A 144179-nucleotide genomic window follows, 5' to 3' on the forward strand; every position below is an offset into this window, starting at 1 on the left:
CAACACGTGTATTTACAAAGAAATGGCCTTTTTGTAGAAAAGTCTAGTGAGGAAACTGAGCAGGAAACAGACATTAGAATAGATTAGATGAATACAGGAGAGGATGGGGCTCATATAGGCACAAGGTACAGTTACTACAATGTTAAAAGAAATGTGCAGTTCTGTGGCACATCCATGTCTTGTTTGGGAAAAAGAAAACACAGCTGTGGCTAAAGTAACAAAACATTCCCAATGCTAGATGCACTGACAAAAGCACACATCCTTTTTTTTTTTAAATATTTTTTTTTCTTTTTAAAGATACAGAGGATGGATGGAGAACAGACTCTGCAAGCAAGCCAGGGTACACAGCGTTATTAGCTTCAGACTACATGGTACCAAAAATCAGGTGAAGAAGAAGAAGTCCTCAGATCACATTACCTGCCCTCCTTGTTTAGCACAGTTTGTTCAAAAAAAAAGACATCGAAATTTTGGCGTGGAAAACAGACTTTCAAACGCATCAAGCGTCTAACGCCGACAAATCGCGTTTCCTCCCGAATCCTGCAACATCGTCTCGGCAGAGCCAGCCGGAGGTGAAGATTAGCGAGAGACCACAAACGGAAACGTTGAAGACACTTTGGATGCAACAATACAATGAACAAAAGCAGGTTTTTTCTTTAACCAAAAGAAAAAAAAGGGAGGGAAAACAGAATCAAGCTCTTGGAGATCCATCTGTTCCTTCTTCAGGCCCTTTGATTCATGATTGTAACCCCCGACCACGCTGCATGTTTGATATGTGCCACATCTGCACGAACACATTTACCCATTCAGGGTGTTATGTTGATCCTGTTTTTTTTTCTATTTCATATAAAAGACATATAAAATGAAATAAAGCATTTTCTTTTCATATCAAACATTGACTTTTTTTCTTGCTAAGAACATTAATGTGTCAGTTAAATCGCCCTTCAAAAGAGGTGTGAAAAAAAGAGAAAGTATCTAACACTGTATGTTACAACAGGCTAATTGTTGGATACACGGTATCCACAAGACTAACTGATTGGTTTTTCTCATTGTGGCATGGCTGGAGGCGATGATTTCAGCGACAGTGGACTTTTTATTGTCGGCTAAACTGAAATGTACGGAGGCTGAAAGGTGTCTGGCGGAAAAGCTTAATTTGTGCCCTCAAATTAAGAATTATTCCCTGATAATACATGTATTTGCTCCAAAAACTCAGCAGTTGTACCCTCAACATGCTTAATTTATGTCTTTAATTTAATAATCCCCCAAATATAAACTTTCAGCCATGATTTAATGACACTTTAATAGAGATTTTATACTCAGATAGATAGGTTTTTGTCAATTAAACACAAAGGGGAAAGAGCAAATGAAAGAGTCTGAGATTATGTAAGAGAAATTTAATGTTTCAAAGAATCAAATAACGTGAAGTGAAGAGGTGACTGTAATAAGTCTGCAAATTAAAGGAATTATCTGTAAACTGAGAGTGTGAATTACTATTTAAAGGGGCAGTCCACCTATTTAACTTGTCAACATACCCTTCACACAGAGCACTACTAATGTTCTCTAAAGTTTAAGAAACATTACCTGAATGGTGTCACTATCAGGATTATATGTTCAGTAGTTTGGGCTCCACCTCCCGGACACCAAGCAGTCTCACTACTCTGGCATTAGAGTATTAGGGCCACTGCTGAGGGGAACAAAAATCTGATTATTTGTGTGACTTTTTTTGACTATTTCTCCTGAAATCACAGCTTTATTATAATATTATGAGTTTTTATTGTAAAATTGCGACTTTTCTTTCATAATAATAAGACTTTTGTGAGTTTATGACTTTATACTCATTCTATTTTGAATGTTTCTTAAAATTACACTTTAATTCTTGTCATCATTATGATTCTTGTAAAATACCATAATATCAATACTTTAAAATGCCAATTTACTCTCGTAAAGCTATTTTCTTGTAAATCAACTTTACTTATAACATTAAAACTTTTCTTGTAAATGCTGATTACTCTCAAAAAGCCAAATTATAATACAACTTTACTCCGATAATATGAAGACTTTTTCTTATAAAATCCAACTTTATTCTCCTAATACGACTTCCCATTCAAAATTATTACTTAATTCTCATAACTATGACCATTCTCATTGACTTTAATGTCAGTTTAAGATGGTTTCCCCCCTCAAAAGTGGCCCTTTACTCCTTTGCACAGTTCAAAATGAGCAGGTACTACAGGGCTATGGTTTCATTTGGCAGTGAGTGCATGTGAAGGTAACAGTGCTGCTGCAGTTGATGAGTGGAAAGGATATGTTTACTGCATGTAAAAAAAAAAAAAAAAAAGAAAGAAAAGAAGAAGAGGAACATGAGTATTGATCTCAGCAGGAGCACTACAAAGCTTCACATCTCCTTCTCTTTCCCTCTCTCCTCATCCAGCAGTGGGTAGAGTTTCAGCTCGCCCCCGGAGAGAAGAGGACACCTCGCTCTGTTTATTCCATCTCTCCCGGTGGTGGTCGATTTTTCATTCCTTGAAATAACCGGTGATGAGGGTGCCCCTGGTGTATTTTTTTTTTCCCTCTACAGACGCCACTTTACACGACATCAAAGACTGCAATCACACACGCTTCAACCCCCGTGCACCTGCTCGGTCATTGTCTCTTGGACACATCTTTTTAGCCACAGAAAACTTGTGCTGCTTTACTCGAGGAAGAGTAACCCCCCTCGATTTAAAAAAAGAAAAAGAAAAAAAGACTAACATTATTTTTTTTAACCTCATATTAAGCATGGACACATCCCTGAACTTTGTAGGAAATAATTCGCCTCTATTTACAATACTTGTGTTATGACAGTGATTCACAAAAGCAATAGTGTAATAGTAAAACTACATTTGTGACATTCGTTAATGACAAACACAAATATCCTACGATTTCTACACCCTGATAGCAAATCAGACTCTTCTTTTTTCTTCTTCTTCCTGGACTTTGTTAAAAAAAAAAAATTAAAAACCATCAATCGATCCAAGCAGATACATAAACTGTACTCAGTGTATTTTTTTGTATGATTGTATCAAATGAACTGCGTGTATGAGCTAACTTTAATGGGTTATGCGTCTTTTATTGGCTTTCTACTGTACTGTACCTACAGACTAAACCAGAACAGAAAAAAAGCACGAGGACTTCACAATAAATAGGAAAATATATTTTGCCTGGCAAAATACCATATTGACTCCCTACGCTCCGTTTCAAATATTTTACTGTACACCCATGTTGGCTGCTACAATTGAATTACGTGATTTATTAAAAAAACAAATACATTAATCAATCATTAAAACGCCCCTATCCAAACACTAAAAGATGAGTGCTTCTTTAAACTTTCTTTTCTTTTTTTAAAAAAACTCTCAACAAGGGTCCTCCACAGTCTGCATCCTTTTTTTTTTTTAACCTGAGAGGAAGGTTAAGTCATCAAAGGCCTGTCCCGTATCTCCACTCGCCCTTGGCAACAGTCTCCTAGCAACAACATCCTTCTTTGTTTTTCCTTTTCCATCGGCCCGTCCATGCAACTTGTCACTCCCCAGATCTTCCTCCTTTTCCACTCTTGACGCTTGATTTAATCATGTTACATGACAGGGGGGAGGAGGGAGGATGTTCCTGAACACAAAAAAAAGATTTGTTAAAAAGTCGAGGGGATCTCGCTGTGCTTCTTCTTCGCCGCTCAAGCTAAAGAGTGGTACTGATTGTGTAGTTGTGTATATGTTTTCAAAAGCATGTATGCACGTGTGCCCCCTCGCAAAAACACAAATGTGTAGTATCTGCATACTGTGGACGGTAGCGAGGCGAACAGGTAACAGACTCTTTTACCTCAGGGAAGGGTGGTGCTTCGACCGTTAGCACCCACCCAGAAAGTCAAGAATCACACTAGTTGGCAAAGTCAAAAAAAAAAAAAACAACAACAACAAAGGCTTCGCCATCGAAGTCCCGTCCTCTCTTTTCACTCAGAGAGATTGTCAATGTTTCTTTTTCTTTTTTTCTTTTTTTTTAAAAGTGCTCCTTTAAGAGGGGGAGGGGGTTGAAGGGTAGGGTTGGCCTGTGGTCCAATCAGGACAGTCCATTCCTGGGGTCGGGGTAGTGGTGGTGGAGGTTGGGGTGGAAGGTGGTGGTTCCTTCAGACTAGGCGCTATAAAGACAAGATGGCAGCCAGGACTATGAGGGCGGAGCTGAGCAGGAGGACCGAAGTCTGGCGCCGGCCGACGGAGTTCACGTCCCGTCGAGCTGGCTCTGGCGACTCGTGGCTGATGCCGTCTGAACAGGGGAAGAGGCGACAGTTATCAACATTAACAGGCGAAACAGCTGACACATGAAATAAAGTGATGGTTTTCAACTGAATCACCACTGAATACTTTGGTTGGGCATATGCACCACTAAAGCACTATAAAAAAGGCGTTAAAGGTGCTATATGCAAGTTTTTGCTATCGCTACATAGCTAACATTAGCATTAACGGCTTGTTGCATTTAGAAGACTGGTTGTTTTGGGTATTAGTTTGGTTTGTGCGTCATCAGTTTATTATTTATTTGTAGTAGCTGTCGTCCTGATTTTAATCTGATTTTAATAAGATTTATAAAACTCAATAGAATTTAGTTTAAAGTAAATAAGAGAACTTTAAGAGGGGCTAACAGGCATGCTAGCTGCTCCCTCTGAGTCTTTAGCTTCAGTATCTTGTTTTCCCAAAACATCAAACTATTCCTTCAATCAAATTATCACAAACAGCAATTTTTTTTGCCCTAGGACCCCCCGGAGCATTAATGCAACCATGATGCAGGCTACAAGCAAAATACCCTTAACCGTAGACAAAACCAAAAGAAATAAAAATGCTTACACATATTAGCGACAGAACGATTATCAGTGTAATCAGATGATAATGACTGAGGCTAGGACCAAATATGAGACAGTTCTGGTCCATATATGGCTAATACCAGGGCCAATTTAGCGCCGAGACTTGGCTCCAGTTAGCAGACATCTGGCTCAAGTACACTTCCATTATAGTTTATCAAATGTACTATTACAAAATATACAGGTAGTGTCCAACAACAGATTCAGCTTTTTCTTTTGAATATTTGATATTTTTGACATTTTTTCACTCAGAACTGAGATATTTTGTTTTTAAATTCTTAAACTCTCCTTAAAACCTAAATAAAAATGAAAAGACAATTATGGGACATTTAAACACTCTTTAGGTACTGTAAATTCCCACCAACCTCTGGGTTCTAGGGAGTTGTGACTGTTGTCCTCAAAGTCGACCCCTTCCTGTGAGCTCCCGGAGTTTTTCACACAATTGTCTTTGAAAAACAAAGAGGACACAGAGAGAGAGAGAGGAGATGTGAAGATTAGAAGAAGTCGAACGTCACTCGTCCACACAGCCGTGATCACAAGCTGGAAAACTGGGCAGAGCAGACACAACAATCTGTGACTCACTTTGAGGCCTGACGAAGACTTTGAGTCGGAGGCAGCTCCTTCTCCCTTTGTCGTCAGTGATGGAGGCTGTGGAGAGAGTTAAAAACGTTATTTCAAAATGCTTTACTTGATCTAATCTACAGCTGCGTCATTAGAGATTGAAGCGACTGGCAGTATTTTTTTTTGCTCAACAATGAGATCATGATTCCTCAATTGTTGGAAACAAAACAGTCTTACTGCACTTGAACATTTTATTCTGACAGAACTGATTTCACTTCCACATTTTGCTTCATACACAAACAATTTAAAGAGAATATCTTTAAAGGCACAGTACAAACCTAAACTATTGCACTTTAAGAAAATACAGTGTAAAAATCCAGAGTTTTCCTCCTGTTGAATGACTACAACAAAAATTATGCTGCATAGATTTTAATGTTTTACTGGAAATATGAAGCTGTTAGGCAGAGTGTGGTCTTATTACCATATTATATTTTGGGTTCTGGCTTCAGAAATGCTTCGTTATTCACCATAATTTTCAAGATGTTGGCCTTGTTATCAAACCTCACCACTTTTCTTTGGTGACACTAAGTGTCTGTCAGATTTGCAATCTTGTTTACTCACTCTTTTATCAAATAGCTCTTGATTTACCAGTTTTAGACTGGACTCAGCTTCAGCAGTTGTTGTACGGATGCTTGTGTTCAGATAACTTTTAGTACTAGAGAGGTTTGGCATCTTTTGAAAAACTGGCTTCTGTCAAGGTTAACTTTTGGAGAAAGTTTTGTTTTGGTATCAGTACTGAAATCAGTGCTGCATCCCAAGTTTCCCAGTCTGGACACCTTTTTTCCTTGATGTTTTTGTAATCCGTTGACAATCCCAAAGTCTTCCAAGTCTTATAAATTCAGTATAACTTTATTTGGCAGTAGCTGAGGTCAGGATCAGCCAACTAATGGCCCCAGGCAACAGTGAGGGGCACTGCTAATGAAATTTAGTGTCAGGTTGAACAGTTGTTTGTTTTTATCCCTTGTATTATATCTTAGAAAACAACTCAAACAGCATCTGAAACATTTTTTTCTTTCTTTGGCCTAATTTGACAACTTCTCCAACATGTTTTGTGATGTTGACCAATGTGCACGACTGTAAACACACTGGAGAAGAACAGGAAATGAAGCAGCTGTTGTCAGGTGGAGCAGTGAATTCGGTCTCTAGCACCTTGTTTATGTTTCTATAATTAGAGTTTTGAAAGCGAGAACGCAACATCTTGGACCTGGACCAGTCGTAGCTTTTCGTGTCTCCAGGTCAAGTCGCGGTCACGGCCTGATCTGCATCTCAAAACGACGAGAATACCACATAGTCTGATACTAGTTCAAGTTTTCTGGCTGTACTTCTGCAAAAACCCACTCAGCATTCTCCATTCACATTCACTTCACAGCTTCGCCGGAGACCTCTTGACTCTCTGAAATCTACCTTCATTCATAAACATCAGCTCTGCAGTAGAAATGGAACAATCCGACAAGGTCGATTGTTTCTTCATCAGAGGTATTCCACACTTAGCTCCTTTAAATACAGTCTGAAGAGCTTTATCTCACCGTCTGAACTTCCCTCTCATCCTGATGTAAAAGCTGTTTCTGCTCCATATTTTATGATATGAAACAACTCAATGTCACCCTCATATTTCCAAGTCTAATTTTGGCCACGGGCAGTCGTTTCTGCAGATGTGTGGCATGCTGTTATGCTCACCTACAAAATTTAATTTCCTCTGTTTCCCGATTGTGAAAGGCAAAGATTAAAAAACATTTTTTTTTAGTTGTGTGTGATTGTTTTGCAGAGCTAACAAAACTAATTAGTTTTCAAGTAGTGCTGGGGACCAAGTCGCTAATAGAGTGCCGAGGGTGTCTCCAGCTGTGACGAATGACTTCAACTTCTGTCTTCACTTTTGTCAAGAGTATTTTCATGTTTTGTCTAGCCTCATCGTCTTCCCACAATAGATTTTCTCTAATGTTTTTTCCTCATGAGCATTGATACTCTGACCTTTCCTGCTGCCTGCCAAGTCTCAAACACACACACAACCTTGAATGTGTTTGTATATTCATGACCGTGTGTTGTGTGCATGTATGTACGTGGCTGTGGTTTCACGAGTATGTGCATCTGTGCACAGACGTGTCCATAGTTTGTCCGCAGACACTCCTCTATCCTTTCACCTAGACGCTCAGACGTGATGGATTCAGGCCTGGCGGTGAATTCCGGATAAAAGTAAACCATGTCAGTGTTTCCACTGCTGCCGCACATGACTCTGGCTCTTATTTCAAAAGCCGCGTCTTTATCAGATGCCGTGCGGCTGCAAGAGAGAGGAGATAAAAATCATCTTTAAAACTCTGCTACGAGAGGAATATTGGAAGTGAAGCAGCGGAGGGAGGAAATAAACGAGAAAGAAACGGTGTCAATCACGCCGCTTCTGTCTGTGTCAGCGGGTATCGAGTAACTTACCTCACACCCCGACGGTGGCTGGAACAGACGGGGGAGAACTCACTGTCTCAGTTTCTGTCTCTGAACTCCACCGGCCAAAAAAACTCTGTCTTTCTCCTCCTTTATGTCTCTTGTGCTCCTTCTGTTTCCTTGGCTGTCATTATCTCTCTATAACTTTTTTTTTGACTCCATTAAAAAGTGTACGTCTGCCTCTCTTGCACGAACGTCCCCAGAGGCAGCTATATCAAGAAATATTACAGGGGGAGAAAAGGAACAATTGTCCAGAGCTCCCATCTAGAACATTTTATTAATCTTACGCAATTTTTCAGACCAGTATTTTGGTTATCAAACGATCTCCTGATGATTTCCTGATTAAATTATTAATTGACTGATACATTTTCCATCCAAAGCCATCACTGAGAGACACAGTTTCTTAGCAAAATATTCATTACACATCCAACACACAATAACACCTTAAAACTACTGATTATTCTTGCACTTTCAGTTGCTGGAGCTAACAGCTAACGCTCCTCGCTGAGCTAACAAACAGATTTCTTACGTGGGATAATGAACATTTCCCACTCATTACTTTTATGATTCATGCCGTTTTAGGCACAAAAACAATTTTTCATGTTGATCTCCTCATAAACTCATTTATTTCGGTTTATTTTCGGTCCCCTGCCTGCGCGCGCATCTCGCCGATGACGTTGGTCGGAAAGCCCGTCTGTTAACTCCCCGCTGAAACAGTCACAGCTTTTAAACTGACTACATATGTTAGATGGCAAAAATAATGAAATTTCAGTTATCATCCAGGCTGTTTCTCTTTTTTTATTTCATGTAGAACTTATTAGCATACTCCTAACACCAAAAACAAGCTGAGAAAACCATAATGAGTGGCAGATGATTCAGATGTAATTCATTAAAACCAAGTGGAGATGAAGTTTGAGTTATTTCTGGAAGTTTGGTGAAAAATCAGTGGAAGCAGAAGTTGCCAGAAGTTTAAGACTTCATGTAAAAGCAGCGGGCGAATCTCTGGGCCTGTCGCAAGCAGAAAAGATGTAGTAACAGTGACTGTGATTGTTTTGAAAATGGCAAAATTAAAAGTATAAAACCACTGGAAAAATGTACAAAACCTCAGCCTGCGGAGGAATAAAACACAGGCGCTCTCATTCTTTGGGAAGTGACCATGGTATAAGCGGGATAATGCACCCAGAGGTGTCGTATATCAGCAGTTCTCCTCATGCATTATCTCTGACTGGCAGTAGTGCATGTTCACTGATGTGTATTTTCTTTTTAGTAGATTAATTATCTGTTTTCATGCTCTCCTAGATCCTTAATCCTGTGTTTTGTTTGTTAATAAAATGTTCTAGTTGCAGCTGTTGCAGAATCTCTTCCTCCTCCTTCCTCTGTTTTTCTACTATCTCTCACTTTCACCCTCTCTCTCTCCCCCCTTACCACTACCCACCACACACAATTATCCAACTGTCTCTCCTCCCTCTCTCTCTCTCTCGTCTGCCACCGAGGTCAGAGTCTGGGTTTTCTGTCCTCGAGCAACACAGCCGCTGCTTCACCATAACTGTAACTCCAGCTCCGCCTGCAACTCTAGAAGTCTTAGTCAGGTCATCTGGACGCCCCGGCCGCCTCCACCCTCGCCGGTAAAACCTCCCGGTCACATGCTTTACACACACACTGTGCACGTTCAGTCATGTGCTGCCAAACCCGTGATCCCCTGCGATCATACATTCAGCACCAGCAACACATGTCACCTAAGACGCCGGCTGTAGTGTTAGTGAATTTAAACACTGTAGGATCAGGTGTTTTTTTTCTTTTTTTTTTGGGTGGGGGGCAAATCCCTTTGTCTTTGCTTCAGGAACCGCCAGGCGCTGCGCTCATGGCGGGGTTCATGTCATTATCGATGTAGATCTGTGCTGGCTGCATGGAGCGGGACCCGGGCGTTTGAAGTGCGAGGGCTTTACAGGGAGACAGTCATTCCTCTCACACAGGGGGGAGAGAGAGAGAGAGAGAGAGAGAGAGAGAGCCAGACTCTCAACTGTCTCCTCTGAAAATTGGATTTCTATCCCCTGAGATTAGGATCAGGCTTCCCCCCAGCTCCACCGTGGCTCTATTAGAAAAACATGAGGCCACGAGAGGCTCGCAGCGCAGACCCTGGTCATCATCTCTGCGACCTTTGACCTTCTAGGACCAGGCGACAATACTGATCCCACACACACACCAGGCTTTTCCTGTCCCCCAGGTGTCTGTCTGTCTGTCTGTCTGTGCACAGACGGGCAGGCCTGTAGCCAACTGCAGGTGTCATCTATTTGACGTGAACCCGCCTCCTACCCCCCCCTCCGCCCTCCTGCCTGGGGCAAATGACAATCACCACGAAGGAGGACAAAGGAGTGTCTGTCTTCGCTGAGACAAGCAGACACGAACCCCCCCCTCCCTCCTATATGACATTTACATGGCCACTTAACAGATTCCCAAACCATATTATATGTACAACACAGGTATTAACTATCAGCTATTGTCAGGCTTTGTTGGAGCAAGACACCGCGAACATGCAATTTGATACTGATACCAGCAGCTGATAAAACATAACAGCAGTTTACTGTAATGCAGACAGAATTTCAGGATCTGGGAAGAAAAACAAGGGTCAATCTGGAAGAATGTGTTTTTCTTGTAGTGCAACAATACTTCAGTACAGTTTCCAAGATTTCCCAGAAAGACTTTGAGTAAATAAATGGGCAAATTAATGATGAAAGTTAGAATAAACCAAACTGGAGGCAGTGTGTTACAGTTGGAGCACCTCAAGGCTTTGATGGGTATCAGACTCTACTAAAAAGATAAGCAGCTGCATTATAAAATATCTTGTTCTTTGATTAAAAATAGAAAGTTAGAGGTACGAGCCTCTGGACATTAAAACTGTTTAGGTACAGAACATTGTAAAATTGTGTTTGTGCACTGCTAACCGTGAGCTAAAGTGAAGGATAAAGGATAGGAATTTATTTAATGAAAATAAATTTTCAACTGTTTTCAGTGGCAAAAAACTCCAGTACAACCATTGTACTCTACTAGCTTAGCATGAAACAGCAGACAAAGTTAGCGAGTAGCTAACATGAATACAGTGAAGTAGCATTTACGGCCATATTTTTCCTCCAGGACTCGGTGGAGATCAAAACAGAAGTAAAAGGACATATAGATGAATACTGGACTTAAACTTCCCAAGCAGCCTGAACCACAACCAATATACACACCTGATGTTCAAGTGTCGCATTGCTCTCATTCTTTACGTCTTTCCCGATCTTACTTTCTATTCTCTCTCCACAGAAAATGAGAGATTTCATACTAAACAACCAAAACAAATGTCTGTCCGTAGTAGAAGCTACTGATGAACAGTACATTTACGTCAAAAATCATCCTCAAGATAAAGCCTTAAACAGCCTCAGAAGTGTTGAGACAGCAACGTAAAGATCACTTATATGTAAATTTATGTTGTGCACTCATATATTCTGTATATATATATGCTGCTTTAAATCCGTTCACTTTTGTGCATTGTTCTGTTCCCAATTTGTATTTATTAACATAAAGTAGTATTGTTATATTATCCAGGTGACTCTGGTGTCAAGGAATGAGGAGCATTGAGCATATCATAAAAAAACAAAACAAATACTTTCACACAAGAATTTAGTAGTAAACGTACTTCCTGAGGCAGTTTTTCTTCCCAGCTACTCAGCTCTACACAATGAGGACAAATACTGGTATTATGTTAAATGTTCTGACTACAAGGTCATGGTATGTTCCCTGAGGTGTCTTTGTCTTTTGTTATTTCATCCCATGCTCAGATCCTGTGTTCTCAGTGGAGAGGAAAAAAAAGTGTCTTTGGTGAACAACGTTGTGATGGATGAGTCATGAATCTGAGTCAGCGAGAGATAGTCCATATGGCCTCAAACTGCTCAAAGCCATATGGACTGTCTCTCTGCCTCTCTCTCACTCTTTCTCTCTTTGGATGATCAATCATCATCAAAGTCTGCGAGAACATCATCCTCGCTCATTTTCACATCAGCCAGGGCCAACTGAACAAATGAAGCAGAATTAGGCAACCTATGATTTTTCTTATCGACATCCAAGGCATTGTAACAACATCAACAATTCTCTGGCAGTGCTAACGGCACACCACGATTTCCCTAAACAGTCACATTTTATGCAGCGGAGTCACGTTGACTCGCCAACGAATGCAGAGGTCCAACAGAAATATCTAGTGAAGGGCGATAAATCACAATATGAAATACTGCACTGGCTGCAAAATGTTCAAAGATACAGATTGGATTTTAGGGAAATGTAGGATAAAATCATCAAATCTGTCATGAAGAGTTTGGTTTTCTAACTTCAAAGCTAAATCATTATTAAAAGGGTTAAATCCGTGACCAGCCAACAGTAAAAAAAAAAAACATCTTTTCAGACTGGTCAGACGAGCCAAACTGTAAATATTTCCTTAATGGATTCATATTTTCAGGCAGCTTTCCGAAACACCTGCTCTGGATCTGGAAGGAAGGAAAAACTTTCCATCCTGGATGTGATATCTTTATGTTGTACTTTGTTGTGATGCCAAACTTCGTGCTCTCCTTCCACTGACACTCCTTATTATCGCTTCCTGTTAATACCTGTGAAGTTTCTCTGACCACAGGTGTCTCTTTAACTCCCTTAAAAAAACGACTATGGTGTTCGCTGTGTCTCTTTTTAGTCCCTCTTTTCTGCCCCTGCAGGGCACTGACTTCACTTATGAAAACACAGCTTCCCAGCTGCTTGTTTTCCCCAAGTCTAAGGAGGAGAAGGAAAGCTGAGCTCCACAAAAGATGCATGGGACGAGACCTCGACAGTAGAGATGTTTTTGCTCCCTCTAGCTCATGTTTTGACTCGGCCCTGTCTTTCCAAGGACTTGCAAAACAAAACCCAAACATTGCTGCTGTCTTTTTCCAAGATGAAACTGATATTGATCTTCTGATCTAACTTCCAGGTAGAGCTTGAATCTCTCTTACCGGTCCTGAGATAATACCTGAGTTTTAGTGTTGATACCAGGCTAGCTTCTGTGTGCTTTGTTGTCACATAAACACAAGCAGACGTACAAGAACTATTCAGGAATTATCTGATCAAGGAAAAACCTTCATTCAAGGCGATACTCAGAACATTTCAGTTGGAAAAAGCACAATCCACTCATTAAGTCTGACATCAAGACAGATGAAAATCCTATTTCCAGGTCACACTTTGCTGAGGATCTCCTGTTTTCAAGATGTCACAAGCTAGCTAACCTAGCTAACTAATATAACTAACTACTGTTATAAGCTAATGGTCTTATTTGGTGTTTCTTGCTATGAGTCCACATCTTACTGTTTTGATTGTCTGTGCTGCCTAAAAATAGCAAAAATAGCTTTAATCACCTTACCTGGGCAGCACAGAGAAGTGCTGGCAACTGAAAAAACCCATGGCATTTATCGGGTACCAGCTTTTTCTAAAGGGTGCTAACGTTAGCTAGCTAACCTAGTGTCAAACTTTGTTTTTCCTCATTTATTTAAGAATTGTAACTTCCCTTATCAACTGCAGCCACTTCCTTTTCTCTTTCTTGTCACAAGGAAAGCGGCAGAATGAATAGTTTTTGTATTTATATCAATTCAAACAGCATGAAAACAGGACAGCCTCTGCAAAGTTGCACCCTGAAATAGTGCTTTCGTCAGTCGGGATGTCACAGCTACAATACAGGGAGGTTAGCGTGTACTCACAGATATAGTAATACTCTCTGCCGGGGCGAAACTCGAAGCCCAAAGAAAAGGGGGTAAACAGCTGGAACTTCTCGGAGAACTTGAGTGGTCCGTTCGGCGACAGAGGCCTGTTGCACTCCCAGCGCTTGAAGCCCTTGGCGGTGTGGTCGCAGGAGCTGTAGCCGTCGTAGTTGACCATGTAGAGGATGTAGCGCTCGGCCCGGTCGTCGGACACCGGGCTGACGTAGTGCGGACAGTAGACGTCAAGGTAGTCGTTGATGCAGACGTCGATGTGGTAGTCGCCCCGGTAAAATCTGGAAGAGGAGGAGAGAGAAAAGAGGGTTAGTAGGGTGGTTTTTTTCACAATTAATCTATCAGTAGTTGAGTGTTTACATGCAAAGGATGATTCCCACAACGGCGTCATACAAGATCACGTGATCTCTCATCTTGACCTTTCTAATGATTTATCTATCCAATGAAAACTCGCTGAGCATGCATGCTCTCTCTTCACCAGTCTCCTATGAGGTTTGTGCACATTTAACATTCCCTGTAGCAGCTTTGCTTTGCTCAGGGGCACATCAGCAGCAGCTGTTTAAGTGGCCTAGACAGCTATTTGCTGATTTGAGTACTCCAAAACCCAATGACAACAGATGATACTTTGGGTGTCTCGGCGAGGCCACAGCTGAGAAAAAATTTACCATATGTGCTCGCAAAAAGAAAAAGCTGAGGCTGGACTCAGTGAAAGTATCTCAGGATCTCATCACGTCAGTCTCGATCATCCCAAGCCTCTTGAGAGACTCGACCGAATTCCCCTGCACCAGCAGAAACCCCTTACGACACACGCTAGTCAGTCCCCTAAGCCATATATCAATGTTAGTGCTCAGTAGTGATGACTTATGCTGGTGCTGAAATTAAAGTCCCCTAGCGTTACGGGGCTAATCCCCTGGTTAGCATGTGCCTTTAGCAGCTTTAAGAGGATCCCTCTGCAGAATGAGATTTTCATTAGCCCAATATGACAGCTTGATGTAGGAGCCCCTCGTGGAATCTCCGAGTCTGGGAAAATGAGGCCTGTTCTCAAGCATCGCCTTGACACAGCCCCAAGATTTTTCCGCCTTGGTGTTTACTGTAAACTGAGTGGACAGGAGAAGGAGGGAGAGGTGGTGGTGGTGGTGGTGGGGAGGAAAAAAAAAAGTGCAATGGGCCAGATATGCCAGGTATTCGTTCCTGAGGAGAGTGATTGGAAACACATATTCCCATAGGCGCCGTATAAGGTTGCATTTCTGGGGCTTTTAGCGGAGACAGATTGGGCTTGGACGGCCGGATGGTTGCGTCTCTGTAGCTGCTAATGGCCCGCGGTTCAGTATCACTGACATACTGCGGATGTCTTCAATACTCCACCTCTGTTCATTGACACAGCAAAGGGGCTGTCAGGGGAGAGACGGAGCTAGAGGACTCGTTTTGGAGCGTGCAGCAGCGGGCTGACGTTGCGACGACCAGGCCTCCTCGCCGAGACCAGTCAGCTGATCCCGGGCCAGGTGTGACGGGAGGGGAGGGGCTGAGAGCGGCAGCTGTTGCTGCTGACGCGTTACATGCTCGGGGCTCTGGGAGGCATGAGTAGCATAAAGAGGAGGTGTGTGCTCGCCGTGGCCTGCTGGGGGGGTATCAAGTTGTCATTACACAGATTGTAAATGTGCTGCAGGATTAGTGGCCGTCCTACTGGGGTTGCCGAGCCCACAAATGAGCGGATGTGTGTGCGTGGGTGTCTTGTGGCATCGTCAGCCATATTCTAATCTTTTTCTCTCTCTAATTATAGTCTGGTCAAAATGAGAAACCCAAAGCTCTTGTTTTGTTTTTTGCTTTTTTCCAGCACCAGCTTTGGCTCCAGGCAGGCACAGCATGGCCTCCTTTAGCCTCAGTTTCAGAGCCGCTGGGGCTGATATTATGACTACCAGGGGTCAACCGGCTCCACAGTATCATGTCCTCCTCAGCCCAGGAGCTCTGTGGGGACGGCATGCTTTGTTTTCCCCCCTCCTCCTGTCTGTACTAAGCCTTAAACATTTGCTGCAACCTTGCAAGTGCCAGTAGCTGTCAATCAAACCTGGCCCAGGAGTAACGACTGGGATTAGTCTGGATTAAGAGGAAATTGTAACTAATGCCTTTGTGAGAGGAAAGTGGGGAAAAAGTTTGTGAAAGTGACGATGACCCTGTTTAGATCTGGATAGTTAGATTCAGAGTCAGTGGGTTTTTGTTTAGATGCATGAAATATGGTCTGTGGTTTTAACACAAGCTCAAGACATTTTTTTTTAATTCTGTGACATAAAATACGTCAGTTTTTAAGGCTTTTACGTGTCTTAAAAAAGGTGGTTGCTAACTTCTGGGTTGGCCTACAAATATACGCCATCCTCTGCACAACTACTGATCTCAAAGATCAGCCTGGTATCACCAAATTTACTCAAGTCATGTCATGTGTTATCACTATATATTTTTGCTTCTCTTGTGTCCTTTAATCCTGTGACTTTCTCTCCTAACATTAACCAAAACAGTGTTTTAAAAAAGCTTAAAATGCCTAGATAAAACACGAAAAAAGAAAGTGCGCAAATAAAACAAAATATAACAGAGAAATTATTAAATAGTAAAAAATTTGATATGATCAGACAGGAAGAATTAAACAAGTAGAACTAAAAAAAAAGCACTAAAAGTAAAATATATTCATTCCCTACTTAGTGATGGGCAGCAACATGGATCCCTGCCTGTAAATACAGTTTGTAGAGTTGCTATCTTTTTACGATCACATCATTATGATGTGGATTCTGGAGGTCAAATGTGGCAAAACACATGCAGCAAAGAGGCTGTGTGTACAGCTAAAGTATGGGACCGTAGGTGTTTATTACAAAAGACGATAAAAACGCACAGTGAGAGTCACAACAGCGCCAACACACACGCTCCAGATGTTTGCCAGATGGAGGCTATAAGGAGTTTTTTTTTTGAGTGGCAGAAATGAAATATTGATAAGACACAGAGCCATAAACACGCAGCCGGACTCAAGATGTGGTAGATGACATTTCAACTCTCACTGTCTTCTGGTTTCTTCTTTAAAAGGAGCTCTTTCTCCTGCTGATCTCTACTCTGATATATACTATCTCCATCCACGCCACAAACCCCCCCACTGCTGCTGCCGCGCCGCCCGCCGTGGGCTGGACCGAAGCGTGAGAAACTTTCACTCATTTACCGAACTACAAACCTTCCTATTTGTAATCTTCAGCATCAGGGTTTCTTCATTTCCATTACCGGCAAGATTTATTCATCTGCTTTTTTCCAAAATGGCTTTGCTGTTACAGGCTATTTAGTGAGTCATTAAGCCTTCACAGGGCTGATCGAGGCAATTTCAACAGTTTGTGTTTTCCGTTTGGCGTTGTTCTGAGCAGCGGGAGGGAGGCGGCGGCGGTTTGAGGGCTGATCGAGAGTTAAAAAAAACAAAACAGTTCACCGTCAGTTAAAAATGTGTCATAATGAGCCATTAACAAAATAAAAGCACCTAAATCCTAAATCCATTTGTCTTGGGGATTAATGATCCCTGATTGGCTGAGCTACTCATGGCCAGTTAGAGGGGGGCTTATCAATGAATCAGTAGCTGGAGCTCTTAACAAAGCACACATCTATGGATAATCCCTCTTTTCACTCAGCCCCCCCCCCCGTCCACCCTCCACCCTCACAACCCCCCTCCAACTTGTTTGCTTTCTTTAGCCCCATCTGGTGTGTTTGGTCTGGCACAGGTAAGGCATGGCAGAGCCAGTATGGAGGGAATCGGACAAAGAGGGGGACTGTCGACGGGCGGGTTCGTGTGCATTTAGAGTGGCAGAGGAAACAGGACGTATGAAAACTTATCATTATTTTGATTTTTCATATTTTATTTAGTCCATTAGTGGTTTAATTTTACTTCCTGCGAGTTTCCTCTGGCGATCAACAAGTGCTTGTAAACACGACACAACTCTCTCAACTCTGAACTAAAAGAACTTTGTCTTTTATTTGCCAGATTACAAAGCTCTTTCCTGGAAATGTCGAAGGAAATTACTGGGAAATTGCAGAACCATAAACCGCTTTATTTCCCAGCATGAAGGCCAAAAAAGCGCAGTTTCAGGCCAAACAATTAAATTTGGTGAAGACATACTGAATTCTTCATGTATTTATTTTACTGGCACGAACGAAAACAAAAAGCTTACTACTTTTATATATATTTATTTATCTACTATGTTTTGGTCTGTTTGAAGTTGACACACCTGTCACACATTCAGGTGTGTACAGGCTTTTTCAGTTATTTCCCTGCACATCAAAGCTGTCAAATGTAAATAGACTAAATATAAAAATACTGCAAAATGCAGTAAAAAAATAATTAATCCCCAAAGGTTGCTTAAAACCTTCCAAATTCCCAGAAAAAATACTACGCCTCAGTGTCCTCAGTGCATTTCTGTAGCTGTGGTCCTGAGAGGAAAAACTAATTAGTTCATTCGTTACAGTTTTATAGTCTTTTACAGAAATTCAAGAACAATCGAAAACAAATAGGAAAGTTCTGTGAGCCAGAGGAGAGGAGCAAAGAGAGGACATGGAGAAAAGAAAGTGTAGAACAGGAGGAATGGAAGAGTGAGGGGTGAGGAGATGAAGAGAGTGGAGAAGAGAAAAGGAACAAAAGGATGAAAATGTAATTGTAAGGGAGGAGAAGAGAAAAAGAGGAAAAGGGAAAGGACAAGAAAGAAGAAGGGAAGAGGGAGAAGACAGGAGGAGAGGTAAGGAGTGAAAGAGGACAAGAAAGGAGACGGACCAATAGAAGAGAGAAAGAAAGAAGAAGAGAAAAGGGGGAAGAGAAGAAAGAGGAAGAGAAAATGAAAGAAAGAAAGGATGAATGAGACATGAAAGTGGAAGAAAGACAGGAGGAGAAGAAAAAAGATGGAAAGAGGATTGAAAGACAAGAAATGAATGGAGGAATAGAGGAAAAAAACGAAGAAAATGGAAAAAACAAGAAAAATGGAGGCGAGGAGGAAGAGAGGGACTGATGGAAAAGAAAAAGAATAAAAAGAAACATAAGGAGACGTGAGGAATGTAGAGGAGAGAAAAAAAATGGAGGATGAGCAAGAGGAAGAAAAGAAACGAGAAGAAAAGCCACAAAAAAAGATGAATAACGCAGACAAAACACGAGGGCAGGAGAAAGTGAAAGGAGGGAGGAAAAGAGGATAAAAACCCTCCTGTTGTTTTCCTCACGAGCAGAGTTTGGGTCAAACGAGGGGCAACTTCCCAGGGTCATTCCACAAAGAGAGGAAAGAGGGGAGATGCTTTCAGCCCACACAAAACACATGAAGCTCCTGTGTTAACGCACACAAACACACAAACACAAACACACAATGATGGGAGTCTGCACTGAAAGACAAGACACAAACCACAGACCTCATGCTGCTGCTATATCAAGTCCCTCAATTTACTCCTCCACAAACCAATGTGTACTAACTTAAAACAAAAACAGTAGTTCCTCGTCTTAGCCTCTAGGGGGAGCTCTTTATGGGGCCAGAAAAGGGGGGATCAGGCCTCAGCCATGTGATGTGATGTCCTGTCGCCCCTCAGGGGTTGGGAAGTCGACCCTCCCCTCCACCTGTACCATCATTCATAGCGTTTTTCGCCACTGGGAGGTTAAAGCCATTATTACTTAGTCGGCTAATTATATACACACATCTGTCCGGTGGAGTCGCGTATACACACACAGTGCATTTAAACACATAATGTGTCTGCCGGGGGGGGGCTGGCTCAGCCGGACTGGGCGTTGACAGCACAGAGAGATGGGAAAAATGGAGCCTGTAAAGTAGAGACAGTTCTCTGTTTCTACTTTTTTTCCTGCTGGGAACAAAACCAGAGGAGGTGAATAATTGGCCTCAGATTGAAAACACATTGCTGCTTGTGGAAAGGCACCTCAGATAGTTAAAGAATAAAACAGAGGGAGGGAGGGAGGGAGGAGAGAGAGGACGTCTGCTTATAGATGATGGTGGTCCTGACTGTGCCAATCACTAACTTCAGTGCAGCTGCAGATGCACTGTGTGCCAGGCTAACACACAGACAGAGAGTGTGTTATGTAAAGCTTCATGTATATTCTGATGTCTGTCTGTTTGCAGATTAGGTTAGCTTGTTGTTGTTGTCGTCTTGTGAGTCGGGTACGCATTGTGAGGAACGCTCTGCAAACTGCCTGAACTCAAACTGCAGTTTTGTTTTGTTTGTGTATTTTTGTTGCGCTGCTGCCTAAAAAAACTAAAAGTTGCAGATAGAAAACACAACCAACAAAAAAGGAAACGCAAGCCACGTTTTTAAATCAGCTTTGTGACCAGGTTAATTAAAAACAACGACATCGTAGAGAATCTGTCCCCAGTTCTTTCATCTGAGTTTTTAATAATTTTAAAGAGATTAATTCACTAAAAATGACCTCAGTTTGAGAAATGCACTCATGTTTCCCCTCATTTTGAAAAATAATCACAAGTTCTCAAATCTTAAATGTTGTCTAAACACATTATTTTTTGAGAGAAAGTTCCTCTAAAGAACCTTTTTAGAGACATTTTTGTGTTTAAATTCAGTTTCAATAAATTAAAGTCTATTGAGATGATATAAACTCTTCTAACTTAAGATTTGAACTATAAGTATGAGATGTAGGAAACGGGGTAAAGACAGGGCATCAGTGCAGTCTTTAATCTCGTATTAGACAAGAAATGTTTTCTGTTTTTCTTTGTAAAAGTGAAAATAAATTGGTTGATTGAAGGCGACAGAATCAGCTACTGAAGTGTCATGACTTGGAGCCCAGTTAAAGTGGCACAGGTTAAAAAGAAGAAAAGGAACAGGCCCAACAGAAGTAGATAATGTAAATAATAATGTAAGTGTAAAGTCTCTAGTATGAGTCAGACCTACATTTCCCATAATGCACCTGAATATAAGATCCTCTCCCTGCCTGACTCATGTCTTTCAAACTCATGCACACATGGACGTGTCATGTGAACTGGATACTGGACTCAAAGATGGCGTCCAGTCACTTTGCAGAGGCCAAAAAAAGTTTTCTAGCATCTGTGTTTGCCTCCATGTCATGACGACGTCAAGTGAGTAAAGAAATATAATTGTTCATGGAGTAAATATTCTTAAACACCACATAAAATCAGTGGTTTTCTCCTTTAAATATTCATTTATTACTAATTTATTATGGGGATTTTGAATTGTATTGTATCCTTACAGACAAATTTCTCATTTTTTAACATGTTCTGCTGAATGAAACAGCTGAAAAGTAACCTAAAGTAAGTGTGTGTGTTCCCACAAAACCACAGCAGGTGGTCAGACCCTGAGTGACTTGATTTGAGCGAACTGACCCTTTAAAGATGAATATTTTCTGACTTGTCAGACAGACTCGAGTGAGACAAGTGATTCTCCCCCTGTCTTACATGGACAGGGCTGGTTAATTACTGACATCGCTATTCTGGTGTTAAGGGAGGTCAAAGCGGCAACAGCAGCATGGGGTTAGTGTCAGTCAACGCACACACTAACACACACTCACACACACATACACACAGCAGGGCTCCGTCATTCAGTCAGTGTAAAACCCCGAGGGGGCCGACAGACTGACTCATAAACCCCCTCCGTGCCAAACATGGTTGTTCAGGTTGCCATGACACCGGTTTACAGCAACACAATGTTTCTGCCCTTTTCTTTTTGACAAACAGAAACTGTTCACACCTGCGACACAGACACACAAAGACCACCTCTGCTGCCTCACTGTGTAAACAACCTCACGAAAATATGGCACCTGCCTGCAAAGTGCACCGAGGACTCTGTGATGGGGACGATCGTGGCCGCATACCGAATGAATTCCACGTTTAATTAAGCTTAACGTGGATGCTCCCAAGATGCCTCCCGTCAGACGACCCGCTCGCCGCCACGCCCCAGCCCCCCCCACCCCACCCCAGCCGATATCGATCTGACACCTTAGACTCTGAGCTGAGGGTCAGGGGGTTAGTGACAGTCCCATTATTCAGCCTGAGAAGCCAGTGTTTGGTCAGTGTCTGAGCACAGGTGACGGACTGACCTCGCTGTCGTCCATCTTAGGAGCTGCTGAGGGATGGAAGGTGAAGTTTAAAAAAAAAAAAAAAAATTCACCACCTCAGTTCACCATGAAGTGCTTCATGCTTCAGTCATCTCCTGCTCTCTACTCCGCTTTCATCTCATCCTCGTCTTTTTGATTATTCACAGTTCTCTGCTGTCAGTTCTGTATCTATAGAGTCTGCTGCTGTTTAGATTTTATTTAAATAAGTTGGTTGGTTTAAAAGCTACAAAAGAGCATGGAAAGTCTATTTAAACAGGCGTGGATCAAGTCAGGAAATGCTTTTTTTTGTTTTTATATCTGATAGTTTTTCATTTTAGTTTTTTCTCATTGTGTTTATTTGATGCTGTGTAATCTAATCTCTCATACTCTCTGGTGTAGAACGTGATTTTGACAGGGTAGTGTCTCAAATCAAACATGGCCGGGAATAACGATGGCAACATGTGACATTGTCGCCTGCTAAAATAACCGCCGCCTCCTTTGCTCTCTTTAACTTTCTTGTTTGTGTCCTGTTTCATCTGACATCTAAATTACAAGATTCAAGATTTTTATGCTCCACATAAAAACAAAAGCGTTTCACACGTTACCAGTCAAAGAGCACACATCAGTAGTATAAATAAAAGCAATAAATCCGATAAGTAAGAGCAATAATAAATAAGCTAAAACTATGAGGCTAAAAAGAAAATGATTCCTAGAAATAAAGTGCAAGTAAAAACTGTTCAGTTACGTCGCCATAAGCGACAACAATTTTCACAAGTTTGAAAATACGTTGTCGGTCTCTGTCTTCCCACTACGCAGCCAAGATGGCGACCGTTCAGGGTGAGAAGCGTCCATCATTCCACACTAACAACATCCTGGTACTTACAGTGTTTCCATGATTGTCAGTGCGTCAAAATAGCAAGTGTGGGTGTGAGACTACGTGAATTAAGATGCAGCGAACACTGGATTTCATAGATGTACATGTGGGCTGTTTGTATGTATGTGAATGTGAGAGTGTCTGTTATTTATTTACTGATAAATGTGACAGAATTTGGTCACAAAGTTCGGAGTAAAGAGAGGAATATGCTGCACATGCACACACAGACCCAGATGTGAGCTAGTCTAAGCAGCAGGAAGGCCCCACCTGAAGCATGTTTGACTAACATGGCCCTGATCCTGGCTCTGCAGGGCCGGGACTCTCACCCCTGACCTCCTTCCCCCCAGGGGCGATCCGAGCGCCCCCCCCTCCTCTTCTGCGCTGCCCTATCACTTTACTGCACCCCAGGGAGTCTTAGCTCCACCCGCCCCGGGCCCAACACACTCTGAACCCACAACCAGAAGAGAAGGGGAGGGTGGAGAGAAGGAACCCACAACGTCTGGACTCAATCACCCGCCCATGACAAGCCTGCAGAGCTCACACACACACACACACACACACACACACACACACACACACAACAGCACCAGCACTTATCCACCAGTGAGGTCTCACACACATCAAAGTGCGGTGGAGCTGACTTTGGTTGAGTAATAGGCGTCCTGTGGGGAGATGGTGAAACGCTAAAAACTCGGAGCTCGGAAAATTTGTTGTGTTCAAGGTTCTGAGAAGAGGGGGGAGAGAGAACGGGTGAGAGAGGATTACAGTGGAGAGGTTCGGGGAGAGTGAGAGAGAGAGAGAGTGGCAGAGTGAAAGATTGACTAGTGAGAGAAATGTGAAAGAAGAAGCCAAAATGATGTGAGAAAATTTGAGGGATGTGAAAGAGGGGAGTGGCAGAGAGAGCACATCCTTGATTTAAAACTCCCATAGGTCCTGTATAAGAACTAGGAGGTCTCTGTTTATGTGTGTGTGTGAGAGTGACGGTTCATTTCGGTTTATTTGTTTGGCCCAGTTTCACATACAATGTCTCGACGGATTGCACAGGCCCGTAACATCCAGGGCTCCCAACCCAGCACAAGCTCTAACTAAAAAAGTACGGGAAAAAAAGAGAGAGCACAATCCTCGGTGTCCACTCACTGCAGAGATGGAGAAAACTTCCCGACATGGCGGCGCGGTGGGGAGGCGACAACAGGAAGTCGCTCGGGGTCACGTAGTCGACCGAGAACGCTGCAGATACTTAACAGTAAAAGAAAAAGTGGACATCCACCGCCCACTAACTACATGTCGCAGCAATAAGAGAAAGCTTTTTAACAACCGGCCACGTTCCCCTGTTGTTTTACCTCTATAATTTACTAAAAATTACCCTGACTCACGCGTCATGGTGGTCCCTCATGAGTCTCCTGGTGGGGGGAAAAGTTAAAAACACTTGAACATTTTGGGAAATGCTCTGCAGATCCCCTGTCAAGAGATCAGAGACTGTATTCCCCCTCTTCAGTGCTCACAATAGACTTTGCTGAAAAAAGAAAAAAAGCATGGATTTGTGTTTTTGTGTTGGTGTGGGCATGTCGCTGCCAGGTACAGGTGAGAGGATGACCTCGGCTGTACCGACACTGCGGCTCTATTGAAACGACTGTGAAGGCACAGAGCTATTGTGTGTCTGAATAGAGCAAAAAACACAAAGAAAAATGTTGTTAAATCAACAGAAATTCAAAAGAGAAGGGGTTTATAATCCAACAGTGCACTGTAAACTGGTTTATGTGAGTTAAAATGTCAGTTAAATGAAAATCAAAGGAGTTAAATTCACCTGAACTGAGAAACAAGTTCAATAAACTTAAAATATGAAGTTAAATCAACAGATGTCCAGTAAAATGTTTCAGTTTGTGATGCATTCTCATTTTGATCACTCAGTTTTTAATAAACATTATATTTTATATGTTTAGAAGTGAGTAGATTTCCCAGATTGTCATCAACTGTAAAGAACTTTCTTTACAGTCTTCTTTCTTTAAATAGTCTCCCACCATGTTTTTGCTACCCGCTCCTTGCAGTATATCTTGGTAGAAGCGCTTGCCTCCTGTGTTCTCCTTGAATTTATCAAGATGAGCATCAAGGACGTGGACTTTCAGGGATGTCCTGCACCAGAGCTTCCACATCATTTTTGGCTTTCTGAGTGCCAAAGTAGCTCTGAACCACTGAGACAAAGCTGCCCCAAGCTTAATTTTCCTTCCCACTGAGCTTCATTAATGACCTTTTATCACAAAAGCAAAGTTTGGTTTTCTATTCACTTTAGGTGTAAGAAAAAAAAATTTGAATTTTATGAGGACATGAGGATTAAGGTGGACACTAACCTTCATCATGATTCACAGTTTTTATTACAGAGGAAACTCCCATGACTTAGTTTAATATTTAATATATTAAAGACAAACAGCATGTTTCCATAATGTACGTTTCATTGTAGAAGTTTGAATTAAGCTGTATTTCTGTGCCATGTTTTGCAGTGTTGGATTATACCCCAGGTGTGACACTGGCACAAAGCCAATAAAATAAATCTAAAGTGTCTATTGTAAAGACCTGCAGAGGGAGAACCACTTAGGAGGCCCAGTCCTGTCCCCCTTTACTTCCCACAGCAGGTCCAGAAAAAACAGCACATGTAACATCATGTAAGGGCTAAACATAGAAGCGCCCTCCGAGTGCCCCGCATGCCAGCGCCAAGCCGTACCACCTGGTCCACTCAATCTGCCCCCACAGAGGCCCCATAACACCTCCCTCCACCCCCCCGGTGACACAGAATGTCTGTCAAAGTCTCGTCCGTCAGACCGCCAACCGGAGACTGTCTCAGATCTGCAGATATTCGAGGCCCTGGCTCGGATTCGCCACGAGAGCCGCCTTTAGAAGTCCCGGGCTCAGATTCAAAGCGCTCCACCTTTAAGAGGCCGTATTTCATATTCACACCCGGTGTAGCGTTCCCGTGTCAGCGCCGGTCGGAGGCCGTGTTCGTCATTCACATATTCAGCAGCAGAGCGAGAGGCGTACATTTAGCGGAGGTAATGGTCCGTCTTTTGGGACTTCCAGTGGGCAAATTTCAATGCATATAAAACGGTTTCCCACTGCTACGGAGCATAAATGGACCTGAGAGGCTCCAAAATTTAAAGCACATGTTAATATATACAGCACCTGAATACACATGCAGTGAGGCAGCAGGAGATAAAGGTGACTGAGAGGCTGCTGGTTTGAATCCCTGACTGGATGGGACAATATGTGAGAAAGAATCTTCATCTTTAGCTGTAATATTTCATGTAAACCAAGCATCAGATCTGAATCTTTATGGATACATTATCAAGTCTAGACAGACTATTTCCTTTGATTATTTCAAGGAGCAGAAACTATAAATAATTAAAGATTCCAAGTTGTAAAAGTTGCCAGATTTGCCACAAGAGAGGGAATTTAAAAAGAACAGTTTGGAGAGTTGTAACGCTCTGAAATTTAAGGGTAATTTCACCCAAAAGAAATATTTTTTTCATAGCTCTCTCTGAAAGTAGTTCCACTCGGTCTGTTCTGTGTATTGTTCCTGGAAATACAGGCTGCTTTTGAGCTTTGAAAAATAAAGGTTTAAAGCACCAAAATTGAAATTCCATTCATCTCCACTGCTTCGGCAGGTGAACCAAAACTTTCTGCATGAATAAACACGCCTATCTTTTTGTTATTTGGGTGAACCGACCCTTTCAAGTTGGAGACTTTCCATGGGAATTAACAGGAATAAACTGGAAATTTGAAAGATTACAGGTTAGCCTGTAACAGGGAACTTAAATGGATTTGAAAAAACAAAACAAAAACAAAAACATCTTGCAGCATAATCTTGGGGTAAATATATTTGATTTATGGTATTAAAGTTAGCATATGTTTATTTTATTTAACATTCATGTTTTTTTTGTTCTTCAATGAACGAATCAATTGAAATTCTACTCACAAATAAATCAAAGTGAAATATTTGTATAAATTAACCCAAATTTCTGTTTAATTCATGTAAATCCCTGTTAATTCTCATATTTTCCCATTAAAACTTGGAATATTTTCAAAATTCCTCAGCTTAACTTCCCATTTCTGAGAGTTTATCACCTCTTTGCAGCCCCTAGCTGGAACCAGATCTAAAATCTCCAAACCCAACACAATTAAAGACTGCAGCGTAGGTGGTAATGTGGCTAACATTGTGAGCCTTAACGAGGGCGTTGCCGACAACAAAATAAAAACCTCCCTGGATAAATAGAAGTTAAGAAAAACAGCACACATACAAATCCATCCACCCACACACGGACATGCACTTTGCAAACACAGCTCATATTATTCTGATTAGAAAAGGCCACAGAGACCAGCAGAAATCTGGCCCAGGACGAAGGAGTCCAGCCCGACAGGCTGGACCGGGCCAAGAGAAATACCACCAGCTGCTGTCCAACAGCTGAGCAGCATTAAACCAAAACCAAGCCCACTCACGCCTTTCGAGTGCTTGAATGCTTCCGCATCGCATCCAAGAATCATCACATGTGCATCCTCCTCCTCTGAACTTTCACAACTGACCCCAGATCGGATCATCGGCGCGGCGGCGAGCGTCGCCTCGGCTGAATCTGGGCTGTGGGTTCGCTCAGATGGGAACCACATGTCGGCAGCTGCGTGTCAGATTGAGGAAGGATTTACTGCTTCGACGTGATGATGGAGAGGGCCGTGAAGGAAAGATAGAGCCGTTTGTTGATGGATCACCTCACCATCTTTTTTTACCTCCACGCCTCGCCAACGGGAGGGAGACTTAAGACAGATCTGTATCTCTTTTTGTGACAATCTCATCGCCTGAAACTTCCTTTTCTCTCCCTTCACCTCTGTGCGATTTTCTACATGTACAGTATCTGCCTAGGGTTAAATTAAGCATTTCACGGCAACCGAATCCTCCCCCCTCTGCCCCGTGTTTTAGGGAGCAGACTGCAGCGATTAGCCCCAGCCACTGAACCTTGGGCCCACCTCATTTAACACACCACTTGATGTAATTGTTATTGGAGTGAAGATACTAGCCTGCTGTTCAGCCTGCAACAGCACTTCTCTCTCTCTTCTCTCCGTCTCACTCTGACAGTTGCTGATGACACCCTCACCGCCTGCCCTTTGTTTGCGAGTTGGAAAATGAGAGAAATTAAGATTTGGCAAAGGCGACAGAGCTGAAAAATGCATGAATGGAGGCCAAAAATACAGATAAAGAGACGATTTGTTGAGCCAAAAACATGCAAAGGGAGAGATATCTGTGCAAGCAACTTCTGACTTTTTTGATTTGTCGGTTTAAGTTTTCAGCCGACTACTTTCTCACTGTTTCAAGTTGCTTTTTATAACGTTATAACTATAATCTTAAAGTGGATGAAGGATTTTTGTCATCAAACGTTTGGATCTTAAGTAATCAGAGAAACAAGCTGAGCAAAAAGCCGCTTTCCTCGTCCAAGACTGTCAAAGAAAAACATTGATTTTTATGGTGACACCTTGTTGTGGCGGGGGTCCACCTTTTGTGAGGCCACATAGCCTCGACCCAGACGATAACAACATTTAACCACTCAGAAATTAGGCTGCAATTATAATTATATTAACATCATGATGTTGATTTAATTAAACCTGTCAAAATCTCCAAATTCGTGCTTCCCGGGGGTGGGACAGGCGTAGTTTGAAAGACAAAAGAGACAAAAGGAAGACGTGAAGGTGGAAAAACGGGGGAGGGAAAAAAATGAAGAGAGAAAATTGAAAATGAAAGATTTAAAAGAGAGGGAAGAAAGGAAAGGCAAGAGCTCAAACAGGGATAGAAACACATTCAGTGGGAGTCTTGGGGTGGAGGGGCCTGGATAAATATACTCCACTGCACTGAATGACAGGCATTCTCATCTCTCATCTACCCCCCGGGGAGACAGAAAGAGCGGAGCAGGGCTGGACCTGCCATCTTAACCCTTCCTCTGTGCTCATTTTACACTACAGAACTATTCCCCCTTTTTTCATCTGTCTGCCTACTAATCTTCCACTCGCTCTCCGGGCTGCCATCTTAACCCCCTGTATCTGTCATGATTTTAATACAACCCCTAACCCTCTGTCTCCCCCTCTCCCACCTCCCCTCGCCTCTGCCCTTTCACTGCTATTACCAGCCCCTCTCTCCCAGTCCCTAAGTGGCATGTGACCGCCATTATCGCCTTGTGGAAAGAGCGGCGTCATCATGTGTTGCCATCATTTTCATCCATAACCATTAGCAACGTTGTAAAAAGATACGACCACTCACACGGTGTCTTCAAATAATGGACTGTAGTTTGGACTGTAGCTCGCTCGCCCCGGCATCAGGCAGACAGCTGTCATTACTTTTTACTGACTTTGAGTACTTTGGCCCTTAATGTACATCCTTCCTGTCCTTCAGTGTTCGAACCCAGGAGGAGGGGAAGGGCAGATTAGCAGTGAAGAGAGACCATCCGGTTATCAAAACAGCCACAGGCTCAATCTCCGCAACAATTAGCAGAGCTGTGTGTTTTTCAGCCAAATCAATTAGTCCACAAGGAGGGGCAGCGATTCAATAAATACTGCTAATCATGATTCATTAGAATCACATTATGATGCAGCACTGTTTTCCAAATAGCCGTCTAAACATGTCACTTAAAACCACAAATGGGAGCCTTTTAGATGGTGCTAAAATCAGTTGTGTACATTCCTCTGGTGACTATGAACGTCTATGAGCTTAACTTGGACTCAGTCGGGAAAAATGCAACCGTGCGACAGACTTAATTTTACATCTAAGTGTTGTTTTAAAATGGCCGAACCACAAAACTAACTGTGATGGAGGTCGAACCTTGATGAAAACAGAGGGAAGGCCTGATTATCTGATGGTTCTAAAGATTATCTTGTCAGATTTTCCTGTGGTGTGAGGTGTGTTAAGAGTGATTTTACCCCGAGCATTGTCTCGGCGATTACTCTAAAGTTGTGTTTTCTGCGCGAGATTTCAGGTTTTTAGAGTCCAGACTCTGTTGGTGGTGAATCTGTTCGTGTGTGGTGTGGCCGTGTTGGTCTTCTCGTTGCACATCACACGTGAAATCTGCTAAGACCAAGACACCAACTTTATGTCTACAGAGTAGTCGAATAGTCGTATCGAACACCCAAATCTGAGTTGACTGACGATTCTTGGTTGGGTACAGCCCTTGTATTCACACAAGTTAAACCAGATAACTGCTGAGGATATGAGCTGGATTATGGATTTCCAATTAAGAGCATGACTTTGAGTGCTCTTAATATTTCCTATGTTTGCCCATGATGGCAGATTTTGATGAATGCAGATATGAAAAACTATGTTGTTTCCATGGTTCCCAACCCCCTCTGATCCCTGAAGCCTTTCTGTGATTCTTGTAGTTTGCCTTTTTTTGTTTTTTATCCTCTTCCTTTCTGAGGCTGATTCGTCTGAATATGAGACACAATAATAAAACACCTCAAAAATGTGGAGTTGAATCAACATTTTCTGAATCAACACAAGTCAGAGAAAACTCTGAAAAGGAAATACCCTAAAGGAGACAAGGGATGAGACAGCAAAGTCTAAAATAACAGTAAAACCGATGTGGAATTCAGTGAAAGTTGACAATTATCCTAAAAAAATCAACATTATACGTCGCTTTTAGAGGCTAATATATAAATTCAGCCACACCTCAGAGCCACAGACACACACAGAACAAGTGAACGTCAACCACTGAAAGAAAAGCTGTGTGTGTGTGAGACGGTTTAGGTAAGAGGGCCAGAGTTTAAAATCACTCAAAACCAGCATCAGTCAGCACACACACAGCTCTCAGCACTCACCGCTTTAACACACACACACACACAGACCGAACACTTCACAGGACTCAACACTTCTCAGATAGTGTTTACCCTCCGAACAACAGCCAATTACATGGACAGGGAGGCTTTCAGCAGCTGAACCAGAGCCATTATAATCACAGGAACACAAACATTTGGACATTTTTCATCTTATTCTACACACCCGCCGTCTGGGTTAAATTAAATAAAATCAAAAGCGAGCCACATGACTTTGTAGAGAAATAAATACGCAGATAAAAACATTTGTCAGCTGAAGGCTTATGTACACTCATCATCAGACTCTGTTGTGATCATTTCTCAAGTCTACTATTTTCCTCTTCATTTTAAACTGTTTATAAGGCAGTGTGGTGAAAACGATCATGCAAACAAAACTGGAAGTGAGGCCACATTAACCTGTTAGCTACCAGGCTACTGTTAGCATCCCCTGCAGTTTTCCATACTGATCACATCATTTTACAGCTTTAGGTGGAGGTTATGAAATACTTTTACTCCTTTTAATGCTCCGATTTAGTGTTTTTGCTGATGTAGTGCACATAGCAGTTGAAATTACATCTTTTTACACAGTCCTTTGTTGGACTCTTGGTCCATTTGCAGTAAAATATCCTAAGCAGAGCGATTAGGCTTCATTTTCCTGGTGCGTTTTATTTTGTAATGTCCAGTTTTCCCTCCTTTAATCTACTGTAGTTTTCAGTCTTTAGAAGTCGTAAAAGATCCAAGCCCGAACAATGATAAACTTTTTACTACAGAAATCCTCTCACAGGATTTCTCTGGCTCGTCTTTTGGTCGATTGATCGTAAAACCTCAAAGTGTTTCTCCAGTGTTATTGTCTTTGTCGCTTAATTTAATGGGTCTGTAATTTCCCAGTAAATTCTTGGGAAGTTTCCTTGAAAGAACAATGTAATTTGATGCTGATTAAAGGGAAAGTTGTGAGATAGTTATTGGAGTTTAGTCAATTTATGTTGAGTTTATGAGCAGCTCTTGATTTCCAGCAGCTGCAGAAATCTATACTTAATTAAAACCAAAAATAAATATGCCTATATGTTTATACATTAGCATTTACCTGTGGACTGTTTTAACACTGTGCTGTGCTGTAACTTTGACTGACTGAACATTGTCTTGATTTTTCCTTTTTCCTCCAGAAACCATCATATAAATTAATTTAGAAATTAAAGGAAACTTTGGGACATAAAATAAAGTGTTCCTCCACAGATAAATCTCTTAAAATGTAGTTTTCCACTCATGATTATTTATGAATAACTCAATCCCCATAAAAGAAATGACTAAAAAGTGAATATCTGTATGTGTCACAGGTTTACAGCTCATGTTTTTACTTATTTAAAGACCTAACAAAAGGAGCAATTAAGAGTTTTACCCTCCCTGCATTCCTATAAATGTGACTATCACTGCTATGAGGTCACTCCCATGGAAAACTGGTTCTGTGCCGCAAGTGAAGACGTCACCTCACACATCCAACCTGTCCGATCGCAGAGTCGAGAAGAGGTCCCAGTTTAACACCTACTGGGTCACAAAGTGCACCTCTCCTCTGTCATTAGGTGCTAGCTGAGGCTGACCCGGGGAGTAACCCGAGCACCAGCCCCTGCAGGCGGCTAATCCTCCCCAACAAAGCCTTCCTCGCTGCTCTGACAGCCTGAGCGATCATCAGTCAGGTAAAGCAAACCGCTCCGACCTGACCGCTATACACACACAGGTGGCGTTGCTGACCGCCGTGTGTGTTTTTGAGTAGGTGTGTGTTTGTATGTGCGCACGCCAGGGCGGTATGAGGTCAGAGGAAACACATTTGTGTGTCCTCCCTGTGTGTGATTCATTCAGAGTGTGTGACACGTCCGGACCTGTTAGACGGTCCGACGTAGACCGACCGAGGCTGCAGCCGTCAACAGGCAGACAGACTGATTAGGTCGACTTTTCTCACGGCAGGTAAAGACTCAAATCCCCATAATCCCTCAAATGATTAAGCTCAGGTCAAAGAGTGACAGCACACACACAGGCACGAAACTCCAGGAAAAAAAAACTTCTTAATGAAGCTTGACTGCGATTAGTACCTGTATAGCCCTGTTGATCAATTATTATTATTATCATAAATCATGCACGTTAGCACTCCTGTCTCCCTCGTCCCAAAGCTGATGGGTTTCTGGTTAAATGTCTGAAATAACATCTGTGGTTTTAACACAAGCTCAAGACGTTTTCATGTTTTGTTCTTGTTAGCCAGTTGCTAACAAGTGTCTGCAAGTTACTATCATTTAGCAATGAAGCTAACTAGCTAAAATAATAGAGTCAATGTGTAAAAACAGATCATAAATACACAGTTTCCTTATAACCAGTGATTTTGTTTGGGACTACTTTCAGTGGTGGATGGATATTTATAGAGAGAGAGTATTTACAGCTGCCAGTGTGTCTATTCATGGTGATAAATAAGAAATATGTCACCCAGTGCAGCAGTGCGACTCACTGATGTATCTTAAATAGTGTTTGGACAACAATGGGACTATTTTCAGTGGTGGATTAATACACATTTGGTGCCCACAGGCAGTACGTGTCTCGGAAAAATCTTAACATATTTAATTGGAACCTAACCTTAACTAACTACCTGAGTAGTGAGACAAAAACTGCACTTCATGTGGTTCTTTAATTATTTGTCCTTTATTTATCCTTTAAAACAAGAAGGAGAGTTGTGTTAAGTCGACCCAGGGCACCATTTTAAATGTCTAGTGTTTCTGACACTTAAACAACCGGCCTGTACGGAAATTCCCTCCCTAATAAATAATAATTAGGACACTTAAGGAAGAATAGGCAGCAGGGGAAACTGGCGTGACATACAAAGGAAGTGAAAGGTTTTTTTTTTTTCTTTGAGCAGGCATGGTTGAGATTCTCGAAGAGACACAGGTTAGCCAGAGGCAAACAAACTAAGAAAACAACATGAATCGCCTTCAACAAGTTAGTGAGAGCAATTCCTCCAGTCTTAACCCGCACAGGAGGAATGAAGACACACACACACACACACACACACACACACACACACACAACTAACACAAACACACATATACAGAAATTGTCTGGTGCATTCCTGCGCGACTCCTGGCTCTCGTCCCTCCACACTTGTCACCGGGGCAGCCCTGCAAGTGTGTGTGCCGGCCGGCCTGAAGAGGCTCTCACGGGCCTGTTAGCATGCAGATGGTGTCAGGTGACAAGAGCCGGAGCTGCAGGACACAGATGGAGGCCGGTGGCTGCTGCTGCACCCTCAAGACCAGAGAGTCACTTAAGCTCAATGTACAACAGCCTGGATCAAAGTCTGGGTTGTAATTAGTCAACAAAGGCCTGGATTGAACTGTTGTTTACTCATTTTTAGACTTTCTAGACAATAAAAAAGTAACCGAGTGCACTGAAAGCAGCCATTTTGACAGAAAATCTTCCAAATTATGCAAAAGCAGGTGCTGAAGTTGCATATTTTTAAATTCTACACGTCTTTAAAGAGGTAAAAAAATGTAGGACACTGTACTTGGAGAAACAATAACCCCAGACATGACAGAAAGAAAACAATATAGATCATGCTCACAATTTAAAATGCGTAAATTGATAAATAAATAGACATACGCAGCAGCAGCAGCAGCAGCAGCGGTGATGGTGGTGATGTGTTTGCTGGCAGGGTGGAGGAGGTGTTGGGGGGTCTTAATTGGAGAGAACTACATTGCTCTTTTCAGCCCAGCAGCAGATGTGAGGCAGGTTTCAGACAGACAGCACATGAGGGGAATGTAAATGACCTTTCTGACCTTTTTCACCCATCAGACTCTTCTCTTTCTTCACCATCGATCATTTAAATAATAAAAACAGCAGACTGCAGCATCTGTACTCGAAAATCCTGAAAACCTGCACACAGCTCGTACCGCTCTCTCGGTTCGGTTTCCCCCACCTGAGCTGAGCCGAGCCGAGCGGCGTCACCGAGCCCCCACTGAAGGGTCACAAACCGGCTGTGCTCACTCGACTTTATTTCACTCAGGAGGGAGGAGAGAGAATTACAGGAGATAATAGACAGAGGGAGCAGGGATAATTGACTTCTTGGTGCACAAACACTTGTCAGCTCTCGTCAACTAAAATGTTTATACAACGTGTAGTAAGTACAAAATCTACACAGTTAGAGAATATTGAATATTTACACAGCGAGTGTGTAGTCTACTCTGCATGGAGCAGTATGTCTTGTCGTGTCTTTGTGTATCGTATGCGAGGTGTTGTTTATATTATACCACATGTTTCAGTGTAAACTGTCCCCGTGGCGACGTCATTAAGACAAATCTCGCCTATTTATAATGTTTCTTGGTGATTAATTGATTCTTTACTCATAAAACGCTCGCTTGTCAGGCAGCTTGTACGCCTTTCATTGTAGTGCAAGACAGAAGATCACAGCACAGATAATTAAAACAGCGAGGGAAAACTTGTAAGTCTTAATAACTGCTAATGAATCTTGGAGATGGTTTTTAATTTTGAAATTCTTTCCGGCGTTGTCTCATCCTGTCTTTGTCTTTATAAAGAGGAATTTCCCCTGTTTGGAATAAATATTCACCTCCCCGCTTCCTCCTCTCTTAGCGTCGATGATCTGACACCAGAGATGAGAGCTCATACTTTTACTTGCGCACACACACACACACACACCTCGAGGCTGCTCTGCTTCTCATTAACACCACAGTGTTAGTTCACAGATGTGTATTCATGCACAGGAAAGCACGCACACCTCCCTGAGAGTATCTGCGCGCTAAAAAAGTCGCAAATGAGGCTTCTTTCTGTGTCCAATATTTGACACAATTCTTTGAGGCTGCGTTCAATCACTCGCTAACCCACTCTCACAAACACTCCCGGGGCTCTCTCTGCCGGCTCTTCCTCCGGGGGGCCTCTCGTCATGACTGAAACACTCACTACGTCGGTGTAAATGGGTGAGAGGAGCAGGGCAGGGGGTGGTGGCCCGGCGGTCAGCGGACAGGACCGAGCCCCTCGTCGTCGCTAGATGCCGTGCCAGCGTTCGGCCAAAATGCACATCTGCGGCCACGTTAAGTGGACGGTGTTGACAGCGAACGCTGCACAATGGGATGATATTACAGTCGATGAGTTTTTAAATGGCCCCGAGTGGATTTCTCAGCACAGAGTCTGTGTTTGTCCAGAGGGTTGCTCTGTCTGACAAAAGACTGCACTTGTAGCCTGAGAGGAACTGAAGCAACGAAAACCAGTGATTCAGCAGCACACGAATTCTGATATCAGTATTGATTTAAAGACACAAACGCCCACTGAAAAGTATCATAAACCTTAAAGAGGGAGGTAACATGAGCTGCCTGATGTGTGATGGATTTTTAGATTAGAGATGCAATAAAAAATGCTGTTGAAGCCTGAAGATGGCCCTCACCAGTTCATGTTTTTATGCGCTCTCTGCACAAGCAAATGGATGGATCATTAATGGAGGGGGGCAGGGCCTGCAATACTTTCATTGTGGATTAATCTGTTGATTAATTTTTCATGATTCTAGTGTATGTATGTAGTTGTGTAGTTAAGTTTTTGGAGACCTGTGGTGACGTCTTTCATGCTGCTTTCCAGGGATAAGGATTACGATTTGAAGACTAAACACGCAGAGAAATACAAGAACTTGACTGATGCAGAACAGGTATTTGCAAATGTTGAATAAAATAATGATATGCTTGCTCCACATTTTCAAAGCCTAATCATCTAAACATCCACTCTTACCAGTAGCTGCTGAGTAAAACTAAACAATTTACTTGTTTCTATAAAAAGATATCATTTATATTGAATGTTCTAATGTTCTAGAGGCAGGTTCAGGTGCCACAACATGTACTCTAAAAGTTTATTTTAGTTTGAAATGCCAACTTTTTCACCTTAGCCAAGTTTAAAACCCTTGTGGCGATGCGCAGCGCGTGCAAAACAAGAGGATGGAAATGCATGGTAAATCGCATACACTAATCTCTGTAGTGAAAGCCAAAATAGAGTCAAAGACATTTATTTTTTTTTTAGTTGGAAAGAGCCTATTTTTGGGCATTTTTTCGGTCACCCCAAGGGGTTAGGAAACTTGCTGAACCATTTTGAATTTAAGCCGTGAAGTGCCAGCTTCAGTTTCCATTCAGCTGAAAATCGCCAGAATGCCAGGCACAAGGTTTTTTTTTTTTACTGTGACAGCTGCGATAAGTCCTACTGTACCCCCTTAGAGTAGGGAGCAGTGGCTGGTTCAAGGCATAAAAAAGGAAAGGGGGGGGGGACTGGTGAGGGATGATGGGAGTTATGGAGGAGGGGCTTCGTGGCCCTTCACTGAAGCTTTAATCCGCCCGGGCTCAGGAGAAGGTGTCGGCATGGAGAGCAGGCCTGTCAGCACCCAGAGAATCCATCCTCCCCCACCCCCTCTACTTTTTTATCCTTCTTTTCCCCTCATCCCTCTTTCTCTTCCCCTTCACGCATTCCCACATTCCTCTGTTAAAATGGCAGGTAGGGAGGAAGAGGAGGAGGAGGAAGTTGAAGGGGGCAGCTGTGGCTCAGGGCAGCGGAGGTGCGTTGGGTAAAGCCCACCACTGAAGCCCTGATAAGCGTATCTCCCTGCCTCATGTGTGCCAGACAAAACCCATTTGTTTCTCATCTGTTCCCCCTGATTTGAGCCTGACAGCTCGGGGTGAGCTGTGGAGGACCAGCGACAGAGTGATGGAGGAGAAGATGAGGATAAAAAAAAAAGAACAGAGGAGGAGATGGGGAAAACATGTCTTTCACTTACTATGCCTTGCTGTTTGGGGTGTTGTCTTTTTGTCTGCACCACTGACAGGACTTTAGTGGGATTAAAAATGTGTCACGATGAGGATTTCATGTCACTCTTTAAGCAAGGCATCCTTCATTTCTGTGACAAAATAATCTAAACTCATAGTCCACTTATCAGCTTTATTGTCTTATCTTATCACATGACTTTTGTATGATATCAGAAAAAGCTAATAGGTGGATATTGAGTTTAGATTGTTTTGATTTTAGATCATATTCATGTTATTATCTATTAGAGCTGCAGTAGCAGTCGTTAGCCACTTGGGGGGAAGCTGTGAATTCAACACTGACATATTATCACCTTTTAAGTTGACATGACTAACGCGTTAGCCAAAGAGCAATATTAGTGTTCATTTAGAGTTATGTTTTGAGAGCTGAGAGAGCCAACCAGAACAGTAAAAATGTGGGCTGTAAACCCGAAACAATGAGCTGAAAGTTTTAGAAATTTTTAGCCACTTGGGGGCAGCAGAAACAAGATGTGAACACAAAACTGACGTACTATCACCTTTTACACTGACCTGGCTAATTTGTTAGCCATTAGCATTTGTTTGGAGTCGTGTCTGGGCACTCTAAGGCCAATATTTACTCTACTTTTGCTCTCTTTTGGTCTCCACCACCTCTTTAGCTGCTAAATGTTCAACTTTCTTCGCTAGCTAGTTGCTAACTCTGCTGTTTGGTGCTGGGCAGGAAGCGTACTGTGAGCCTGTAAACCCAAAACAATGAGCTGAAAGACGCTGTAAAGATCACTGAATGACTGCTGCCACATTACACATATTCATTTGTTTATTCACAGTTTTAAGGTGTTTAACAGCGCTCTGCTTTTGCTAATGTTCCACAGGCTGAAAGCTTTATTTACGTATAAAACTCAGACTCTGCAGATGAAAGTTGTTCATCAAACACCAGCCCTCCACAGCGTGTACATTCCAAACACAAAAAGACATGTGGCGCAAACGGTGACTGAGGCAGCTGTCACACAAAGCTGAACGTTATTCTAATAATTTACAGAAGTGAACCGGGGGGGAAAGAGGTGTGTGGTCGTGCATGGCTCGACTGGCAGAGCATGGCACCGCCGCCGACAGGGTGGTAGCGGTGGTGACGGTGGGAGGGGATCTGCTGGTGCATTCCCCATGGAGCCTCCAACGCTAAAAATGTATCCACATGCTTTGGATAAAAGAGCTCGCTAAATGGCGCGGGAGAAGAAAAGAAGAAGAAGAGTCAGGGGGAGAAACACAACGCCTGCTGTTAGTAAATGGACTCTCTCGCTCCGTGTTCTTTCCTTCATCCTGTTTTTGTGTGGATGTAGGTCTCTCATCCCTCATAATCCCTTCCCCAAACACCGATGAGTAAGTCCTGACACACACATACACACAGCCTCATTGCCAGACTCGGCCCTGCCTGCCGGGGATTTACTACCTAAATAAACACTCCACACAGAAACACACACACACACCCCACACATAAAAAATAAATTGAAGCCATAAATTCACTCTGTCATCTATTACTAAGGCTGGATATCATATACCTGAGATTCTGCACTAATAGCAAGACAATACTTGTTGTGATTCTTAAGTTAAAGTTTTTTTTCCCAGTTAAAAATAATAATCTGATGCTAATAAATGTCTTCTTGAACCTCACTTGCACAAACTGATGTACAAAGCCTCACTGTTAGCGCTTTAGCATGACACTGATGTCGCTTTCAGCAGTTTAAATAAGAAACATCACCAGCAGAAGCTAATTAATGCTAACTCCATAGCATCTAAAACACCACTTTGACTGTTAGCTTCACATAAAGCTGTGTTTTTATATATCATATCTGTATTTTAAGCTGGTCAGTGTCATTAGTTCTGCTCTAATATTTGGAGCAAGCACCAAATTAGGTGTTAAAGTTAGTTTGGTGTCCAATTAAATCAGTCTTTTTCTACTTGTAGCGCCCCATTTTTAGGTGCAGCTACAGGTTGTGAAAATTAATTAGGCTACCTCTCAGTAGTACAGCGTTTCTTCCTTTTACACCAACAAAACCTGGTAACAGATCGAACCTATTTATAGTTCTTTGTAGATGTTAAAAGCCAAATCTAATTAGATTTGCTAAGAGGATAACTGCGGAAACTGATACTGGATTTGATTAAAGCGAACCCCAATAATAAACCTCCAATCCAGGAAAGAATATGTAAACAAGATTAAAAATCTGACTAAACATTTCTGAGCCTCGGTACCAGCAAAGTAGAGGCTCAATGCGATCCATTATTCTTACAAATGAAACAGCTGTTGGCAGAAAACCTGCATTCGCTCCATCTTTTCCTGAGCATTTAGCGCTCTGCACCTGAGATGTCACACTGCCTCAAAGAGTTTAATTAGCATCGGTCTCAGTTGAGATTTTTAGTGGTGCATCAGCTCGACGCTCGTCCGGTGGGGGCAGCATTAATTCTGGGGCGAGACCTGGTTTAAAACAAAGTTAAAATCTCATCTAAGACAATATAAAATTTTATGTCCCTACTAATAAGATACCACAGAGCCGGGGAGGGAAAAATAGCTCCCGCGAGGTTTTTTCAGCTTTCACTTCCTTCCTCCTCCCTCGTCGTCGCCGCCACTCGCCCTCTTCCCTCTAATGACCGTGCTGCTCTGCTGGCACACGGCCCACGTCGATCTGTAACCACCCATCTGGCCTGTGTGTGTGTGTGTGTGTGGATGTGTGACAAGCCCGTGATGAATCTGAAGGTGCATGAGAGGAGTGTGTGCGTATTCAATATTTTTCCTGCACACCTGCTCCACATACAAACCAGCACACGGCCTGTTAGCTCCCCTCAACACTGTGCACTGTAGCGTTAGCCAGCGTGGCGTTGCTAATCCGCAGCGTTTGGGGTTAGCTGTCTTTGCACCTGTGTGAATGAGAGAGGAATGTGGCACAGATGTTCACTGTGTGGACCTGGATGTTAGCTCAGACATGGACTGTCAGCGTATTTACCTGTGTCTCCATGTTGAAGGATAATTAATTTCTAACACCGTATTGCTGCTACGCTGTCAGTTTGTGCTGTGTAATTAGTTGTGTTACTCAAAAGTGACTACTATAAGTGCATTGTGCAAGCAGTGTTGTGTTGTATGTGTTGTGTTAACCTAACTACACAATATGGTGTTCTTTAATCTTCAAATTCATACTTTTTAGGAGACTAAAGAGTGGTGCAGGAACGAGTACTAAAACCAGGAAGTAAGTTAGCATTTTAGCGCTAATGGTTCCCTCGTCCCAAAGTCAATGGGTGTTGGGGTTTTAGATGCTTTAAATATCTCAAGACATTTTCACGTTTTATTCTACAACATAAAGTACGTCAGTAAATACACCACTTGTGATTTTTTAAGCTTTTACGTGTCTTAAAAAAAGGCGGTTGCTAACGAATGTCTAAATAAGACAACAGAGGTTTTCTTTCTTTTTTTTTTTTCTAGAACAGTCACCGTGTTATTTGTAAGCATCCCATGACTTCAGGCCAACACACACCAGCAGTGTACGACTGTGTAAGCCCACTCACCATCGGCTGTCATCAGCTGTCGACATGTGACAGCGTGTCAAAATCAGCAGTTTTAACACATTCGTTCTCATGTGCCTTGGCAACTTCAACATCCAGTGTGAGCTGTCAGATGACATGACGCTAGGCTAGTTGCCCTTTAGCTACTGGAAGCCTCATGGGAGATGTAGTTGTTGAATGCTAATGAAATTATTGTTTATTTCCTGGTTGAAATGTAACTTGTCAGAGACTGTGGACAGAAAACTCAGCTTTTCAGGAGGGATGCTGGGACTTCAGCTCTGTTAAAAACACACACACAGTTATTTTAACCAGAGGATTATATTACAGCCAGCTACTGGGCCCTGGTGTCTTCGGTGTCTTGGTCAAGGACGCTCACACATGAGTGGACACAGTGGCTTTTGCAGCAATCAAACCACATGATGTGACATTGCAGCCACAAGCCAAACACTCCCTTATGTAAGCAATCCAAAACCTACGGCTCTCAAAGCTTTTCCAAGAGGGAAACGAGGCAAACAACTTCTGCAGGAGGAAGACAATGAGGCCATAACTCTTCCCTCCCTGAAAGGATGGGTTATTATGACAGCAGACCCATTAGCTAAATGGAGAAAGAGCATGTGCAGCATGTAGCTCCGGCTATATAAATCTGCATCCCTCACCCTGACCTCTAGCACTCACTCCCCAGAGGAGGTTGACCCGGGATAATTCCAGACACCCCATGATGGCTCGGCCCTGGGTCGGGTTCACCGTAAATTTCGCGCTGATCAAGACCCGAGCGACACCCGGGAACGTCCCTTTTTCTCCACGGCGGCGTGGTGTCAGCGGTCACGAGGTATGTCAAGGACTTTGTCGTGACCAAAAAGTGCTTAGCTGGGCAGCTGGTGGTCAGGAAGCAAACCAGAGTCACGTGTCCTTGCTTTTTGCTTCTCGGGATATTTATGTGTCTTCCTGTCTCTCTCCATGGGCCTTCAGCTCCCACACAGAGAGAGAGAAAAGAATTAACTGAAGCTAATAGCCATGTTAGCTAACGAGTCACACGTGCGTAGGGGTTACAGAAGGACTTCCCCTCCGTGCTTTAAAACAGATGAGGGCTGTGACCGCGCGGTCACACAGTAAAAAACAGGACGTAAATTAAAGCCTTCTCCTTCTCCTCTGGTGGAGAAGTGATGGGTGAAAATGAAGGTCTTAAATCAAACGCTCCGGCCGCCGTCGTCCAGCTCTGACAGGCCAGACCTCAAAAATCCCATCAAAGACACGAGGCTGCAAGTTCACAGACAACAAATCTCAGCCGGGTGATAAGACCTGATCTGATGAGTTCCTCTAAAAAAGCTTAGATTCAAAAGAGGAAACAACTTCTTCTTTTGAACTTATCATGTATTTAATATAATTAGGTGTGAATTTGCGAACAGATGTTTGCTGTGTGCTTTAAGGCACAAGACGTTTATTTGCTCAGTGAGCAGAGAGATTCCAAACAGTGATTTCATTTAAAGTCTCTCAGCAAATATTCAACAAAACATTAGAGAGAGTTTTTATGTTTCTAAATAAATAATGGAGTGCAGTCTGATTGTGCTTGAGCTAAAAACTACAGAAGTACATTTATATGTGGTATGTGTCTCATTTACAGTCTCATTATTTTGCCTGAGTAAGTTGAAATCCTTTCCTGAAGTCAGTGCCCACAACCAGAGATACTTAGCAGACAGATGCCTCTAAAGATGCACTAAACATTGGACTCATGTCTCATTATTTAAGATTATTTTTCGTCTGGTTTTAGAAGAGATTATGCTACTGAAGATGACGTAAGTCCAGCTTTACTCTCACCACGACACTGTATCAACACTCAGCCCCGCCTGTCGCTGTGGCTCTCCTCTCTTAGTGACCACAGGTCAATGTCCCCCTCCACCATATTGACGCCCGGCGTTTTATCAATATCAGCTGTCTGGACACGCCACCACACACCGGCAGGAATCCCGTCCTTTCAAAGAGCGTCACTGATGGAGGTATTGAACTGTTGTGTACCGTTTCCTCTGATCTGCTTTGTTTGCATTGACGATCTCAAGAGTAGAAAAGGGGAGGATGGGATTCAGGAGGAGGCAGAGCCGCCGTGATAAGGTCAGGCCCCCCCATCCCCTTAACATCTCTGTGCGCTGATAAAACAGGACACACACTCACACACACTCAGACAGCCATACCAAAGCATCAAAGACTGATAACACACCTCTGCGTTATCTTCTTTGCTTTGTCTCCGGCCACAACACAGCGCATATTACTCCTTCAGGGACAGTGTGGGGCTTCGACGGGGCGAATCCAACTCCAAGTGTTTACAGGAGATCAAACGCACGCTTGATTCTGGTGAAAAGTTTTGCTCAAAAACAAGATTCTTATCAAGTGAATCACACTGATCACTGATAGCAACAACAGAGCGTAAAGATAATGGAGCTTTTCAAAGAATAAACATCACTCAGCTCCTGCTGTCGATGTGTCAACAAAATGTCACTTTTTAAAGTCACGCTGAAACAGAATTAATACGTGATTGGATCTTTCAAAAGTGGGCGACTTAACGAATATAGCAAGCCCCTAAAACTGAGACTGATGCTGATGACGAATCCTTTCCTGGTTCTCATACATACATACTCTTGCTTTCTGTAACATTTCCAATTCATTGTCAGTCCAGGCAAAGAAATCTCTGGTCTTTCTTTTCACTATTGTTCCTCGCGCGGCTGGAAACACATCAGTATAGATGTTGCCTAAGTCCTTAGCCCTCAGGATAAACCTCAATTAAGTTCTTTGTTGTAACAGATTTATTAGTTGACTGCAAATAAATGCCTCCTGCTATGCTACTGCTATGCTAGCTACCCAGTAGCTAACGTTCAAATAACACATGACGGCAGGGTTAGCCAGTCACCCGAAATCACAGTCACTCCCCCGAGTGCAAGATGAGTCCTCAAAAGTATTTTTCTGTTGTACAGGAAGAGGCACTAGAGGCACTTTGATATGAAATTACTCAAAACCATTTTTTTTAAAGATGCACATTTAGCGTGTAACGAGAGATAAGTGAACAATTAACACAGGGACACAGGAAATTGTATTTTTCATTTCACGGTGACTTAGAGGTGTTTTAGAGCATGTAATCCTTCAGTTTAGCTAAAAACACATGGTTTACACCTGGAAACACTGTAATCATGTCTACATTTTGGAAATTAGACATTTTGTTTGTAAATGAAGTATTTAAATGCATCCTGTTACTTAAAACTGTTGATACAAGATCTTTATTTGCCACAAGACATTCCAAGAACACCACCACTGAGACTGTTTGTCTCTATGGTGGAAACCCAGCAACTGAAAACACAGACAAGGTAAACTGAAAATCCTTGGGCAATTTGACAGAAGCTAAATCCAGACAATAGTCTTATCCCCCATCTACTACAAAGCCCATTCAGTCAGCTCTTTCATCTACGCAAACAGGGCAGAGGGTGGGGGGTGAACAGAAAACATTTGATCAAGTCAGAGTTAATCTTCCAACAGTTTGAACTCGCCGAGCCTTGTTACAATGGGACATATCGAAGGATTTTTGCCTCGCAGAAAGAAAAATGTCTTCTCTGTGTTGTTACCCAGTGTTCCCAGGTGCTGATAAATACATTTTTGAGCAGTTAGGTATCAAAGCCTCGTCACTTTTTCTTTGTGTTTCTTTTATTATATAACTTTATCAACACTTTTTACACCTGGGAGTGCATGAAAATTCCCTTTATTAAAGGGTGACACAAAAAAATGGCATAATAGATTTCAGGGAGACTCGTCCCAGCCCTCCCACCGTACAGCGTATGAATTTAAAATGAAGTTTACTGTCGTCAGACGACCAGATTCACAAGAGGACGCGAAGGAGTTCAAGAATTCTTTGTGTTTATTTTTGTGGTAGTCACATATGTACAGTATGTATGGAGCTCGCAGATCCAACTCATGCTGCTCACGCCGCGTATGTTAGGCCCTTCACTCCTCTGTTAAGTTGTCAACACGTCTTTTTACCAACAGGAAAACAGATTCCTCTTGATGTAATGACAGCTAAAATGATTTTTCCACTTGAATATAGAGTGAATAACTTTCCTTAAACTTCTTGTTACAGTTTTTCTATCGCTGTTGAGTTAGAAAAGCTTAATTACTCTGTTTTATTATAAAAAAAGGTAAAAAAAGTGCATTTTAAAAGCTGTCCATCAGCGTATGTTTGGGAAACTTGGGGAAAAAATGGCCCCCAGAGCAGTTAATAAGGGCATAAACTTAAGTTAATAAAGGGCATAAAATAAACAACCGGGGCGAACTCGACTCCTCGGGCTGGCACACCGGGCGGGCAGCCGCGCCACCCGATCCTGGAGCCTCGGGACGGCCTCGTCGCCGTAAATCAAGAGGCATCCGAGACGCTGAGCTCGCGGGCTGAGAGAGAAGACGAAGACGAGACCGCAAGCAGACAGGCAGGAACGCTGATGTGTGTGTCTGATAGCACACACATACGCACTGATATAGGACACGCACACACACACACACACACACACACTCTGATACACACAGATCTGTGCATGTCCCCCAGTGTTCACACTCCGCTCACAATAGAGCACCACAAACTGTCGAACACAAGAGAAGATCACAGGACGACTGACATAGTTGTGTACACACTAATTAGGCACACTGGCATGACCACAATGGGCTTTTTCATAGCCTGCACGCACAAATCACACACACTCTCACACACACACACACACTTGCAGGGATGAGTATCAGGGATGGGATCTGTGCCATGTTTGCTATGATACCCTCTTTGATCTGGGGTGAGAAGTTCTCTGCCCTCGATTAAAAAAAAAAAAAAAAAAGGAGACAGCCAGGTTTTTTTTTTTGAGACGGTGGCAGCGTTTGTTGAGTGTTTGACAGCCGCAGTGTGAATGGAGGATGCTGTGTTTTGTTCCGGCCCCCACCCCACCCCTGTATGAACAGGCGTTTTGTTTGCTGGATGACATTTAGACAATGGCTGCAGGACGGGGGCTGAAGGAGGGGAGGTGGCGGGGAGTGGGAGCAATGAGGGTGGATCTGTTGTCGGCGGCGATCGTATGAGCGACGTCTGAAGCTTTTGTGGACTCCTGGAGAACAGAGGGGGTCAGCAGGTCAAGACCGAGTGACCTCTACTGACGTGAAGACACAAAATGACACGAAGAGACAGGAAGCAGTCGTGGCTTGATGTTGGTTTTTCACCCTAATACCTTGTGATTTAACTGCTATCAACCAGTCACATTTCCTGCTGCTCTGACCCTTGCAAGGTCACAGTCTGACTGGACAAAGGTCCAGTGTACTTTGCAATACCTTTTCTTAATAAGTTTTAACATGTTTCTTTGCATTTCCTTCAGATTTTACCAGGATATTTTAGAAGTTGTTAACACTAGATTTTAATGCAATTACTTCAGAACATTCTTAAAAACTGTTTGTAAAAAATGCAACGTTAACACCATGATTCAAATGTATTTTGCACATACAAAACCATTGACTTCTGAGTCTTTTTTAACTGATCTACAGTTCGGCATTATTCTTGTACTTGCTGGGGCCTGATTCCAACAGTTTAAGCTGCAGACTGTCACTCAGTTAGAGGGAGGTCGTACCTGCTTAGCAAAGTTACATAGAACAAGAACAGGTGTTTGTGGGAATGACAGAGGCTCCATCCTCCCTATTACCAGTCAGTGACTCTTCATCTTATTCTCTGTAGCTGGAGTGTAGTAGTAAAACTTGGATTTAGTCTCACCTCCTACGCAGGGTTGAAACCAATTACAAGAGAGTGTTACACCACCTGATGTGCGCTGGCAAAGGGTGCCAAAATAAACGTAATGTGTGTGGTGAACTTCTTCTCCGTCAAAGATGATGTTGTTGAAGAAGAAGCGGAAAAAATAAGAGGGATGTACTTTCCACGCACAGCTTTTAACACAGCTGCAGCACGGCGGGATAACGCCACAAATTTAACACAACACGACCACCTGAAACATCACAACATCATCACAACATCATGACAACCGCTCACACTGAGAGTCAGAGGCTCATGTGTGCAGGAGTCAGTCTCCGGCTGTGTCTGTTGAGTGACTTCCCGCTGGCTTGTTTGTCCTCTTATCTCACAACCAGAGGCCGATGACTGCGATAAACACACATAAACATCGAGTCATCACACACACGCATGCAAACACTCAGGTGACTCCAATCAGGCCTGTTTTGTTGCGTCGCCACAGGTGGGTGATAAACTAACAAACCAACGCACTTCAGAGTCAGGCTGAGCAGCGTGAGTGTAGCGGTGGCAGACGTGAGATTAGGTTGCGATTCGGCGCACATGGCGGCGCCTCGGACTCAGAGATGTTGGCTCAGTTTGAGACGGAGATGAAGATGAAGATTTGAGAGGATTCTCTCTGCTCTGCTCTGCTCTCTCCAGGTGCTGCTCTACCTGTGCCCCCACCCCCTCCCTCTTCTTCTTCCCCACAAACGCTATTAAATGAACAGAGGACAGGACATCAGACATCTTTAAATTTCAAGAAAGTAGATATTAGATATGGAGAAAAAAGTAGTTTAATTTGATCTGTCAGAGCTTCCCACCGGTTGAGAATTTACTTGTGGTGACGGGTGGTGTGGAGAGTGTAACCCAGGTTGTTTTCCATAGCTACAGTTTACAGATGTCCCATAAATGCCTCATGGATCAGGGTCAATTTGACCTACTCATATCAGGTTTCACTTTAATGTAGGCTGCAGCTATTGGCTACATGTGTAATACATGTTCCCACTTCTCATACGTGGGATTTTTTTCCTTTTCCTTTTCTTACATTGTAGTAAATTGAATATCTTTGGGATTTTAGCTGCTCGACGGACAAATCAAGGCGTCTAATGGACTCTGCTTAGCTTCTAGAAAACGTCTGTGCTTATTTTTCACAGTTTTCTGATGTTTTATGGACTAAACCACTGATTGATTAATCGATAATGACCATAATCAGTTATTGCAGCCTAGCCCGAGCGTTGGGATTTTATAATTCTGGATACGAGGATGCAGCACCGCTAGTTTCCTTTCATCCTGCCGCACTTATGTCCCTGTCTGAAGCCTTTATACTCTGAAAAAAACCCATCTCACAGCCTGTTTTGCAGCAGAAATGTAGCCCTGTGAACCAGGTTTCTCCCTAATGTGATTTTAAAAAATTATCCAGCAGTAACTCCGTCTTTAAACCCTGTCCATCAAGGGTACAGAGACGCCATCACAGAGCCCTAAGCTTGGCCTTCATCCCCTCCCCTGATTTAAACACCTCATCAAGCCGGACTTGCACCTCACCCAGAAATAGACACTTTCCATAGATAGTAAATAAAATAAACAGTCTCGTCTCCGTCTGCCTCCACCGCTGCTGCCGCCTGCCCCGAGAGAAGTTTTCTGGGCTATCAGCTGCTCCAGGGCAGTGGGTAAAGAGAATCACATGTTTGGCCTGACATGAGAAAGCTCCGTCAGACGAGGAGAAAGAAAGACACTGAAAAATAAGTGTGAGGGAGAAAAAGGAGCGACTGGTTTCACTGGTTGACTTGCAGCTCTGTATACGCTCCGACCGGCCACGTTAGGTAAAGAGAAACAGATTTTTATGGGAGGTTTTACTGTGTGTAATATATTGGGTGTTGATAAGGCCGGCGTGCGGTTTGCGGGAGCCTGAGAAAGAAAAAGAACAGAGAAGAATAGAGCCTCGGTTTTATTTTTAGCGGTTAGTTTTCCCATCAATTTCACTCGAGTCTCTAAAAGGTCCATTAAGGCGAGTCGAGTAGAACAGCGACAGAGGGCAACCTGACATCCATCACCTCTGCTGCTTCACACACTCCAAAGAAAGCTAATGAAAAAAAAAGAAAAGTTGGTGAAGTTGTGTGTGTGTGTGTGTGTCTGTGTCTGTGTGTGTTGCTGTGAACACAAGCAAAGCAAAAGCGCCGTCTTTTGTGTACAATCCTATCAGTGTCACAAAGGTTACGCTCCCTCAAGATAACCCGCGGAGATCGCCGTGATTTTTTTTTCGCCCCTCTCTTTTTGTGATTAGGTGTCAGCAGAATTTCCTTGGTGCGCAGACGATGGCTTTCATGTTGGGGGTTTCTCATGGTCTCATGGCCCTGGCGAGCCGCCGCATTCAAACACCATGCAAAACTCTGCTGCAAAGCAAAGTACACATGTCTTTTTGTTAGTCTGGTCTGGTCTGATCGCACAGGCATGAATCCATATTTATCCAAAAGCAGCTCACTTTCTGCATTTACTTTTCAGCCCTGGGAACAGTCATTTGTTTGTGCAGACTTTTCACATACAGTACGCGCATAACTTAAGCCTGAGAAAATCCCAGCTTGAGCAGACTGAAGTAGAAAACTGATAAAAATCATAATCTCATTGTATCCGAGCTCGAGATCCTCTGATTGAAAACATATCTGCATATTTTGAGGAGAGGAAGAATGCAGCAGGGGAAAAAAAAAGTTTGAGTAGGCACAGATGTGGCAGGGCTGGCAGATTGCTGTTTGGCAAGGACGCTCACTGTCTGGAAAAGGGGTTTGTTCCTCAGCCACCACTTGGGTGGACTGTGGTTTGGTTTGGTATGTATTTTCTTTTTTACACAAACTTCTCATTTAGTGCAGTAAACATCCCCCGAAAGGACCGGCGGCACCGCAGGGCTTTTGAAACCGAGCTCAGCGTCCTTCATGCCTCCACCTGCACCAGTGATTTTAAATCGCTGATTTTGTTCCAAAAGTTTTTCAATTATCTGTATATTTCAGCATTAAGTGAATATCTCACAAATTTAAGAACATATTGACAAACAGAATTTTTACAGGATTGTTTTACTGCAGTTTTACTGCTATTGTACTATTTATTCATAATGGCCATGTTAGCTGGTAAAATGAGATCTAATAGGAGCATAAAAGGGCCAGAAGTTGGGATAGGCGTGCAAAAATTACACGATTTCCCACTAAATATGTTTGTTTTCGAGCAATACTAGGAATCATATATATGATTCTTAGAGTTTATATACTTTTGATTTTGAGGCACAAGGCTTAAAATTTGGGAAAATAAACTGGTCAGCTCGCCAGGACTAGCATGATTTCTTAAACCTATCAAATATAATCACTGACATGCTTTTTAACAACAGTTAGATGTCAGGTAGATATCTAAATAAAGTTTTCTTCCAGTACAACAACTCTTGTCACATATTCTCTCTTTATGAAGCTTAAGATGGTAAATTGACAGCTTAAAACTGAGCTGTTGTATTGGATTGCATTAGATTTCCGCAGTGTATGACAGACGTTTGTACATGTGTAAATGGGTGAGTGTGGCTTATAGTGTAAAGCATTTTGAGTGGTTGTTTAGACTAGAAAAGTGTGATTTAAATGCAGTTAAATTACCATTACTCGCTCATTTTAGTAACATGACTGTGGACACAGGAAGTCACAACAATCGTAGAAGAACAGGGGTTCATCGTCTGCAAAAAGGTTGAACCTGGCTGGACTTTTGTTGCAGTACAGCCACGTGTCATCTATAAATCCAACAATAAAGTGCACATTTTAGGTACAATAACTTGTAGCATGTAGCTCGGACCTTTTTTATTATTCATTATTGACATTTAAATATTTACAAGTTCTTCTTTCTGCTTTTGTTTTGTTTTGTTTTTATATTTTATGATGTCTTATCCCTCAGCTGAGTGATCTTCCAACTGTAATTTAGCTACTTCTGCTATTTACCTCACAAACAGAGGGTTTGTGAGAGGGGCTGAGAAAAGTATTGCCTCTAGAACTTAAAAAAGCTGTAAATTCGTGCCTGAAAAGGAGGATAAGGTGTTGGTTTTTAATCTTCTATCAAAAAGTTATGGTTTGCTCGATGCAGCTGCTGTGGGTCTGAGCGCAGCCTCTCCCCGCGGTGTTCATTGCATTCTGGATGAGGCCTAAAATGTAAATGCGAATGTGATTTACCATGGGAACTTCATGGCATTCTCCTTGTTTTTTGGAGGACTGTGAAAGGAAGCGGACTCGAGCCAGCTGAGGAGAACAGTGAGGTCTAACAGCCCCAGAAGCGGCTGCTTGTGAAGCTAAATTGAGAACGCCATATAAATCTTGGCTTTTGAGAGAGAGAGAGAGAGAGAGAGAGAGAGAGAGAGCGAGCAACATCAACACACAATCACAATCACACACAGACACATGCACAGCAGCTCTGCAGAGAACAACTGTTCACAGCTGATATGTTAATAGTTCATCCCGGGCTGGTTCGCAGCCAGGGGTAGCCCAACACACCTCACGCCTCTCTGAAAAAAAAAAGTTCTAATGAAGACGAGTTCGCAAAGAAGAAAAAGGAGAAAACAGAGGAAGAGACAGTGAAGGGTGTCCTGTAACTGAACGCAAGCCTGCCAGCTAGTCAGTGTGTGTGCAGCATGTGTGAAAGAGGGGGAGAGAGAGAGAGCAGTGTCAAAGCCAAACAGCCATCCAAGCACTAATACGCACCTTGACCAGAAATGTCACAGGAAAAACGGGGGAGGAAGGAGCACGGGTGAAGAATGTGGGAGAGTGTTAAGAGCAAGTGAAAATGGAGTGAGTGAGGTGGATAGACTTAACTAGAGAGAGGTGGGAGGGTGGGGGAGATGGGGGAGAGACAGAGCTCATCTCACGGCTGGAGGAGCGTGGAGCAGTGGGTGTCGAGGAAGTGGGGGAGAGAGGGAGGGAGAGCCAGAGGCTGATGTGAGGATTTGGGGGAGGACAGGAAGAAGGGGGGGTTTCCTGGTTTGTGATGTCACTGATCCTTATCAGGACCAGTAGTGCTACTACACTCAGATCTGGACTCTCTCAGACAGTCTGAGCCGGTATTTGGGGGGCGGGTGGGGTGATGTAACCTGGTTTTTTAGACGAGCATGGATCAAATCCGGGCGAGAAAAACCAAAGACAAGCTTGTGGCGTTAGCCTCCGTGAAATAACGTAGGAGTCTCAGACGTGGTATTTTCCATTTTTCCACAAAATTGCAGATGCTTGCCAAAATAAATAACTAAAATTCATCATTAAAACTCACGAGCAGCACACACACCAATACTTGGAAATGACAGTATCTTGACGTGTCAGTGGTTTAACTAGTTACAACAGCTACAAGTATCTGACGAGATAAAAATAGATTATTTCAGCTACTTTTCCATCATCAGGCAGTGGAGGTGACACTCTCCCAGGTGGGGCTCGACATTTTAGGCAGAAAATAAAGTTGATTTTCCTCAAGTTTGGTGACAATTCATGTCTTTAAAGTTGTTTTTTTTAATACAAAAAGCAGCGAAACTAAGGCCGTCATGTGAAATGAAGTTTAGCATCATTACACATTTTCCTCCTCCTGCGTCACAATAATCAATGATATTTTACATGAAGGAAAACAGCGTTAACAAGGATAAAAAGTGGGAACCAACATGCTAAAGCTTTACATAACTTGCTTTTGTGCAGACTTTGTAATCCCAGACGATAAGTTAGCTGCAGATGCTTATTCATGATAATCTAAGTGGTCGCGTTATGAGAGAAAACATATTTCTGCTTCAAATTACTACTTCAGTCTTTTCTGTGGGCTCTTCTAATTTTTTTTTTTGTGCTATTTCCCGGCAGAATAATGGAGAGTTTTGTCCCCTCTGGCCTCTAAAAAATTATTCAAATGAATCAATCTGATGAAGGAGTAATCACCCTGTGGTTAAAAACATACTGATGAGGGGTCACAAGTACATACATACAAGGAAAAAAGATGGAGAACTGCTGATTTATGGTGATTAATCACAGGATACTACAATATGAAGATTCTGGGTTTGAGCTTAAGTTCACAGAGTTAAGGGTGGATTACTTTTCCGAGAGCAGGCTCAGGTACTCGTGGGGCTCGTGAAAAAGTTTAACAATCTTATTACACCCATCATTAACATATTTGTGTGTTTAGGTCATTGGATCAGCTGAGGTGTGTGTGTGTTAGAAATTCCAAGGCTGAAACTCTGCTGCTGCTATTTGTTTCTTTATTTCCCTCTCTGGGTTTTCCCTCCGTGCTCCGGCTCAGTCAGCACACATGCCATAACCGTAGGCCAAGGCCAGATGCCCGCAAGGGGGGGGGCAGGGGTGACCGACCCCGGTCCTCGTCCTCGCCGCCACCGCCACCGCCTTAGCACACGTCACGCCTTCACCCCTTCTCACCACACACACAAATATGCTGAGACCAAATAAACATGCCGAGCTGGTGAGGAAATAACGCGAATAAACGCTGGGATGTAGAGCAAAAACTGCACGGACGGCGAAGCCAAGGAAGGCTGAAGCGATGCTGGCGATACACCAACACACACACACACACACACACACTCACTCAGGTCTGCAGCAGAGCGAGGTGTCAGAGCCCGTTAGAGGCCTTTGGCTGGACGCAGCTCCAGAACAAGCTGGACAAAAGCGTTGCCTGTCTCCCCTCATTAAGTGATTTAAGATCCCGTGTTCCCCCCGACTCCTTTCATCGCCGTCCAAAGTGAACACACTTAAAAGGCCCAACAAGAATGCCAGGGCCTGCTGACATGAATGGGGTGAAGAGGGGCAGGAAAGCCAAGTTCATGGCAGAGGACCAGGGTCTAAAGCTGAGCTACGCTAGCCGCTCCTATTAGCTTGTGCACAGATGGAGTTTTGGGGTGAAGGGCAGGGGGTGGTTTCTAACTTGAATAAACTGGGGTACAACGTGGAGGCTTGGCCCCCGGGTGGGAAACGGCAGCCACTTAATCCATTAACAGCCCCTCTTCCTTCCAAAGAAGAAGCAACGTTTTTCCCATGAAGGTTTAAGTTAGCAGAAATGTGCCGTCTTCCACATTCCTGGCTAACAAGGCGGCGCTATCTCTGGGGGGGGGGGACGGAAAGACGGGAGGGAGCTGGATGGAACATCGGATGCTGCATCCAAAATCAACCTCATGAGAGCGCCGGTTTTGGGTTTGAGTCGTGTCATAATTATGAGTGATTAAAGCAGGCGATCGTATATCACACAGTGAAAACTCCCATTACTGTCTCGAGCCTGGATTTGTCAGCAGAGGGTGAAAGTATAGAAGGTTTTAGCAGCTGCTGCAGGAAAACCACCATCTCTGCAAGCTACTGAGCAAAGGGAAAACATCTTGTTGTTACTTGAAATAAGTTTAAGTAAGAAACAAGAGAAAAAAACACAGGATTTCTAGCGATAAGTGTCAGAGAAGCTGCTGCAAAAACACTTGTTCGTCTATTCTTGAGCTAAAAGTATAAAAAACTGTCAGTGTTTCAAGAGTCACTTTGTTAAGACACAGTTTGAAGGCAGAAGAAGAAATCTGGAGAATGTACAGTACCACAGGATTTAGTTCAGCAACAGCAGCTGCTGCCAAAATCTTTTCAGGAAATGTTTGTCCATTATGAAACCATTCAAAGTTTTATTAAAGCAAGTGGAAAAATCCTGTATTTTTTGTCTTGAAATGAGTCAGACTCTTGAGGTTAAGCAGAATGAGGCAGTTTGAAGACAGAACGAGGTGAAAATCTTTTTTAAAACTCTTGCTCTGAGCCTCATGTTTCAAGAATTTTGTAGAATTTAGCATCAACACATCAAAACAAGTCAGTGAAAGACCCGTAAAAGTAACAAAATCTTGATTTTTACTAAATTTTGTAGAAAGTTTGTTGAAACACAACAGAATCAAACTGTTTCAAGGCAAAGCAAGATTTTACAGCTACTGCTGTAGCACCTAAATGTTGGCAATCTTGTCTTTTAAACCCTAAAAGTCTCATTTACAATGTCAAATCTATCAAAACAAAGCAGATTAATGCCCTCGAATAAAGCAAAATGACCCTTGTATACAGCAAATTCAGCTGATTTGTACATGAAACCAGTCAAAATATATATACTTTTTTACTTGCTCTAACAAAATTAAGATTTCTAGGTTTTAATAACAGACAAAAGTCACTCGAGAACAAAGAGGTGTTTGTGTCATTGTGTGTAGGGGGTGAATTTATACACACAAGATATAAACATACCACACACACAGCTCCAATTAACACCTGAGAGGCAGCAGGCTCCTGTGGGTCATTATGTCATCTGTTAGCGCCCAGATTGAAGCTTGGAGAACGCCTCCACCTCCACCGCCCGCTGCACTTAAAGAGACGACTTTCTACAGCTGCTTTGACAGAGGCTGAGATGCATTTGAGGAACCTATAATTCAGACTGATGCTGCACAGAGCTGCATCAGAGAGACCGCGGCAGACAGAGGGGGAAAGGAATATTTAACATGTCCGTTAAGAGGGAGAGAAGCTAATTGGAGAGCAAGTGTGGTCTGAAGTGGACAGTGCACACAGAATGCAGAAAATGCACTATTTGGATGTGGAGGGGAAAAAAATCCTCCGAGCAGCCAGAGTCCAATTAGTGTGGTATACAATGTGGGATCCAAACATTTGTTTACAAGAGGCTGCTTTTTCCCTCCACTCTCTCCCTCTCTCTCTCATGGACCCTGGTCAGATTCCACGGCGGCTCCACAACAGAGTGGGTGTGGCCACCGCCGCACAAACCTCAGGGGCCTTTTGACATTACACTGCGCAACCATGAGGTCAGAGGAAAGGCTCTTTTCTTCCTCTGCACAAAGGAGTGATTTTTCACTCGCCCCGTGAGAACAGCGGCGAATAATGAACTCTCTGGGCCCCCGGTATCACGTTCGGTTTCACACGCGTCAACTCCATTCTGGAGCGGAACAAAAGGGGGCAGTAGGAGAAACATTTGTTGGGGCAGGGAACGGCGTGCCCAGGGGCATGCCATGCAGGGTGAGTTTGGTGCCATTTTGAGGCATTTTAATGGAGAAACATGCACGGCTAAAGCTAACAGGCTAACACATGCAGGTGAATGTGCAGGCGGTGGTGAACCTGCAACTTGAGGCAGCAATATAGTGAAAATGAAATCAAAATTTTACAAAATAGAGCTAGTTATTGCGATAAATCTCAAATCAATTACAACGAAAAAAATCCAACAATCCGAAACGTAACTTTCACAGTGCAGTAACGTGATTGGCAGTTTCTTCGTTCATTTCTGTGCATGGAAAGTAATTATAACAAACATTTGCTGACCATATTTCTATCCAGGAAAATTAATATTGTCATTGTATATCGTGATAATTATCGTTAATTAGCGACAAATTACTGATATTTGTCAAACAAAGCTACTCTGAGCAAATATCTGGATCCTAACACGGGAACTTTTTAAATCGCTACACAGTCTTATCGTAAATCATATATCGTAAAACGTATATTGTAAATTGTACATCACAAAACGTATATCCTATATCATGCATCGTGAGTGATGCTAGCTTCAGATTTGTCGTGGAAATTAGGAAAGTAAAACTATATATTTGTAAACAAAAAACAGGAAACAAAGTATATTGAACAGCTGCATCCCCACACATCCAAATATCGTATCTTCTGCTTTAAGACACCATTAATTGCGATAAATATTGTCAGCAGCAGCGAGGACGGTTCAGAATAAGTTTAGGAATCAGACGTTCAGTCAGACTTCCGCTTCTGCTGATTTTTCCCCTCAATTTTCACTTTTTTAATCTAGAAAATTCTAAAAATAAAGTCAGAAAATAACGAGCGCTACCAAAAAAGTGAGCATAAACAGCATTTTAGCTGAATAACGTGGCTCAGTGTCGTCCTTTCCTGTTGCAAACCTGTGGCTCTATGCACCTGAGGCATTAATAACAGACAAAAGCAGGAGTGTCGATTCCTCACCTGCTCAGATTGTGTAGAAATCACAAAGTGTCTGAATGTAAAGACACATTTCAACCAGTGAGGCAGGGATTTATTGTCCTCGAGACACGACTGGGACTAAAACCTGCAGCACCGAGCCACCCAGCTCCGTGTCATCTGCTCGGCTAAACTATAAAGCGTTCGGCGAAGGCCAGACGGATTAGGCTGCAGTTACTCTGACATGAAAAAGCTGCACTTAATTCAAAAGCTCTCATGGCTGATTAATCACAAATTATGATCAAACAGCTGACTTACAGGATAAACATACGACACTCTGCTCACTCTGCATCTGTGTGTGTTTGCCTCTTGTGTGCAGGCATGCATGGCCTCTATGTGTGTGTTAGTGTGCGATCACAGTGTCTCCCCAAAGTCTGCAGACTCATTTTCCACAGCAGATTAAATGTGTGTGTGCACCCGCAGAGCACGCCGCCAAATTAAAGTCACCGATGCTCTAACATTCGCCTGTGCAGCATCTGAACCTTTTCCTGTGCAACCAAAGAGATTCGTGTCGTCGTGTGGAGGACGAGCGAACGCTCCAATCCAGCAGCGAAAACGTCTAGTGGTTGGAGGGAAGGAAGTTGACTTCAGCTCAAACCCAGTCAGTGCGAGGGGGAGTCAGCTGAGCAGTCAGGAGTGAACGTAGTGGAAGTTTTTGGAGGTGCAGAACAAAGAGCTGAAACCTGAGAAGAGTTAATCGCCCCACGTTTCATGTCTCAGGACCCCTCGGAAAACAGGAGCTGTGTGCACGAGGACGTTTTTAATCGGCAAATATTGGAGCTGCTGCACGAAATATTGTGATTCTGACACAAATTTCAGAGGCACTGGGCCAGATTTTTGGATTTGGATGCACCATATTATCAATATTTTTGGTCGTACTACATCACATTAGGCAGATTTTGCATGCACTGTAACTTATTTTTCAATTACAGCAAGACCCTACGGGGAAATGTTGTGATTGTGGTGCTGTAATAAATGACATTATTATAAGAAATAACACATTTCTGACTCCAAATCTTTTTTAATTGTATGAGCCCATTATGTTGCATATGACAAATTTTAACGCTAAAAGACCAAAAGTTGGAAGTCTGGCACTCATACTTTGGATTTTCGGGGGATTTGTGAGAATATTTTGGGACACCAACTGTTGGGGATGGGGAGGGTTAACCAGATTAATTTTTCTCTCAGAGTTGTTCTAAGATAAAATATCGATTAATTGTTGAGGGAAAGAGGCTCGAGCTTCCTTGAAAGAAAAGTCAGAAGAAGAGGGAGCGAAATGAGAAACAGTGGAAGAGATAATGAGCAAGCAGAAGCAAACTCCGCTCCCTGTAACCTCCTCACATTTATACTGTGTGTGTGTCTGTGTGTGTCCTTGCCACGATGCATGGAGACCATACAGTGATGGTGATTTATTCAGATAGTTGTTGGCATTTGAGTTTACATCCCCCCAGAAAGCAGCAGGCTTCTGCTTCTGCTGCTGCTGCTGCAGCACGAATTCAACATGCTGCATTAAGAGCTTTGCTCCCTTCAGGCAACAGGAATTCTGGGTTATTTCTACCCTGGTGTATCTGGCACAGTTTTGGTTATCTGTGCTCAACGGGCCAATGAACGCACAGCTGCTGCACGGCTCATTGGCCGCCGCGAGGTAATGGGTTAAAGCCTGATTGGTGACTTTCTGAGAGGACACACCCCTGCTGCTGCTTTTTTTTTTTTAGGCTCGGATCAAATTTGCATATTTATCCAGTTTGACTGTAGGGTGGATGATTTGTAACCTAATTTTTTTGTAACATTTTTGGGGCCAAAAATGACACAGATATGAGATCACCATATGTAGAAAAGCCCTCTCAGCTGGCGCAGAGCTCAAACTCTTGATTCAGCGCAGGAATAAATCAAAATAAAGAACATTTTGATCACTTTAAAACAAACTTTAAACTCCTGCGAACTCTTAAATCTCCTCGTTTTACTCTGAAGTGATCAGGAAAGTGTAATTTCTGACTGGATAAGTGAAGAGGTGTTTCAGTCAGTGGTGCTGCACCAGAAAAACCACATCTCCCACTACACTGCTGGGTTGCTGGGCAAAATTTAGAATCAGGCCTGCCTCCATATTACAGGAGTGGCTTGGTGGATGGTAAATGCGTGTGACGTCTTAGCCGGCGTGTTTCTCTAACCCCCCTGTGTATCGCGTGTCTAGACCTCACCAGCACTACTTCTGGAAAAAGGGACCATGTGACCCCAGAGGGAGCAGTCACAGGACTTCCAACATCCACCACAACATCAGACATCCCCCCCACCCCGTATTTTCTTTTTTACCTCCTTCGATCAATTCTTACTCGTTTATTTCCAGCCTATAATCAGAAAGACTTGAATAAAGTGAAACTGAGGGGAAGTGACAGAAGTGGAGCCCGGCGCCAACGACACATGGCGGCATCAAAGCCAGGTTCAACCCTGCAAATGCCAGCCTGCCTCAGAAAAAAATCCCCCCCGTAATTCATATAAAACACCAGTCATACGACTTAAAATGAGATTAATTATCAAAATTACGTCCACGAGAACGCGAAAAATTATATCTAAAAATTACGACGGCTGTAAAATAAATTAATTTCCTGCAATTTTTAATTTTTAAATATTTTCTGTCAATGTGAAAAAGCTGTTTATTCAATAAATTCTGCACATTTTACCACAATATTCAAGATTTAATTAATTTTCTGTTTAACTAAATGTAACTGTAACTTCGTATTACACACCAGGAAAGTATTTTCATCTACTATGCATGCACACAAATAATATATCAACATTTGTATGCTTATATTACCATATTTTATGATAAATATATAATTTTGGGTGTAGTATATTTTAATCTCAAAATAAAGAATTATTTAAAATTTTAAAATTAAAAATTGTTATTTTTAAAAAAAAGTAAATATCTGGGGTTTTTAAAAAATGTCTTATGTACAAAGCACAACATAGGTATAATAATAGAATATCTATGCAGCTGCTGATAAAAATAATCTGATTCTATTGATTATAAATCATACTTTTGTGGGATTTAATCATCATTTCTGATTCAAATATTTACCTATAAATTGAAATAACATCTACTTGCATTAGAATTAGTTTTCCCTGTGATGCAGAGATTAAAACACCTGCAGTAAAATCATACATATACTGTATTTATTCCACCATACTGCAGCTTTAAAAAAAAAAAAAAAAAAAAAAGGAAACAGCCCATTAACAGAAAGAAAAAATAATTAGTGAACTTTTGGTGACCAGGCTTTTGCTACTTACAAAACTCCACTAAAACTTAATATCACCTCCATCCAGAGACAGAAATATGAGCAGCGAGCCATAAAGACTTCTGATGGAAACCTAAGCAGCCGGCACACTCAGGAAACAAATAAAACATCTTTATGAGCGGGATTTTATGATCTTAATAGGCACAGTCCCGGTCCAGTGGCCTCTAAGTGCTCCGCCGGACAGGTCTGTGTTTCAGGAGCCGACTTCAAACACCCAGCTACTGTCTGCAACAAAAAAACTCTGCACAACTTTACTGTTTTCATTACGCTCTGCTGCTGGGTAATTAAGAGAACACTTTCCTCTGCCTGTGAAATTTCAATAAATCCCCATTAGCTGTGGCCAACGCACATTTTGCACATTAAGACACCAGAATATGAAAGTAATTGATACACAACACAAACACTGTATTATCACTGAGTCATGTGGTCTGAGGTAAAGTGAAGAAAATAAGTGAAGTAAGTTTGTTTTCTTCTTTAGTTTTAATCACTTTTGTTTTAAAGCATGATAAATGCTGTAGTTTTATTTTTTAAAAACATGAAAAGATGTTAATGAGGTGGAATTATGTCACGGTGCAGAACAATTTAACATGTTTTTAGCTTTTTATAAATATAAAGTTGTTTCCTTGACTTTTTTTTTTTACTTATTCACAGAAACTGACTCTTGTTTCTTGAAAATTTTGCAGATTTTCCTTTTGTTTTCAGGAAAATACATTTAACAGATTGAATAAGAGATAAAATAACTTGTTAAAGTGGATGTTTTTAAGCAAAATTAGATTTATTTGGTGAATTAAATCATAAAATACCTATTCAGTTTTTTTTAAATATCTTTATCTTTTAAATCTAAAAATATTTAGATTATTTTCAGTCACATTCTTTTCCTTAATTAGATTAAAACAGAGTGAGGGTTTGGGGCGAGGCAGAGGGTGAAACCCGTCTGTGGTTTTTCTTTATTTGTTCCCTCAGAGTCTCTTTGAAGCAGGACGGGACAGGTTATCTGTGACCTTGTCCCTTTTGTTAAACAGACAATACAAGGCTTGTTGGGCCATTAGTTTCCCTTTGTAGGTGCTCGTCTAGGTGTGATATCCACCCTGTCGCTGCTGATACCGCAGAAAGGACGACTTTAAGAATGCACCACAGGGACAAAGGAAGCTTTCTGAGGCAGAAAAACAACCTGAGGTGATCTACACGCCTCTGGAACCTGCAGTAAAATGTAAATGATCTTAATTATACATCTGACTCAACTTGAAGCTTTAATACCACAAATGAAAAGGAAAAGACGGGTGGACAGAAAGCAGCGAGAAGCACTCGTCTCTCGCCCCCCGATTCATGAGAACGTAGTAGTAAGTGGAGACGCCTGATTGGCGGAGGACGAGGAGCGCCGCGATTGGCCCGAGCCGGTGACATATTCGGCGTCGACTCAGCGCCGGGGACCTGTTACGCCAGATGCCCTCCTCTCGTCCCCTGCAATGTTTGCAGCCCCACGCACGCGATCCCTCGCTCCGCTTGGCTGCACCCTCTCATCGCATTACTTCTGCTATTCTAACTCCTCCATCAATTATGCACTAGAATAACTCAGGGCCCTGATGGAGCCAAGACATAAAAAGGGAGGGAGGGGGCTGGTGGTGGTGGTGGGGGTTGATCATCGGCGCGAGCGCTCGCAGCATCTGCCCCCCGTGTTCCCACTGTGCTGCTGCCACGACCAGTGATATGAGCACTGAGGTAGCGGCTCAGATAGGGCAGCGGTGATGGCGCACAACGACCAGCTTGTGCATTAAACAAACACGTGGCAAGTTGTATCATCATCATTGTGTTAGTGGGTCAATCAGTCAACAAACTCATAGAAGCTTATTACATCCTTATCAAACATAAATGAGCTTATCAAACCGCATTTAAGTCAGATTTTTAATCTTGTTTCGAGATGATTGGTCTTGGTTTTTGCTTATTTTTTCATGGAGTTTATACGAGACGAGTCAAGAAGAGAAAACAATTTGAAAACAGGACAAAAACTACACAATAATCTGACTTCTCTGAACCTAGAGAACCTTTATCCCCAGTTTCCCAAACTTTATAACTTCTCAAGTCTGGGTAGTGTTTGTGGTATCTTGGTTTGTGTGATAGTTTTAGGAAATATTGTCAAATAATTTCCCAGATTTTGAACTTATTTGCCCCCAATTTCAGCCTTTATTGATCTACCTGCACAGATATTTCTAAGAGATAAAAAGAGATAAATTTTAAGGAATGCGAAACTGTCCTGTCTGATGCTGTAACTGAGCCTTGAAACCAAAAGTTTCCTAAAAGAAGTGAAAAATTAGCAAGCGAAGGAAGACAACATCAACATTTTTTGAATAGAAACAAATTTTTTAAATTTCTAGAAATGAGTGTCAAACTAAAACAGGTCACTGCACTCGAGTAAAGAGAAAAGAATATGACACTGGAAAATATTAAAAATAAGCAGATCTGCTTTCAGGATAGTATTGTTACTTCTCCACCAGATTTTTTTCACGCTTTAGGAAACAGCTGACACACATGATCTCTTTCACAGACACGAATGACTTTTTTTTTTTTTTTTACAGTAGTTGAGTGTCAGATCAGAAACGTCAGAAACTGCTCGAGTGACATCCCAGGATTCGTAACCTACTTTTTTTATTCCCTGAAACAAAATGGAGTCTGGAATTTTTTGGAAAATGGCTGCCCCCGCGCTCCACGCTCCGCCACACACCACAGAGAAAAAGGCGAGTAGGAGGAGGAGGAGAAAGTCAGCCACGTCTATGGAAAGTGTACAGATCTTGGCAGTCTGAGATTTCAATTAATGACCCTGCAACTCAAGTTGCGCGATGATAAAATACCAAAAACAATTTAATCGCAGTCATTCATCACCAAAGCAGCACAGGCCAGGAAAGGATTTGAGTTAAAAAAAAAAAAGAAAAGGGAAGAAAAGAAAAGCCGACATGATGACGACCCCTCTATTAAAGTCATGGCGGTCCTGACCTGGATTTCTCCTGGTTGCGTGTGAAGGTTTGTCCAGGCTCTATCGTGAGATCACAAACAGCTTTTTTAATATTTCATGTGTCCCACAGCACCAAGTGTGCAGAAATCCAACAGGAGGAAACACTTTGAGTCTCCACGGACCAGAGAGCCACACGGAAAAGGTCCCGCAAAGTCACACCAAGTTCATGCAACAACAACACGGAGATAAATAACATTTGTCTTTTCAATATTTTCTCACCACGGGAGACTGAAAACGACTAAACAAGCTAGAACAACTTCTCTGTTGTGGTCTGAAAAACCATCATCAGATAAACCCCTCATACCAAAACTATTATACGAGACATTTGAACCCCAGAAACAAAAGCAATTAGACAGCAGCAGTGTCGCCCACAAAAAGCACATTTCACCTCATCAGAGATGTTTTTGCTTCGTCTTTGTGGCCTGAAAGAATAACTGGCGATCGTACGAGAAGCTCAGAGAAGCCTCATCGCCCCAGTGAATCACACACATGATTCACGAAACTGACTGGAAAAGTAATACGCTCACACATCAGCTTTGTCTAATTCCTTCCAAGATACACAAAAAGCTAAAAGTCAGCAGCCATTTAAAATCAGGAAATATGGCGCTGATGAGGAGGTACGCATACTTTTTTGTTTCGGGCCTCCCTCCAAAAGCCACAGTGACCCAAATATAGTTCCAGAAACATTTACTCGGAGGTTTGGCCCCCACTGTCAAAATGATCACATTTGCTTTTTATCAAGCGTATATTTCAAGCCAATTTACATTTCAGCTGTAATCATATATGATTCCAATCTACTGACGTGCCAGTTTTCTCATTAACCTCCATTTGTCTTAAACCAGAGGAGACAGCAGAGCTTTCCTCGTCAGGTAGTAAAACTACTGACATCGCAGCTAACAAGTCAAAGCGGCGGACGTTTAACTGACAGTTTTAAGTCGATATTAAGCTTTAATGATCACCCAGAGAGAGTTATTCACTGTCTGATCCTGAATCAGCTCATCCTTTACTTCAAAGAGCGGAGTATAAATGCACCTCTAACTTCTACACTGCAAAAAATCTCCACATTCTCAAGGCATTTTTTGGAAAAGAATCATTATTTCAACCTCTTTCCAACACAAATCAACTTATTTCAAGACTTTTCTAGTGAAGACAGACATCAATTAAGAGCAAATGTTGCACTGGATTCAAGAATAATGTTCCCTGATTGTAGAAAAAGTGTGAAACAAATTGATTTCTACTGGAATCGGTTTGAAACAACACTTCTGCACAAAAAAATAAAGGTCATTTGTGGTTCAATAATACACAAAACCATCCTCCTTAAATGGAGTTTTTTTGCAGTAGAGTCTGGAACAGAAAACATTTTCAAGTGTTCTCTGACAAACTTTGACTGTTTTCTTGGACTCTGGGTCTCGACAAACTAACTAAACTCATGTTTCACTGCTTTTATGGTGTTAAGGAGAACATAAAAATGCAGCCAGGACATCCAGGCAGCCACCCCGCTATCTTTGATACCGTGTGATGCCCTGCAAACAGCAGCAGCCATGCCCAGTCTGTTAGCAGCTTAGTGGCTCTTTAGGACCATTTTGGAAGCACTTTTCAGAAGCTTTACTGCAGTCATTAGGAGCTAAGGCTGATTAATGTGAATGGTCAGGCAGGGTCTGGCTTTCTGAGGGAAGAACAGAGAGGGGTGAAGGGTCCCACAGGAAGTGTTTTGTGTCTCCACACAAAGGGAGGGCTGACCTCTTAAGCCCCTTAGAGCCTCTTTGCTAATACCCTCACCGGTGCCTACAAAGACACAGGGGATGCCATTTCACCACTCACATTTAAACAGCGTACACAGAAGGAAAAAAAAAGTTAAAAAAGAAAGCTCCACCAAGATTAAAACAGCAGAAAAGTGAACCTCTGTGCACTGGAGTGAGACGGCGAGATTAGGGCCTGAAGAGTCCCCCCGCTAATCCATTGACTGTCGCGCATATCAAACAGAAGAAGCCAAACTCACACAGTATCTGATCTGAACAGTGTATCAGGTCATTTTAGCCACTGTTGAGTCATGAACATTTATAAATCTTGAAATTTGAGCAAGTTTTCTTGCTCAAGTAGAAAGTTCTTAAAACAATACGACTTGTATCAGCTGAAATTATGTTGCCAGGCAGATTATTTTTTTTAAAGATTTTAGTGTTGTAATCTGTTTTATTCTTGTTGCTTTCAAGAACCTGACACGGAGCACTAGAAAATTCTTTAAACAAGTTGATCAGTATTGAAAACAACTTGATGTTCTTGTGCTGCATGGGCAGATTTTTTTCATTTCTATGCTGGATTTTCTTAATGTGATTGGTTTTTCTTGATTCTAGAAAGGCAGTTTTCCTCCTTCTGTCTTAGAGATACTGACTCAAGTCTACAAAATTCTTGAAACAATATAACTTCTATTAAAAAAATAGGTTGAAGTTATCGTATTTTACTTTTGAGTGAAATTTTCTAGATAATCAATAATTCTTGGAACTGCTTCACTTATTGGAATCTAATTAAGTAAATTGTGCCACACTGACTTTTTGTTTTTTCACTTTTGTAGATCAAGAGTCATTTTAGGGATTCTCATGATAAAAAATTACCACATTCTGTCTTTTTCCAAGATACTGAGACTTGGTTCTAGAAAATTCTTGAAAAAAGTGGATTTGTATACTGTATGGTCAGACTTTGTCATTCGAAGGTTGAATTTTCTAAATCAAACTTAGTTTTTCTTGATTCTGGTGCAGTAATTTAACTTATTCAGTCTTATTATAACATACTGAGACTTATTTCTAGAAAATTCTTGAAAAAAGGTGATTTGTATTAGTAATTTGCTGAAAGGATTGTGCTGTATGGTTGATTCTAGTACAGCAATTTACCTTATTCTGCCTTCTTTTAAGATACTGACAATTACATCTAGAAAAATCTTGAAACAAGCTGCCTTCAGTTGAAATTTGGTCGTGTTAATGATTCTGAATTGGTTGATTTTCTTCTGTTATTCTGGGGAATCCAGACTTTTAGGGCTCACAAATTGACATTTTTTAAGGTGGAAATTCTTCTGAGAAAAGCACAACCAGCAAAATAAAGAAAAAATCCACCAATTTGCAACAGTTATTGTAACCACAGTGCATCTGCCGTGCCAGAGCCTGGGAGAGTTGTTGCCTGGAACCAATAAACCTGCCACACTTATTAGTAACCTCTCGTCTTGCTAGTTCCTGTCAATCACGCCCCGGCAGCCCGAGGACCTCGCCTTATTAGTCAGAGGGTGAAGGGAGGGGCTGGGGCAGCAGTCGTAGAGAGCATGAGGAATGACGGGCGTCCCCACAGGACGACCAGTCCGCCCTGTGCAGAAACCATGAGTATGGAAACTCGCACCTTAATTGACCTGAAGATTCAGGCTTTTAAGTGGATTCTGTGATGGCGGTAGGAAGCTGACATGATACGAGGAACCGAGTCTCGTATCTTAAGATGTGACACTCTTTCATTTTCATTTCACGTGCAGAGAGGCTGAAGTGCTGCGAGGAGAAGGCTTTAATGCTCCTGCACTCTAATAAAATGGAAGGTAAACCTCAGATAAGAGGCCTCTCATCCCCAGTTTATTGATAGTTTCCAAAGCCCCCTGAGCAGGAAATCACATCCACTCAGCTCTCTTTGATGCTTTTCGAGTCTGACACTTCCTCACGGTGGAAACACTGGTCCTGACCCCACCCAGGGACTCCGCGGCCTGGACACTGTTCCCCTGTCGTAGCCTCTGGCCCCTAATGTGGAAGTTTCTCTCAACCGCCCGCCCCCGCCGCCTTGACGGTGTTGTCCCTCCTGTTACAATCAGCCTGCTCCACCTCGGATAACATATGCACCCTGTCTCCCTGCACTGCTAAAAGCCGGCTATGGGCCGCTGAGTACGAGCTGAACAATAGCGGCCTTTCAGGCACGGTCTGCGCCGGGGCTGCAAGTCCTGAGACCCAGTCAATATTTGGACGTGGTCGCCTTTTTTTTGGTGTGCGTTTTTTATTTTAATCCAAGCGGAACCGAGCGGCAGGGAGCCGGGAAAAAGGCTGAGAGGGGAAAGCGAGGGTAAACACTGGGAACAATGCAAACGGGGTTGAAACTCACAATGCCGCTGGGAAACTATCACAACATCAGCTCGGCGCTAAAGTGAAAAATGAAGCATTGTTTCTTTAAGTGGAGATTAAAAAGAGAGCAGCGCAAGAAAAGCAAACAGCGGAGGTAATTCTGCACAAGTGTCTGAGGTGTTACCCCCAACTAAAAGTAATCAAGTAAACTTCTTTAAAGTCACACAAGAAAAGCATTGTTTGATTGTCACATGGGGAAATATGTTGCATCTGCCGGGGAAAGCTTTGGCCGGGGCATTATCAGGGATTAAAGCAAACCCCCGGGGTGACAGAGCTCTCCCTGGATGCTGGAATCCCCCTCTCCCCCAGCTGTCAGGTCGTTAGTCCCACCCAATGAGGTTCTTTGATGAGGAGGGGTATCAGTTTCCATGGCGTCTCAGACACAAACAGCTCGGGAGATTAGGGACGGAACTCGGCCCTGATTCTCCGCTGATCCCACCTATCAGCAACAAATAAACACCTTGGGCCACGGCAACGCCCGCATGCGGACCATATGGACCCGGGTGGGTCTTAATGAAGCAGCTAAATAGCCTGTGAGCAGGGAATTCACTAATAGCTCCTTGTCAGAGCAGCAGTAAATACCCCACTCGTACACTTTATTCCATCATTCGGTTACCGACACAGACGGCGAAGCTGACAAGGAACATCTGTGGCTCATTTTTCTTACATGAGCTTTTCCGCCACCAAACGCTTCAGCTTTTGTTTTCCAGCTTTTGATTTCTTGCCCTGCTGCCATTTTTTTTCTCTTACAAACCCTTACTGAATACAAGGTTTGTAAGTTGTAACTGTGACTTTAACACATCTGTTAATAATGTTTTACAGCTCAGACATACTTAATAAAGAGTTTAGTTTAGTCGTAACTAGCCGCTTTATCACTGACAGATCATTAATCAGCCTTTAAACCCTTTTATTAACAGTTAAAACTTTCTAATAAGTCACACTTTATAAGATTTACTAAGCTTTTATCAATTATTTACCAACCATTTGTTAATTTCTGACAGCTTCACATCTGATTCTTCTATCACAATATCTAAAAACACACTGAATCTGCAGCTAAATTAGCATTTTACTACACTATAAGTTTCTCTCTCAATATGTCTATTTATAAATGTTAGTGAGTCTTTAATAAAGGGTTATTCCACCACAGTAATCAGTGGAGTCTGCAGGGTTTTCAGTGGGTTTTGGTCTCAGCTCTTTCAGACTCTCCGTTCGCAGCCTGATAATCCAGACGTTGTTCTGACAAATGGCTTCTTCCTGATCGATTACTAAATGATTAATCTGACAAAAATAAAGCCATTAGTTACAACTCATAAACTTCCATGCTTTATTAGAAAGTGGAACCAAGTACTTAGGCCTGATAAAGCAGGGAATTGTTGTGCAGATTCTGCTCTCATGACTCTTATCTGACTAATATCTATCACAGCCGAAAGGAGTCAGACTCTGCTCCTCTCATATTTTTGTGAATTTCCTACATTTTTTTACGATTATATCCACACTGGGATTATCCCCACACTTTTCCGAACCCTGCATGTGCACGGCTTACCTACACCCACACACTAACAGCCCGAACAATGCTCGAGATTTCACCGCAGTCCTGTACGCCAAGTGATAAATAACAAAACAGCACAATTATCTGAAGCCTTTCTGGGGGGGTTGGCATATAAAACACAAGCTAGGAGTCATTACATCAATTGTGTCTCAGCAGTTCTTTCCTAACAAGGGCTTCCTGATACATTTAATTTCATTAAGTAGCTTATACGAGCGCAGCTACTCGCTGTCACTGTGGAAGCTTCTCAAACTCCAGGCGAGGCTTGAACCATCCTCGGGGCTGTAAATCCCTCCTCCGCTCGTCCTGCTCCGCTCTAGATGCTGAGACTGAAAGCGTATCAAACACACGAACCCACGTTTATCTAAATTACTAAAAGAAAAAAAAAAGTGCTTTTGAAACAATAGAAAAACATGAAAATGTCATCGCATTTCCATTTTTCACGATTCACTTCCCATTTCAATTCCAGATCTCCTGTAGGGGGATTCATGAATGGCTGAGTGTGGACTGCTGCTCTGGATGCCCCCCCCCCCAAACACACACACACACACACACACACACACACACACACACACACTTTGGTCAAATATACAGCAGAGGAGGGGGGAGGAAAGCTCATCTGGGAGTTTAGGACTGTACCGCAGCAGGTTCTCAGGACTCCAATACCGAGTATGGTTACATTAAACAGTGGGGATCCAGGAACCCATGAGCTTGTGTGGAGTACTGTGAGGTTCTGCCGGGGGTGGGGGGGGCCCAGGCTTTAAGCACGAACCCTCTCTTACGTTATAAAGCCCGGGTCAGGTTTAGATTAAAGTCATGAATGAGAAAAGGAGACAGTCATTTAGAGTTACTCATTTATTTAGCCCCCCAACTTCCATTCTGGCCGAGACAAAGCCCCAGGCGGGGTGCCGTGCCGGGGCCCGTCACCGGGGGCCCTGGCGGTGCTGCCCCGGTTTTGACCCTGACAACGGTCCCCTCTGCGCTGCTTAACCCCGCGACTCGCCTGGTTACTACCGAGTGTGTGACCTCAGCATGTGTGGATCTCTCACAAGACCGAGCGCCACGCTGAGCCTTGGCCGCTGCTGAAATACCCCTGTGTACCCCCTCTTATTGTCTGCCCCAGCGTGGGCCAAGGAGGGAGAGGCAGGGAGGACACTAGGGGAGGGAAGGGGGAAGAGAGGGGGGCATGGCAACCAAGATCCCAGACTTGGGAACTGGGAAGAGGCCAAGAAGAAGAAGAAGAAGAAGGAGGGAGGACAAAAACAACCTGCAGCCCTGTGAGGACAGAAAGCTGTTATCAGACTCAGATATCTGTCCGTTAGCAGAGCAGGAACTCCACCAGCCTTTCATGTCACCACCACATTTGCATTTGTATCATGCAACAACCCCTCTACCACCAACCTCTCTTCCCTCAGGGTCACATTATAATGACACACAGCAGCTCTTTGTTTGTGTGTTTTGACTCTTGAAGCCCAACAAACCAGTTTCTTCTTGTCCTTGAGCAAATGTTGATATGATTTGTTTTTCCTCTCTTTCCTTGACTCACGCCGAAACTGTAGCCAAGTAAGTAAAAGTACTGTGGCCCATATTATGAGACAGTGAGTCACCGAGGGAGGTGCCCTGACAACACTCAGGAGGAGAAATGTCACTTTTATTACGAACCTGGGCTCAAATCCAAAAAGTTTCTGGAGAAAAGTTGCGATAATTAGAACCAGGAAGCAGCCCAAAGTTTCTAACTGCGGGGTGTTCACTCAACACGACAACAAAAAATCCACTTTTTCAGCAATTAAATGCAAAGCAGCGTGTCACCGAGATGCACCGACACATAACAAGCGACATAAACCCGACATAACTCGGCATGAAATAGCTCCGCTGGATGAGTCTCCCATTTTTGGCACGGGGAACCGCTCCTGTCAATTCTAATCGATGGCAGCAGACTGGGAGCGACTCAGCATTATTGTAACCCAGCCGAGTACAGTTCCCCCCAACAACAGCAGCAGCAGCAGCTTTGCAGCAAAGCACACTTTAATTTTCATGGAGCAAATATTGAGCATTAATGCGTAATAGCGCGTAATGGTGCGTAATAGCGGGACAGCCTGTGTGTGTGTGTGTGTGTGTGTGAAAACGCCTGGTTGTTCCACTGTCATGTGTGATTTATGCTGCACAGATGATGCTGATATGGACGCTTATTAAACTGTGATCACGACAACAAATACAAAGCTGACAAACACACAATTTGTCAGCGTGGTGTGCGCCGGAGAGCAGTTTCTAACGGTGCTGATTCAAAGCAAATGATACAACATGATGTGCATCAAACAGGCTGCTGTCAAAGCAGGGTGGATTTTAAACTGGACATATTTAAAGCGCAGTTTTGTTTCGCTTCTGTAAGGCGCAAAACGCAGCTCTCTCACACACACACACACACACACACACACCACAAACTACAGCAAGAGTGCACCGTCAGCCGCGCAGCTCCGCCGCCTCCTCCGCTGATCCCCCTGCTCTGTGCCGGGTTACTTACTTGGGGTTAGTCCGGTTCCAGTAGACGGCGTAGCGGTCGGACACCACCTTGGACGCCGGGTCCTGGCCGTACACACACATCCCAATGATGAGGATGAGGAAGAGGATCATTTCCACCTGCGGCATATTCTCTCTGGAAGTCCACGACGAAGCCAAATCGATGTATTTTACAGTCCCACCTCCTGTGGTTCTCGGGGTTTTTGATGGACGTGGTGGTGAAATGAGAGTCCACTTATTCCCGCACAGATGTGGCTCCTTCCTCTGGGTGTTTTTGCGATAAAACTAAATCTTAAATTCTCTTCTTTTAAAGCAGCTGTTTCTCGCTCGTTTTACCAGTCAGCTCGTTTGCTCTGCTCGTCTCTCGCTTTAATAAAAACACTTCTTCTTAAACTGTAAAACAGACGCTGGAGATCCACAGTCATTCAGCCTGTAGCACGAACAAGCTCAACTCCGCTCCGCGCTGCGAACAGTTTCTCCAACTCGCGCTGAATTTCCCAGAGAGGAGGCAGCGCTGCACGCGCAGAGGAAATAATAATAAAATCAGAGGATAAATGTTCCACGATGCAGAGGTAAAACAGTCCTCGTGCTTGTTGCTCCTCTCCAGCCCGGGATCTCTCCTCCTGTTTCCCCCGTGGATCGACTCAAACCAGCGGCTTCAGCTCCGGCTGAGCCCGCAGCAGCTGCCCGAGCGCTCCTGCCCTGCCGAGCAACCAACAACAACAGCGACGGCGACAGCAACGCAGTAAATCAGAGCCTCTCTCCGCCGCGCGTAAACGCACACAGTCTCCGGGTCAGACGTCCCCTCCCGACGAGCGGCTGCGCCACATAACCGAGAGCGCACGAGAAGCGGTGTTATCAATGTGGAGGAACCAAACCAAGTCAGCAGCGCTGAGGCTCCTGCGGCCATGCTCTCCCGGACCAACCCCCCCACTCCTCCTCCTCCTCCTCCAACTCCTCCACCTCCCAATCCCTCTCTCTCTCTCTCTCTCTCTCTCTCTCTCTCTCTCCTCTCCTACTGTGCCAGCCGGGGCACACTGCAAAAAATGTTTCGCCTCAAAAACTGTTGAATCATCTCACGCTCGTTTTCTCCAAGACGCGTCGCCTTTTCACAAACGCCGGAGAACCACATCAGTCCGGCTGGAGAAGACCAGTAAAATCGCGCAGTGCTGTCTCCCCCCGCAGCAGCAGCAGCAGCAGCAGCAGCGCTGTTTGTTTATTATTGCGGATATTTCTTGCAGCGTACAGTTTCACGGTTTGCGCACAGTCTCATTGGCTTGGATTTTTGAATGACGGGCGTCTCGCTTACAAAAACAACATCCCTCCCTCCCATGGGGGGGTGTATGTGTGCCTCTCAGACCGGCACACAGATCCACATCATTTCATGAACACCGGTTAAAGCGTATTTACAGTTAATACTCAAAAATCTGTCCAAAGTTTCGCTTTCTCGTGTTTTGCTGCTCCGTAAAAGTTCAGCCGTTTTCATGCGTGTAAAGGGCTTTAACCGGCAAAACTGTCCTGAGACCAGTATGTATGACAAGTATCCACCTTGGCACAGTCCTCACTTGTTTTGGGGAAAACAATACTTTCAATCCCACGCTAACTGACTCAGGAACAGCGGCACATTTTACTGTCAACAGCTTTTACATTCTCGGGGTTTTTACTGGCAACACATTCATCTCACAGGCGTTATAAACTTAGTCTCCCGCAGGTTACAGGGCTGTAGATCTGCAGTGTGCTGTGCTGTGGGTTCATGACTCAGTGCGCCACATAGTGGTGGTCACGGGAATAGCAGCAGGAGGTGTGGATCAATTCTCTGGAATATAAAGTGTGTATGCTGCGTAAACATGGCCAGGTGGAGGGTGGAGGGTGTCCATCAGTGAGTCAGAGCAGAGACAGCTCAGCCTGGCAGGTGAACTAATCCTCCTCATCACAACAGTACCACTGAGGGAGCCGATCTGGGCTCAACAGGAGGATTGTAAACTTTACTGAGACACTGAGCAGCCTCCTCAAACTCGCAGCTCCTGTTCACAAACAACCTGATTTATTCCATCTGAACGTGGCTCAGGGTGAACTCCAGCTCGCCCCCCCCGGGTTCAGAGTTTCCCTCCGTCTGTTCGGCCCTTGATAGTCTTTCTTTAAAACTGTTGAGGTCCTTCAAAGTGCAGAAAAAATGAAATAGCTTTTATAAAAGCAGCAGTTAAAGGGCTGAGTAGGAATGCTTTCTCACACGATGAGGTTTTTTTTATTTTACCAGGACACATCTCTGGGTTAAGCACCTGCAAAATGAAGTGGAATAGAAAGGGCAGTGGGTTGATATCGCATCAAATGCTTTATAAATACATCACATCGAATGCTTTATAGCCTGCGACCGAGCAGCACAGTGGCGAAGAGGTCCACACTGCTGCTTCAGAGTGAGATAACTGCAGCTGGGTTGTGTCCAACGAGGACTTTTATGTTTAAGATTTTCACCTTATCTTAATCTGTGTGCAGCTGTAGCTGATTTCACCTGTCTTTATCATACTTTGAATCATTGTTAAAATAAAAAAAAAGGACTGATAGAGTTTAATAGATTCGCAAATGTGTGAAAAACCTTGTGAAAAAGTGTGTGTGCACAATAAAAAGATGAAAGCAGAGGAGTGTTTTATAAAGCAGGATCAGAAAAGCAGAGTTTATTGTGAAAACATTCACAAATGGAGCAAACCGTTTTATTAACCCAGGGTTAGAGCTGATGAGATCAGGGTTCGTCAAGTCTGGTTTAAGTCACGAGTTTGAAAACACATAACATTAAGAGTAAATGGGACAAAAAGCTTTCACTTATGTAAAGGATCTGAACACTTCTTCTATCTCTGAAAGTCACACAATAACACAAACTAACTGGTCGAAGCAGCAGTGTTCCAGCAGGTGACATGTTCTGTTTGCTAAAATGACTGTTGATGTTTGTGGTTAAACTAAAAGGATTTTACTCTTTAATAAAAAGCTCTGTCTCTGTAGGAATCCTTAACAACACTTAACAATCTGAGTCTGTCAGTGGTAAAAACAAGCACTTGGAGATCAGTTCGTTGTCGTATTTGTTTGGTGAATTTATTCCTGGCACGGCAGGAAGAGGTGTAAAGTACTTCCCCTTTCCGTTCGGTCTGAGCATGAGGTAAAGTTGTGGTTAGGAAAGTACAGAAGAACTGGTTTTGTCTGGTTTAGACGGTGCATCTGCACGGTCTATGGACTTCAGATCGGAGCACAGGTAATCACAGCTGCAGATTTAACTGGTGTATTTAGGTGAGGTTCCACTTCGTCACATCCAAATTCTACATTTAGTTTTACTACTGGGCCTGAAATAAAAGCATGCCGTGCCAAACCAGACCAGTTCTTATTCCCTTTTCGTATCTTTGACCTTATTTTACTCTGTAGTGGTGTAATGATAACCCCAGAAACCTTACAAGTCCTAAAACCTGGACGTAAGTTAGCATTTTAGCGCTCCTGGTTCCCTCATCCAAGTGTTGGGTTTTTGGGTTTTAGATGGTTTTAACACAAACTCAAGATACTTTCATGTTTTATTTTGCAACAAAAAACCTGTCAGAAAATATCACCTCCCTCTCTGTGCCTTTAACTTGTCCATACCATCTTAAAAAAGACGTAAATCACTAGCGAGCGCCTCGACAGCATCGCACTCCTCCTCTTTTGGTTTTTTTGTTACAGTAAATCCACCTCACACTGTGTCTGTTTGGGTGTCGTGCGCCTTGTAAATGCATTTATGTGTATATACAACCCTGCAGCCTGCAAGTGTTTTGCGTGCATGTGCGTGTGTGTGTGTGTGTGTGTGTGCACGTCAAGCTGATCATCCACCTCGCCCGGGCAGACTAATCCATGGGCTATAATCACCTCATCTCACCAGCTAAAGTGCCTGTCCTACTTCATTTATGCCTGATATACGTCTGTGTCCCCCAAGACAATAGAGTCATTATAAATTAGGGTCAGTGGGGCTGCCAGCCCAACACACAGCAGTGCATTTTAATGTTTCTCATGGCCTTATGAGCCCTCCATCGCACACCAACACACATGGAGGAATAACCGCTCTATATGGAGTGGATGTATATCACACTCGAGCACAGAGGGCAGATTCTTTCCTGTTTTTTTTTCCTCTTAACAAAGCAGCACTATTAAAGTAGCACAGAGTGTTATGTTGTGACACAGGCATTACAACCCCTCAGTCCTCCTCCATTAAACACAATATAATGACGCTCGACTCTGCAGAGAAAAATCCATTTCAATAGTCCTGTTTTCTGCTGAAGAACAAAGCAAGTTGTTTGTTTTTCTGCTGTAACCACTTGATTTCACTAAAGATCTTTTAGTCCTACGTGCACTAAAGACTGAATACTAATCTGCAGGTTCAGGTGGGGATCACATTGTTTAAACAGAAAGTCAAAGAAACTAAATATAAGAATATTTCTCAAATACACCATACTTGAGTACTTTTTCTAAATCTGGATTTGTTTTCCAGTAAATTATTATCAGTGCTAAATATTTTCTCTTCTACTACTGATAATAATAATAACAATAATGATGTTTATTATCGGAGTATCAGAGTTTGGACCTGCACACTCCTCAGGTGGTGTTGTGTATGTTTTTCTTTTCTTTCTTTCATTTTTTTTTCTCTTTTCTTAGTCCCAGTGATTGGTTGTTGTTGTTGTACTATGTATAGATGCAGTGTATAAGGGCTTGCTGTCTCTTGTTATGTGAAATAACCAGCCTGAAATGCAGCTGTTACAGAATGTGGAGGCTGATTTTTGTTTTTGTCGTTTCGAAATTCTGTGTTAACGTCAGATTTGTAGTTTATTCTTTGACTTTTTAGTCAGAATATTTGTATTAATTTTACAACTTAACTGACAAAGTTTTCTGATGTTGGCGTCTATATTTATATATTTATGCACGTAGAGGGACGGGGTTTCAGATGAAGCATACTGACACCTTTAATCACACAATGTGATGACAGACGACAGCATATCTCACACCCTCACTTAAAAAAAGACATTTAATTTGCAACTTTACATGTATTTGTTTCTGTTTGAGGCACCAGGTGAAGCAAGAGAAAGGTTATTGACCTGATTAAACTAGTGTTTTTGTAGTCCTAAACCATGTCACATGAACATCACCCGAGTCCCTGGAGTTAAAGTCCTGCACTTCTTCACCCCTCAGGGGAACATTTTTTTTCCACAGGGAACATTGTCTACAAAATTCTCATGGCTGATATCACCACTTGTTTTGAAGTTGCAAACACCTCCTGAGTAAAGTAATGTGTTGATTCGTTATCACATTTCTGGGGAAAAAAAAAAAGTGAACTGTATTCACATGTTTTACATTAGCATATTTTAGGAAACAGCCATGACGAGCATTTTTGTACCTACATCAACCACGGATTATTTAACGATAAATGGTGAATAAACATTTATGTCGTTGTTTTTGGTGCAGTCAGCTTCTTTCAGATGCAGTTTCTGTGCTGATATTTCAATTTTTTCATTTAAAGCCCTATGAAAGCTTGCTCTGCTTCTTCTCTCTTGTTTCAAAGCCCCACTGTGTGTTCTGGTAACCTGCCCGAACTGCAGATTAATGCCTCGATGGTGGTTATGGTCACTTAACATTCTACAAGCCCTGCTCTGCAAGTTTTCAAAAGGTTTCAGAAAGAAAAAAAAAGTCAGGTCATGCACTGTTATTGGAATAAATTGTGCATTAGATACAGCCTGATGAGTCATGTACTTCCCTTTCCGTCCATCTCTTCTACTCTCACTGTCCATTTGACTTCGTTTTACTTCCTCCCCCTTCCTTCATTCCCTCACTTGTAATGCTATCACCATCCCCTCACGGAAAAGTAAATGTTTATCTCTCCCCCGAGGGAGCGGTTTATTCCTCCGTCTCTCTTTCTTTCCTCACCACCCTTGTCTAAAACTCCAGCGTGAACTTTCCCAGCTGGCCTCGCATACTGGCTTCACACAGGACGTAGGTGGTGAGGCTAGAAGAAGAAGAATAGCCCCCCCCCCAAAATAAAAGATTTGACCGTGGTGAAAAATATACAAATTAAAGTGAAATAGGAGTTGAGAGCGAGGAAGATGCTCGATGACAAGCCAGCTCGGACCCAGAAAGACGTGGGAGGTCCGAGTTATTCCTGTTGAATCTGCACTTGTGTGGCACCTGGTTGAACTCTCTTTGTATACATGACCCCTGCAAACACAAATACACAAGCTCACACTTGCACACAAAGGTCTGAGAGCTCTCTCTCACACACACACATAGGCTTCATGTGTTTTTCTGGTGGAAAAAAAAAACCTCCATCCATGTTTTCACAGTGATGTTTCCCTGCATGTAGGTAAGTAATGTCTGTGACCCATGGAGCCTGCCCTGCTTAAAGTCATTCAAACTGAGGGCTGCTGACACTGGAATGCTAGCTATGTTGGTGGGGGGAGGTTCTCACCAGATTTGTACATTTATACCAGTGGCGTGCACAGAGGGTGGTGGCGAGATGAAGTGCCCCCTTTTTTTGTAGCCTTTATACTCCATAGCATACGTCTTTGTCCTAATGGGACAGTTTCATGCTTCATTTTTTCTCTGTTGTCACAGCAGAGGCTCTTTTATTTGGTTCAAGCCATCCATCCTGTTGAACAAAGTAGCCCTGTGATCAATTTAAGTGCCTTGACATGCACCAATGGCTGGCCCAAGTGTCTTTCTAGTTAGCTAAAAGTCAATCTAAATGCTCCAAGTCCAAGTCAATCAAGTTGCCCTTCTGGTTAACCAAAATACCCCAACCAAAGCTGACCCAAGGTAATTAAAGTGCCGTAATGGTCAGCTCCAATCTCCCCCATGGCTGACTAACATCCCTCAAGTGCTAGTTGATTAAATTGCCCAAGTGGTCAATTGGAGTGTCTGGTTGTGCCCTTGTGCCAACCTACATGCCCCTGTGGTGGACCTAAGTGTCCTTCTGGTTGACCAACAGGCCCCTCTGGTCAATCGATTTTTGGGTTGACCAAAGTGCCTCTAAGAGTTCTTCTTGTTGGCACCAGTTCCCCTCTTGTGAAATAACATGCCTGGTCAACCAAGGTGCACCACCAACTGTACCAAGTCCTTCTAGTCAGTCCAAGTGCCTCTTTTGTAGACCAAAGTGCCCCAGCTGCCCATTTGGTGGAGCAAAGTGTCGTTCTAGTCCACGCAGGTGCCATGCTGGTCAACCACCATGCCCCAAAGTTGCCCGCTGGGTGAATAATACCCCTCTGTTGTCAACCTCTAGTTGATTAAAGTGCCCCTCTACCCTTCTAGTGCCCTCAAATGACCTTCTGGTCAACCAAGCTGCCCTTCCAATGATCCCAAGCTGATTCATAGAGGGCTGACCCAGGATCAGAGCTCTACAGCCCCCTCCACCCCCAGTGAAAAGCCAGGAAAAGACACAGCTGTGGGTGACCGCCCCAAAGACTAAATGAGAGGGTGTCAGTCGAATCAAAGCCAAATCCGCCTCAGGGAGTCGCACGCTGTGGAGCTGAAGGTCCAGAGCTCATCTGCTCATTGATCGGCCCTTATTGTCCTTTCAATCAATCCACTCACTCCCATTCTCATAACACAATTTCATCAGCCTGAAATTAGCTTATTTCTAAAACCACGGGAGTCGAGATTAGATTTGCGCAGAGAGGAATAAAGACAGAATGTAATATTGCTGGAGAGATTTACATACACTGAGTCTGTATTTTGTCCCGGTGCCCAGGTCTTAGCCCCTCTTGAAAAGCAGGAAAACATCCTGTACATTATGTGGTACCTGTAAACAAAAGCAGAAATCAGCCCAAGTGGCTCTTTGTGTTAATCTCTTATCAAAGTGATTAATCATACATGCAGCGCTCACGCCTTTTTAGTTCGTCGGAATGAAGAGGTCTGGAAATGAGCTTTTATTCATTAGCCTTTGATCTGAGGCATTTTAAGCTGAAGTGGGTACTTGATCACCAACAGGACATCCGGCAGCCGTGAATTGGGACTGGTGCGGTGAAATCGCTCCGAGCACTGGTAAAATTGATCTGAAACCAATGATTGAAAGGGACTCATCAGCTCATGTCTTTCCGTGGGGTGGATAACAGAGAGGATCATGGGTTGGCAGGTCAAGATTTCGACCTGAAATAGTCCAGGGTAGGAGGGGAATACACTGTCTGGCTCTGTTTCCAACAGATATCTGAGCCAACCCCCATTTTGTGTGAAAATAAAACACACACACTTTTCAATAAAGCTGGTGGCCTTTACCACAGGTTTGAAAACAAATGACTTGTGCAGGCGGTCAGCTTGAGGAAGAGCCCCCACTCCCCCCAAAAAAAACCCTCAACAACACAAATGAAACTGCTGAGTTATGGTGTGTTGATGTAAGTATATGATACTTTTAATAAAATGTAAATGACATCAGATTGAAATATAAGCAGGCCACCCAGTGGGAGACCAACTGTTCTTCTCCGCAAGCATCTTCTCCTAGCATTTATTTTATCAATCCATCTCATTATTTCTCTCTAAATTAACCATTTTGTCAATAAAATAAAATAAAAAATACCAGTTATGTTTGTTTTCCAGCTCAAGTTGACATATTCAAACTGCTTGTTTGCTTTAACAGTCCAAAACCCCTAGGTAAGAAAGACAACAAATATTTACATAACGTAATCGTAATTCCTAGTATATTTCTAAATTAAATGCAGCCTAAACGGAATGATACCTTTCATATAAATGTCGATAGATTCGAGCTTCAAAGTGGGAAGCAGCTCAATAGTGAGACATGTCAAAACATATTTTAAAATTATATTGTGAACCAACAATTTAGGTTGAAGTAGATTGCAGACTGGATTTCTTGTATGTTTTATTCATTGACTCTTAGAAAACACCTACTTTGCATAGAAATTTACACTTTGAAATATACTGAACAACCCTGTTCACCAGTCTAACTCTAATGAAGAGGAATCTTGAAATGCTTAATGCTACAGATATTTTAGATGATTGGTGGAGGGTGTTTTGTGTTTCTGATGCCGACCACAGTACGATGTAGCCAACTGTAGCTTTGTAAAACGCAGCGGTAAATGCAAATGGCTGCAGTCAACATTGAGGAAAACGTGGAAGTCAGTCAGCGGCAAAATGAGCCCAAGAGATACTCAAATTCAGACTGAAATGCTCTGGTATTTCAGAAACAATTAACTTTAGCTACTTGGAAAAGGTTGTGCAATGATTTAATGGCTTCCTGAAATCAAACCGAGTGACCGCTTGGTGTTGTGTTGTCAGTTAAGGTTGGACGGTGGTGGCTTTATAGTTGCAACATCACAAAGTTACAGGACTCGTGACTCGTGGCGTTTCTCTGTTTTTATACTTTCACAGAATTCATATAGAACAAAGACCTGATTTATAAGCAAGAAAAACTTGGAAACCAAATTTTCTATAAAACAAGGCCTTAAAGGACCAGTGTGTGAGATTTAGTGACATCTAGTGACGAGAACGCAGATTGCAACCAACTGAATACGCATCCCCCCTCACCCCTCCATTTCCAAACATGTCAAAGAATTTACAGTGGCCGTCAGGTGACAAAATGGTGTCAACTACCACATCAACTAGTCTGTCAAATGTAGAGGTTTATTTATATAGTTAGATATTGTATTAATTGTTAGTCTGAAAAACTGCATTGTCTTCCTCATCTTCCGTATACACGCTGTGGTGTCAACGTAAAAATGCCAAAAGCATTTGGTTTGTCCATTCTGGGCTACTGTAGAAACATGGCAGACTCCGTGGAAGAGAATCTTAATGGCTCATTTTAAACGAACAAAAACACAATGATTATTAGTTTAAGGTGATTATACACTAATAAAAACACTCTTATGTATATTATATTCCATTTCTGCCAGTAGATGCCTGTAAATTTCACACACTGGTCCTTTGAATGGTTCCAAAATGTGGTGGAAAACCCTCCCAGAAGGAGAGTGGAGGTTGTTACAGCATCCTGTGGTTTTGAAACACTCCCGTTAATGTCTGAATACTTTCTGCCCTCGAGTAGTGATGACTGTTTCACCCACAGTAAGGAGTGTCAAGAGCAGGGAGAGTCTCAGAAGCTGATACCGGAGCTGCACAATCACATCACAATCTACTTAATGATATCAGGAGCCTGGTCTCAGATATCACCATAAATGCTGAAAGCTCGCATCAAAAAGAAGCTGAGCAATTAGGATTCAGCTGATCCCTAACATCATGTACACACCCTGCGTGCTGCCTTATGTAGTTCATACTCAACACACAGCTGACTTAACCCTAATACGAGCCGTCAGCCGTCATTTGTGTATCTGTGGCTTTCTGAGTTTGGCTCAGCACCAAGAATTCCTGCTCAAAATCCATCACGAAACTGTCAAACAGCCAACGGGAATCAGCTGCCAGGTGTAGCGACGGTGGCATTTCAGCGATGTCGGCGGGACATGTGGTAACACTGGTGCGTGGGCGACACGGCTGACGTCACAGCGAAAGATCACCTGAAAGCAGTCGGTGTCTGCCTGGCATTTCTCCGCTCTGTGGGAAAATTAATTGATTTGCAGCAGGTGGCGTGGTGAGACGCAGCTGTAATGGATGGATGATGGGTGGATTATTTGTCATCTTGTCCTTAACTTTCAGCTCATGTTATCTCCTGGACGACACTCGTTTTAATTTTGTGCTTTCTCCAGTGGAAGTTGTCTCTTCTCCGGACCAAACTTTAGATAAAACTGCATATTTAAACATCCCCTCAATGAGCTAAAAATCTAAAATATCACTGCTTCATGTTGGGGCGCGCAAGCATAACTTGTAGATGTTATTACACCGCAGCAACTTCACAACTCTCTGCTCCTCCTAATTAGCAGACAGCCTGCGGAGAAGTGTGGGGCTGAGGTGACTCTGCATTGGCTGTGGCTGGTAATGATGGATCACAGGCGCCTGTGCCAGCCCAGCAGAGCGGCACAGCCGGGACTCGGGTGGAGAGAGAGCTGCAAAATATCTGCATATTAGCTACTGATTCTAGCTCGTAGAGAGTCAAGGAACCTCTCTTTTACTTTTTAAAGAGAAACAATACAAAATATTATTGTTTCCAGTGCAGATAATTCTGATTTAAAAACTGCCTTACATGTTGCAGGACATGCTGTAGGTTTCCTTTGTTTTTAGCGATTAATTATCAATATGTGTTAATATGTAAAAAGTTTTTTAAATGTCCCACGCAGTCAGAGTAACAAACAGGCCTCATAGACCATCCAGTAACTGGAGATTGATCTTCAATCTGGAGGGTTAGAACTTCCTGCCTCATTTGTGGACCTGTTTTAATCAACGCATCAGGTTATAAAATTGATTGGTCCTCAATCAATCAATGAAACTTTATTTGTATAACACCTTTCAGGTTAGTGCATCACAGTCGACTGATAAGCCGATAATAAATCAGAACAAATTACAGAAGACAAAACGAATACAATGCTGAACAATGAAAAAAGTATATTAGAAATATAAAACTATAAAAGCAAGTCCTAAAAGTTGGTTAAGATAAACAATAGTAAATCAATAAGCAGATAAATAGAATATAATAAAAATGAAAAAACAAATACAATTTTAAAAAGTTAAATGGATAACGTAAAATGTTATGTTTTCCGGTTGTTTGTCCGTCCCTTTCTCGTGAACGGGATACCTCTGTAAATATTCACTCACACTCAAAGATGAACTGATTAGATCTTGGTGATCAAAGGTCAGAGGTCAAGTTCACTGTGACCTCACAAAACACTTAGTTTTTGACCTCTGAAATGTGATATCTCATCAATGCCTCGAGGGAATTTCTTCAAATTTTGCACAAACGTTCACTTGGACTCAAAGATGAACTGATTAGATTTTGATTGACCAGGGTCAAAGGTCATTGTGACAGCAACTCAAGAATTCACAAGTTCATTAACTGCAACTGGACTGGTTGACAGAGGCTTACAACCACAAGGAAGTAATTGTAGTTACATTACATAAGCAGGCTGTCACCAAAGGGCCCCTACAGCCAAGGGCCTCAGAAAAGAGATGTATACACTGAAATACAGAAAGTTATAAATATTTCATCCCATTCAGACAAAAGCAGACGATTCCAGCTCACCGCTGTGGCAGTTTGATGGCGGAGCGTCTTGTAACAGTTTTAACACAACAAAAATGAAACATGTTTATCTGAGTGAGGCAGAGAACAGATATAAGAAGGAGGAAATCAAGAAGCAAATTGCTAAACTCCCAAAGGAAATGTGTTTTGAGTCTCTACAGTCGACTATAAACAGCTGCCTGTGAAAAGATGTAATTCAGATAGGTGTGACTGTGAAAACAAATAAGCTCAGAGAAGAGGGACAATAGAAGGTAAGGAAGCTCAAGTAACTGATGTGTTTTCATCAAGGCTTCAAAACACGATTTACCTGCTTGAAATTCTCGTTCACAATCACCTGGATTACTCTGATACTGAACATGATTTCTAAACAGATTCATGGACGTCCATGCTTGATGGACAGAACGAATTTCACTGATTGTAGCTTGGTGATGTCTGTGTGTTTGGATTTGCCAAAATTATGAGTCTGAGAGGAAACAGTTGGACGTTTGTGGTGAGTTGTGTCAATTGGGGGAATGAACATTGATGCATAAATTCAAATGTTTTTGTATCTGTTCAAGGGATTTTATCTAGTGTATTTATATTCAACCCAGTCTTACAGTTTGGTGAATAGTCACGGACAGGAATTGTACTTTTTTTTTTCGTGATTGTAAAATATCGACTTGTAGTGACTGCTACTTATAAAAGGTTATGTTTAGGTGCTGATCTTGATCTTTCACCAACCATAACCAAAGTGTTTTTGTTGCCTAAACAGAGGCAGGAATCTGGATGCAAACCTTGGCCTCTGGGGTGAAGGTTGCGCCGAATTTCACAAAAAAAAGACGAGCAACGAACGGTGATAGCTAAATGGGCTGATTAACATTGCAGAGGACAGGGTCTGCTTGAAATATTTTGCATCATATTTGCATTAGCAAGCATATTTGTCCACTCCTGTGTTGATAAGAGTATTAAAGACTTATTAAAAACTGTGCAATTAATCGTGAGTTAACTATAGACAATTGTGCGATTAATTGCAATTAAATATTTTAATCGATTGACAACCCTAAAAACATCCGTGATAATATTCCTAATAGATGATTCTCGACGCTCCCCCTTGATGTCTAGATGCCAAAGTCCAAGCACTCCTTTATTTATCTCCCTGTGTTTTCAGAGCACTTCACAAAGCAAAACAAAGATTTTATTTTCACCTATTGCTCAACAAAGGTTGTGCAAACTGGAGGAGTGATGAGTGGAAGCCCCTGGCAGCAAATCACAGGGGTTTTTTTTTACCGGCTTTTGCTCAAGGACACTTCAACAGTGAGTGACACATTGATTGCTGTAAAGATGAAAAGTGTGATTTCCACAGTCACAGGACGCCCCTGGTAGCTATATCAGATCACCCCGTCGTCACAAACTGGGACACCTTGGGCCTCATTCATGGTCTTTTATTTTCCTCTGCTTAGAGACTCATCTCTCACCCAGTCTCTCCTTGAAGGCAGATTTAGCCTCCAAAGGTGATGTATTTGTTTAGTTAATCTCCTTTACAATCCTGAAAGCCTCTTGCTGGTGAATTGTCAGCGAGGATTATTGGGTAAATCTGTGAGGGGCTGCTTGGAGTGAAAGCAGGGGTCACATTTTTTTTGAGGAGGAGGTGGTCTCTTCACTGCAACATTGGCAATTTAATGCTTTCACGCTTAAACTCGGACGATTACAATCAAGGGTTTAAGATGTTTTCACCACCTGTAGGCTTCAGAGAACAAACGTCTTTCAATAAAAACATGAAAAAATAACAATTTTTCCTATAATTAGAGAATTCAGCTCTTTGACATTGACGTTTACCTGACTCCACAAAGTGAGTAAATTCCTGTCAGTCCCTGGTTTGTATCACACAATAGATGCAGCTGAAGTGATTCATACGTGGTTGAATGGGAGCAGCGGTGATATCTCAAGGTAATCAGCGTTTTCACCGACTGAGGCGCCTGGTTATTGTAACCCTGTCATGACACAAACAAAAGATTCTCATAATGGGGCTGAACTCGACTCAGAACTCAGAGCTCAGCCCCGTCCCACCCGTTCACAAAGTGTGAAAACATCAGTGCAGCAACTATTTGTGGCTCTCCTACGGAGCGACAAGGTCAAGGCACGACCCACTGGTGATGATGATAATTAAAGAGATGGAATTAGCCTCTATTGTCACCTTTGTGGAAACAAAAGAACAAATCAGTCGTTTTCCCTGGTTCCTCCAGCTGCGATTCTGTCTTTACGTATGAGGGGTGGTAGCATTTTATCTGTCAGTAGACTCAGCTGTGTCTCCATTTTACCTATTTTAACAGTAAAGAAGTTGTATAAAGGTTGCATCATTCTTCATTTTTTTAATTGAAATTTCATCAAATGTTCAAGCAACTAAAGTACAGGACTCCCATCCATCTCACAGGTTAGTCAGTCCTTTATCAAAACACTGTCAGTCCGATCATGTATAGAAGTATTTATAGATTAATTACATTAGTGTCTATGTTGAATAAACAGAAAAAGTCAATAATTATATAAACAAATTGTGTAAAATACAAATACAATTTCTGAAATAGTTGATAATTATAAATTGAAAAGTTATGAAATAAAATAAATTGTGAAAACGCACCTAGAACCCAGGGTGACGTCTTCGTACGTCTTGTTTTGTGACCAACATGCCAAAACCCAAAATATTCAATTTACAAAAACATTAAATCGAAAAAAAAAGAAAAAAAAAGAAAATCCTCATATAGTAAACTGACATAGGATTGGGCAATATGGCCAAACATTCTATCACAATAAAAATCTTCGTACCAGTCGATAATGTCAGTTATCACGATAAATGTTGAATCGTTATTTCTTTCAAGTTTAAAAGCTGATTTTTGCTCCTGAGTTTCTACACATACATACTTCCTGCGATGTAATTGGTGGTTCATGATTAATTTCTGTGAATGCTAATGCAATGTTAGCATGGAAATTGATTATATTTGTCCATCATTTATTGTATTTCTACCAAGGAAAACTAGAACACGACCTTGTTAATTTTCATTTTATTGTCCTGCCCTGAACTGACACTGTCTCATGACTTAGCATTAGTGTAGACACTGGGTCAAAGTTGAACTAATTGGGTCAATACAGCACCGACACACTGCTGAGTTAACTTTAGCAATAGAAAATCATCCAAGACAAGTTGTTTAGACCCAGTGTTAGTGTTAATTTTAGAATATACTGCTAAAATATGGTACTTTTACACGCTATTATGATTTACAGTAGGTTTTTCTAAACTTATGCATCATTATTTGTCACTAATTGTTAATTAAATGTGTCCCCAGTGGCATATGTACGTCTACTTATGACCTTTTCGGTGAGGACATTGTATTGTAGTGGAAACTTGAACAATCAAAGCATCAGTCACTTGTTCAAACACTTAAAATAACCTGTGGTTGTATTTTCCTGACAAATAATGACCACGAACCATGACAATCATATTTCCCCAAGTCGCCTAAACTCATCCAAACCTTGATGGCTGTTCAGAAAATGGTGCAGTCACACTGACTTTTCTGGATTCAGAAGTATTTCTGATTTGTTTTTGGGTTTTTTTGTAGCCTGTGGTGTTCATCTAATACTTTTTAGACCCCCTGAAAACATTAAAATTCAAGAAAAATGCAAAAACAACCCGAGCTGGGTTTCACAGTGTTTCATCTGTCAGAATAATTATGTGATTTCCTGCAAACATTAAGGCGAGTTCTGAGCAGTAGTTTGTCCTTGAGAGTCTATTACAGCAGTGTAACAATAAGCCCTGCTGCGCGAGCACAGCCATTAGCTTTGTATTGCCTCCGCCTCTTATTGCCACTTTATGAATACGGTTTGTATTTCATCTGCCAATTTGGTCAATGAATAAAATTACAATAAGCAGTTTCATTGTGTCTCTGCCTCCTGACAAACTGACTCAATTGTTTGCTGGGAGATGATCACATGATGTGTTTTTGTTTGTTTTTTTCCTGTAACATTATGGTTCCATCTCGGCACATGTGTGAATGTGGTCATGAATTCATACGTTCATTGTTTTCTTACAATAATACGACCATTACATTGTCTTGTGGCTCCTCTGTTATTAGATCTGATGGTAACGCTGATATTGAAATTACTCTTCGCCCGCCACTGTGACAGGTCAGAGCGCTGTGTCAGCAGCAGCTTGGCAGATACCCAGGCATGATACTGAGTTGTGTATTATTGTTTACACACACAAAAAATGGGGGTCATTTGGATGTGGATGTGTTTATTTAGAGCGTTTATCCGAAGTGGTTTTAGTAGCAGCAGCAGTAAAGTAAAGCTGTGTCTATGCAGGCTGTATCGTGAAGGTATTTTGTTGTAAACATATTTATTCTGCCTGATGTGTGAGAGATGGAAAACACTGGTAGAAACAGCAGTAGCAGCTGTTGTAGTCTCGTAGAGTCTTATCGAATACGGAAAAACGGCAACACAACAAAGTTAGTGCACTGCTGAGTAACTTCTTTTATCAAGGCTGTGATCAGCCATGAAATATAACCCTCATCCTTGAGGTGTGAGTTTGCTTTTTTTTTTTTTTGCTTTGGTCTGTGTTTATATGTTACCCAGCATCGAGCTGTGACAGTTCTCAGGTGGAGGTCTCTTTGTTGCTGCACAGAAATTAGATTCTTGTTCAGGCTTGTCTGCAGGTATGAAGCTGTACAGAGGTTTATTATGACGTTTAGTTATGGTCAGAGAGTGTGTGTCCAGAATAAGCCTCTGATAGTTTGTAGAGAGAAACTTTGTTTTCTATTATTATTATTTCTATTAATAACATTATCAGCAGCTCTCAGTGCTTCTGTAGCCTGTACCTTTGTTCCTGTTCTTACTTTCATCTGATAAATTTTAGCTTCACTGAAGAGGCTGTAACTGGCTGTGTGGTGCAATGTTGGCATCTGTGGCACTCGGAGTCATCATAGACCCTTCACATGAGAGGTCCTTGTCCCTGACAATACTCCCTTACATTTATATACTGCTAAACTGCAGCGCAGGAGATGGTCACATCATGTGGTTAAATTTAGGCAACAAAAGAAAGAATATCCTGGATTGTTCTTGGAGTTCTGTGCGTCTGAATCACCCTGCTTAACCCTCTGCTACCACAACCTGACCGTGGATAACTCGGAGAAGAATGGCATGAAATGGAGGGCGCAGAGACCAGCGACAGCCTGATTAACAGTGACATTAAAATAGTTAAGTAATATTTTTTTAATCCACACAGGTCCTCTCCTCTCCAAAACAAACAGACCAAGTGATTAGAATCAGAGAATCAGAACAGTTTCATGCTAAAAATCGATGCTTCTCTGTGATGCAGGACGTCAACAGCAGCTGGTTGCTCAGCTTGTTTCTCTGATTACTTAAGAACCAGACGTCCTGCGCCAAAATCTTCACCAGATTTAAGATTATAGTTAAAATGTTATAAAAAGTTTAATATCTGACCATTTAGTTTACAGAAAACCCTGAGGAAGTGACCTTTATTTTTACGGGACAGACAGGAAATTAGTATTAACAGCGGAGGGTTCATTATTAGTAATGGTGGCACCTACTGTACAGGAGTTTTAATTAGTGTCTTGTGCGCTGCTGCATGTGTTTGTATTCAAGGGTGAATGCCAGCATGTTTTCACAACCTGGCATTAGCATGTCATCCTGTTAGCTATGGCTTTAATTCAACATAGAGAATGAGAAGCGACTGGTTCAGCAGTGAGTCAACTAATCTGTTTCTGCCTCTGTGACTCTGCAGCACTCGGTGAAGCTTTTTATATTGCCACCTTCTCCTCACCCATTTTCCTGTGTAAGGGCGACAGATAAGAGGGGAGCAGATGAAAGATGATGATGATTAAAATAATACGCCTCTTATCTCGGCGGAGAAAGTCTCTCTCTCTCCCTCCCCATCCTGACGCTTGAAGAGCCTGTTTCAGACTGGTCGATACTTCCTCTGTGTTAAAAATGAAAAGTATTGATCTTTTTTTTTTTCTTTTTCTTTTTTTTTTTTTTTAACCTCAAGCCGCTCAGCTGATTGAGCCTGAGAAAATCTGTATCAGCTGCCAAACCTCCTCACAAAGCAGGGGCCCGGAGAATGATAAACCAGACGCCAGAAACCGGAGTTCATCTGAGAGGACGGCGCTTCCTGTCAATATGATTTCAGGGAGGAGAGCTGAGTCACTTGTCCCCGTCCAGTCCTGTAAGTCACACTGATAACAGCTTTATCTCCAAGACGCCTGTGTCCTCAGTCACACCTGGACATCCTCCAGGTTTTTAGAGATAGACCAGCGTTGTGTGCCAGGCGTGACCTCTTGTTTACGCTTGCACGTCTAACCAGGGAGCTGCTGAGGTGTCTGAAAGCCCTCGCTCGCTCCCACAGTAATCACTCTGGGAAAACAGCTGCGAGCTATCAGAGTCGGCCCAGACTCGGCTTGTCAGCGAGCAAAAAGGTAAACGCGGTGACAGACCGAGGTCTGTGTTCACCAGGACTACAGTCCCTTTCATAAACGCCTGCTCACTGAGCTCACAGCTGGATGATTAGATTAGTGTGACCTGTAATCGAATGACAGGGTCTGGTGACACACAAACAAACACACACCAGCAGTGGGTGATTTCTGCCCCTCGCTCTTTATCAAAACATCACATGCACATACCAACACGCTCCTCAGAATACACGGGATATAAACTGTGAACACAAACACAGATCTCCTCAGCGAATACTTCCCATCGCCATGTCTGTGTGTGTGTGTGTGTGTGTTTTTGCTTCGAATGTGAGATAATGAGAAACGAGGGAGAATGAAACAGAGAGGCACAGATCACCTGCTCCATACTGATCAGGGGCATTGATCGCAGGATGCCACTTTGAATCTGTTAGTGGGGGGTGACAGGCTGGGACTGAACAGACTGATTCTTTATTCTTTATTCTTGATTTGGATCACAGCCCCACCTCGTCCACCTACAACAAGTTGGAAAAATCCCATGGGAATTAGCAGGAATAAACTGGAAGTTTGCAAAATTACACGTTAGCCTATAACAGGGAACTTAAATGTAGTTGGAAAAAAGACATCTTTCAGCATAATCTTGGTCAAAACAACCAGATTTAATGCAAATTCAGTAGAATTGTACTTACTTTGGATACTTGACGTATATTTTGCTGCTTGAAAACAGGACTATTACTACTTCTATTTATGCACGGCGTCCCAGTATTTCTTCTATGTTTAGCCGGTATAGTCCCCACCATGTTCTCCATCTTAGCTTAGCGTGCTAGCATGCTAATACCTGCTAACTCACACTAAACACCAAGTACAGCTGAGGCAGATGGGAATTAAATTTTGACCTGCTGCATGAAAATTAAGTATCAGCAAATCTTCATGAAGAAATAAATAAATATTAGAAATTATAACAACTCTAGTACCACACAGTATGAAAGATTAGACAAATAAAAATTAAAGCAGCAGCTTTAGAGTTACATTAGACCAACAGGGTTGGGTGAAGTGTGAAGTGGGAGTTTGGACTCCCATATTCAACGTGCCAGGTTTGAGCCACCAGGAATGCTCTGCTGAGACAGACTTACAGTCCGTACTGACTTTAATAGAAGACTCCTATCTCTGCTGGAATAAATCAGGGTTTTTGTTACTTTACATCCTCCTGAAGTCGTATTTTTTCTGCCTCACAAATCACTTTCGAAGCCGACGTAATGTATTTTCAACATTCCATCAAATCACCTTTCAGGACTGTGATGTAGGTTGGTCTTGTATCAGGGCAAAATGAAAACAAGAAAAAAAGCAGACCCCCAAACAGACAATAGAAAATAGGTGAAAAGATTTTGCATTTCAAAAATACAAATACACAAAACAAAAAAGGACTGCAATAAAAACAAACCAAATAACCAAAAATTCCACAACAACAGTAAAAATTGCGTGTGAAAGAAACAACAGTAATTATCAGATTCAATCTAACCCAACCCAACGCAGACTTTTTTCCTCGTTATACTACATCATCTGCTTTATAGATGTCATAATCACCATGGCCACTAGATGTCGCTTAACAAGAAGTCATAACTGTGGGTTGTAATAAGCAGCTGTGGTTGTTTTTTACAAGACGGATGGACGATGAGTTCATAATGTCTACAAGATTTTGTTCCTCTTGTATTTTTATCTTGATCTTGGCTGTAGAACTTGTTGACAGAGATTGCCGCCATCTTGTTTTTACACTGTTGAGTGCATTGTATAAGGTAACGAGGACAACAGGTCTAAGTTTAGCAAAATGAAGTGCAAAAAGTGTGTGATTTGTTCCATGTCCCTCAAGTAGGTGTTTGCAGAAGACACTTAAATGATGACAGGCTGAGCATTAATGCATGTGGGCTGGTTAAGTAGGGAAAAGAGAAAGGAGACGCGGAATGAAAGGAGAAGGAGCAGTGAGAGGTGAGAGAGTAGATGGTATTAAATATAAAGAGGAGAAGCTCCAGAAGATGTTTTTTTTTAGGCAGAAAGTGGAGGAAAAATAAAAGCAGGAGGACAAAGACATGTCAGAGTAAGAGGAGGATGAGGAACACGAGACTGAAAAGCAGGAGATAGATGGCGAAAAGCAAAGTGCTTGAGCAGGAGGAGGCGAAGGAGGGAAGAAATGAAGGATGAAGAGGAGATGACTGACAAGGAGTAGGAGGAGGATCCCGACCGGCGCTGAGGCTCCGGGTCACGGAGGCTGCAGCTGAATCCACAGATCTCCCTCTGTCAGGAGGATCTGGTGGTGACCTCCCTCCCCGAAAGAGGAGGTGATTTATCATTTAGCTCATAAATCAGCATGTCTGAAAACCCCCCTGCACAAAGCTCACGCCCGAACTGTTTACCCTGCCGCCCCGGCTATCCATTATGTGGCATCTGTCAGATTGACCAGCAGCAGATACTCTGATGATACACTGGTCAGAGTCGTCCTGGGCCTGGAGATAGACTGCTGCAGAGACTCTGACACAAAAACACAAACATGCAGAGTCTAAATGAGAGTTTCTGCTCTGGAACTGTGGGAAACTTTTTAGGGATTGTGTGAAGACCACAAATTGAACAGAAAACTTTTTAATTTCGATTTTGTCATCATGAAGTGTGACTTTGTTTTCCATTTGGCCTCTCCACTCTGGTGTCAGGTGTTTGCATGTTCAAAGGTCCGTGAAAAATAACAATAAAAACCCTGAATATGACGTGTTGAACTGACTGTATTTCTATGTTTTCCTTGAAATACCAGTGAGTTCAGTCCTGCAGGCGACAGAAGCAGAAATTACAAAACTAAAACCACTTGAGGATTCCTCTTCCTGCCTCCTGTGGTGTTAGTTTAGATAAGCTAACCTCACACACTTCAGCTAATCAACCATAATTATCTGAAAACTGGAGAATGTAAACAGTGACTTATCTCATGGCTGAACGGTGGGGGGTGGTTTGCTTTCAGGTTTGTGATGTTGTGTCCCTGCTGTCACCAGTAAACACTTCTTACCTTTTACACAACAGAATAATAAAGATGTTGGAAATCATGTCGGCGGTTTCCCCTGAAGGATTATAGAGGGATTAAGATATTCATTTTTTCTCCCAAGCATCAGTTTATTGTATTTATTCTCTTAAGCTGCTGCTACACATTGAAATCTGACTAATGTGACCCATATTCAGGACCACACTGGAACAGTTGGTGCCTTTTTTTTTTGTTAAATAACATGAAATATCTCAGTGGATAGATCAGCAGTGCTACTCAGGTAGCATTACCTGCTAATCGCTGGCATATTAGCATTATCATTAGCCGTGTCCCAAGTCCATACTACACACAAAGTCTCTATGGCATATACAACATACTAATTATCATAGAACAGTGTTTTAGCAGTTTGTATATAGTCATTTTTTTGGCAGCTGTTTCGCCACCGCTCACCATTTTTTCCAGCTATGAGTAGCTGTTTCCTTTGTGCATTGCATTGTGGGAGAAGAGCGTGCTTCACCAGCATGTAGAGAAGTCTATATATTTAGTAAGCATGCTTTCTGGTTTGAGTACTCTGCATTTTGTCCATTTTCTTCCACTTATCCGAGGTAGATGTCCTTCTCCTCAGCAACACTTTCCACTTCCTCCTGAGGTGTTCCCAGGTCAGATGTTGTAAACTCTCCAGTGTGTACTTCATTTTGTCGCTTTTCAAATCTGAACACATAACAATCTTGAAAACTTGTAAGGGTATTATTATGTTATATAGATTTGGGGCATGCTGATTGTGAACATGTTAGCTAGCTGACCTTAGCATTAAAGCCAAACCACTAGCCTGAACCACGAAAAAGCATTTTAACCCTGCGTTTTATACTAAGTAAATTTTAAAACTTGAAGTTTTTATATGGTTGACTTAAAGGGATGAAGTGGCATTATACAAGGTTCTTATCCTTCGTCAGTTCATTATCTGATTCTCCAAACTTTTAGCGTGCCGACCCAAATCTACTGCAGATAATAAAGTACCTCATGCAGCTGCACTTCACATGAGAATTATCACTTTAAGACTTGTTTGACCACATAATTTACAATTTCTGAGCAGGGAAACCGCTGCCCCAGAAAGTCTCGGGCTCGCCATGGCCAGATAATGAACCTTTATTGTGATGTACAACCAGCCATTTTGGTTCGCCCAGTATGTTCGGCACTAGAAACCATGACATAATTAACCAGGTCTTGGTTGGACATCAATTCCCCTTAGTGGAGCCTAAGAGGTGATGTTCTGGACTTTGAAATCAATCCACATTGCAAACACTGATGCATAAAGTGGGTCATATTAGGTTTCATACCTGTATACAGCATTTATCCTACATATCATCATATTTTTACAGATAATTTTATCCTTTTTGAAGCTCTGTTTATTATTTAATGCTCTGAAAAGTGCTTTTCTATGAGCATGCAAGTGGTAGAACATAGAGAGGCAGATCTTAGAGCTCTGTCACAGTTTTCTACATGTTTATTTTTAATATTTAACTTCTGGCATGTGTTTGACCATGTGCAGTAGGTGTCATGGGACTGTTTGTTTCACCTTTGTCGGCTAAACCGAGCTTGTCAAGAGTGCCATTGTTGTCTGAGTTTGTGTTACCAGTATTTCTGGTTTTGGTTACTAGGCAGTGACCTCTAATTTGCATCCACTGATAGTGTTCCACTGTTTCTGCTTCAGCTGCATTCACTTTGAATTGTGGTTTAACTGTGTAGTCATAAGGATGACCATGCATTATACCCCCATATGACCTGCAGCGCCTCCCGGTGTTCGAACAGGGGTGGAGTGAGTTCATGGGATGATGAACTGTAATCAAATAATCGACGATGAGATACCTAAAATTCAGTTAGTTCATATCAGCGCAGGGAGACAGCAGCTGCATTCAGATGGAGAAAATTAAATCATAACCGTACGAGGTCTGGAGAAGCACGTGTGGGTGCGTTCATATCAGCCGAGAAGGATGAGGAAGAGGTCAGGGGGTCGACCAAAAGCCTCAGGACTCATCTGCTGCTGAACATGAACGTCCATGGTAACTTTAAAGGAAATCCAGCCTTGATTTTTAGAAATGAGTGACACTAACATGCAGCGTGTTGTGTAATGTAATGTCGCCTCATGAGTCATGAGAGTTTGTGGTGCTAACTTCTCCCAGAGTCCACATTCCTCAGACCCGGGCTCTCCTCAGACATCCAGACAGGGGTCCTCATTAGCCATGACCTCTCTGTTAATAGCTCTTAATTTCACATGAGCGCAGCGACCTTTAGCACGCCAGGGGTCAAAGGTCACAGCCCGGCTCTCGTTAGCTCCGTGAGAGGACACTGGTTACGTTTTATATCCTGGCCATTGAACCCAAAGCCATGGCTCGCCCCACCCAGTTCAAAGAGTCCACCCCCCCTGTGAGTTTACCCAACCCCAACACTCAACTCCTTAAAGAGCTGAAGAGATTTTAGAGAGGGACCTGACCCCACGCCTCAGCTGGGCACCTTAAGGAAGATGACACACTGCAGCTGGCAAAAGAAAATGCAGATGATGTTGCACAAGTGTAGAAGAAGAGAGTAAAAAGAGAAGTGTCTCATTTCTTTAAGCCTTTTGGGAGTAGCAGAAACTAGCTGTAAATGCAACATTAACATATTACTGTAGTTTAATGATGTAGTAAAATAGCGTGGGATCATGGGAGTTGTTTTCTTTGCCACCATTGCCGTTATTGACGTCTCTCGGTTAGGATTTCTTCAGTGTCAATTGTTCAGGAAGTTTTTACTTGAAGCCGAATTATCCCCAGAGATCTCCTCCTCTCCAAAACCAACAAATCAGGTGACTAAATTTAATAAAAACACAAAATAAATAAGTTTTATGTTAAAAATCAGTGTTTCTTCAATGCGGTTTGGCAGCGCCAAGCTGCCACTAGCATTTGCTCAACTGGTTTCTCTGATAACTTAAGATCCAGATGTCAGATGACTAAAATCCTTCACCTCGTTAAAATAAATAGTTGAAAACAATCTAAATCTAAAAAGTTTCCCTTGAAAATGTGGCTTAAAACTAAATAAAAAGTAAATTTGGTCTCCACCAACTGAATATCTGACTCTTTAGCTGCTAAATGCCCTGCTACATTCACTAGCTAATCTAACACTAACAGTGGGTTTTTGTTGCCTTTTCACTGATAAAAGTAAATAAATAGAGTATATTTTGTATTAGAAGTTGCTCCCCGAGTTGCTTTGCATCAAAAGTTGTTCATTAACCTTGATTATTTGGCAAAGAGAAAGCAAAATATATCCACTTTGGCTGACACAGCGAACTTTAACTCACCGTAAACAACTGCAGTGATGGAGGGATGAAACCCTTTAACCCTCAGTTACATTTTCTCATCAAGACAGTCGGCGAGGTATCTGATCTCTGCTGCTTCACGCCTCCGTGTTGTTGACTGTTGAGAAAACCCTGAGACAAGTATCCACTCGGATGATGCCATTGTTTGGGAAGCTAGCTGGGATTTTTCCATATGATGTCATCACCAGACCCATGGGTGTAACGGCAGAATCTGCAAAAGGTGGAGACCGGGCCAAACAGAGCTTTTCATGTCCAAATAGTGCAAAGAATGTAAATGCAAAGATTGAGTTACCGAAAACAAGCAAGCAGCAGGGCACAGGGTTTTGTAAAATAAACCTTTCCTTGGAATTTATTAATGTTTCTGCTGTGATTTGATCAAATAAATGGCAGATTGAGTTCAGCGGGGGGAGAGAGAGGAAGAGAATGACGCGAGTCAAGTTGAGTCAAACTTGATTATAACGCTCCTTTGACAAAGTGAGTTTGTCTTCAGAGAGCAAGACAGGACGAGAGACAAGATTGTAAAAATAAATAAAAAAATAAGAGGAAAGGAAAATGTACAGTAATGCAGGCTCTGTTGCATACATTAGGCTCCAGGATTCTGTATCTGGTACAGAACCTTTTGACTTTTCAGTTTATCTAAGTTAGCAGGAAGCACCCAACCCTCACTTTCTTTTCATCTTACTTTCCACCTTTACAGAGTTCTGCTAATTTCCTCTAGATTAACCATGAGAAGAAGTTTCTCCTCCCTCTTCTCTACTGTACTGTTTAGAAAAAAATTTGAATTCGAGAGAAAAGAAGAAAAAGGGTGAGATACATGGGATACATTTTGTTCCCATGTTTCGGTTAATTTGCTCCTACGTTTTGGTAAAATCATTCCTGTGTTTTGGTAAATTTGTTCCCATATTTAGGTTAATTAGTTCCCACATTTTGGTAAATTTGTACCCATGTTTTGGTTAATTTGCTCCAATGTTTTGGTTAATTTGTTCCCATGTTTTGGTCAGTTAGACCCCACTTTTTTCTTAATTTGTGCACACAAGATAAGTGTAGATGCAGACAACCAACACAACAGCCTTTTTTCCCCCTTTTCTTTCCACACTTATCCTGTGTGGAAATAAATAGGAACATTGTAAGTAAGTTTTTTATCATTCCACAGTTCAGCTAAAAGGTGAGTAGCTATGCTTATTCAAAAACAGACCCTGTTTCAGTTTGTAAAATATGTAAAAGATAAAGAGGGCAGATTTATGTTAGTGATAGGAAATGTAGACTATAAAGTGATACCAGTGACGGTGGTTACAGTGGCAAAATGAATAATTGTAATGGGAGGAGATGAGCGCAAAAGATATATAAGTCAAAGTAAACATAAATCTGCTGTAGTTAAAAGAAAGGCTGAAATAGACATAGATATGTGCAAGATACTGAAAATAAAAATAAAGAGTAAATTCAAGATGGGGAAGTTTCGCCTGCAAAATCTCAGGCTTTTGAAAACTGTGTTCAGTAAACGCAGCTATAAACAAACAACAACATGACATCATTTCTTAAATATGTACCATTCATGTCTAGACAAGTGGAGTGAATTACACAACATACTGTCGCCTTATTTTATAAGGCAGGATTTACATTATTAGAGATGTCAGTGTGGTTTTGAATGAGGTTTTCTTCCCCCTGCAACAGAACCTCAGTAGTTCTGGTTTAAATTAGTCTCTGTGTTGCTGATAAAATAGAAACAAAGACTGCAAAGCAGACTGAGAAAAAGGGAGGGAGGTGGGTGGGCTGATGATGTCTAACTACAAATGCACACAAACACTGAAACATCACGTGATCACCTCAGGGCCCATCAACAAAGATGTCAACCACAGCAAACATATTGAGTTGTCTACCAAGGTCCTAATGATAAACAAAGGCTTACACTCACACTCACACACACACACACACACACACACAAAGAGTAAGGCTTCATCAGACTGGGAATTGATGCCGACAGTGGATGTGCGTCTCAGCTGGTGGTGTGAAGTGAGACAACACACTGTTCAAAGACTGATAGAGAACATGGTTTTGCATACTCACTGCTGATATTAGCCGTCGCCTGCTAACACCTCAGCGCAGCAGGCAAATAACACCACTAATGATTTTTGCAAATGCAAGTTGCAAAAATCATTAAATATTGTGACAAATAACGTTTGTTTCTATTTAATGTGTATTCATCAGATATTATCTCATCGTTTATTTATTTTTTAAAGGAATTGTTTTCGCCTCAAACTGTTTTCGGGATGAGAAAGATAATAGGATCAGATGATTTCTAATTAATGAGATTGCAATAGCAGTTAAATATATGGGACTGGTGCTATCAGGCTGGGATTAATGATACATTTGTAACAGGTAAGAAATACACAGGGAAGTGGAAAGACTGCTAAATTGAGAGTCACCTCTTTCAGGCTTTTTTCTCAGTGATGTGAGTCATAAATCTTTTGTGTTTAATCCAGAGAAACAGTTTATTGTCCTCTTAACAGGAGGGCCTAAAAATCTGCCCATCATCAGTCTCCTAAATATTATATTTATATACAACTAATCTCCAACAGTAACTATGTTTGATGGAAACCTAATGCCACCCAGATGACATTACCTATTAACGTAACAAGGAAATGTCGATAATTAATGCCTTTAGAAAGTTGAAGAAAATGACAGCTTACAATCTGAGGAAGTATTTTATTTCATTTTGTGACAAGATATCTGCTCCTGTAACATAATTTACAGCTTTATTAAACTTTTTATGGTTGTTTTGAGCACAAGAAAGATTTACTACAGAACAATTCCACACTGACTTGAAACACTAAATGGTTTTTGCTAATACTTAGGTGAAACCAAAGTGGTTTATGGTGCGTTCCAGTTGTACTCAGAAGTCAGAATTTCTGAGTTTCTATTAGAAGTTTCCCCCTGAAGTCGGATTTCCAACTCAGAAAGTCAGAGCAACCCCATAAACCCCAAACTAGGAATGGGAAATAGCCGCTACTCACATCAATAGTAATGATCACTCTGCAAATTTTTACTGTTCATAGCAATTTGTTTCACATTAAGTCAGTTTTGTAAATGTACATTTTTTCTTCTCAACTGAAACAAGGTCAATTCGGAGGTGACGCCATTCCCAGTTTCCAACTTCCGATGTTAACGAAATGTTAACTGCTGTATAAATGTAATTTCTGGGTGCCACTGTTGGAGATTGCAATGAAATCTGTGGATATTCATGGTCGACAGAGGATACATTGTAAGGATTTTAATCTTTCCATCTGGCACCATATTGCATCAAATCTATGTTTAGATACATTAGATATTAATATATTTTATACCACCCTTGGGATTCCCGCTCTCCACAGGGTGAACCCTTTTAATTTTGTGGCTCAAATCCCATCTGCAGGACAGGAATTATTTTTGTTTTCGTCAGTTTTGGAGTTCCCCAAGGCACAGTCCTGGGGCCTTTTTCATTTAAAATTAACATGCTCCCAATATGGCCAAATTAAGCAAAACAGTGAAATAAGCTGTCACACACCCAATATTTATGAAGATTATATCAAAATTTGTCTTCTGTCTCTGTCATAGGGTTCAAAATAAGATCAATAAGATCAAAATAAGATACATTATTTATTATTAAATCATTAGGTAAAGCTCTTTTAGTTCCATTTGGGAACAAAATCTGCTACACAGATGAACTTGTTTTGCCTTGATTTTTTTCTAGTATGACTGTAAGAACAGTAAAATAATTAGCATGTTGCTACTATACCTTTGTCTTTATGTATACCATATGTATTTATATTAATTAATCACTATATTTGAGCTCACTTAAATATTTTATTGCTGTCTGGTTTTTGATGTGCCCATGCATAATCTCGGTTTTTATAACCTGTGAGAAATTATTTCCTTCTGTTCTACGTCCACATATTTGACATGACTTAATGGTTATTATAAAATGAAGAGAAAAAAATCCAAAACAATAATAACGGAAAAGAAGACATGAAGGCAACAGAGCCGAATGAGTAAATTATTTCCATCTCAGACCAATGAAAGCATTCATTTACCCACCATTGTGTTATAATGATTTGAAATTACCCAGCATCTACTGGCAACACATTAAAAACATTTTTTCCTCCTCTTTGTGAGCATTTCCAACCATTATGCAAAATAATGTGTGGTCTTTAAAGGAAGTGGGAAACATCATATGACTGATTACAGCTGTGCTGTGGGGGAAATACCCGAGCGAAGGGAAGCAGAGAAGCACATGAGCTCAGGAATTCTTTCACAAGTAGAACAACGGCTTTGGGATTTACTGTGGGCACAAAACACTGCTGCAAATCTATCCTTCCTCATGAGGTACTCAACATAGTTTTGGGTGAAACCATTTTATAAGAAAATTGTAATGGCACTATATAATTTAATTTGCCTCTACTTCTAAACATGTGAAGTTAAGGTTGTTGAGGCTTTGGGGACTGACACATATTTACAGCCTGTATGCTGACACAAACCACACAGGGACACACACACACAAAACTAATCAAACATTATTGATCAGTCTACTGTAAGTCAAACTGAGCCTGAAGTCATTTGGACAGCTGTGTGTCACATACAGTAAACCAAAAACTACCAAGGTGAAGCTAGGTGTTAAAAAATACATTGAAACACCATGAAAATTAGACCTGAGAACCAGGACTGAACTAAAACTATATTTATCATCAGATATGACAGATAACCAAACTACTATTAACTATTAATATATGAGCAAAGAGAGGCCAAAAAGCTGAGCAGAGTGGGTAAGAATTTGCTCCTTTCTGTCATGGTCCTCTGATCCTTTCTAAGTGTAAAAATATTGTTCGGTGGAGCTTTAATAAATAATAACCAGTTGAAAACCTGCAGTCCTGAAACTGAAATGTGAGGTTGTAGCACTAGGGTGGGTGCACACCAGGGATTACGGGGTGTAAACACACACCTACCATGGTTTACATGCAAGCTAGCCTGAGGATACTCCCAGGCGCGAGGCATGTGAGCAACATTGGAACAGACTTAACAGAGCCTGCTCCAAATCCCTGCGCACCTGCACACGAGAGAAACAGCAGGATTATCAATAAGAAAAATATGCTGACAGCCATGAGGTGGAGGTCATTCATTACACATGTGCACACACACACACAGACCCACACAGAAGTACACACAGGTACATGTGTGCATAATGCATCCAGCCAGAGGGGAGACGTACCTGTCGCTCATTAGTCTTACATACATTATGTACACACATGTATTTGCACACATGTAAAATAGCTCACTCACTACTGTCTACTACTAATTTTTAATTTCTAACATACTGTATGATTATATTGAGATGCCAAGAATGTCTGGAAGATTAAATTAGAAATTGGTGATTAATATTAAATGATGTAAGCATCCTGTAAGCTTTTGATTGTCAGTAATCAGGGACACATGGCGTCTGTAACAAGTTAATTGACACCTGTGATGAGTCAGATGATAAAGATAGCTATATTAGAGCGTCCAGTCAACTGTGGTCAATGGAAACAGCTTCATATACACAGCCACAACATTAAAACCACTGACAGGTGAAGTGAATATTATTGAATGTTTTGTTACATTACTATGTTCTGCTGGGAAACCTTGGGTCCTGACATTTATCTGGACACGTACCACCCACCTAAACATTATTGTAGACCAAGCACACACCCCCATGACAACAGGGGCCTCCCCCAGCAGGACAGTGCTCCCACCACACCACAAAAACTGCTCAGAAATGTCTCAAGGCAAACGCAGCTCTTTGTCGGGTTCCTCGAGACATTTCTGAGCAGGCTTGGTGGCGTAGTGGTTTTGTCCTGTTGGGGGAGGCCCCTGCCATTGGGGAGTGTTGCTGCCATGAGGGGGGTTTGCGTGGTCTACGACAATGTTTAGGTGGGTTGAACGTGTCAAAGTAACATCCAGATGAATCCCAGGAACTAACAAAATGATCAGTGTTATTCTATTACTATTAAACCACTATTAAAGTGGTTGTAATGTCATGGCTGATTGCTGGATATCGATCCAAGCATGTGTAAGTATAACCTTTACGATAAGGCAAAGGTTTAACAGCTTGTTATTAGGTTATGCCACCCCAAAATTAACCCAAACAAAAACAACAAAACACAGCTTTAAATTCAGCTTCTTCCTTCTACCATCCTTATAAGGATGGTTCCTTCCTCCACAGCTGCAAATCTGCAGCACGCCACCCTACACAAACACACCTAGATACTGTACAAATGTATATATTTAGACTAATATCCACAGTCTCTGGTGCATAAACATATCCCTTTGCAGCATAAGATCCTGTCCTTCTACCTTGTGTGACATTATTACACTGTGAAACCCTCTAAGGTTTCAGGTCTTTGCCAGTACAAACTCTTAAACAGTTATTGGTGGCTGAAACAATTCTGACCACCATAATATCATGTTCCCTGAGGGAAAACAAAGAGAATTTGATCTTTCATTCTTGGCCTCTTTGTTTTATTATCAGGGGTTCTATTCATTTTTAGAAGCACTGACTGTTAAAACACACACGGTGTACTGAAAGAGATATGTTGGTTTGGGAATATTGCTTTTGTCCAGAGTCAAACAAAGTCCTGGCTGCTTTTTCTAAGGGCTTTGCATTTGGTTTAAAGATGTGAGCTTGGATAACTGCTCATAGACTCAAAAATAGTGAGGTACACAAAAATGTATAGATGTTTCAGCTAAATGACAGGTATTGACGTAGCTTGGATGTTACATTTTTCCTTATTCCATGGTGATACAGTACACATGTAAGAAAACTAAAGAAACAGAAATCGGTAGGTCGACCGTGTGCCAAGCAGCAAAATCGTTTCTGTTTGTAGCTGTGATCTTAAAGAGAATACAAATCCCAGGAACTAGTAGTCCTCATTTCTACAGATGTATCTACATCTGGCAAGGGCTAAACCTCCTAGCCCAACACTGCATGACTTTGCCTTGAGGAGGCATTCGGACCATAAACAATCCTGTGTTAAAGCAGGACTCCATCGATTGTACAACAGGTGTAAAATGTTTGGGAAAAGTTGTCTAAAGTCTTTTGTGGCTCCAGAGGGAGCGACCCAAAGTTTGATGAGTCAGTATCAGTTGGAGGTGACGACTACAAGTTTGAAAATGTAAAAAATCTGGAGTTGGGAAGAAGTGAACTTCCCAAACTTCTGTAGCTCGGTTCTCATTTCTGCTTGAGACTGGCGGCTTTAGGCTAGACTAGCAGCAACTACCAACTGCTGGTGATTGAGTTGCCTTGTTGGAAATGTAGACATCAAGTTTCGAAAAGGAAGAAGACAAAATCTTTAAAGCAAGATGCTGCGTAGATGTGGGAATTTCGCTTCATGTGCCATTGAGATACTGAAATTATGATCCTGAAATCATAATTTCGGCTGTGGCTCAGGAGGTCGTCGGCTAATCGGAGGGTCAGTGGTTCTTTCTTCTTTCTTTCTTCCTAGAAAGTTAGTGATAGTTTGCAAGAGCGTGAGTATAAATACAACAAGGCTGTAAAGGTGGACTAGTGAGTAGATTGGTTCTCGTGCGTGGTTTTTTGACGTTAACAACCTCTCTAGCTTCATTTAGACACTTGTTAGCAACCACATTTTTAAGGTCTCATAAAAGCTCAAACAAATCCCAGGTGGCGTATTTCCTGATGTATTTTATGTTGTGGAGTAAAACAAGAAAATGTCTTGAGCTTGTGTTAAAACCACAGACCTTATTTCAGGTGCTTAACCAAAAACCCATTGACTTTGGGATGAAGGAACCGCGGGTGCTAAAATGCTAACTTACTTCGAGGTTTTAGGACTTATTCCTGAACCACTCTATTCCAAATCAGAAAAGTGTTGGAGGAGGACAACAAGCTGATCTGGTGAAGCTTAAAAACCCAAAGCAGCTCTTTGCCTTTAGAAACCTGAATATCTGAAAGCCTCCCTCTACAGGGAAGAGAAAACAAGCTAATAAGTTAGCTAACAAACTTTGCATGTCTGTCAAACAAAACTCTCGAGGCTCACTAAAAACAGTAATTAAAAGGTCTGTCCTGCTGCCAGAGATGTGACAGCTTATCCCTTTCAGACTTTATTAAATACACACATTACATTACACATTACCAACTCATATGGTTGGTTATTCTGTAAAGCCTCAGGAACAGGTCAGGCTCGGCATCTTGCTGAAGGGCACTGAGTCAACACTGTGGTGTTTTGCAGCGATGGGACGCCCAACTCCCTCCTGCATATTTTTGTCAGCCAAGTCTCCATCCTCCACTGTTGCAACTGTGTTCTTGACCCCGTGGTCACGTCCTTGTTGATGTTCAGCCTGAGCCATGTTTGCAGAGGTATTTTGTCTTTGCTTTAGAATAAATACTGCCGCATTCACATGAGAACTGATCTTCGGATGATTATTCTGTTTGGCCCTCCATCCCATCCAAGCCTCTTTTATTCTCTCTCAGGCTCCCACTCCCCTCCCCTCCTCTGAATAGTGACTCCACTGGCCTCGCTGTCCCATAAGCCCCGGCGAGGAAGGCAATCTAACCCTGCACAGGAAACCAGTCAGCCTGTTATTGCTGGCAGCAAAATGGCGCGGCTGTGTTTTAATATTTATCCACCAAACCCCTCGTACCACATAAATCAGGGGTGCAGAGGGGCAATAGTAGACTTTACCCACTGTTACGAAAACCGCAAACGTCCTTGGACAGGAAGGAAAGGTAAATAGTTGAGCAGATTGGCAGAGAGGGGACGGGTATCGGCAGTGCCAATGTAGAAACTGAGCTGGTACATCAATAAATGAGGAGAGAGAAATTTAGCGTTTTGCTGTGTGAGAGAAGTGAAAATAAAGATGTCCTGTTCTCGATTTAGACTAATCAGAATCACATTTACTTAAAGTCCCAAGGATAATAAATGACAACAGTTTGCTTTCATGGCACTGTTGTAGACAGTCGACTATTGTATGTCGCTATTCAACACAAATGTCTGTCAGCGTTCCTGATGTGTCAAGCCAGAAAGAAATATGGTTTTGCTTGGAAATAATTCTGTCTATTTATTTTGGGGGATTTTATAGCATTTCTAGTTGTCAGATGACATACAGCATAACTAATGTGTTCCTGTGTAAATTCCTCTCGTGAGCCTCACATAGTGCACATAATCACATTTCAACAGACGGGCCGGGGCTGAATAAGGCAGCCAGGAGCAACAGTCCCCCAAAGGAGGTTTGGGGTTCAGCTTTTAGTCCACGGAAACTCTTGTTGGAATCAAACCTGTGAACGTCTGGGTGTGACGGCCACACAATGCTTGATTAATGGATCATTAGTCATTATTCGTGACGCATCCCCGTCCGACTGGTCTGACTGATCGCGTCACCGGGGCTCCCAGGCCGACAGCTGGATTCTGTCCGTCTTCTTCCAAAATCCAGAGCGGGGGGTGGGAGGGGCGTAGTTAATCCCGCCGGACTAACAAATTGCCTCTTATCTCTCCTCCGAGGAATCAACTTGTCAGATCTCGCAGATAGCGCTTGTGCAATGAAATGGTACAGTGCACGCTGTTTAAACACGTAAAGCCATTAGCGTGTCATGTTGGAACTTTGCAGGTCCCTGGGTCCTATAAACCCAGTTTCAGCCAGGCGTAGGGATCAGCGGCCTTGGAAGCGTAAACCAGCGCCCTGACATGGATCCTGTCACCAGCTAATATGTCAGGTGTCTTTTTTTTTTTTTTAAATCCTGCCCTTAACACGAGGGAAAACACTCAAACCATTCACTTCTCTGAGACGTTCAAGGTGGTGCTTTTTTTGCAGAAAAAGCCAGTTCAGGGTGAGGCCAGCCGCACATCAGAGAATCCCCAGAAGCACACAAATATTGTGTTACACAGCATAATTGATAAAAAAAGTACTGAATTTATACGTTTTCAGGTTTAGCGCATGCATACTTCGTCATTTTTGCTGAGGACCTGGAGGGGGGTAAAGGTGTGCGGAAACACGGTGCATGTTTCCCTCATAAACCCTCAGCTTGGTGAACTCCAGGACATCTCAGCCAATGGAAAACCACAAAACTTGTTTCTCGCTGTCCTCAAGGCCCGGTGTCACGGGGAGTATCTGGTGTCGGGTGCACCCTGCACATGCTCAGCTCTCCTTCCTCGTTTATAGAAAGCCCAGATGTTTATTAGAAGATTTATAAGCAGCTGAACTGCGGTGTGTGGAGCGACGCTGTGTAGCAGACCGTAGCTTTTAGCCTGGCACTCTGTTATTGCAGGTTGCTAATTCTTTCAGGAGCGTGCAGTTTGAAGAGGAGGTATATGGAGCTGAGAAAAGTAACAGCACCCATGGGGCTGATAAAGTCAAAAGCAGCCTTGATCAAACCTGCTCTGAGAGGGGTTTTTTGTTTTTTTTAGTTTGTTGTTTGTTCTGAAGAAGGAACATGAGGTATTGAAGATGTTGCTAGTTTGCCTGCCTGTTCATCTGTGTGTGAACAAACACCCTCTTGAGGACTTTTATCTGTGTAATTTTGTTAGCGAAAGCCAAGAGGGGAAAGAGAGAGAGAGAGGAAGAGAGGAGGGGAGATTAACTGACACTAGATACAAGGAGAGGAAGCTAAAAAAGTTTGATTAAAATCCTGTTAGCACAAAAATATTAAAATCTAATCTAACGTTCGATATAACACCCTGAAACTGAAATAACAACATGTATCATCAGGCATCGTTCATTTTGTAGATGACAAAAGAAGCTATTAGGCCTCTTACAGCAAGTCTCAAGTCATTAAGTCCTTTAGGTTACGCCAAAGTTAAAGGAGATACTTGTAAGTTTTATCTGCTGCTGAATGTGGTTTCCTGCCAAGAGTAGATGGTGGTGATGGTTGCTTGCCAAGAGCTTCAGCCACCATATAACAATACAAGAGGCTATGAATGCTCCTTCTGAGCAGCGTTACTTCTTCAAGGCAGTCTGGATGCTATCAGAAAGTGATGAGACTGGTGGGACCAGGGGCTAGCTTGTTAGCATGCTAACTTCAGTAGATAGAACTGAAAAGAAACACTGCTGTTGCTTTCCACAGATAGAGACAGCTCTTGGCAAGTAAAGGAACAAAGTTTTATGTTGAACTCGCAAAGTTTCTTCTAGAAATAAACAGCTGCTAATGCCAACATTAGCTATGTAGCATTAGCAAAACTTATGAATAGCTTCTTTATGTAGCAAATCTTATCATATTTCAATTAAAATGACATTTAAAGTCATTTAAATTTCTGGATTGAGTTCAGTGGTGAATTCAGTATTAATTTCAAAGCTATCTTGTATTATCATTTTTACATATTTGAGGGCTAAAAGTTAAATTAAATTGTTTACTGTTATTATTGTTCTGGGATTTTATAATGGCACAACAAAAGACCTGGATTTCTTTCTCAAGTCATGCCTAAGTCTTTAAGGACTCAAGTCTCCCAAGTAGCCAAAAAAATAAGTTTTAGTCAGGTTTGAGTTCATGTTTATGGTCTCAAATCTTCAAATATTATAATCCTCAAATATTTTTGTAACTTACAAATGTATGTTTACATCTGTCTAGAAAACATTATAATAACCAGCCTGTGCTACAAAGAAAAGATAGAATAGAGAAGAGATGAAGGAGGAGATAGCAGAAAAAAAAGAGCAACTGGAGGAGGACAGAAGAGTCATTCTCGCCCTGGGCATATCTGCCCAGATAATGACTAGGTGAGGAGAATCTGTGTCACCGGGTGGCGTGGCTGGCAGTGGCACTAGTTGACTCTCATGAACCAGATGGACAGTGAAAAGGACAAAGAGACAGCCGTTTTTATTCCATCACTGCTCATGTCGAATGTATTTATCCTGCTGAGGAACCAGAGCTGAGATCAATCTGTAGTAATCAGTAAATATTCAAATAAACAGAAATGCTATTATTCCACAAACAAGACCAAGAGATAGACAGGCAGCCTGATTGATGATGACTTACTCTGCATTATCCCTCAGTCATGTCACAGTTAAGAGGAAAAAACAGGGCAGGATGAACGTGACTATTATTTTTGTCCATGATAGGATATGATCCTAATCTAATCTCCTCATAGCCAGGGGTAAAAGAACAAGTTGTAATACATCTCCTGCACCAAACTTCAGTAAATGTGGAGGTGTAGAAAAAGAGCCACATGTTCTTAAAACCCACCAACATCCTAAAAATATATCCAACCAACCGTGAAGGGTTTTCAACGACAACCAATCTGCAGACTCACCTGTTAGCTCACCATGATGTTAGACAGGCTGTAAAGTTAATTAACGTAATGAAAATAATGGCGTGTTGTGGTGTTTTGTGGGAGCGAGGTGCAGGTCATTTTGAATTTGTTTTCAAAAAGCAACAGCGAGTTATTAATGTCAATGAACTGAAAAGACAAAGAACTGTCGCCAACAACAAAATGTAACATTGTGGAGGTTTAATGATCAAGTATCTAAGTCTCTGTTTAGTCAGAGATAATTTGCTGTAATGTTAAAAAGGAAAACTAAGAGACTCTGGGTATTTCATTGTCAAATAGCCATTTATGCTGCTGCAGTACGTAACAATCAAACCCGGCCATCACAGAAACTTGAACCTTCGAAGGTTCAAGTTTCTCCCGTCCCTGTACTTTCTCTCTCCTCTGTCACCAAAGGCTTTTAACAGCTTTATTTTTTTGTCTGACTGATTCTCACCACAGCTCTCTGCCCCGTCTCCCCTCTACCTCCAATTTCTATTCACATCCCCCCTTTTTACCTTCTCAGCTCCCTCTCCAAAGTTCAGTTGCATCCCCCCCCATCCCATTATCAAAACCATTTTGCCATGCAGAGGCAGCTTGCTGCTTTCTCCCTCAGACGAGGAGTCTGCCTTTCATAGAAAGCCGCTCTCCCTCGCCTCCATGAATGCACAGTATTAATAGCATCTACCTAGCATGCAGCTCTCACAAAGGGAAGTGTTTTGTAGGAAGGTGTACTTCTCAAAATTCTCTCAAAAGGAGTCAGAGTGGTAAGTGCCACGCCACGGGCACTATTATGATTTTTTTTTCAGGCTATGGCTGAATTATTGATCACATTAGTCTAAAAGAGTGGCAGCTCACTGATCAATAGCGAGCCCTTAAGGTTCCATTAGCTCTGTTGTTCAATAATGACTTGTTCTTTTGCAATGCATTTAACTGGCAGTAATGCCTCCTCACAAGCCACATTCTCCCATTAACTCTATTCAACCTATATGAGTCCTTGTCCAGAACACAGGCATGACATATGACACAGTGGCAACAGTCGATTGAATTTCAACTTATTGAGCGGACGTGGTGTGTTTGGGTTGTTGGCAGTGGCAGAAAGAAAAACGTGTTGTGAAGAAATTCAGTTTCCACGTCCAGCCACGCGTCCCAGCGGACTCAAAATTCAAGGCGCAACAGTTTCACCTCATCACAAAGCAAGTCGTTTGCTTTATTATACATGATAAGACATCTAATATTTATCTAGGTGGCGTGGAGCCACATGATATATTCATTTTCTCCTCTGTTTGAATTAAGCTTGTGCCATTTAAGGAGACTTTAAACGCAACTTCTCGCTAATAACTAGCAGAGCTTTTGTAACTGATAGTGATAATACAGCTTTTTACTGCAGCATAAGTTCTTCATGTTTTCATCACACTGTCACAATCAGTATATTTAAGATGGTGTAATAATATTTCAGTGCAGCCTGAAACTCTGATATAGACGTAATCATCATTAAAAAATCATTCAACACTCACAGCAAAAACAAAGAAGAGAATTTAAATAAAGACATCAGCACCACTCTCTCGTATTAACACTTCCATTATCTTAAACTCTTGTATTTCCTGTTTACTCTTACTTCATGAGCATGTCTGTGTTTTCATTTCTGCTTCAATTAACATCGCATTATCCCATCACAGTGAGCTGACATTGATTTGACGGGTCTGTCTACAAAGCTGCTTTACAAAATGAACAAAAGAAATATGAAATGGACTGTTCAACAATCCTCTGTTTCTATTTAGTTTTAGATTACTAAAAATTTGATTTGATTGTGTTTTTATGTTTGATTTTTCTCTGTTGCGTGAAGATAGAGGACTCTTTTCTCAACACTCAGTCACTTTTAATCTCTTTGAAGTTTTACCAAATCTTTCTCTTGTGTTTGTGTATCCTTCAAAATATGAGCTTTAAAGCCTTAAAGAAAAGTTGGATTTTTACCACAGAAAAGACAAAGTCTGAAGACAGAAATAGCAAGCTTGTTCCACATTTGTTTTTGTTATTTTGTTAATTTACGAGGTTAAGAAAAAAGCCAAATTTAGTTTATTTAATGGAAGCAACACCTCAGACTTCATTCCTTTATTTTGTCTCCAGTGGGGGAAGCAGTTAATTTCCCACAAATTTTATCATAATTCATAACCGACAAAGAAAAAGACCATCAACTTGGATGTTGAACATTACGTCATTAACAGGACCAGAAGTAACAAGTTCACACTTTAAATTTATAGGCTGATATATATTAAAGATTCACGTCTCTTCACGCTTTGGTGAAAAATGTAGTGTCTTCAATTGCTGATCTGGACAGTGGTCCTACTGTGTCTGGACACACAGGTTCATTTTATCACTTCTATTATTAGAATATGACCAGCAGGATATTCTACTGTTACAGTGACACCCTCATTTAGTGGGTGCTGTGATTTCCAGGAGGTTTTCTAATTGAAATGCCAGATCTGCCTCTAGCTGAGGATGATCAGTGGTGTCTATAGATGAGGTAGAGAAGCGAGTACCTTTCTTCTTGTTGGTCACATGACTTCTCTGGACTGCTACCTGTAGAATCCAGAGACGTGTGGTGTTTGTGGGTGTTTGTTCATGTTGTAAACCTGGCAGGTTTTGCACATGCACTCACTAAGACCTAGCCAGCCTTTTCCCTGGACCGCTGACTGTGACTATCGCAGTAGCCGGGAAATCCTCAGGCCTGTAATGAGCTAGAGGGGGCAGCAGATGTGGTGCCACCATGGTGTGTAGTTCTGGCTGAATCTCCAATTCAAATCCTTCAGTCACAGCCATGGTGAGGGCATCTTTGGCCAGCGAGCAGGTTATTTAGAGCCACAATGAACCAACGTTATCCTAAGAATGTCCTGTACCTTGGAAAAAATAATTAAAATGCTGGTATTTTGCACAATAATACTCGACCCATTTGTCTTTTCTTTTAGTGAGAGTGGCCCTCTCTTCAGTTTGGAGAATAATAAATAGGATTTTGGGGGCTCAGGTGCTGCAGCTGCTGCACATTGACTGAAATACAGAGCATCAATCCACCGAGTGCAGAACGCATCTCATCATGTCCGTGTGTGTCATCTTAATTTTATGAATGGATGACATTTTTCTAAGAAAATGAAACTTCAGATCTGACATTATATTTATGGCCAACATTTTTCATTCAATGCATTTGATTTCTGTGAAGTAATTACGTTTTTATATAGTAGTTTTATTTTGTTGTTATCCTGGTAAATTGTGCACCGACCCCCCAGAGTTTCATAGCAGATGATGTGTGCGTGTGCTGGAAGACAACACTCATTCATGAGTTCAGTATTGTTCAGTCTCAGTGAATCATTTCTTATGCAAAGAAAACTATAAACAGACGCAGCAGTCGTTCCTCTTCTGTTGCATTTCTGTCTTGTCAATATGTGTCATTTTGAAAGGAACTCTGGGAGATTTATTCTTAGAATAAGAGCAGGCAGTTAGAGCATCTTTAGTCTTAATAATGTGACATATTATTTAACTCAACCAGAAAGTGTGGGCAGGGTATTTGTACAGAAGGACTTGTTCAACTAAATAGAATTTGACAGGATCACTCATACGGATATATTAAGGAGAGCTGGATACTACATTCAGAGATGGTGCTGCATTCACTCACTGTGAAAGCTGCTCAGTGGATGCCTACACCAAAAAGACGTCGCTGTGTTCCTGTGTTTTTGGGAAAATAATTAAATCATATGACTCTTCTAGACTTTTTAACATTATTGGACTGATTGGATCAAAAAAAAAAAAAAAATTGAGTCAAGTGTTTCACAGTTGCTCTCGTGATGAGGACGGCACTTGTAGTAAATCAGTTTGGCAACTGTCACCTCATGGTCCAGCTCTTTTCCTGGGGGCTTGGCCTCCACCCACACCACCTCCCTCATGCTGTTCAATCAGGAGGAGGAGGAGGGAGCAATGAATAAATAAGAGATTCCAGCTTTTTGGAAACTGTATGTATGTTATCTATAGACTCCTGTGCTGGTTAGTAACTCAACCTTGAGTTGAGATTTTGTCTCAGACGCTTGAGTTTTGACCAAAACTGTCGCCCAGATTCATGTTTTTACAGACTATAATAAATCATTTTGCACAGTAACACGTCATGGTAAGAAAAGCACAGGTGTAAATAATAAGATTAACAACAGCTGAATTCCATTTAGCTGTTTCACTAGCTGTCATGACTCACTGGGACACTTGAATGGAACAGAGCCATCATTAATGTTATTAGTAACACCTGTGCTTTTCTTACTATGACAAGTCTAAATGTCTGCTGTGAAAAAGGCCTGTTAAACTTGAGAGGAGTCAAGAAATCCCCTCATGAAGGAGCTCAGATGAGCAGTAGGCGTTGAGACTGAACAAATAATTGCTGTTAATTGAATTATGCACCAGTAAACACATTAAGAACACTCAGATCACGCTTGCAGCACAAAATGTTTAAAAAACAAAATTCCCATTGGGAAAAGGCTGGGTTTAAATGGTCATATGCCCCTCAGACAGTCAGGGATTATGACTATATTTAATAGTGAAGTACAGTGTGGTAAAGACTTCCTGAAACGAAGGAATAAGAGCAATAATTCTACTTGTATTTCAGCAATAAAAGTTTAATGGAAGAGCATAAGGACGAGTGAAGGAAAACAGACAGGAAGCAGAGTTAAAGAAAGACAGGATGAAGGGTAAGGAGAAATAAAGGGAACAAATAAACAAGTGAAGGTCATTTCATCAGGGAGGGCAGGGGATTCACTTAAAAACAAAACCTGGGAGACAAAACGGTTAAAAGCATGATGAACGTGTGTGTGTGTGTGGTTCTCCTGGCCAGGCAGCAGGTGTTGGTTTGATCCCTGCTCCAGTGAGCTGTGTCTGGGTGGCTCCCACTCCCAGCTGGGGCACAACAAGTTGAGAGAGTGGGGGGAGGATGGGGGAGGGAGGGTGAGCTGCCATGTGGATGAGGTGATTAGATTAGCAGCATCTGAGGCCCGGGTGCTTGGCCGGGTGTCTGTCAGAGGGTCAGGGCTCGTCTCTCGCTGCACATTTTCAGCCGCTCCGTGATTAGCCGCTGATGGGCGAAGTCACCCAAAACTTAACCGGAGCCAACTTTTCTTCTCGGTAAACAAGTAAACAAGGTGACCGTGTTCCGCATTTGCCAACATGTCTCCGCTTATCGGAAATTAATGAGCTCACAGCTGTGGGATTCTTGGCTGACGGCGATATATTAGTTATGTGTACATACAGAAAAGACTGGACATTCAGCTGGAAATTCGCTCCAGTTTGCCTCCACGTTTCACCAATACACGCAGGTATTAAACTCATTTTGTCTTTCCACTGCATCTGACAACTCATAAAAAGGGAAATTAGCCAAAATTGACCAATTACAGAATAAAAAGCAACGGCCCGGTTTGAAAAGAAGACATGCAGAGGCCACAGGAACTTCACAAAGCTTTCCACTGGCAACCCAGTGTGAGGATTTTATGTGAAGCAGATTGAGGAAATGCCAAGTAATTGTCTCTGTTGGCATAATTTTGTTTATGGTGCTTTTCTTTATGTAAAAAGGAACACCTGTACACCTGCTTTTTGTGCAGTTATCCAATCAGACAGTCATGTGGCAGCAGTGCAAAGCATAAAATCATGCAGAGAAGTTTCAGTTAACGTTCACATCAAACATCAAGATTGGGGATAAATGTGCTCTCAGTGAGAATGAACAGAACAGCTACAGTTACTCAAATAACCACTCTTTACAACTGTGATGAGCATAAAAGCGTCAAACACACATAGCCTGGTCTGGTGAATCTGGATTTCTGCCGATGGTGATGTCAACAGCATGAATCCATGGACCCAACCTGCCGTGGTGTAGAAGAATGGGGAGTGTTTTCTTGCCACTGAGCCTCAGTCATGGTCTGAACACCACAGCCCGACTGACCATGTTCATCCCTCTATGGCCACAGTTTACCATCTCCTAATGGCTACTTCCAACATGATAATTCATCATAGGGTCGTCTCAAACTGGTTTCATGAACATGGCTCTCCAGTCACCTGATCTGAATCCAGTAAGAAAAATCTTTGGGGTGTGATAGAACTGGGGATATGCAGCTGATTATGTCAACATGGAGCAGAATCTTAACGAAAAGCGTCCAACATCTTGTGGAGTCCACGCCATGAAGGGCTGAGGCTGACCCTACCCAGTATTAGTATGGTGTTCCTAATAAAGTGAGTGTATTTGTTGCTGTTGGGTCAGTAGATCAGGTTTGAATAAGAATGAAAGTGTTTGCAGTTTGAGTTGTGTAGTTATATTTGTGTTCCACACGGTTCTGATCAATGATGATGATTAAATGGGGTCAGGCCCTCTGGGAATGATGTCTGGGACGTTTTTATGTTGTTGTGCTGTTTGTAATGTTGGCGCACATTATCTGCTCGATCATGGAAAGTGAAAACAGGTGCTGTATGATGTCAGCAGCAACTGAGGAATCTTAAATTAATAATTTTCTTTTGTTATTGTGTATTATCTGAGTGTTTTGCGAATGGGTGTGGCTCATCCCTGCGATGACCTGAACAGGTGGTAGGTTCCAGCCAGGTGAGGCTGAGAGGGTCAGACACCAGCCGCCGGTCGATAGTAAGAGAGGAGGCGGCAGCTTTTTGTGAGGGTGTAGGTTTGATCTGTTTATTTGAGCTTTGAGATTTGTTTTTTATTAGCCAGTCAGCCAGACCGGTCAGTCGATCGGTCCACCCAGTCAGTGCAGGCGTTGGTGATTTCCCTCCAGCACCATTTGACGTTGTTGTTATGTGAGATGTCTTACTAATTTATTTGATTCAGATGGTCATATTTTTGTCCCTCCTCCCACTCAGGATGAATTGTACACAACAGAAATCCCCACTCACACTCCCATGCAGCTTCACTTATACAATTTAATCAGACAATTTACTTTTGCTCTAGACTGAGAGTAACTTGAAATGAGGTGCATTACTTCACTTAACGATAAAAAATTATTTCACTGGTGGCTCTGATTACATCTGAATAGCTCATAAAACCCAGATGCAAGTTTTTACAACCTGCAATAAAGATGTGGTCATCCAACCCAAAGCTACAGAAGTAGTCAGTCGGATTCGGAGCTCAGACAACAACATACTGTAGTTATCAAAATGGATTTTCAGGGAACATGTGAATGGAGACACAAGAAATAAGGACGCTACTACCAATTATTACTAATTTCCACTGTTTTATGAGCATCATATTCTAGTAAAAGGCACCGCACATCTCTTTTATAATTGTAACCAGGCTAAAAATACCATACATACTAATAATAAAGTAATAAAGTTTATGTTAAAAATAAAAGTGTTTTTAGAAATAAACTTTAAAAAAATATGGTTTTAAAGCTGGTACATATATATATATATATATATATATATATATATATATATATATATATAAAATAAAAGATAAAAATGTGAAGTTATTATATTTTCTGTTTTATTGTGAAGAGTTCGTGGTTGTAAAAGGAAGTAGTATTTCAGAATAAGAGCATCACTGGTCATTGATTGGCTGAGGTGGACGCGCGAGGAGACAGAAACAGGAAGTGAGAGTGCGTGAAGTTTATATGACTTGACAAAAAAAGTGAAGTTTGTGAAATTCTGTGTTAACAAGTGTGTAACAGCTGATACTCGGTTTACGGTTTTTGTGGAGCAGCTGGAGATATTTCTGCTCGACGTTTATCGCGCGTATGTTAGATTCGCACGTTTATGCTAGCTCGTTAGCCTACTGAGTGTATTTTTAGCATTCGTTAGCAGAGTGAATGGACTTTTAGCCTCTGTGTAGCTAACTTAGCTTATGTGCTCGGCTTCAGTTCACCGTTTCGGGACTACGCGGGACCTGTCCTTCACCGGAGACCGAGAGACCGGTAAAACCTGCAGAGACCACAGCACCTGTGGACACCTGATTACCACCTGGTTCTTCACCGGGAACCGAGGGACTGAGACTGCGGACTGGACTCGGGACTCATTATCAAGGTACCGCTCTTTTATTTCTTGCTCTTTGAATGAAACGGTCAAATAGTTTCGGCAAGTTTATTAGCTTAGCACATTTAAACAATAAAGCAAGTCAGAGTGCTGTACATAGAATATAAAAGCCAGCACTGTAAAGGCAATAAAAAACAATGTCAAACAGCATTTAGATAGAAATTTTAAAAAGTTAAACTGATTAGAAAAAAATGAAAACATTATTAAAAAATAAAAAAAGAAATACAAGAGTAAAATGAAAAATAAAAATAAGAAATATAAGAGTTAAAAGTAAAATAATGAATACAAGAGTTAAAAATAAAATTAAAAAGTAAAAACAAAAAAAAGGAAAATTAAAAATAAGAAATGGAGGAGTAAAATGGAAAATAAAAAATAAATACAAGCAAAAACATTGCAGTGCATCATAAGAAATTAGTGATTATTTATTATTATTAATAAAAGGCAGTGGGAAACAGAAAGGTCTTCAGCCTTGATTTAAAAGAACTGAGAGTCTCAGCAGGTCTGCAGCTCTCTGGGAGTTTGTTCCAGAGACGTGGAGCATAAAAACTGAACGCTGCTTCCTCCATGTTTAGTTTTGACTCTGGGGACAGAGAGCAGACCTGTCACCAGACGACCTGAGGAGGGCTGGATGGTTCATAACGTAGCAGCAGAGCATCGCATCAGGCCGGCAACAGAGACTTTATTTTATTTCATTTTAATATATGCTGGCTTGTGTGTGTGAAGTGTGCAGTTGAATTTGGTGTGAACTTGAGTTGGATGTAACTCAGTTTATTGAGGGGAATGACTGATTCCAGTGTGATGTTTACTAGTTTGTTTGTTGTTGTTACAGCAGTGATACATTGATCTGAGTGCAGTATGTTGATTATTGTTTGTTTATCATTTGTTGTTGTTTTAGGACTACATACATATGTTCCTGCAATCATAAATGTCTGACAGAGAGAGTTTTTTCCAGATTGTGGTGCATTTGTGTGAAAACAAAGTCTAAACATAATGTAAACACCCATTACAGGTCACTTTACGACCGCTGAAAGCTGCACTAGAGCCGTCTGCGTGCACCAATCACTGAGGCTTACTGACTAGCTTTACAGAATATTCCTTTAATCCTACAATCGGCGCCATAAAGCTTTGTGGCTTCTGACCAAATTCCCTCCTCAAACAAACTTTTCACGTGTGTCCTTTTCCCGTCTTTGGTTTGTTGCTGCACGCGTATCGCCTGCAAATCGCCCCCTTTATTACGCAGGTTTCACCTTACGAGCTACTTAAGTCTCGACTGTCTGTCACGCATCCATATTCAGCGTCCTCCCTCCATCTTGAATAATCTTCTTTTGACTGATGCTCGTCCCTCTTTTCCTCTCCCCCTCTCTTCCTCTTTCTCGGTGGCGTCTGGTTTTTGGCTGGCAGCCGGGGTACCCAGGTGTGGTGCTGGAGGTACCCAGCTGTGAGGCCACCAGCCCAGGCATGACTCGTAACAGCGTCCCCCTGTCATCCTGTCAGTCACGGCTGACAGAGGCCTCAGCGGGACACACAGCATGGAGGGTGACAGGGGTGTCTGATGGCAAGTTTTGAAATGTGAGAGGCCACGTGATTCCTGTGTGTAAGTGTGTGTGTTTGTGTGTGTGTGTGTAGCCTTGGCTGTCCAGTGCGTGACTCGGTGAAGAAGTGCAGCATCACCGTCCGGAGAGGTGTGTGTCTCCGGACCTGCAGTGCATTATGGCTGTGAAGTACACTATTGATGCGTAACCATGGATGGAGAGAAATTGCCTGGTCACTCTCAGTGTGAACAGTCCTCTCTGCTCGTCTCTCAGCTCAGATGTGTTCAGTCCTTCAGGAAGAAAGATTAAGTTTCTGCTCAGTTGCCCCAGGCAACAATTTCACTGTATGATACTGAATTTTACTGTATTATATCAACCTCTAGTTTATCGTAAACCGGCTGCATTAGTTTGAGTCATTTTCCTAATTTCATGAAAAAACTAACAGCTCTCTCAGCTGTGCATTGTGTTTAAATGACAGAGGCTCCATTCTCCCTAAAACAAGTCAGTGTAACATTAAAATGTGAAATATTTACATAATGTCACCTGAATTAGCTCATTAGCAAATGATAGCATGATTGTGGAAACTATAAACATTATACCTGCTAAATATCAGCATGTTAGCACTGCCATAGTGAGGGTGTTAGCATGCTAACTCATATTAGCTCTGTGCTTTTAAGTGCAACCTTGCTGAGCTGTTGTACTTTATTGTCTTTGTCTCGTTATTGATTATTATTAAGTGCAACAGAGCTAAAAAAAAAAATAGTGGGTTAGTCTGTCAACAAATCTAATAAATATATAAACAAATCTAATTTTAATTAAGGTTTTCTAATTATACAAACATGACATATAGATGTAAAGCTGTTGTAAAAGAGCATTGATTTAAACATTGTTTATATGCAGGCTCTTATTCAAAATGTTTTTTAAATAAATTTAATATTGTTAAATAGAATTTAGATCTGCAGTCACTGTGCAGACTGTCGTTGATTCACCTGTTTTCAGCCTGAATAAATATTAGAAAAACATAATTAAATATTATGTTTTTAACATAAAACTTACTATAATGGGCTCTATATAGGACTTCATGACTTACATGTCCCTACACCTGCATCACACCTTCTCCATCTCATTCATTGTGTCCAGCTCAGCTCTGAATCCTCGTACTGTGGGAACAACCCATTATTCCACACTCAGGCGAGCAGCACGACACCGTATGAATAAAAGACTTCATCCCGCTGACACCAGAGGTTCCCACCTCCTCCTCCTCTTTTCACCTCTTTATTTCCAGTCCCCCAGCCTCCTCCTCACCCTCTCACTCCTTCAGAACAATTCAGAATAATTTTCATGTCAATCATTGTCATAACATGAATGTAACGACTTATAAAATCAAATCAGCCAATTTACTTTCACTCTGGACTGAGAGTAACTTTTAAATTAAGTGCATTATTTTGCTTAATAATAATAAAAAAAAATCTGTACTGGTTGCTTTGATTACAGTTGAATAGCTCATAAAATCCAGATGTAAGTTTTTACAATCTGCAGTGAGGATGTGGTCATCCAGTCCAAGGCTACAGAGGTAGTCAGCGGTGCATTTGGATTCATTAACAGAAGGGATTTTCCGTGCAAATACACAAGCATGAAAACAAAAACAGCATGTGGCTCAGACAGAAACATACTGTAGTTATGAAAATGGATTGTCAGGAATGAAAACTGAATGATTTGGCAAAACAGCAGAGACAGACTTTTCCACTAATTACTACTAATTTCCTATGTTTTTATGAGTGTATATGTTCAGTCATATTTTAGAAATCCTTCCCCTCCCTGTTTCCTGATTTGCTCCTAATGATGCTGTTAAACTTGAATCAAGACTTCTTCCTCTTGATAAATTCAAGATAATGTATCACTAATTTCCATCAGTACTCTGTTTCTCTTTAACAAAAACAGTTTACATCCAGCGTTTCTTTCAGATGCCCTTCATTTTCAAATACCGTCAATGAAACTTCACTTTTCCGACACAGATGTTTCTCCTTAGAAACCTTCCAGCAACTCCAAAAAAACACAATCCCTCTTGTTCCTGGTGGGCTTTTAATAGTGGTGGAAAAGCAGCAGTACCACACTGTAAAAATGCAAAATTTGAGTACAAGTACCAGCAAAATGTACTTTAAGTATCGAAAGACTTCTCCCAAACACGACTTCACATAACTAGAAGAACCTGTGTGGGTATGCAGGCCTTTAGTTGATAATAATGCATCATAATTTACAAGTTTAACCTATGTATTGTCTGTAAAATCAAAATAAATAGCAGCTATAGCTGCAGTGGAGGGCTCCTTATAAAATTATAATTGCATAGTAAGCTTCTAACTGTGAAGGAAATGTATTTCTCTATATGAACGACCATCACTCACTCATATACAGAACTCTGTTTGAATTAGATGCTTTTTCATAAAATAGAAATAGATTTCACATCATGTGTTCATTAGGTGTAACGTGGTATTCAATAACAAAAACAGTAACTTAACAGGGAGTTGCTAATTGACTGCTGCCTCTGTTAGTTTGTGTTGTTGTGTGGTTCTTTTCCTCACATAAAGGATCTGAATATTTATCTCACCACTTAAAGTACCACACAATAACATAAACATTCCCACAGAGTAAGATCCTTTTTGTTTAACCAGATGCGTCGCTATATATCACTGCCAAACTCCATTGACAAAAACAGTAATTTTACAGAGCAGGAAAATAGGATCTGCTGGAATACTGTTGCCTCGATCGATTAGTTTGTTTGTGTTATTGTGTGGCTTTCAGTGGTGGAAGAAAGGGTAAAAGTACCACACAAATATATGAGCGTAGCTAATAATTAGTATCCTGTGTGAAAGGACTGGTTTATGTCGACTGATTTGTGAATTGTTTTTGCGTTGACACAGAACTGAATTCACTGGTATCGATCATCAGTTTAGATCAGATGTATCTTAAGTGCATCAAATTGATGATTTCAGGTTGAGATGTGTGTCGATTCAGTGTTAGGAGGCGAGATACATCTCCCAGCAGCAGTATCCGGTCTCCTATGGATCGCAGTAAACATCTTCCTGTACATTAAGACCTTAATCCACCTAGAGCATGAAAATGATCGAGTGTGGCACGCTGACCTTTCCAAGCAACAGTGGAAACAATATAGAGGGAAAGTTCTTAGCTGCACTGTTTTAAAGTGTGTACTTGGCTAGCAGTGCTGTGGCAGAGTAGTCAGGAGGATCAGGAAGAGTCCTGGTGGACTGGTACAGCACGCTTTCATGTCACACAATCCAGTAAACTGAGTAGATGAAATTAAAATGGCGAGTCATTGTTTTAGCAAATGGGAAAACGTCGAACACGGAGGCAAGAAACTTAAAAAGAAACATAAATCTATACATCAACATCATCTCATGAATTCACATTTTTAATGTAAGCTGAAACTGAAAAATGGAGCAGATGTGTGAGTGCGTGTTGGGTCCCTTTTTCCATCTTTTTAGTCTCTTTTCTAAATGTGGAAACCTTCTTTTCCATCTGCAAATCCAAGAATCTATCCATCTATCTGTAATGGGGCTCTGCAGGACAATAAAATCAAAGAGCTACGAGCAGGCACAACCTTTTTACTCGTAATTAATTTTCCTGTCTATGGGGCTTTCAGGAGAGAAAAAAATAAATGGGAGGAAAAGTATCTTTTGTAATTTCATATCCTCAAGAACCACCTCAGGGTTTATAATTTTTCTTTTTCCAAACAGCCTCTGCAGATGAAACAAGCGCCGTACGCGGCAAAGATGCCTCTTGAAACCTTATTTTGTTGTATGTGTGTCACGTTGGGCACAGGCTCACTCCTGGATTACCTGGTAGATAATGGGCAGCTGTAATTAGATTGACATTTTGCGCTAATAGCCCCAAACCTCTGTAATTGCGTGTTGCCGTAAATTCAGGGGGAGATCATTTACGAGCGTGCTGTCGGCCTACATGTGGTGTTATATTTTGTCCGCCCTGAGACGATGAAGTGCTGATCCATCACTTGTTTTTCACCTCCTGCTTGATTGGCTGTTCTCTCCCATCTCAGTCCATATTCTTAACGAACCTGAGAGAACTTAGTTTTTGTTTTATCAAGTGGTGAAGGGACACATGGCGTAAAAACCTGCTATATAAAGCATTTCTGATTCACAAACGTCTGCATCGATACTCCACCTCACAGCCTTAGCCTGATTCAGACAGCTGGAATCAATACAGTTTCATCTCAGAGGTTAAGCCTGGTGAATTGATTCGAATCAGTGAGTCGTTACACTCCCTAGATCATAGCGTAGCGCCGACAATGTCGAGATTAAAGCTCCATTTCCTTTTTTGTCCACTCATGCTAAACACGACTGCTCTGATGTTACTGTAACGACAGACACTTCATGAATTCATTTACAGATAAAATGCTTCACGGTGTTGTTTTACTCGGCTCGTGGGACACAGATGTCAACAACCTTTTAGCCTCCTGAACTTATTTTAGCACCAGATACCAGTTTCCTCCTTGATATTCTTTGCACACTGCAAAATTTTGACAATTTGGCGAAATTCTAAACCCGAAATTTGAAATGAAATTCAGACCCTCAGTTGTCGCAATTTGTTTGAATTAATTCAAACTAATTGAATTAATTCTATTTTTGGGTGTTTATTTATTTTCTGCTCTAGCTTTTCCAATTATTTGTAATAACAATGATCCAAAATGATGTGAAATTGCATATTTTTTTATCATATTGAAAGTCTTCCACAAACTGCTTTTACTTTTAGTAGCAATTAGCATCTAAAAAAATATTGTATGTGACTGTAAACTGGGAAATGCTGTGAGATGTGGTTTGAAGCTCACTGGGTGGCGAGAGCTTGAAAGCTTGAAAACGAATGTTTCCAAGGATTAATTTTCACGCTCAAGCAGAAACTCCCTGACCTAGCAACGAAAAAACAAACAGCCAATAACTCAAGACTCTTAAAGTGACAGGCTCACTCAAATATAAGACTCCCCCCACATCTTCAAACAATTTCCAGAGAAGAAATATCATCAGACTTTGTTGCAGTCATTTGAAGTGTTTGCTAAATCCCTAATACGAATGACATGAATATTTTTTCCACACAGCTGAGATCAATAAACTTTTGAGTGTCTCTCACTTTGAACCTCAGCACCCAGACAGCCCAGAGAGAACAACACGACGTCTCGGTGCACACACCTATTCTTACCCTCCACACTGTGTGGACAGGTGGGAGAACGAGGGGGGGGGGGGGGTGTCAATGGGAAATTGATTTTCTACTGCTGTATTTCTCTTCAGAGGCCCGACTGCCCTCAAAGACAGACTGTAGATGAGGTGAGCTACCAGGTCTGTGCTTCTGTATCTCCATCAGGACCCCCGGGGAGTATCAGGAGGTGGAAAAAGATGGAGCACAGCAGAGCAAGGTTACAAAACTAATGAAAGATTTGATTCAACTTTAATATTTTCAATCAAACATCTCGTCAAAGTGTCGTTCAGACCTGTTGTTGTAGAATTTTATCACTAAATGGAGACAGATATTCCAGGAGATGTCTCAGAAATACGCCTTAAGCCTTTGAACCTCTAATGGGAAGACAGTAAGGGTACATTTGGATCAAAAACTAGAGGATACAGCCCTACACTGCTACATTAAGTAACTGACAGTGACGTGACTTAATTTACCTGGAGTTCGGCGAACAGAGCTGAATGGTTGTCATGGACATGGGAGCTCAAATTGGAGGTGTTGGACCCGATTGAACTTTCTTTAGCAGGGGATACGATGGGCGCGCCGAGCCTTCAGCCGTTCTGGAACGACTGGAAAGATGTAGCTCCCCCTTGTGGCAATTCAAAATAAATCAATACAAGACTGTATGATGGAGACTCACCTGTGCAGGCTTGCTTGTCTTTAATTTCTTTATTTTATACTGTGAAGGATTTGTTCTTGAAAGGTCACTAAATAACCTTACATTCTTCTGCCAAGCAACGTAGTTCTGTCACTTACGTTTTTCTGTGCATTCATTGGACAAATGAATGAATGGTGTGGTAAAACTGATATAACTTCATATTTTAGGGGGACCAGAACTATCTGTTTTATAATATATAATACAATAAACATGTATTAGCCAGTATTATCACAGAGTAAGTAAGTTTATAAGTTCTTTAAGTGCTACTGTAGCTGGCTGACGAGCTAATTAGCTGTCTGGCGAGTGCACATTTGCCCACTAAATGTTTCTTTTCTAGCTTGTTCGGCAGCCCAAGGGACAAGATGAGACACGTGTCCATGTCTGTAGATAAGCAGGAGACATTAGCTCGAATGCTAATGTGAATTGCAGTCCAGTGTCTTATCACAGTTGTTTTTCCTCAGAAGACAACACTGTGTGTGTAATTAACAGACCTAAGAGAAAGAGTTTAAATAGAAGAAGTAAATCTCTCCATTCTGTGATCTGGAGAAGGATTCATTAGGGTCAGTGAGGACATGAAATTATTGATCATCTTTGATTTTGTGTTGCTGAGTAAGAAGAGGCTCTGAGTTGCTGGGTTATTTCCCGTTGTCAGGGTGCTGTCTGTGCGTTCTCTCCTACCCACGATGGCGCTGACATGTTGTATCTGACAGGGACAGAAATCTGTGTTTGTTTGAAAAATCTGGTGCTGATCATAGTGTGTGGGAATTCTGGCAGAGATTTGGGTTGCTAATGAAAGTCATCTGTTGGACCGAGATAACCCCTCCAAAATTTCTGTGGCTGCTTCTACATGAGAGAGAGATGTGGAATAAGTGAGTGTAGGACAAAGAAAAAAGGCTTAATCGAGTTAAAATTCATGCCTTGAAGCTGGAAAAGAAGTGTCATGTCGTCCTGTGTGTCTTGACAGTGCTGACAGCATCTGTATGTTTGCAGTATGAGTTGTCAGCTTCCAGTATTGTAGCTCACATTTACCAAATTATCCTTATCACATAAAGAAACTGCAAACAGCTGCTGCAATGTGATCCGATGGGCAGTTGTCCACGTCAAAGTTCGTCCACTAAAGTGCTTGTTTTTGCCACTGACAGGCAGATTGTTATCATAAGTGTCTGACAACATTATGGATAGCATTCCTACAGAGATAGAGCTGTTTATTACAGAGTAAGATCCTTTTTGTTTGACCAGACACAACCATTTTATCAATACCAGACTCCATTGACTCATTTTAACGAGCAGAACACAGAAGCTGCTGGAATACCACTGCCTCCATCTGTTAGTTTGTTTGTGTTACTGTGTCACACTTTTACTTATGTAAAGGATCTGATCACTTCTTCCACCATTAAAAGTCACACAGAAACACAAACAAACTAACAGATCAAGGCAGAGGTATCCCAAGAGCTCCCATGTTCTGCTCGGTAAAATTACTGTTTTTGTTAATGGAGTCTGGTAGTAATAGATAGTGATGTTTCTGGTTTAAAAAAGCATCTTACTCTTTAATAAAAAGCTCTGTTCATGGTGGCGAGGTACACTGGTCTTACTCAATCATTTACACCCAAAAACATGGGAAAATACAGCCCAGGTCCTAGAGTTATCCCTTAAGATAGGAGGAGCCTTTTGGCAGTAAGTCACATAAATTGCTGGAGAAAGTCGTAGGTTGCTTATTTACACAAGGCTTAAACAAGCAAGTTAACCACCCACACCAACAAGGAAGAAGTGGCAGAGGTGATTTTAATAGATTTTTATAGTATTATAGTGTCTTTCAAATCATTCTAGAGGGAAGCAGCCTGGTCTGTTTTAAAAATCTCCACTCTCCAGAATTTTCTTTATAAGAATTCAGGGAGAGGGAAAATGCTGCTTTTTCTGGCGCACCGGCAAGTCTTGAAAGAAGAGCAGCGACTAAATGAACGCACCAAAAGTACAACATACTGTACATAACAGACAAATGATCCACACCTAGCATCTGCATGCACATTCGGAGACAGGAGACAATTTAGAAAACACATCCTGAATGTGACCCAGGGCTGACTCTTCACAATGTGAACATGAGCTCTCTTTGCAGCTGCGCTGCCTGCATGCTGTCTGTTCATCATGTAGCGGTTGCCTCTCCCCCCCTTTTTTTCAGGTTGGGATGTGAAAAGTGGGACCAGGTGTGGCCAAGAATTGTCACTGCATGGAGCCAATTTCTGCCTCCTCTTGTAGCTTGTGCTGCACCGTCCTTTTTCCTGGCACAGGTGCCTGTCGAGCTCTCGAAATCGGATTTCAGTTTTTCTCTTGTACTGTAGTAAATGTAGGGTGGATATTAAGAAATGAATTTGTTCGCCGCTGCTCTCCTTCCCATCCCCCTGCAGTGCACATTAAACCTTTTGCTTTTGCTGTAGAGCAGCTGTAATTAAGCTACTTTCTGTGCAAAAAGAAAAGCAGAGTTTGGGATTAAATTCTCAAGAGTGGAAGCAGGTTTTTAAAAAATGACCATGAAATGTGCTCATACTGAAAGAAGAAAAAAGAATTTTGCTTCACTGATTTGCATTTCTTGTTCCTATCTTTTGTTTCACCGCCTAAAGGTAATCTTTAAATAAGAAAATAAACTATGAAATCACTGGCGAGCTGTTTCACATGCAGCATTCAGAGATTTTCAGGTTAGAGGAAAAGCCTTTGGCAAACATCTGGCTTTCTGCACGGATCTTTAAAGTTTAAAAGCGCGGGGAGTTATTCAAATAAGACCCGCGCTCTGTATTTTTCTGGCAGCGAAGAACAGAGGAGCTGGATGTGAGTCATGTTGTCGTTAGAAAGCACTCGCTTCCTCATCATGAGTCGAGGACGGAGGCCCCCCCTCCACCCCACCACCACCACCACCCTGCAGCTGAAGGCGACACATAGGTCCATCGTTGACATTCCTGTGGATGCTCCGTGCCACCCGGGTCTCGAGGCGAGATGGAGGAATTGTGGCAGCGAGGGGGGAAACGCTGGGTGACATCAGAAGGAATTACTGAAGAGGAAGAGGCACAGAGGTGGAGAGTGTCACCTTATTATAACCTGACCCTAGGGCACTGGATTCCTACCAGCGAGAGCTCAGGGAGCTGGACACACACATATATGAATCTCTTATCATGAGTGGAAAATCTGGATGGGTGAAGTGAATAGTTGAGCTGCCCTTAAGCAAGGCACCGAGCTTCACGCTGTTCAACTGGAGCTGCTGAAAGTTAGAGGAAGGATTTGAACTGCTGTGAATGTTTCTATAATGTTTGTTTGGGAAGTTAAGCTGGGGAATTTTGAAAATATAACTGGAAATTTGGGGTAATTTATACAAACTGTATCACATACAAACAAAATAGAAACATTTTGTTTTGTCATAAGCAGACATGTACAAAATAATCAAAGTTTTAATAACATTTTTGACTTGAAAGCTGAAGAAATTCATCTGAATGTGCATTAAATCTGGTTGTTTCAACCAACCTTTTAAGTTCCCTCTTATAGGCTAACTTGCAGTTGTGTAATTTTCCAGTTTATTCCCGTTAATTCCCAAGAAAAAAAGTTTGCAACCCTAATCAGGGGAGCGTTTACGGGCTAGTGACTTTTTGGACAAAACTCAGCTACTTTCTGTAGAAGAGAGTTGCCCAGTCTTGTTTATTTTGATTTAATTTGTCCAACAGCAGTGTAATTTTAAAGTGCCTCTTTCAGCCTTGTTGGTTATTGTTTTACAGCATGTTTCTAATTTTTCACTGGAGTTGACAGAGACAGAAACAGCTTAAAGCGAGTTCATCAGCCTGCCTCGATTCGTGTTCTTCTGTACTTCTGATACTTGCTTTTTCTCCACATTGGTATTTATAGCAACATGCGGTGCCAGTATCAAAACCAGAATAATTCGCTCATAATGTTCAAAAAGTTGGTGTGGAAGTGTGAAATGCAGGAGACTTCTCAGCCTCAGTGGTTTCCATCTTGGCTACATACCAGCCTGTTTACAAACTTGTGAAAACAGCGGTCGAGGAAGAAGGAAGATGTTTGTCTTACTTCAGCTTGACTACTTCTGTTTTCCGAGTAACAGTACAGTTACTTGAGTACAGTTTTATCCATCTCTGTAATTGCAGTACTGGCCTTTAATGCATCTGCTTTATTGAAGCTCAAAAACTGTTTGTTTTTTTTTTTTCCTTTCTATGGACAGGCATGGACAAAAGTGTCCCGCAAGGACATCAGCTAAAAATAATAAATGAAAAAGCAGCAGTTTGAGTAACAAAAGCTGTACAAGGACTTTTGAAAGGTGAAATTATCCTTGATATGAGTGTGGGCTTTAAGAACAGAATGACATTCATCGGTCTCGAGAGCAACGGTGAATGAAGAATTAGAGAAACACTGGGGTGCAAATCCCTAAAAATACCAAAAACCTCTCCTTTTTCTCTCCTCTCTAATCTGCTGCTTCTCCCTCAACAATAGTAATTTGTAGCCACTCAAATGTGTAAATGCATGAACAGCACTCATACATGCACAATATCCTGTCAGTTAGCTTTCGTTTTTTGTTATTATTAATCTCACCCTGCACGCTTCATCTTTCCCTGCAAGCAGTCGTGTCTGAATGACAACCAGCTCGCGTGCTGCGGTAAGACGGGGTGCTTTGAGCCCGGAGGCCCCCGAGCTTTATCTCCGGTCTGAGAGAAGAAACTCAAGGCAGCAGCAGCGCTGATAAACCCAGACCTTAAAAGCATGCATGTGCACACAAACACAGCAGAGAATGTGCACGCTCACGGCAACATAATGGAATAAATTCACCGTGGCTGTGCCGGGTGGAATTATAAAGTAACATCCATGGCCGAGTGCATGGCTACAACGGAGAGATAATAGCACGTTTCTACTTCTTCTCCTTCCCTGCTAGTGATTTACGACCACGCCGGGGGACTCTCTCAGGGCTGCCGAGGGCCACGGCATGTTTGCTTGACAACGCTGTTTTATTTTCATTAGACTGTCAAAGCCAGAAGAGGACTCCGGACATGTGTTCGCACACTCGCAGAATACCAACAACAGGGCAAACATTCATTTCCGTAAAAGAAAAGTGCGTGTGCGCCGTGTTTGACATGATGATGAATTGCATATGAAATAACCATGCTGTCGTTTCTGGTTCACCGGTTGCCCGTCAGACGAGGTAAACTCTGGATGGGAAATTCACATTCTGTCCACTCATGCACTAACACTAGAGTCCATATGAATTGTTGCACTGAAACGAGAAAGAGGGAAAAGTTGCGTTTTGACGAAAAACGGCAGCTGCTGTTATTTCTTCCGCTACCGTCACATGTCATCAACCCGTTTGAATGTATTTCTTCACCCAAAGAAAGCAGTCAAGAGGAATTACAACACCGGCGCTGTCTTTTCTACTTCCACATATCCTGAGGTGCATGTAGGTAATTGCAACTCTTGTTCCTGCTTTTATGTGAGTAATAAGAGTCTCAAGTAATTTCCGACCCACTCCTGCTCCCCGACTCGAACACTCGGGTATGAGGGATACAGCAGCAGCAGCTCCTCGTCATTAGTCATGTAATCTGCCCGAGAGGGCTGACGGAAACCGAGCAGACTCTGTGGGTTTCGGCGAGGGCCTGGCGGACCGACGGGGCCGGCCAACACCAGCAGGATGTGGAACCCGGTTCATGAGGTGTTGCTGGACGGGGACAACAGGCCTCTCTGCTCATGAGGTCACCCGCCGCTGCTCACTCTGGGAAATCTTGGCGACGGGTTTGTGGTTACAAGTGGTCCTGGTTTTTTGAAATGGGTGCATACATGACTTTTCCACCTTGCCGGTATTTCATGATTAAGCTGAAATGCTCCCCTGAGGTACATGTGGGAGACTTTATTTTACCATAATGGAGCACTAAGCTGTTCTCTGAAAGGTTTTTACTCAACCTTTAAAACACCCAGAGACAGCTGCCACCCGAACGACTGTGCTTGTCCTCTCCTGCCTTCAAAGTAAAAGTACAGAAGTAATCAGCAAAATGTCCTTCAAGTATCAGAAGTATTTTCTCTGCAGGAAAATGTCCCAGTGAGATTATTATGTTACATTAAATTGTCAAAATTTGAGCTAGCTTTAATTACTTTAAACAGTTGGGTAGTTTAGTCTAGTGGTTTCCAATCTAGGGGTGGGGCTCCTCCAGAGGGTCACAAAATAATTGCTCTTTCGTCATGTGAATTTCACCATGGTAACGTACAGTTTCACAATGTTTTTAAGCAGGTTTATTCAGGGACCCCCACCTGCTTAAGTACCCCCACATGTACTCACCACTGATAAGTGTAATTTCAGCATTTAATTTAGTTAAAAGGTAATTATAGTTGTGGTCTCAACAGCTGTCGATTGATTACCTCCTGTGCCGTATCTGGATTATTTTGTTTGCTTTTGTTCTTTTCATCTCCCAGATCTTTGCCTTATTTTCTGTCTAACTGTTTCAGGCCCTCGTATTTATTCTGCTAGTTATGTAATCTTATATACATCACTTGATTGCATAGACCTGAGCCCTGTATGTATGGAAGATTTAAAACGCCTAAAATGAAAATCAAATCAAAGGAAAAAAGAAAGTGAAATACAACACAGATTGTTCTATGTAATGTATGCAGTTTGTTATCAGGTGTCTGTCTGCCTGAGCCATTCTTGTGAATACGATATCTCATTAATACCTTGAAATGTTTACTTGCAATCAAGGATGACCTGAGTTGATTTTGGTAGTTAAAGGTCAAAGGTCAGCGCGACTGCACAAAACACATTTTTGGCTATAACTCAAGAATTCACACACTAATCGACTGCAACTGTAACTGGTTAGTGGAGGCCTGTCTAGTCTTTTTATGTTCGTGTTTACTGTGACATAAATAAATAAACACTAATTAGCTTAGCTGTCAACACAATTAGTGTCATCTTTACACAGAGATATTTAATGGAGAAGACGATGCCCAGGCTGTGATTGGACCGTTGTTTGTTTTTCGTGTTGGCATGGACAACGTGTCTCCATCTCAAACAAGAAAAAGCTGCTCTGCATCTCCTCATGAAAACTAATGCCAGTGCCCTTTTAGCAGATGTTTTTCATTGCTAAATGTATATATAAATGGGAAGTACATAAAATAAGTAATAATTTAATTTTTTTCTTTTTGTCGTTATTATTTAGCCATTTTAAATCTTCCGTAAGAGGTAAACTCGTGCAGGGACAACAAAATGGGAAGTTTAGGTGTACAATAATACTGTAGTTCCTGTTAACATTTCAGTGTCAGTTTTGAGTCTCATCTATCACACACAGAAAGCTGCTGTGTGACATTATGTGCATGAGCAATTTGTGGCTAATAAACACCGACTGGAAAAACACTTAGGCAGACAATTTTATATTTTTTAAAAAAGGTGAGACAAAAATTAAATTTCGTCTGAAAGAACCTTAGATGCACAGTCTTTGCTCAAAAAGCACAAAAAATTGTATCTATCTTTATTTTTTTGCCTCACAAAGTGCTTAATGGTCCTTTTAAAAACCCAGTTCAATAATTTTCCTGTCCACTTCACTACTTTTGATTCTGTTCAGACAAAAGGAAAGTCTTCTGTCAGGTGTCTCATATGCCGCCGCACTGTGTTATGACATAATGTATTTATACGTCTCAGTTCTAATATTCCCCGACATTGTTCTCCTGATCTACAATGACATTTCAGCACAAAGAAGGTTGTCACTCCACTGCGAGCCTTGAAAACAACTCAGAGGCTGTCAGATTTCCATCCTGATGTTTCCATCCAAGTTGTGACATTTCTCAGCTGCATAAACACCGCACACAAATACGCTTTTGTCTTCTAAATGAAAACACTCCGTAACATAAAACAAAAGGAGAATTCCAGTCTACGCCGAATAAAACATATGAATGAGAAAAACAATGCCAGCTTGTGACAGCAGTCACCGAAAAGTAAGTCAGGGGAAATTATCATTATCATTATTATTATGATTATTGGTAATATGTTTTGACAGATGACATTGTCATGAAACATCAAAAAAAAAAAAAGAAACGAAAAGAAAAACAGCAACTCAGGCAACAATCAAATCCCTCAGCATGTGCCACAGAAACCCCATTTTTTCCTTAATTAGTTATCAGCCAGTAAAACAGCAGAGAGATCGAAGAGCAGGAAACATGAAGAGTCAGGGCTTTTTTTTTCCTTTTTTTTTTAATAATAGCTGTTGTGAGAGACAGTTACACGAGACAAAGAAGAATAACACATCTGCAGTATATTCAAAGGTCCCCAGGAGTGTCCAATTAGACAAATATGAAGCTGAGCACGTTTAGAGGTAACAGTCTGTGACAGTCAGCCACCTTCTGTCTCGTGAAAATGAGAGAAAAGGTGTGAAACAAACAGCCAATTAATTTAATTGGATCTTTTGCACTGTCAGGTGCAAACTGCCTAATTTATCCGTTTTTGACTGAAACACAAGGGCGAAAATCGAAGGTGATTTTTAAAAAATTTTAAATTAACAACAAAAGTGTTCCGTTTCGGTATTATTCCAAAATCACCTTTAATATTAACAAAGTGGAACAATTTTTTGGCTGCAGAATATTTATGTTATCTGTTACAGGACACACTTGTTTGCATATTTTTTGCTCTGTTTGTTTCATTTTTTTAATATTAATACACTAAAATTCAACAGAAAGTTACCATTTGTAATTCAGAGAAAGCTATCGTTGGAAAAAAAAATACATCCAGTGGTTTGTAATGTATATTAATCAGTTTAAGTTAATTGTTGAATGCACTAAAATAAATGAGAACTAGTTTTTTCCTGAATAGAAGGAAAACACGTTAATGGATGTGGACACACCAGCATAATTTTTCTTTGTATTTTAGTCGTCACTTTTGAGTTGAGATAAAATATCGTTTCTATGTTTAAAGTGAAATAGCTTTCAGTTTCCAGTGAGGTCAATGCTCAGCTCAGTAATAATCCGTTAAAGTGCTGACATGGGATGAGGTGTTTTTTTTTTTTTTTTTTTGTCCCAGCATCAATATGAAATGTTTGAATTAGAGTTCTTTTATTAATCTTTATGGGTCAGCTCCATGAATCGATAATAAAACAGAAAAACACTGATATGATTAAATCAAACAGCGGGATGCAGCTGTCAGGTCGTATCACTTCCTATGGATCCAAACTCACAGGGGAAATCACTGTGGATAAGACCACTCCAGTCCACTGTCTCTCCATGTGAGTAAAAACCATGTAAAAAGAACAAAAAAGAAAAAAATACTGTGTTTCATGATCCTCAAATGTCAAAACAAACCTTGATAACTGAAGAATAATTCTGAAAATACACGCAACGAGCACATTTTTTTTCCTTTCACTGAAAGAACTGCGTTTACAGATGTGAGAATTTGACCCAACAGCTGCAAAAACTTTAGCCTCAATAGAGAGTATAAACCTGAAGGCAGCCAATGCAAAGGTTTATTTAAAAAGTATAATTTGCTAGCTCAAGATTAAAACCGTAACCAGAAACCTGCTTCACTTGATAACCTAACTTCAATATTATACGTATTATAACTGTTCTGACTGGTTTAGATAACACTGTTTACACCACATTACAGCCAGCACAGGTGCCTGTAAAATCACCCTCTGGGACTTGGAATCTCTCTCTCAACCAATCAGAATGTGTGTTCACACCTCAGGTTCACAGGTATAAAGTATAGCTAGGGGCCCTGTGGCTCATTGGTATGGATTTGGGCCAATTAACACCACGATCAACCCAATTCATTTTAGTTCCAAATTTACATTACCACAACAGAGTCAGTGTCACCTCTGTGACAAGTGTCAGAGTATTTTTAAATTTCACAGCGCAGTTCAAAATCTTCGTATACCTATATATTTGATATACAGTATTTAAACCACTCACTAGTTATTTTAATCAGTGGTATTCCAACCGTATGTCTTCAGCCACCAGTGGCATTTTGTACAGACATTCGTGGTCCTCAGAGAATGAAACCTACAGGTTTTTGTAATCCCTTACCTTTCCTCTAGTGCCCTCCCTAGGTGATTTTTACTTGGATTTCATGGATTGCCATGACATTTGTTCCAGATATCCTTGGTACCCAGAGGATGAACCCCATAGATTTTGATGGTCCCCTTACTTTTTCTCTAGCACCACCAGCAGGATGAAGTTTTCACTTATTCCGTGAAATATGCCAATACTCTTGATGGATTAATACAATTTTTTGTGCAGAAAGTCATGGTTCCCAGAGGATTAATCTTCAGGGCTGTAGTGAACCAGTGAAATGAGTGAAATGTTTCTTAAACAGTTGGATCAATTGCCAAGAAATTGCATAGAGACATTCATGCTCCCCTGAGGATGAATTGTAATAACTGTTTATCCCCTAACTTTTTATTTAGTACCATCATCAAGGTCGAACTTTAGTTTACGACCAAAAATAAGGACATTCCCATCTTCCTCAGGTACAGTTTCTGTTTGCTGGTAATTCACAGATGCTAACATGCTATCATGGTCTGCTAAGCTGTGTTAGCATTTAGCTCAAAGCACACCAGTTCGTGATGTACTGTAACGAGTTATTTAGGATCATGATACACAGTAATCATAGTCTTGGATCAGGGTTCGTCTTGCCTCAAAAACTGCGAATGAGTCACACTCCTCCTTCAGTGTGTAAATAAACATGTTTGTTGATATCCTCCAGGTTGTTTATCCAAGGTCAGCATGCTTTCTGGTGCTCCTCTCCTCCTGCTCACATAGCCAGCTTTTGCATAGTTACAGGAGAAAAAAAACCCAGACAAATGCTGTGATGCCTGTGCAGATCAATTTAACAGTCAACATGTGGTCCAGATAGAGTTGCTGATAGACACACATGGTCCAATGGAGACTGAGAAGAGGGTGATTTGGTTTGATATAAGATTGATAATGTGCCAAAGCGGAGATGGAACCCTATCAATCAGAGCCTTTGCCCTTAAATTGCCTGTCATACCTCGATCCCAACGATGCAAAGGCAGCTACTGAAGTTTTGGTTCCTGATACTATATCAGTTGTTACAGTCTGGCACGAGGCATGGACGTCTTTAACTTCTGGCTGCTGATCAATGGTTTTGTTGCTGTTGTTTCTGTTGCACCCTGGGTAGACTAAAAAATGAGGTCAGGTGGGATCACTATTCGCCTATAAATATCTGAAACATAAGATGTTTCAGCTTAAACCCTTCACCTTTTGGCTTTTATTTTACTTATGTGACATTACCCTTTGAAATCACTGCTTATTACGTGTGATGAAACTTTAATGTTGCCCAAGGGGGGAAAACTGAGGGAGAGAGAAAGTGACACATCATTTCCTGCCACTGTGATCAGGAGAAAACGGAGGAGAAGATGATCGCTTTAAAAAAACATGAATTAAGTATGGAATAATATGGATTCAATGACGATATTTAAAGTATATTACTTTATACTGTATCTACTATTCAGCTAAGCTATTAGCACTTGATTGGCCTCATTTGAATCAGCTTTAGATGAATGAGGGCAATATGTTTCTTAGTCTCGTCAAGAACTCAGAGTATGGAATAGTTGTCTTTTAAGTTATCTTACAGACTTATAGCAGTTGTAGAGGGATGTAAACAAACCACCATTACTGCAGCAACACTTTCATTTATGAAATTACAGTTATGAAATTATTTTACCTGTACATTTTGTGGTAGTGGTGCTGTTATACCTCTGGAGGGGTTCAAAGTCTTACAAACACTTTGACAAGGTTGCCCTTTACAACTTAACAAGCCGACTCAAAATGTCGCAGGAGGACGGGGACCCGACTCCTCACATGCATGAATTCTGTTTTTGAGACTTCTGTGATATGAAGAATTCCCAAGCATCGCCTCAAAGGCCAAGAAAATGTCTCCCCTGCCATGTAACACCGCCGACAGCACGCTTTCACCTCCTTCACTTCACTCCTGCTTGTTTACAGAAACTCAACAGTACAACTCAGTGAGAAGGCAAGTGGGACGTATTAAGGGGATTGTTAGAGATACAGCGGGCATCTGATGGGAAGTAACAACACTTAAACAACACTTCACTTCAACCCATTACATCCTCCACAACTCTGAAGGACCTGGGCGATGTAATGAGAGTGACATGCAGCTTGAGATCTCGCATTGTATTTATGGGCAGATTTGTGAAACCAATGAGCAACAGAGCCATTAGCATAGATAGCGAAAAGGCAGGGTTGCTTTACTGGCAGCCAATGTAATGTTGCATTAGCATTCAATTTAATAAAAAAGAGTTGGTGAATGCATTGCCATGTGCCAATTACTTCAAGGCCTGCTGGTCAGCTCATTGTAATTGAAGGTAATTTTCCAGCCTGTGGGGACAGTCAGGAAGTGCAAACTACCATTGGACCTCTCCAGATTACAGTCTCCATGTACACAATCTGACAAGTAACATGTCATGTAATTCACTTCCTTTGACTTTTCTGTTTGTGTCAGCTCCCTGTGTTTTTCTCAGTCCCAACTAAGACAAAATTGGACACTCGCTGTACACGTGCGAGCCCTCTGAGAGCTCAATGTGACGTAAAACGGGGGAATTAAGCTCCACAGTGGTCCGTGGTCCATTTCTGTCTTGCAAATTATGCTCTCTGCTTGACTCTTCCTGCTCTGGCCTCCATCTCTCCATCACTATAATTTCTTCCATAATGTTTTCTTCACCCCTTCTCTTTCCGTCTGCCCATGCATTTATCTTTCTATCTTCCTATCCTGCCTTTTTATTTCCTCGACCCCCCCCCCCCAACTATTTTCTTTTTTTTTTGTCTTACTCTCTCAAAAATTCAGTATCTGTTCCCACTCTTCCCCCCGATCCCCTAATTTCTTCTTCCCCTTAAGTTTAACACCTCCTTCTGACATATCCCTTCATGCTGATGGACCCTAATTACAGTGTCCGCTATGGCCGTGTGGCCCTTCATAGTCATCAGAGGAAGCATGTAATGAGAGATATATTCAAGGAACAGATTTGTGTGCCATGTAGGAGCTGCCCTAAATGAGTTCAAGCATCGTGAGTGTCAGTAAGAAGAATCGTGAAGTCAACAGATGCAGCAAACCCAGTCTGTTGTGGCAAAGAGACATTTTTGTATGAAGCTGAAGCTCTTGATTTACCAGTCGAATAACGTTCGAACCCTCTCCTTCGGTCATGACCTCGCTGTAATGAACGAAAGAAGATGATCGCAGCCACGAGCGGCTGAAATAAGTTTCCCTCACCAGGTGGCTGGGCTCATGGGGCGAAGAGCTCTGATATCTGAAAGAAGGTAAATCCACTACTTCTTTTTGAAGGGAGGATGACGTGGTTCGGACATCTAATTAGGATTCCTCCCTGTGGGGGTGTTCAAGGCGAGTCCAACTGGGAGGAGACCCTAAAACGCTTTGATGGTACATCCTACCTATTGTGCGAGCTCTTGTGGGATGACCATTTGGACCTGGATAAGCAGCAGAGGACAGATGGATGATGGATGGAGCTGTGGCAACCACGTTGCAAGCCCGTAACACCTATCAATCAAGTAAAGACGCCCCAAAACATACCACTCTTCTTCAGATTATTTTTCTGACATTCTTGCTTTTATTAGACCGGCAGTAGAGAGTGACAGGAACAAGAGAGTCAAAGAGATGTCATCGAACAAAAGCCCCGAGAAAGAGCCACACCAGGAAAAACACATTTTTATACCAAGAAAAACGTTTCCAATATCACATCATTTGTTCTCTCCGTATTTTCACAGTCATTGATTTGTAGGAAGATTATTTCTAACGGCTACTCACTCACAGCATCATCATTTGATTTTTTGGACAGTGGAGGATGTGATGAGCCTTCAGTGCCTGTCTTGATTTCTAAAAATACTTGATATCTTAAAAATACTAGTTTAGAAGTGAATGGTGACCCTCTGTTGTAAACATGGATCCTGCAGAGGTAGTCCCCTGTAACTCATTGCTGTAGAGATTTCTGGTGTGCTCATCTTTGTTTCCATTTCCAAGATCTAAATATATTCCCCCTCTTGACACGACAAACACCTTCCCCACAACATAACCGTGATAAATTGATACAGCATAATTGTCTAATTTAAATCTTAAAATCTTCATAAAACTCTAAAGGTCTGCCACCAGTGCTTTAAAAACACAAGATCCTAATCAGTTTGCCCCCCAAAATAGGCCAGAATACCCTACCTTAAGCCAAAAGAAAAAGTATACCACCCTCCTTGATTTCTGACCCCCTCACCTCCCCAATAATTTTGGTATAATCCCAAAGGTTTTGAGCAATGTGGTGGGAGTGTAGAAGTCATATTTTACATGGCATGCATTAGAGTACATATAATACATCTTCAGGTACTTTTAAAGAAACAAACACAGGGTGAAGTCAAGGCCAGTGAAGAAAGTATGAATGTCAGCACAGCAGGTGAAAATGTGCACAGGATATGAAGCTTCCACCGGCCACTTCTTTCAGATGATTAAAAAAAAAAAAAAAAAAAAAAAAAAACTGGCGTGAACCCTCAAGATCTGCGGCTTTCACTTCTCTGAGAAGTCAGTCAGACTGTCTGCAATATTCAGACTCGCCAGAGATGTTCAAAGGTCAGCTCAAGGGGATGGATTCAGATTTCTTGTCTTATTTCAAAACCCAAATATATCCAGTTCACTGTCATATATGACGAAGAGAAATAAGATCTTCACATGTGATAAGCAGAACTAAGAAACGTTTGGATCTTTTGCTTGATAAATGCCTAGGTAGTAGGAGATTAATTTTCTGTCAATCAATATTCAGTTAATCAACTGATCAGTGCAGCTTGAATGCAAGTGCAGCTCAAAGTCAACTCTCAGCTCTTTCTAGCTTATGTTAATAATATTTCTTGGCCACTCTCTGGGTCACATTTCAAGTTCAGAGATGAAAGGTCAGTTCTGGTTGGTTTTAGCCTTGAAGCTATTGTGCAGTCCAACACACTTTAAACTGCATCCCTCCAGCAAGTGTTGAATGGCACTATTTGCACTGCAAGACCAACCCAACGCTGTGACTTTCCATTGCAGGAGGTGGTGTTAAATGGGAAAAAGCGAGCAACACTGGTGTGTGGCCCCCAAGGATTGAGAGATTTCTATTCCTCATAGGCCCATGGGAGGGCTGTTATGTATGGGGGAACGTATTTTGGCTTTTATTGTTGTATTTGAATGGATTCACAGAGAGATTGCAAGCCTTGAAAGAGGGATTCTCCCCTCAGAAAAAAAAAGAAAAATGCTTTCAGCGCCTCGCAGGTTTTTGGTGTTCTGAGGGAAATGACTGCATCGATTTAACCAGGCCTGACTGAATTCAGGGGACGGTCCCAGTGGTCTGTCCTTCTACCAGGGCTTTCATCTGCATTTTCCCCTCTCCGGCTGCATCTGCATGCTCTCTGAGTGAAATTAGCCCAATGTGATGACTGATGTGCCACTGGGACCCCGCTGATAGCTGCCAACCACCTCACCTAGAAGCAAACTGCCGAGACGGGAAGCAGCAGGCTTCTTTCCCAGCAGATAAAAACACAAACATGAATTGTTATTATTATTATCCTATCTCCCGTCTCTCAAATCGGCCTCGAATATTCAGCCACCTTTCCCCTGTGGGTTGTCAATAGAAGAGCCAAGAGCCTGCAAATCTGTCTGTTTATATACATCACATCAAGAGCAAATATTAATGCTCAATTTCCTAGCAGTGGGCCATCCTATAATGCATTTATCCTCTGCAAATAGCAATGTCACGCCAACTCTAGGGAGAGGCGTCAGCTGAAATGTTATGAATAACTTGATCAAATTACACACTCAGAGCAAGAGGGGAATAATAAGGCTGGTGCTGTGGTGCTTGGCAGCCCTAAAGGGCCCAGCCAGGTTAAGGCACCCAGCCAGACACCATGCCTGGAACTAAATGAAGCTGTTAGGAAATGCTACAGGTCGCTCAGAGGTGCACACTGCGCTCCCTCGGGGCTCACCATCTGCTGACACATGAAATATCAAGACAACAAAACAAAAAGTTCTTTAATACTTTAAAAGAGAAGTTGAACGGTTTGGTTCTTTTTACCCTTTTTTTTTCTTTCTGGGAATTAAACTTTAACAAGTGTGTAAAAGTATTATAGCCCCTTTTTTGTTCTTGGCAAAGATAATAACAGTTTTTCTGGAGACAATTTAACATTTCAGATACAGTCATCCTCTGACCAGCTTCTGCTCAGTGTCAATCCCCTCCTCATCTAACCCCAACTCCAAACCAAATGTCCAAAAATATGTCCCACATACTTTACTGTACTTTTGCTATTGTCCTTTAGCGGGCATTCAGACTGAAAATAGCCCCATGTTAAAACAACACAAGGTTGTTTCATGTACTAGTGAGACATTGAAATACAGAACCCTTCACTTACCGCACACTTAATTACAGTATGTTGAAGATTTAATTATAAATTGCTGTTTTGCCCATGAATCAAAGTGAGCAAATTAACAAAACAAATCAGAAACTCAAATCTCTCACTTAGAAAAGCATGCAGACCCTTAATTCAGTACTTTATAGAGGTCCCTTTGGCAGCAATTACAGCTTTGAGTCCTCTTGAGTAAGTCTCTACAAGCTTTGCACACCTGGATGTAAGCAGTTTATCCCATTCTTCCTGGCAGATCTTCTCAAGCTTAGTCAGATTGGGTGGAGGCAATTTTCTCCACAGATGTTCTGTGGTGTTAAAGTCTGGGCTTTGGCTTTTCCTCTCAAGGACAGTCAGATACTTGTCCCGAAGCCCTTCCAGCCTTTTCTTGGCTGGATCTTTCAGGTCAATGTCGTGCTGAAAGGTGAACCACTGCCCCAGTTTCAGGTCGTGTGCACTCTAGAGCAGGTTTTCCTGTCCATATTTGGCTAACAACAAAGCAAATGAACAAAGACAACCAAACCAAATAATAAAAGATATCAATAAAGAATTAAAATAAATACCTACAACAATAGTGTAATGATTCATAAATGGATCATAATGGATTACAGGTCAGATGTAATGCACATGGGCTGAAAAGTCAAGGAACAATAAATAAGTTTTAAGTAAAATTTGACCTTTTGTTTTGATAACAATACATTTCAGTCATATGAAGCCAGAAAGATGTCCACAGGCAAAGATTAATAAAATAGTGTAGTGATTTTTTTCCCCCCCTGAAATGGAAAACAGAGGGGGTGAGGTGGGGTGGGTGTACTGAATCATTATGTTTCAGAAAAATAGTTCCCTAAAACTTTTTTTTCTCCTCACACTAATTCAATTATAAATCCAATATCTTTTCTCCCTATGCCAAATGTCAAGCTGTGCCTGAGTTATTCCTGACTACGTGCAGAATCAGTTGGTTTTGGCCAGAAAGATGTGAACTGAGGCATGCTGGGATACGGCTGGCCCAGCTGTGTTTCTGCATGCAGATTGATAAAGAGATTATCACCCCCCTACATCTGACCTAAAACAAGGTCATCCAGGGCAGATACTGTACTGTACACAAACCGTCATCACCATCTGAGTGTTTTCTCACGGTTTCCTCGCCAATTATAAACAGAAAATACACAAGTTCTGCCATAATAGCAGGCCAAGTATTCTCTCCTTTGGAACAAGTGTTGACAGAAACAATATTTAGAGTTGAAAATCAAAAGATGATTTTAGAGAAGTGTTTTCGAGCTTGCTGGCCACATATGAAAGGAATACTTTGTTTTGAAGCAGCTCCAAACTCCTCTTAATAAGGCTTTTAAAGGGGTGTGGTCAGCGAGCTCAGTTGTCAAAGACCTCTTCATTTCCTCTGAGTCATCACTGGACGATCGTGCAGCGGTGTCTTATCATGCCATCTCATTAATCATCAGAGATATTTGATTTCGGTCATTGTCAGGGTCATACCTCACGGATCTTTGTCATATTTATATCACAGAGTTGGCGATATGAGGCTGAAAATGACTTTGGAACTTGGTATTTATTTATTCTACATATACATACTTACACATATTCTTTGAAATCTATGGGACAAAACAATTAATCTTGTTAATTAAAACAAAGTAACTTTGTCACTCCCATGAAAAATAATCTTTTGTTAATCAAAAATAAGTAACTATTGTCACTCCCCACTCCCATAAGGAAATTAATCTTTTGTTAACTAAAAGGAACTATTGCCACTCCCCACTCGCGTAAAAAAATCTTAATTAAAAGGAAGTAACTATTGTCACTCCCCACTCCCATAAGGAAATTAATCTTTGTTAACTAAAAGGAACTATTGCCACTCCCCACTCGCGTGAAAAAAAATTTAATTAAAAGGAAGTAACTATTGTCACTCCCCACTCCCAATCAGGCCCAGCGAGTTCAAGAGTAATGCTGAACTGTAGATCGGTTAAACGACTTAGAAGTCATAGAACAGTGTTCATCTCGAATATCCAGCATGGAAACTTTGAAACTTCCTCAGAAAACGTACATTTTGTTGCTTTAAATTAACTCCCTGAAAACTTAACTGGACCTTAAGCAGAAGCATTACAGGTTTAACCCTGATCCTTAATGGTTTGTCTGGTGGGAACCTCATTTTTGTCTCCACATTTTGATTAAAATAAGTCTACAAGGAGAAAATAATACTTAATGTCTGAAATTTAAATGGTGAAGTCAGAAGTTCATGAATGAGAATCTCACCTCAGGGACAGAAACACTGCAGCCTAATAGGAATTGACTTGACATGATCAGAAAAATGAAATTAAATATTTCATTCAAATGTGTTTGATTATCCTTTGTACAATTATATTCTTTCTGATTATTTTTGCTATGTGCGCGAGGCTATATTACATTTTATGCCCCTGTCACCCCGTTTTTAATTAGTGCCTCTTAATCGTATTTATTTATCCAGTTTTATTGTTTTAGAAATTATCTGAAAAGAGAGAAAACTTTTTTTTTTTTTTTAAGTCAATAACAGCAACAACACCTGATCAGATCTGAGGTCCTTTAACCCCAAAAGATCAGACTCAACACTGATTGTGACCTTTTGACCTTTACATTCATCCAGTAGTGTGCTGACTCTGTTAATTATCTGTGTACATGTGTGAGCACGAGAAAAGACAAATGAAAGAGTCACATAAAGACTTCCTCCCCTTCCCCATTGTTTAAGACTCTGTCACCCTGATTATGTCCTGTGCCTCATTGTTATTCATGAGCTGTCTCGACATGTGTGAGGATGCTTTATTGCTACTCTGCCATTCTGGCTGCAATGACTCTGTGATGAGGCTGTGTAGCCTGTAGTCAAGTTCAAAGAGTAATTTGCCTGAGTGTTATTTCAATGGAGTGAAATGGGCTTCTCATCACAGGGCCTTTTCCCTCCCAATAATGCCAGGCTGGCGAGCTGCCGCGCTGTTAGGCACGTGCCTGTACCTCGCAGAATTGCGATGAGGTGGCTGTTTAACACACATGATTACACTCGTACAAAGAGGGGTTCGTATGGGCTGGCGCGAGCACAGATGAGGCCCGAGCGCCTTGTTGATGTGTCATGGCGTCGCTGGCAGGGTACAGTCAGTGTACACAGCGGTAACGTGCTCACACAACGCTCACATTTGCATTCATGCAAATTTGAGTCATGATTATTAATCAGGAAGATGTGGGTTGCTTTTGGAGCTTTTTATTCTCTTGTTCACCACATGTTGAGTAAAGAGGAACTGCCTCCACACGTGCACTGCAACCCTGAACTTTTCTAGACATTATTGAACGTCCAAATCACTAAATGGACTTTAACCCGTCACCCTCTTCTTGCTGCATCCCATTGAACCGATGTGTGAATTGAGCCGCCCATTGCTTGGAGAATTCACAGCAAGCAAGTGGGCGTGTTGATGATGTTTCTGGCCTCTCTCCTGCCTCCAGTCAAGCGGCCTCCCCTGCCTAAACCCAATGGAGTATTTCCAGTAGGTGAGGACATGTCTCACAGGGACGGTCTCCAGTTGTGTGCTGTTCAGACCTGATTCTCTGGATTTTATTTGGAGTTTACATGTGAAAACTGTTTCTGGCTTGTTTCAGCAGACACAAGGTTAATTGACACGTCAGTTTATTTTGGAACTGGATATTGTGCAGTGAAAAGGCTATTTTTCCAAGCTTTAGCACTACAAATAAGGGCATCACATTCTTTATTCATGTTGTGCTGTACGTGACAAGACCTACAGGACGTCAGTAAGGGCTGCGGGCTGCCGCTAATGTTAGCTTAGCTCGTTTTTAGATTAGGATTCCTTCATTTAACTGATATTTAACAGTTTCATGTTAAATATCAGTGTTACGGTCTTGAGTGGACACAGGACGTCATGAGGAGCTGTTTCTCTGATTACTTGAAGATCCAAGCGTTTGATGTCAAAAATCCTTTATCCGGTTTAAGAAGAGTTATAACGTTAGAAAAAGTGACGG

General features: G+C 41.8%; 1 protein-coding gene across 1 annotated transcript; it reads right to left on the bottom strand.

Moving 5' to 3' along the window:
* Nucleotides 1–2027: 2027 nt before the first annotated feature.
* Nucleotides 2028–72025, bottom strand: LOC108901123 (ephrin-A5b). The gene is made up of 5 exons (XM_018702519.2): nucleotides 71076–72025; nucleotides 13681–13973; nucleotides 5462–5527; nucleotides 5245–5325; nucleotides 2028–4290 (listed from the first exon to the last, which is right to left on the bottom strand). Exons 1-5 carry the CDS (start codon nucleotides 71198–71200, stop codon nucleotides 4166–4168), a joined length of 690 nt encoding a protein of 229 aa, XP_018558035.1. The 5' UTR covers nucleotides 71201–72025; the 3' UTR covers nucleotides 2028–4165.
* Between the last annotated feature and the right edge of the window lie 72154 nt (nucleotides 72026–144179).

This window comes from Lates calcarifer, linkage group LG9 (genome assembly GCF_001640805.2).
Source record: "Lates calcarifer isolate ASB-BC8 linkage group LG9, TLL_Latcal_v3, whole genome shotgun sequence".
Taxonomy (NCBI): domain Eukaryota; kingdom Metazoa; phylum Chordata; class Actinopteri; family Centropomidae; genus Lates; species Lates calcarifer.

What these genes read in the sequence shown, in the direction of transcription:
- LOC108901123 (XM_018702519.2), bottom strand. Translation starts at nt 71,200, where the DNA reads ATGCCGCAGGTGGAAATGATCCTCTTCCTCATCCTCATCATTGGGATG. An exon ending in TGGAACCGGACTAACCCCAA is followed by an intron (nt 13,974 to 71,075) that starts GTAAGTAACCCG and finishes CTCCTCTTCCAG; the next exon opens with ATTTTACCGGGGCGACTACC. An exon ending in CAGAGAGTATTACTATATCT is followed by an intron (nt 5,528 to 13,680) that starts GTGAGTACACGC and finishes CTCTCTCCACAG; the next exon opens with CCTCCATCACTGACGACAAA.